Here is a 144,179-nt window from a genome sequence, read left to right as displayed (position 1 = left end):
ACATGAAGGCCAAGTGTGAATGCAGGAGAGGGCAAGGTGCGGTATGTAAAAAACAGACTTGACTCTAGGTAGGTGCTTTCAAACAAAAGACTAGTGGGGAGAAAAAGGGATAGAAAGGCTGGTTTCCATTCAAAGCATTTAGTAGCTTGAAGAAAAAGTGGAACCTCCAGGTAAAGATATCCATGGACAGTTTGAAATATGGATCTGGTGTCAGTGAGAAGGGGGAGACTTGTGATAGATGTCTAGTTCTCATCTAGTGAGTCTGAGTGGCAGCTAAAACCAGATATGCTTGACTGCTCAGGAGTCAATGTGGAGACAAAGAAAAGTCCTCGGAAGTAAATAAACCCTGGCAAACTGCTTCACTTAGTGGACAGGGAAGAGGAGCAGTCACAGAAGTCCACGAAATGAGGGGAGCAGGCTCTTGGAAGAGGAGTCCAGGATGGAAGAAAAGACTCATCATCACTGCCAAATCTCCACTAGATACACTCTGTTTCTGCACTAGAATAGAAGATCCATCAGAGCAGAGACTTTTTGCCACTGCTGTAGCCCTGGTGCCTACAACAGTGCTTAGTTCATTGTGGCTGGTCAATAACCACTTGTGCACTGAAGGAAAGGACAAGGGCTAAGCTCTAAGTGGTCACCCAACTTAGCAATTAGGAGGCATTGATAAATGGACCAGGGCTATTTTCAGGACACCCTTCCTCTCCCCTCCTCCTACATCCCAACCAACTCGACTTACCAAAACACATTAGGGTCCTTGGAAGGAAGAAAGTTCAGGCAAACACACCCCCCTGTGATGTAAGTTTCTCACATTGTCATTAGGTGGCTACTACCTCTTAAAGACATTATATAATAAATAGCTACAGAGCCTATAAAAGCTACATTAAATACTTGAACATAAAAGTAATTTAAGGGCGGGCCGCGGTGGCTCAGCGGGCAAAGTGCTTGCCTGCTATGCCGGAGGACCTCGGTTCGATTCCCGGCCCCAGCCCATGTAACAAAAACGGAGAAACAGAATACAATAAAACAAGAAAATGTTTAAAGATGTTTCCCTTTCTTCCTTCCTTCCTTCCTTCTATCCTTCCTTCCTTCTCTCTGTCTTTCCTTTAAAAAAAAAAAAAAAAAAAAAAAAAAGTAATTTAAGAATAAAGTTAATGCTGGGTAGTTAATGCTTAATATGTACAGGGTTATTGTTTGGAGTGATGGAAATAGGTGGTGGTAATGTTAGCACAACATTGTGAATGTAATTTACCACCACTGAATTGCATACTTAAAAGTGGTTTAAATGGGAAATTTTATGTTGGCTATGTTACTACAATAAAAAACTTATTCCTGTGTGGATTATGCCTAATGAAGAAATCATCCCATCATTTGTTCACATTTGCTTAAAATATAGCATACTTTGATCATCTTTTACAGCTCCCAACTCTACCAATTGGTGTCGGTTGATTTCCAACTATAAAAAGAAGTTGAAAGGGCAGGCTATAAAGTACTAGATCTGGTAGTGAGTTGCCCCAAATAGAGGAATACAGTCTCTGAGGAAGAATCCAGCCACATCAGGTCAGATGCTCAAAGTCTTCACTTGGCCACCCCAGACTAGATTAAGTTCTTTGTTTCACTGCTCAGACAAAGGAGGATGTAGCAAACAAGCACAAAGCATTGAACACATAGTAGATGCTCACTAAATACTAGTGGACTATAAACCTGAACTTTTCCTTCAGATAAGAAGCACTTCTTAGGGTTCCACATTCTTCGTGAAGCGTTCCCTACTTCCTCAATGGATGATGGTACTTGTGCCAGTTTGAATCTATTATGTACCCCAGAAAAGCCAGGTTTTAATCCTGACCCAGTTTTGTGGTGGCAGCCTTTTCTTTCAATCCTAATTCAATACTGGAGGTTGGAAACTTTGATTACATTATCTCTATGGAAATGTGGCATGCCCAATTGTGGATGTGGCTTTTTGATTAGATGGAGATGTGATTCTACCATTCAAGGTTGTATCTTGATTAGTTTAGTGGAGTTCTTTAAAAGGGGAAAGCATTTTGGAGAAAACTCAAAGTACAGCTGACAGAGAGAGCAATGTAGATGCTTGAAGAATAGCTGCTTCAGAGAACAGAGACACAGATGTTTGGAGCCCAGCAGACACTGCCTTTGCCTTCCTGTAAGATGTAAGCAAGCCAGAACCTGGAGAGAGCCAAGGGAAGCCAAGAGATGAAAGACAGCCCCAGAGAAGCGAAGTGAAGAACTCCCAGAGGAACAAATGCTGAAAGTAACAGGACCCAGGAGCAAAGGACCAGCACACACCAGCCACGTGTCTTCCCAGCTGACAGAGGGACTCCAGACGTGTCAGCCTTCCTTAATTAAGATACCTTTCCCTGGATGCCTTAGTTTGGACATTTTTCCAGGCTAGAACTGTAAACTTGAAACTTATTAAATTCCCCTTTAAAAGCTGTTTCACTGCCTGAAAATGTAGAGCTGTGTTCCAGTAGCCATGTTTCTTGTGGATGATTGAATAATGATACAGCTGTCACAAGGTGACTGTGTGATTGTGAAAACCTTGTGTCTGATGCTCCTTTTATCTACCTTGTCAACAGACGAGTAGAACATATGGAATAAAAATAAATAATAGGGTGAACAAATGTTAAAATAAATTTAGTATGAAATGCTAATGAAAGCGAGGAGTAAGGGGTATGGTATGTATAATCTTTTTTTTTTCTGTTTTCGTTTTATTTCTTTTTCTGTTGTTTATTTCTTTTTCTGAACTGATGCAAATGTTCTAAGAAATGATGAATATGAACTAAGTGATGATATTGTGAATTACTGATTATATATGTTAATGTTTTAGCTCGTTTGTTAAGTTTTTTTTAATTAATAAATTTTTAAAAATGAAAAAGAAAAAAAAAGCTGTTCCATTTCTGGTATATTGCATTCCGGCAGCTTAACAAACTAATATAGTACCCTTTTAGGCTGATTATCTGTAACTGCAATTTCTATTTACTCAACACTCCACAAAGTATACTGGCTAAACAGTATTTATTCAATGACATTCTACATTAACAATCACCACTTAAATCACTGCTAAGCTCCTTTAATATCTATTTGCATCACAGCTTTCCATCTTGAATTGTGAAGTCAACAACAGGCAAGGACCAGCCTTTTAGCTATGATTTACAATGACTAGCATGGTATCAACAATCAGAGAGCTTTGTATAAATGCTTGAGGAGAAACAGGATGGAGATGGAGATGAGGGTCCCAAGTAAGATTCCAGATAGACTGCCCAACCCACAGAAACTGAGGCCTGAGTAAGGCTTCAGATCTGCTTTCCCTCTGCTCTAGAGGGCCCATCTGAGGGTAGGTCTAAGGCACAGTGGTGAAGGACATGACTGGCCTGCCAAGTGTGGTCCTCTGGTCTAGAGGCACCCCCTTGCCTGGAAACAGTGCAACAAGGTGTTCCATTTAGAAGATTTTCCCAAACACATGGAAGTGGCATTCTCTAATGGAAATGGAGACAAGGTCTTTCTTGGAAAAGAGAGCACCAGGAGATACTCTCTGCCCCAAAACCAACCAGGTCCCTTTCACGGTCCCTGAGAACAGTAGGCTGGGAGCAACCAAGACTTCAAAGGCTGACAAGGCACAGAGTGGATGAATGAAAATACATGAAAAACACCTTTGGCTTATAAAACCTCAAACCTGAGGCAGGGACATCACTGTCCACCTAAATGCAGAAACAGATACGATTATATCAGAGATGCTCAGCAAAAATGCTGCCCACATTTCTCTCTCTTTCTCTCTCTCTCACACACACACACACACACACACACACACACACACACACACACACACACACACACACACACAGTATCTGCAAAATAAGTCCGAGGTTGACACCCAGAGCCTAATGACAGGACAGAACTGTTGGCACTCTGCATTAAATCACCATGATCAGTCCTGCCTAGACAACTAAAGTAACACTGGCCTAAGCTTGAAAGGCAGGGTCCATCTTGTGAAAAGTCAGGCTGCACCCAAGACAGCCAGGTCTGGAAAATCTTTTACTTCTCCTACTTCGCTGAAAGGCTGTCCACCCTGGTTGAATGTCAGCTTATACCGCAGTCGGATGGGTTCCTGGACAAAGACATAAGAGGCTAAATTAGTAGGCAGTGACAGAGACCAGCCCAGAGAAAAACCTTCATCCACCCAGCAGCTGCCAAGGAACAGCATATGCCAACTTCCATCCAAGCTTCATGCATTTGTCTGACATCGAATACCCTAATCTAGACCCTTGACTATAAACAGGCCAGCATACATCCTGGGTCCCCTCCCACATTTTTCAGTCCTGAAATGGCCTGCAAATCACAGACAGTCAAGGAAGACAGAGAGGCCTCACCCTTTCAGAGAACTCCATTGTATTAGGGAAAGTTCTTACTACTCTTACTACTCTACCTGTTCACAGATCTTTCAATAAGCCCCAAAGGAAAACTCTAGCAAGGGATAGTCTGCCACTCCCACTCCCCAATCAAACTGCAGACTTTGGAACTAGGACTCAATTTGCCTCTCTCCACCTTTAAGTTTACCTCCCTAGAGTTCAGGGGCCCCAACCTCCCTGCTAGCAAAGCTAAGAAAAGAGAACACACTTTGTGTGGATTATCAAGCAGTAACATCTGAGAGATCACAGCTGGAGGCACCAAAGGACTGAATGCAGGAAGCCTGGAGCTGGACGCCGGCTGCAGCTTCACTCTCATGGACTATCAGGGAGAAAAAACCCAATATATAACTCATTCTTAACCAGCTGAGGGAGATGAAGCAAGCAGAAGCTTGACTACCACACCACCCTCCCAACAGGAAATGGGTTTCTCACAAGACATGGTATCTCAAGGAAACTATGGGAACCCAAGCAGATGGCTCTTGGACCCAAAAGTCCTTTCCTTAAACGTACAGAATATATCTGAATATGGTTAGTGGCTGGCATCTGAGCAGTAGCAGAAAGAGTAAGAGCACATGAGTTGAATTCTAACAATGCTTCTTACTAGCTGTGTATGACCGAGCAAAACAGTCAACCCTCCTTACCCTTGAGTTCATAAATTATAAAACAGAGGTAATAACAGAATATATCCCATAAGAGGCCTAAAGAATATGTATCTATTTTTGTCTGCCTTGAATTTTTCCTTTCAGGACATGCCCCTCTCCCCAACTCTTGTGATTCCGATATGACTATTAATCAGTGGGGCCTGCTATACCATAGAAAAGGGCTGAACAAGCTGCTCAACAGAGTCCCAGCAAAGGACCTGGTTCTCAAAGCCAAAAGCCATTCCTGAAAAATTCAAAGGAGCTGGCCAGTAGCTGACTCACCTTTGGCACAGCCACTTGAAACATGATATCCCAAACAGGCTGGGGGGCTGTGCTCATCATGGACAGCAGCAGCACCTGCACCTCTGGGTGTCCAGGGGCTGTAGTTTCGGAGAAGTGGAGCAGAATTCTGAATCCATTCCGGTCATACACAATAATGGGAGGCAGACTGCCTGGTAGAGAGAGAGCCAGCCAGAAATTAGCACTACTAAAGACTCCCCTGGCAGTCACATTGGAACAGGATGTGCACATCATCATCATACCCTGCTGCTGCTCCATGCAGGATGGGGGTTAGACTTCACTCTTCTGCCCTGACACTGCCACCACCATAATCCAAGTCCTCGTTCCTTCTAGGTAGACCCCCACCAGCCTCCAAACTGGCCTCTCCCATTTCCAACCAGTCTATACAAATGACCAAATGGCCTTAGGAAGAGTTTTTGAGGGAGATATGACTAAAATAATGCACGAACACTGTAGAAACTACTGATAATCATAAAAAATGAAGTAAAACCATCTTTAATTCTACCCAGAAATAAGCAATTCTAAAATATTGGCTTATTTCCTTCTGGTCTCTTGTACAACTACACACACACACAAAAGCACATATATACAACTTATTTAATTTTACAAAATTACCAAGACAGAAATCTTCTCAACTAACAGATTTTATGAAATTCCATTAGAAATCTTAAGGGATTATTTTAATTTACTTAAGTAATTCTAAAGTTAATTTGGAAGGAAAAAATGCACGAGACTAAACAAGATCTTTAAAAAAAAAATAAGAGGACAAGGGTAATTTGTATTAGGCAGATACTCAGATATGTATAAAATTACAAAGCAACCAATTTGGGATAAGACAGAGCATGCAGAAACAGACTCAATGTCATGGTCAGGGTCATGTGTCAACTTGGCCAGGTAGTGATGCCTGGTTATCCGATTGGGCAAGTGCTGGCCTGTCTGTTGCTATAAGGATGTTTCAAGAACTTACCCATGATGATCACATTGGCTGCATCCACAGATGACTGCATTTATAATCAGCTAAGGGAAGTGCTTTCTGCAATGAGTGATGCCTAATCTAATCATTGGAAGGCTTTTAAGGAGGATTCAGAAGAGACAGTCATGCTTTCTACTTCAGCCAGCCAGCCTCTCCTGAAAGTTCATTGAGGACCTTAATCAGAGCTGCCAGTTTGGGGTCTGCCCTACAGATCTCGGACCCTTACATGCCCACGGTTACCCAGCCAGCCTCTCCTGAGAGTTCACTGAGGACCTTTATTCAACGTGCCAGCTTGAGGCCTGCCCTACAGACCTTCGATGCTACATCCCCACGGTTACATGAGACACTTTTATAAATTTTATATTTACAGATATCTCCTACTGATCTGTTTCTCTAGAGAACCCTAGCTAACATATGAGAATTTCACATAAGGACATATATTTCAATATCACTGGCTGATTCAATAAATGTAACCATCTGGAAAAAAACTTAAATGAGTATCCTTTCTCTCATTTCAAGCATCACTTACAACCAAAATACAAATTTAAAATATATTAGCTATCGATTTTTCCGGGAAGATGGCCAACCACAGTAGCTCGAGATTAGCCCTGCTCCACAGAAAAGTTACAGAACGGACAGGAGGGCAACTGAGGTGGCAATTCGGGAGTGCAGCTGAGCTGGGAGAGCGTTCTGCACCACATGAGGCAGCACTTGTTGCAGAGGCCAAGGAACTGAGAGGAAGAAAGCTGGAGCCTGGCTAGGTATCTACTCAAAGGACTTAAGGGCAAAGACACAAACGGACATTTGCACACCAATGTTTATAGCAGCGTTATTTACAATTGCAAAGAGATGGAAACAGCCAAAATGTCATCAACAGACGAGTGGCTAAACAAACTGTGGTATATACATACGATGAAATATTATGCAGCTTTAAGACAGAATAAACTTATAAAGTATGTAACAACACGGATGGACGTTGAGAACATTATGCTAAGTGAGACTAGCCAAAAACAAAAGGACAAATACTGTATGGTCTCACTGATATGAACTGACATTAGTGAATAAACTTGGAATATTTCGTTGGTAACAGAGACCATCAGGAGACAGAAATAGGGTAAGATAATGGGTAATTGGAGCTGAAGGGATACAGACTGAATGCAAAAACTCAAAAATGGATAGCACAGTACTACCTAACTATAATACAATTATGTTAAAACACTGAATGAAGCTGCATGTGAGAATGACAGAGGGAGGAGGGCTGGGGGCATAAATGAAATCAGAAAGAAAGATAGATGTTAAAGATTGAGATGGTATATCTAGAAATGCCTAGAGTGTATAATAATAGTGACTAAATGTACAAATTTTAAAAATGTTTTTGCATGAGGAAGAACAAAGCAATGTTATTACTGCAGGGTGCTGAAAATAGATGATAATTAATATTTTAATGTGTCACCTTCTGTGTGAGACAAAAGCAAAAAATGCTTATTTGGTACAAAATTTATATTTTGACTAGTGCATTTCCTAATATAACTTACGTAGCTAGACTGATTGAACACCATAAGTACTTGGAATCTCAGGTAGGACAATAGATTTTGTCGGTTTGTCCAGAGTGATGCCCCAATGAATCCCAGAGTGATTTGATCAGTGTGTGGAAAAGTACTTACAAAGCCCCCTTCGAGGAATGGTGAGAACGGGGAGAAATTCAACTTCCTCAAGTTGAATTCTTGATATTCTCACAAGCAGTGTGGACAACCAAAGCTACAGGCTGAGCCCCCAGTCTTGGGGTTTGTTCATATGAAACTTAACCCCCACAAAGGATAGGTCAAATCTACTTAAAATTTAGGCCTAAGAATCACCCCCAAGGGAGCCTCTTTGGTTGCTCAGAGGTGGCCTCTCTCTCCAGCCAACACAACAAACAATGTCACCACCCTCCCCCTGTCTACACGGGACATGACTTTCAGGGGTGTGGACCTTCCTGGCAACGTGGAACAGAAATCCTAGAATGAACTGAGACTCAGCATCAAGCGGTTGAGAAAAACCTTAGAATGAGCTTAAAATCAGTTATCAGGGGATTGAGAAAGCCTTCTAAACCAAAAGGGGGAAGAGGGAAATGAGACAAAGTGTCAATGGCTGAGAAATTTCCAACAGAGTTGAGAGGTTATCCTGGAGGTTATTCTTATGCATTAAGTAGATATCACCTTGTTATTCAAGATGTAATAGATAGGCTGGAGGGAACTGCCTGAAAATGTAGAGCTGTGTTCCAGTAGCCATGTTTCTTGAGGATGACTGAATAATGATACAGCTTTCACAATGTGACTGTGTGATTGTGAAAACCTTGTGTCTGATGCTCCTTTTATCTACCTTGTCAACAAATGAGTAGAACATATGGAACAAAAATAAATAATAGGGGGAACAAATGTTAAAATAAATTTAATTTGAAATGCTAGTGATCAATGAAAGCGAGGAGTAAGGGATATAGTAGGTATAATCTTTTTTTTTCTGTTTTCATTTTATTTCTTTTTCTATTGTCGTTTTCTTTTTCTGAATTGATGCAAATGTTCTAAGAAATAATGAATATGCAACTAAGTGATGATATTGTGAATTACTGATTATACATGTTAATGTTTTATTTTGTTTAAATTTTTTTTAATTAATAAATAAATTTTTTTAAAAAGATGTAATGGAGAGGCTGGAGGGAACTAACTGCCTGAAAATGTAGAGCTGTGTTCTAGTGGCCATGTTTCTTGAGGATGATTGTATAATGATATAGCTTTCACAATGTGACTGTGTGATTGTGAAGACCTTGTGTGTGATGCTCCTTTTATCTACCTTGTCAACAGACAAGTAGAACATATGGAATAAAAATAAATAATAGGGGGAACAAATGTTAAAATAAATTTAGTTTGAAATGCTGGTGATCAATGAAAAGGAGGGGTAAGGAGTATGGTATGTGTAAATTTTTTTCTGTTTTCATTTGATTTCTTTTTCTAAGTAGATGCAAATTTTCCAAGAAATGATCATGATGATGAATGTGCAACTATGTGATGATATTGTGAATTACTCATCATATATGAAAAATGGAATGATTAAAATAAGAATGTTTGCATTTTTTGGTGTTTTTCGGTATTTTAAAAAAAATTTTAAAATTAAAAAACTTATTTAAAAATTTTTTTAAAAAGGAGGTTTATTATTTTTTTGTATTAATAAAACCAATCAACATACAATATGAAAATTTTTTTCATCACATAGTTGTATATTCATCATCATGATCATTTCTTAGACCATTTGCATCAATTCAGAAAAAGAAATAAAAAGAAAACAGAAAAAAATTCATACATACCATACCCCTTACATCGATTACTACCATTTCAATCTACTAAATTTACTTTAACATTTATTCCCCCTATTATTTATTTGTTTTTAATCCATATGTTTTACTCATCTGTCCATAGGTAAATAAAAGCAGCAGCAGACACAAGGTTTTCCAATCACACAGTCACACTGCAAAAGGTATAACATACAATCACCTTCAAGAAACATGGCTACTGGAACACGGCTCTACATTTTCAGGCAGTTCCCTCCAGCCTCTCTGTTATGCCTTAACTATTTAATGTGTAAGAATAACCTCCAGGATAACCTCTCAACTCTGGAATCTCTCAGCCATTGACACTTTTTTTTGTCTCATTTCTCTCTTCCCCCTTTTGGTCGAGAAGGTTTTCTCAATCCTTTGGTGCTGAGTCCCAGGTCATTCTAGGATTTCTGTCCCATGTTGCCAGGAAAGTCCACACCCCTGAGAGACATGTCCCACAGAGAGAGGGGGAGGGCAGTGAGTTTGCTTGTCGTGTTGGCTGAGAGAGAGGCCACATCTGAGCAACAAAAAAGGTTCTCTTGGGGGTGACTCTTAGGTCTAATTTTAAGTAGGCTTGACCTATCCTTTGCAGAGTTAAGTTTTATATGAACACACAACAGGACTGGGGGCTCAGCCTATTGCTTTGGTTGTCCCCACTAGTTGTGAAAATATCAAGAATTCTCCACTTGGGGAAGGTGAATTCTCCACCTTTCTCACCATTCCAGCAAGGGGACTTTGCAAATACTTTTTTATTCACTGCTCAAATCCCTCTAGAATTTATCAAGGCATCACTCTGTACAAACCTACAGAATCTCTTGCCCTACTCAAGCTTCCATGTACTTATGATGTTCAATTAAGCTGTCCACATAAGTTATAGTAGGAAATGCACTAGTCAAAATATAAATTTTGGACCAAATAAACATTTTTTGCTTTAGTCCCACACATAAGTTAAAATTTTTAAATATTAATTACCATCTATTTTCAACATCCTGCATTATTGGCATTCCTTTGTTCTTCCTCATGCAAAGCATTTTTAAATTTGTACATTTAGTCACTATCATTATACACTCTAGGCATTCCTAGATTATACCATCTCAGTCTTTATTGTATAAAAGAGGAGGTTTAGATTTCCTATTTGGCAAAGGTGTGTTTAATGGTTTTCTGTCTCTTGGGAAAAATGAAATTATCTAAAATTGAGAATGCTGATGGACTGTGGACTTTGGGCTCTCTACATGATGCCTGCTGAAAGCAGGTGGCTGAAGGGTGCACTGATGGAGATGTAGTTTGGCAAACAATGGTGCATACTTAATGAAAGTTGTGCTGCTACAAAAAGGAACAACGTTGTGAGGCATCTGAATGAACATGTGGGATATCTGGTGAGATAAAATAAGCCAGAAACAAAAAAAAAACAATGGTATGGCCATCTTTAGAAAATGCTTATAAGAAAACAGGGGCCTAGATTATAATAAGCTTTTAGAGCTGACACATTAAGTCCAGAGTAGTGATTATTATTTCTGGATTTTTGAGAGGTTGTTTTATTATATAATCTGATATTTAGAGATGAGAACGAAGCAGAACAGGTTGGGGTTAAAGTAATTTAGAAATCAGAGGTGAGGAAGACAGTGTCAATATTTTAGAACCACACATACTCTTTGAGACCAATGGAAGAAAGGTTTATTTGATTTGGAACTGAAATTTTCTACAGTGCATAATCTAATTTAACCTATCTGTATACTCATTTGATCAATTGAAACACAGGAAGCACAGAATAAGAAAGAAGTCCTTTAATTCTGTTTAGACTATTGCAATGCGTGGAAACATCCTAGAGTATAATAAGCAGATAATCAAAAAAGTATTGACAAATTCCCCTGAGGGAGGGGAGAAAGAATATAGAATTATTAAAACCTTACCATCAGGGAATCCCCTGATACTGTTTCAAACTTTGGGAATACCCAAATCAATAGGCCATGCCCTCGATCATGAAGCCTACTCTTGTGAGGCTTATGTAGGTAGCATAGAAGCTTAGACTACCTACAGGCTTGCCTAAGAGTTACTTCTGGAGAACCTCTGTTGTTGCTCAGATGTGGTCTCAGTCTCTCTAAGCCCAACTCTGCAAGTGAAATCTTTGTCCTCCCCCCTACATGGGACATGACATCTAGGGGTGAAAGTCTCCTTGGCAGCGTGGGAAATGACTTCCAGGGATGAGTCCAGCCCTGACACCGCAGGATCAACAATTCCATTCTGACCAAAAGGGGGGAAAAGAAGTATAACTAATAAAGTATCAGTGGCGGAGAGAGTTCAAATAGAGTCGAAAGGCCACTCTGAAGGTTGCTCTTATACAAGCTTCAGGTAGACATTGCTACCTATCATAATCTACCAAACCCCAACCAGGACCATTTCAGCCAATCCTAAAGAACACCTAGGCCAATATATAAGATTCTACAAGGGTTCCAGGCACCAGAGTAACTTGCCAGAAACCTACAACCTCCAGATGGGTCTCTGGTCCAGATAAGCCCTGAAACCTAGCCCAGCCTCTCCAGAACATCAGATAGTTCCATCTCCCTACCCCATATTAGTGACAGACCCTTCCAATAACAAAAATTTAGGACTGCGACAGCCCAAACCACCCCAAAGAGAGGTATGGAAAGACTAAAGGTGATGGTAGAATGACACATAGAAGATAGGACTTAACAAATGAATATGAATACTGAATCATTAAATTGATTAACTCTTTCAGTCTCCAGTATTTTTGAGCAGCTAGAAGTAAAAACCTAAAATTGTGAAACTGCAACCCATTTCAAAGTCTGAAATATGTTCTACAACTAATTGCGGTGCTGTGTTTTGAAATTTAAAGTTTTTTTGTATATATGTTATTGTTCACAAAAAAAAAAAGGAAAAAAAGTTGATTGTGATGATAAAAAAATATTTAAGCCCTATAGCCTCCTATATTCTGGAGCAGCTAGAAGGAAAAATATGAGAGGATCGTATGGTAGCCCATAACAAACTCTGAGATCTGTCCTGTACCCACTTGTTGAAGAGTGATTTGAAAACTATTGCTTTTTTATTTCTTTGCTTTGTATATAAGCTATCCTATACAATTTAAAAAGTTAAAATATATATTAGCTATCAAACTGTCAAAAATGCAAAATATTGAAAATTTCCAGTGCTAATGAGGGTATGGGTAAAAAGGCAACCTTTCTGGAAGTCAACTTGGTAATAGGTAAAAATTTTAATTGTCTACACCCAACATTTCCACCTTTAAGAAAAGATTCTAATGAAATAATTAGGCAAGTATAAAAGAAAAGATGGGTGCTCAAAGATGTTCACGATATCACTGGATTTATTGTTGTTTATTGTGGTAATCCATGTAAGATTTCCCATTTCAACCACTTTCAGGCATACATTTCAGAGGCATCAATTATATTCACAATGCTGTGCTATCATCACCACTACCTGTAACCAAAACTCATCTAACACAACTCTGCACCCATTAAGCACCGACTCCCCATTCCCCCTGCCCCAAGAGAACCTGTAAACCACTCTATTTCTATGAAATTGCTTATTCTAATTATTTCATATCAGTGAGATCGTACAATATTCAACATTTTGTATCTGGCTTATTTTACTCAACATATGATATCTTCAAGGTTTATCCATGTCATAAAATATATCAGAACTTTATTCCCTTTTATAGCTGAATAATATTCCACTGTATGTGTAAACCATATTGTTAACCACTCATCTCTTGATGAGTAACACTGCTTTGAATGAGTGTATACAAATAATGCCCAAGTCCTTGCTTTTGATTCTTTTGGGTATCGAAAAGATAGAAATGAAATTACTGGGTCATATCATAGTTCTATATTTGACTTTCTGAGGAACCACCAAACTGTTTTGTAGCTGTACTGTTTTACATTCCCCCAACATGTTTTAGGGTTCCTACTTCTCTACATTCTTACCAATACTTGTTATTTTCTGTTTTTAATAATAGCCACTCTATGGGTATGAAGTGGTCTCTTATTATGGTTTTAATTTTACAGCAAACAACTAGAAACAAATCCTTCAAAAGGGCTTGAATAAATTAAGGACAGCACCTCTACTTACAGCTATGATTCATGGATAGATTAGAAATTAAGTTTGAGGACCCTGCCCAGATCCAGATGGTAGAATAAGATGCTCCAGGGTTTCATCTCCCAGTAGAAGCTTTGAACAACCAGTAAGAAGTGGCAGAAATATCTTTATCAAAACTCCAGAAAACAATTAAAGGAGAGTAGTAATAGGGTGAGGAGTGCATCAAGAAGGCCATTTAAAAGCAGCAGCATCTCCTGGCCCCCTGGCTGGCCCACAGTGCAGCTCCCTGGGTCCCGTTCAGAGGAAGCAGACTAACTGTCATGCACATCCTAGCAGCATGTATGTCTAGTACAATTGGTCTGGTGGTGGCCTGAGAACTTGGCCTACATATAAAAGGCAGCTCACAGAGCTCTCCTACAGCAGGCTGTAAGAGACCAATAAAGTGGCTGCCTGAGGCAAGGGATTGTTGGCTGTAAGAATACAGTGCAGTGCCTTGGACCATGTGGAAACTGTTTTTTAGGGAGAAAGGAATATTTGGAATCAGGTAAAACAAGAGAAATCTTAGAGCCACAAGCACATACCCAAAGACAAATGCACAGAAAGGGTCAGGGAGGCCCCTCTGCTTTGGGGTGGAGTTATTCCCTAATCTCAATGTAGGGATAAGCTCTAAAGGGGAGCACCTGTATAGTTCAAAGAGTGAGAAAGGCATTTTCTTTTTTTCAGTCTTGTCGTTGTTGTTGTCAGCTCCTGGCATTAGAGGAATGCTCTTACATAACACTAGGTGGATACAGCTTAAGGAACACATGCCTCAGAGTTTAACTTCCAATGATAATATTAAAATATCACAATGTCCAAGTTTCAACAAAAGATTACAAAACAAAGAAATAGAAAGCAATGGCCCAGGAAAAGGAGAACATTAAAGCTTTAGAAACCATGAATAAAGAGGAAAAGACCTGGGACATTCCAGACAAAAATTTAAAAAAAGATCCTGGGTGGGCCACAGTGGCTCAGTAGGCAGAGTTCTCACCTGCCATGCCGGAGACCCGGGTTCAATTCCCAGTACCTGCCTATGCAAAAAAAGATCCTAAATATGCTCAAAGAAATAAAGGATAATGTGGACAGAGAACTAAAGGAAATCAGGGAAATGAGAGATGAATACAAAGAGAATTATCTATAAAAACAGAACTTTTAAAAGGAACCAAACAAAGCTGAAGACCAAGTAACAGAAATTAAAAATTCCCTGGAGGGATTCAACAGGAGACAGGAGCTGGCAAAACAAAGAATTAGTGAGCCTGAAGATAACTGAACTCATCTAGTCTGAACAGCAGAAAAAATGAAGAAAAGTAAACAGCCTGAGGAACCTGTGGGACCCATCAAGAGTACCAATATATGCACCGTGGTAATTCCAGAGAGGAGAAAAAGGGACAAAGAGAATATAAATAATGGCTGACAAGTTTCCAAATTTAACTAAAGACATGAATATAACAAATTCAAGATGCTAAAAGAACTTCAAACAGGATAAACCCAAATGGACCCATGCCACACCAACTCATCAAATGTCAAAGAGAGAATTTGGGAAGCCACAAACAAGATGAAATGTGTCACACACAAGAGTGCCTCAATAATATTAAGTGCTGATTTCTCATTGTAAATCATGGAAGCTAGAAGGCAGTGGGATGATATATTTAATTTAATGACAGCAAAAAATTACCAACCAAGAATTCTATATCCAGAAAAACTACCTCTCAAAGAAATGAGGGAGATATCAGACATTCTGAGATAAACAAAAGCCGAAGGAATTTACCATTACTAGATCAGCCCTACAAAAAAATGCTAAAGGGAGTTCTGCAAGTTGAAAAGAAAGGATACTAGACAATTGACAAAAGCCATATGAAAAAATAAAGGCTGTTGGTAAAGATAATGACATGAGTAACATAAATATGGATACTATTATATTTTTGGTTTACAACCCCACTTTCTACATCCTACAGGATCTAAAAGGCAAATGCATAAATGCATAAAACAAAATGTAATGATAAATCAATGGTTTTAGATTCAATGTATTTAATTTGTGACAACTACATAAAGGTGAGTTGATAGAGAGGCCTAGGAACCTAGTTTATGTATGCTAATGAAGTTAAGTTGGTATCAAACCAAGTAAGATTGTTACAGATTCAAGATATTACATTTAAGCCCCATGGTAACAACAAAGAAAATATCAGAATACCCAAATTCACAGAGACAGAAAATAAAGTATAGCTTACCAGGGGTGAGGGTGGTGGTGGGGTAATGGGAAGTTAATGTAAAATGAATATAAGGTTTCTGATTGGGATACAGGGAAAGTCCTAGTAACGGATGGTGTCAGGGTACTGCAATATTGTGAGTGTGATTAATCCTAATGAATGGTATGCCTGGAGGGGTTAGATTTGGAATTATTTATGTGATATATGTTTCTATAGTTTAAAAAAAAAGAAAAACTAAAGAGATAATGACAAATGCAATACACAATAGGGGATTGGATCTGAGAATGGAGGACAAAACGTTCAAAAAACACTGGAAATAAGAAAAAACTGGAATAGAGAATGTATACTTTATAATATCAGTGTTAGATTTCTTACACTTAAGGGGATCACATACATGACTGAATAGCCTTGCTCACAGGAGATGTAAATGGAAGTGTATGTTCAAGAAGTATGATGCCTGCAAACCGCTCGCAAGCGTGCAACCTGCTCTCAAATGTTCAGAAAACAGATAAGATGTCAGATCAAGAGAATAATACAATAAAGGTGACAAAATGTAAAACTATTGTATCTAGGTTTTGGAGAGTGTGGGTACAAAGGAGTTCTCTGTAAGGGCTTGTATCACTTTTGCAACTGGCTTGTAATTATTTTGAAATTATTTCAAAACAAACAGTTAAAAAAAAAAAACAAGTTTTAGAAGAACAACAGAGGACAAAAGTGCTTCTGGGCTTATAATGTACTAGTGAATAAAAATGGAGAATATAAAACAGTCTATACATACTTTGGTACCAATTCTACCAAAATATGTATATGTATATACGTACATGGATAAGACAAGGAAAAAATTACATTAAGACATTAACAGAAGAGGACCATCACTGGCCAGTGATGATGGATGATTTTAGTCTATCTCTTCTAAAATTTCTACTTTGAACATACATTACTTTTTAAATCAAAAATTAAAGCTAATTTGCAGAGGGTTCCTATTGGCTTCAGGGCCTGCTGCAACCTCCCCATGTGGAGGGCAGGGGCCTCTGTGCTCTGTGGGGACAGCCTGGGCCTGGAGTCAAAGCCTGTGGCTCTGCTCCATTGCTTTGCAGTGCCCTGACCCTGAGTAGGTGGTCAAATAACTTAGTAGGGCCTTCCATGTGTTCCCCTGAAGTATAGATAATATCCACTTTCAAGCTTTAATGAAGATCCCTAGAGACAGAGGATCATTAGTTAAAGTCTTCCTTTCCTTCAAGTTCCACCTCTTCCCAGTCATATCAGACCATCTGGAACATTCCCGTCTCTGAATTACAAATGAATGAACAGCATGTCCCTAAGTAGACTCAAGACCCCTCATTAAATTCTGCCAGGCAACATCATTCCAGTGCCAACCCCAAGACTTCAAGGAAAATATTAGCTAAGAGGTCCTGAAGCTATATATTTACCACCCTGGAGAAATTTCTACCATTCGTCTCCTCAATTTTAAGGGCCATGTGAGTAGATAAGGTTGGGCTTCTAATACAAAGAAAAGCAGGGGTGAAGCTGTACTTACTGGGCTTAACAGACTCCAAAGGGACAAACACTTGAGCCAGAGGTGTGTTCTGGGAAGATGGGGAAGAAGCCAATGGGCCAGCCTCCCAGGACCAACCTGGAGAGGACTTCGTACCTGGCAGCACTTCCTTGGGGATGCTTTTCTGGGGAACATGATTCCTGCAAAGAAATAAGAGATATAAAAGACAAGCTAAAATTCTACAGAATTTCAGGAATCTGTAATTAGGCTTTCTTCTGAACAAGATAAGGAAGAAGGTATACATAGTTAGAGGTGTATACCTTTTAGGTAAGTAACCTAACCTATGTCCCAGTTTCCTCATCTGTAAAACAGGGAAAACCAAAGAATCTACTTCATAGGGCTGTTGTAAGAATTGAAGAAGAGAGTATAATACTGATTTTGAAGATGGAGGGAGGGAGTCACAAGCTTAGGAATGTGGAAAGCCTCTAGAGCTGGAAAAGGCAAGGAAATGGATTCTTCCCTAGAGCATCCAGAAAGAACACAGCCCTACTGACACCATGATTTTAGCTCAGAAGGACCCATCTCAAACTTCTCATCTCTAGTACTGTAAGATAATAAATCTGTCTTGTTTTTACGCCACTAGATTTGTGGGAATTTGTTATAGCATAAACACAAAACTAAAACTAGTTCATAAAAGGAATTTGTTACAGCAAAAATACAAAACTAAAACTAGTTAATAAAAGAAGACTCAGTGTTCATATCCTCTTCAGGTCCAATCAGCATGCCATGAGGAAATGGAGAAACATATGGAATGGCCACAAATAGATATTTCAGTTACCAGTCCCAGCTGAGTTCCCAGCCGTGGTCACCATCAACTCCAGACCATCAGCAAGTGAGCCCCAAGATAATCTCAGCTCCAGCCACCATCTGACTGCAACTTCAGAAAGACCCTGAATAAGGACTGCCTAGCTGAGCTCAGTCAACCCCTAGAATTATCGGTGACAATAAAATTATCATTTTAAGCCACTAAATTTTGGGATGATAGATCATAAAAATGATCAGTAAAAAATGGAAAAGTGAGTATATGTCAACCTGTGAAAATTTATAATTTGTCTTGTTCTAAATAAATATTCATATTTGTATCTTTTAAAAACAAAAGAATTAAAGGAGACAGCATATGGACAGCACCTGGAGCTTCTGCACATAAGCATGCAGTAAACTAGAGCTATTGTTATTGAGGTTACTGATGGTGTCGCAGTCGTCACACAGTCTCACAGGCTATTCAGGTTAAGTTTCCTAGCGTGATTTAGGTCTCGACAGAGTGACATGACCTGGGCAGAAGATAGACAATTTACACTGATCATTTCTTACTTCATGATTCTGTTCATTAGGAAAACAAATTGAAATCTGAAATCTAGAGAAGTAACCACTTAACTGAGAATGATTCCAGGAACCCTGCACCCTAGTTGAGGTGAGTAAAACGAAAGAATCCCCTTCTGGGTGCAAGCAGAAATGATCTTCCAGCATATCTACATTTCTACCAGGCCCTGGAGTCACCATCAAGGACTCGGGCACACTCAGACTGTTTGGGGGACGATAACTACTTTTCCAAGAGCAACTGGACAAGATCTATGAAAATATTCTTATATTTATACCTTAGACCACCTCCACGTTTAGAAATCTGTACTATGGAAACACTTCAAGTTATTCGCATGGAAAAGCATAAAATGTAACCCCAACCACACGGTATACAAATCAAAAACAAAAACATTCCAAATACTTGCAAAATGGAAACTCTGTAAACATCTATAAGATGGAAGTATTTAAATATATCCATACAATGAATTATTATGTACCTGTTAAGATGAATGAAGCACATAATTGCTAAAAGATGGAAGCAACCCCAAGTGTCCATCAACAGGTGACTGGATAAGCAAAATGGTATATTCATACAATCGAATATTATGCAGCTGTAAAAAGGAACTAATTTCTGATACATCCCACAACAAGAATGAACCCTGAAGATATTCTGACTGAAATATACCAGACACAAAAGGACATATATTGTATGATCTCAAAGATATAAAATAATCAGAATAATCCAATTCAGAGAGTCAAAAACTAGAATACAAGTTACCAGGGGTAGGGACAGGGTAGGGAATAAGAGCTAAAGTTTAACTGGTAAATAATTTCTATGGGGGTTGATAAAAGGTTTTAGTAATGGATGATAGCACTAGTAGCACAACACTGTGAATGCAATTAGTAACACTGAAATATATATACCTGAATGGGATTAAAGGGAAATTTCAGGTTCTATATATGTTACTAAAATAACAATTTTAAAAAAAAAATACTACTGGAAAATTTGAAAAAAACTGCAGTATAGACTATATGCTTTGTATCAACAGTAAATTTCTTGAACTTGTTAGCTGTATATAAGATGGTTACACAGTGAGTATCCTTGTCCTCAGGAAATGTACCTGGAAGTGTATGTGTTAGAGGAGCATGAGGTATGCAAACCACTCTTAGATGCCTGGATAACAGAGAAACAGATAGAAATATGATATAATAAATGTCACAAAATATTAGAATTTGGTAGATCTGGGTATCTGGGTGAGGGGGTATACTGGAGTTCTATGCATTGTCTTTTAATTATTTTTGCAACTTCTCTGTAAGTTTAAAGTTATTTCAAAAATTTTAAAAGAAAAATTGAGACAGATTTATATAAATCGACATGGAAGTATGTCAAAGATATAATGTAATATAAAAAAAGCCACTTTGGACTGCAGCTTGTAAATTATAATACCATTTGTGTAAAAATGAGTCAACAATAAAAAATTAAAGTCAATCATCATCATCATCTCCTCCTCCTCCTCCTCCTCCTCCTCTTCCTTAAATAAGCCCTTTTCAGTGATTGTGGTCAAAGTATGCAGTGTCATGACTTAGGATGGGGAGTAGAGGAGAACAGGGGAGGCAGCATGTTGAATTTTAATATAAAGGAAGAAGCTCCTCAAGGGTGGAGGGCATAGCTGTATTAGAGCACCACTCTCGGACCCTTCTGCAAGAGCCCAACTCTTCTACTTCCCTTGCCCAGAAGACTCACAGAGGGCCCAGAGATGGCTGTGGTGAGAGGAAATCCAGTAAGTTCCTTTCTGCAGAAGGGCTCTGAACACCACCACCAGACAGGGTGGTAGGGGTGGGATCTCTCTTTTCCTTACAGCAATTCTGACTGGCAACCTGTCAAACCAGAAATAGCTAAAATAAGGCCAGGGTAGGATGACCATCAGCCCCACGCAGCACAGCTCTCTTGACCCCACCAAAGCTGCTGCAGCCCAGGGCTTACTGCATTTCTTAGCACAGAAGGAGAAAGAAGGGGCAAGTGAATGCAGGACTTCTGAGCAGACCTTCAGCATGTAGGAGCCTAGTAAGGACAGGTATATAAGGAGAGGAAAGAAAGGTCTGCCCCTGGGGGTTCAAGCTAGAGAGGATAGGTGAGGCAGAGGCTTCGGAACTGCCCGCTAAGACAGTTCTCCACTAGTCAGCACTGTGTTCTCATGAGGCAGGTTTGAAAAACTTTCCCCCGCCCTCCTTGGATCCTAGGAAGATCTCCCATACCTTGTTTGTAACAGGTGCATCACTGATCCCTGGAAGAAAGAACAGAGTAAGATGCACAACAATAACTCTCTCTGACACGCTGTCCCACTCTTTCTAGAACATTCAGAACACTGCCCAGACAGAAGTGATTCATCTGTAACAAATCTGAGACCCGGAACTACCCAGGATACCGTATTCCCTCAGAAACAGACATCATATTCTCCCCAAAGGGAAGCAGATTATTCCCTCTCTCCCTCCTAAAGCACTCTGTGCCTGCTGCCCCTAAACACCTATGCTCACCTAAGGCTGCCAGGTCCTGATGAAGCAAAGATGGTGCCACACTCCTAGCCTGCTCAGATCCATCGTCCAGCTCCAAGTCAATCAGGGAACAGTTCTTCACACAGCCAGCTGGATTCTGAAAGACTTTAAAACAAACAGGGTTAGGAGATTAAGTCAAACATGTGAGCAAAGTCCCCACTTAAATCCTGCCAGCCTGCCTCAGGGCTCATCTTAAACAAAAGAAATCACTTTCCCCCACCCTCAATACATCCCCACTAGGACCTTGCACCTCAGCTGAGCCCCCTGACACGGCCTGAGTCGGCATCTGGAATATGAGGCTGCCAGAAAACTGCATTCCCACCTCTGTTCTGATCAGAAAACTGCCTTCCTCCAACAGCAGCAGACCCAACTTCCTTCTCCAGCTCAGAGGCCTTTGAGGTCTGTGCACAGCTCATCAGAATCACAAATGCTTGATGAAAATGCAGATACCAAAAGATGTCTTGGTTCAGAAGACCCAAGTGAGCAACCTAAGAATCTGCATTTTAACAAGTGCTCCAGGTGATGCTCACACAGCTAGGTGGGCACTAGGAATCAAAAAAAGACCATTTCTTTGGTCTCCAGCTCCCTTAGTAAGCACTCATGAGAAGAATCCAAACTTGAGCACAAAAGCCATTTATTCTGTGTGTAGCCAAGGTGGGGTCCAACTCAGCAGCCAGTTCCTGATGGCACCCTTGGCAGAGGTTTGTTCATGAAGCCCATTTTCACAGAAAAGGAAGAAGAGGGCAAGTTTTTGCATTTTTGAGGATCTATTTTCTTTCTGGGATTTGAGGGTTGCTCCAAGGCAGAGGGCACAAAGAGAGGCCTTTTCCACATACCTCTGGAGACAGGTATGTCTCCCAATGAGCTGGTCACTGTGTTCCCAAAGGTGACACGGCCCTCCATCACCTGTTTGTACAGGAGAACTCCCTGGGTGAGGAGGTCATTTGCCTGGAGAATCTCCCCTGAGGGATGAAAGAAAAACAAAAACCCTTTGTTTTATTGTACTAACAGACTCAGTCCGTCAGTCCTAAGTTGTTCCACAAAATGCCCTCAAGTGGCAGGTTCACTATATCCAGGCCTCCTGCCCCAGATCATGTGAATAGGCACTTCCTGTTACACTGTCACTCAAACCCCTGAGCTCTAGCACATTTTGGCACTCACAAAGTAGAAGAAACCCAGTTTTTAACCTATGCCAGCAATGTCTACCATGAGGCTAGTAAGCATTTGAAATTCGGCTCCTTTAATTCAAGAATTAAGCCTTCAGTTTCAACTTTAATTAATTTACACTTAAAACCTGAAAATGTTTTGTCCATGTAGACCTTTCCAAGGGAATATGCTTTTTTGGTGTATGAGTCAATCATTGTAAAGCTTTATTTAAAGTTATATATGGAACAGTTTAGTACACGAATCTGTTTTTTCAGAAATCTAAATATAGATCAAGTATTTCTGATGAAGATTTGGCCTCTAAATTGGAATGTGCTATACACACTGAATTTCAAAAACTTCACATAAAATAATATAGAATATCACTAGTGTTTCTTTAAAAAAATTGATTACAGAGTGGTTAAATTTATCACCTTGATTTACTCATTTTCTAATTTAGCTACTAGGAAATTTAAAGTGATAAATGAGGTTTGCATTGTATTTCTGTGAGACAGGAGAAGACTCTCCTAAATTCTAGTTTGGTCTCACAGCTCAGACCACTGTCTCATAGGTGAGAACACCTATGAGTAATCACCAGCTGCATCAGCCTAGGTCAACCCTATTTAGAAAGGGTACCAAGCAGCCAAGATGCCTTAAAGGAAGCAGGGAAAATGACTCTGGCTGTGGCCACAGCATCCTGTAGTCTGGTTACCTGCAAACAAATCTCTCCTAGAGACATGAGAACAGCAAAGGGCAGACCAGAGTTCTGGAAGATTACTTCTCAGAAGTGACCAACCACATATTTCCTGTTGATTTTTTCACTGTGGGACAAAGGGTACAAACTGGCAACATGAAGATGAATTCAGCCAGCAAGTATTTCATGCAGCATGTGCAAGTTGTTTAAAAAATTAAATTTGAATATCTTGACCTCATTGCAACTACTGAAAAAGTAATGGGTTTAAACAATAATTACCCATCATAAAAAAAACAACCAGATACCAACTGCTTTCTGAATACCAACAATGAAGTATTTTTGTCCTTCTCCAACCCCCAAACTGAACCTGAATCTGATCAAGCTTCCTGAGCCTATTAACAATTTATAAGAAATATCAGGAACAGAGAAACATTAAAAAAACACCATGAAGAAGCAATCAGTAAATCTGAGACCAAGAGAAACTCTAACAGGTCTTCCTCTTCATTCAAGAAAGAAAAAAGGATGACGTGTAGTAGAGAGGTTATACTAATTAAAAATAATTCAAGAGTATCAGCAATCCCAAGACATCTTAGGTCTGGACTAGGAAATTTCAGCTTCTAGATGGAGGTAACATTAAAACAGGAAATGGGGTAGAATAGGTAAAAAGATAAATCCTATCAGTTAAGGTGAGCCTGCAAATTAAAATGTGCACAAAACAGCAACTAACACTAAAAACAGCAGCCTTCTCAACTGTCTTTCTAGTTTAATTCATCTGTGAATTTCTAATAAAAATATATTCAAAATCCATCCCCCCCAAAAAAGAGTTATCAACAAATAGCAAAGAATGCATCTTCTTTTGAGTCTTAGAACTGTATTTAAAATAAAAAGCAAGTCAGAACGAGATTTGATCAGGGAAACCTGATCACTGACTGAATATTCCATTTTAAAATATTTGGATCTGTTTCAAAATAGATCTATTTGGGTGGGAAAAGGGTAGAGAGGAAACAAACAAAAAAAACTCGACATGAGTTGGTAATTGTTAAAGATGGGTATAAAGTATATAGGATTTATGTGTTTTAAGATTTTCCATAGTAAAAAGTTTAAAAACTTCGTTTAGTACCTGTGACAATTCTCCACTGTCCTTACCACTCCTCACTGGCCTGCCTCACTTAGGCCCTCCTTGGCCCCTGAAGGCATTTAAGCTGTGCCGACCCAGCAGCTGCATAGACCTCTCATGGATCTTCCATCCTTTCTTCAAGACTTCAGTATTATCTTCTCTTCTATCTCACTCACAACTACTCGATTTGGTAAAGTTCCACCCCTTCCTAAGCCAAATCAATATAAGATTCATTCTTGATTCTGGCACCAGAGTCACAGGACAAGAAGGATCATATCTGCTTTAGGGTTTCTAACACTCTGGGGTGCTATCTATACCAAAAGAAATAAAAGTCTTACCAAGCGCGTCATCATCATCTGTGGTTTCACTCGCCAGCCGGAACAGGGTGGGCCGCAGCTTTTCACACCTTTCATACACGACCTGGGAAGCAGAGCTTGATTTCACAACACATACCTAGAACCCTCACAGCAAAGCCCTAGGTGACTCCAAGCACATGGCAACCTCTTGGAACCTCTGGAATCCTCCTTGGACCATCCCAAATCATGACTGAACTTTAACAAATGGTGCTGGGAAAACTGAATACCCACATGCAAAACAATGACCTGAATCAAAAACCTAATATAAGAGCTAAAATTATAAAACTCACAGATGGAAACAGGAGAAGAACTTCAGGACCTTGTACTAGGCAATGGACTCTTAGACTTTACAACAAAAGCACAAGCAACAAAAGCAGAAATAAATGGCACTATATCAAAAAGCTTTTTTTTCTTGACATTATCAAGAAAGTTAAAAGACCTATAAAATGGGAGGAAGTAATTGGAAACCATATATCTGATAAGGGTTTAATATCCAAAATATATAAAGAACTATAGCTCAACAACATAAATGGACCAAAAATTTCCCAGCCCATGCACTTCCCCAAAACAAGCAACCAAACAAACAAAAAAATTCAACAAACGGTGCTGCAATAATGGGATACTCGCATGGAAAAAGAATGAAATGTGACCCTGCCATACAGCATTAAAAAAAAAAAGAAAGAACCAAGGACTTCAATAGACATTTCTCCAAAAAAGGACAAATGGCCATTAAGCACATCAAAAATATTCATCAGGGCGGGCCACGGTGGCTCAGCAGGTAAGAATGCTTGCCTGCCATGCCAGAGGACCTGGGTTCGATTCCCGGTGCCTGCCCATGTTAAAAAAAAAAAAAAAAAAAATCATCAGTAGCCATTGGGGAAGTGCAAATCAAAACCACAATGAGATACCACCTTACAATCACTAGAATATCCATTTTAAAAAAATAAAAGAAAAGAAGTGCTGGTAAGGATGCAGAGAAATAGGAACCTTCATGCATTTTTTGATGGGAATATAAAATGGTGCAGCCACTGCACCATTTATGTGGAAAAGTCTGGCATTTTCTCATAAAATATAAAATTACCATATGACCCAGCAATCCCACTTCTAGATATATACCTAGAAGAATTGAAAGCACAGACCCAAAGGAATACATGGACACCAGTGTTCATAATGGCATTATCCAAAATGGGCAAAAGATGGAAGCAACCCAACTGTCCATCAACTGATGAATGGATAAATAAAATGTGGTGTGCATGTGTGTGTGCGCGTGCGTGTGGAATATCATCCAGCCATTAAAAAAAGAATGAAGTTCTGATACATGTATAATGTGGATGAGGATGAACATAAGCCAAAGACAAAAGGGCAGATATTCTATGGTTTCACTTATATGAAATAACTAGAATATATAGTTTCATGGACAGAAAGTAGATTTCAGGTTACCAAGGGTAAGGAGAACAGGGAGTCAATGCTTAATGGGTGCAGAGTTTCTGTGAGGGATGGTGAAAACGTTTTGGTAATGGATAGTGGTGCTAACAGCACAACATTATGAAAATAATTAGTGCCAGTTAATTGTATTGCTTGAAGGCAGTTAAAATGAGAAATGTTATGATGTATATGTTACCACAATTCAAAAAAAAACTCAAAACCTCAAGTTTAAAGTAATGTGGCAGTTATAGCTTCAGAAGAAAGAAGTCTGAGGTACAAATGTATAATTTTTTAAAATTAAAGAATTTAAAAAAGTGACTAAAGGTCTCAGCTCAGAAGAGAGCTTGCCATCTCAGTGTATACAAAGCCCTCCCCTCAAGCTCCTTTCCTGCCCTCAGCTAGAACTGCTTTAACAATGGGATGACCCACAAGGAAGCTTTCAGTGACTTCCTGTTTCACAAGTAACAGCCCAACTTCCCATCCTAACTGGTATCTGATGCCAGTCTTCCCTTTACAAGGAAACCCCTCATTCCTACCCAAAGGGTTTCCCTAGGGCTACCTTCATTCTCCCCAATAACATCTGGGGAGTCTCATTTTCCTCACCCCAGGAAAGTGCTCTGGATGATTTCATGCTCCCCATACTAACAGTGAGGATTTCCACTTTCTTATCTCTTCCTTGTGAGGGAGGTCCATTAATTAAAAACACTCCCAGCCTCCCTGTGTCTACAGAAGTCCCCCTACCCCCCAGAATAGTAAAATGAGAGAGCTGCTTGGATTAGTTCCAGAAAGGAAACTCCTCCCTCTGCTCCTGCCTGGAGGAACCCAGGTTCCACTCTGTCAGGTAAATTGATTCCGGACTTCAGTATTAGGTAGCCGCTTGCCAGCAAATAGTGGCAGATTCTCCAAAGTTTGCCTGTATCCTGTCTTCAGCAAGTTATCATTCTGCATGAGAAAATGAGTGCCACCTAAAAGCCCAACAGAGACCTTCCTAAAGGATCCTGTGCAACCTCAGCCTGAAAGACAGGCAGGCTTTGCAGTTTTCACCTGGCCCAAGCCCACCATCCCTTCTGAGTACATCTCCTCTACCCACAGAGGAAGCCCAGCATGAATTTCTCCACAATTCTACTCAATCCCCATCACAGCTGACTGAACAAGGAGCAGATGTATAGGCCAAGGTGGCCACAGACTCTTCTCTCAAGAACTGGGAATTGAGAAAGAACTTAGATTATTTCTGCAACTCTTGTGAAATGGAAGGAAACTAAAGAGTAGGAAAACGCTGTGTCTACTGTGCACAGAGAGGCATCAAAAGCTGGAATGCAAAGAGAGAAGACCGGAGAAAAAGCAGAGTGATGCAAGAGGCAGAAATCCAAGGACAGCTAAGAGAATAGTTGCCTCAGAGAGCATTCCAGTCCCACTTGAAACAGACAAATGGTGGTTTCTTAGACATGACATCAAAAGTACAAGCAACAAAAGAAAAATAAACTGGACTTCAAAATTAAACTTCTGTGCTTCAAAAGACTATCAAATGAAAAAATAAAAATAAATTTAAAAAAGATGATCAAATATCTAATGATATCTCCACTATCAAGATAGTGAAAAGATAAATGGGAGGGGTGGGCCACGGTGGCTCAGCAGGCAAGGATGCTTGCCTGCCATGCCAGAGGACCCGGGTTTGATTCCCAGTGCCTGCCCATGTTAAAAAAAAAATAAAAAAAAAAAGATAAATGGGAGAAAAATTTTGCCAATAATATCTGATAAAAGACTTGAACTGCAATATATACAACCTGGACAACTCAAAATAAAAATACAATTTAAGGGCGGGCCGCGGTGGCTCAGCGGGCAAAGTGCTTGCCTGCTATGCCGGAGGACCTCGGTTCGATTCCCGGCCCCAGCCCATGTAACAAAAACGGAGAAACAGAATACAATAAAACAAGAAAATGTTTAAAAATGTTTCCCTTTCTTCCTTCCTTCCTTCCTTCTATCCTTCCTTCCTTCTCTCTGTCTTTAAAAAAAAAAAAAAAAAAAAATACAATTTAAAAAAAACAGGCAAAAGAGTTATAGACATTTCTCCAAAGAATATATATGCAAATAGCCAAAAAGCACACAAAAGAAAATACAACATAAACCAGCAGAGAAATGCAAAACCACACAGAGATTTACCCACTAGAATGGATTAATAAAAAAGAGATAATAACAAGTGTTGACAAGGATGTGGAGAAACTGAAACCTTCATACATTGCTGGTGGGATTGTAAAATGGTGCAGTCACTTTGGAAAACCATTTGGCAGTTCCTCAGGAAGTTAACAAACAGAATTGCCATATATCCTGGCAATTCCACTACTACATATCTACTCAAGAGAAATGAAAACATACGTTCACACAAAAACTTGTACGAAAGTGTTCATAGGCATATAGCTAAAGTATAAACCACCCAAATATCCATCAACTGATGAACAAAATATTGTATATCCATACAATAGAATATTACTCAGCAATAAAAATAAACTATTGATACATGCAACAACATGATAGATCTCAAATAATTATGCCAAGTGAAAAAAGCCAGACCAGCACTCCCTAAAAAAAACTACATATTGTATAATTTCATTCATACAAAAGTCTAGAAAATGAAAAGTAAACAGAATGTAGATGGGCAGTTGCTTGGGGATGGAGGGGCACAGGGAAGAGATGAAGGGTGAGATTACAAAGGGACACAAGGAAACTGTGGGGGGTGATGGATGTGTTTACTATCTCGGTTGTAATGATGGTTTCATGGATATATATATACATGTCAAAACTTGAAGTATACACTTCAACTGCATTATAGTATGCCAGTTACCCCAAATAAAACTTGAAGATCACCTGCAGGGCCTCATGGTCTGGTGGGGCCTGCCCAGGCTGGCGGTACCTGCTCAGCATTTCCTGCAGCACCTTCACATGGCTGCGAACTTCCTCCACTGCACTGACTCTCTTGGACACCTTCTCTGATTTCTCTTGCTCCTTTTAGGAGAAAGAAGAGGGTGGAATTAAGGAAGCAGAAGCCCTGGACAAAACCTAAACAAGGGAAGAAAGGGCCATATTCCTGGACAGAGAGAGTTCTGAGTGAATGGGTGCATGCTCAGTGAGCATGGAAACACTCAATCCAGAATATCTCCTGGGCGAGATAATGACATTTGGGCACCTTGTGTTCTCATACTTTGTACCAAGGCCTTGAGCTCTCTGGCCAATACCTATAGCACCAATACCTATTACTGAGAGAGAAGCTGGTGTCTATAAATGCTTCGAGCTCCATGGACAAAAGGATTTAGGAAGTACTATGATTTCTGCTTCTAGCTACCCTCCAAGGAGCCCACAGCTATTCCCTAGTTCAGAGCCAGGAGGCTATCCCCCTCCCCACCAGTGGCTCACCCACACCTTACTGCACATTCATATACCCTCATCAAATTCTGGTTCTAAACAACCAGCTGTACATCAACTAGTTCCATCTCCCTACCCCATATTACTGACAGCCCCTTCCAACATGAAGAAGTTAGAATGGTCATAGCCCAAATACCCTTAAAGAGGAGGAGAGAAAGATCAAAGGTAATGGTGGAGTTATACAGAGAAGGTAGGATTTAACAAACGAATAAGATTGCTGAATCCTTATATTGATATTTCTTTTAGTCTCCAGTATCTTACAGCAGCTAGAAGTGAAAACCTAAAATTATGGAACTGTAACCCATACCAAACTCTGAAATATGTTCTACAACTAATTGTTGTGCTGTACTTTGAAATTTGTTGCTCTCTTTTTTTTTTTTGTGCATGGGCAGGTACCGGGAATCAAACCCTGGTCTCCAGCATGGCAGGCGAGAACTTCGCCTACTGAGTCACTGTGGCCCACCCTGCCTTTTTTATATATGCTTTTTTTCCCCACAAAAAAGAAAAAAAGTCCATTGTGATGATAAAAAAATATTTATTCCTTCTAACCTCCTATGTTCTGGAGCAACCAGAAGGAAAAATCTGAGATGATGGTATGGTAGCCCATAACAAACTCTGGGATCTGACCTGTAACTACTTGTTGAAGAGTGCTTTGAAAACTGTTGCTTTTACCTTTCTTTGTTTTGTATATATACATTATATTATACAATCAAAAGTTAAAAGAAAAAAAGAGCCAGTTGGAAAACTGCCCACCTCCTTGACCAGATTCTTGATCAGTCGGTTTGCAGCCTGAAGATCCTCAGGGTGGCTGCTCTTCAGAAGCCGTGTCAGAAGCTAGAGAGAATAAAGAAGAACAAGTGAAACCATAAGCTTTGTGTTAAGTGGCACAGCATGGAGGCAGCAGCAGTATCAGAATTCACACTAATAACAACAGCTTACGCACTTGACATGCACTACCTTATCAAATCCTCACACTGACATGAGAGTGTAATTATTATGATCATCCCCCTCCCCTACCAAAAGTGGTTTCAACAGGGTGGTCATAGTGATGTGAAAGGACTATGCCCCTCAGGGGATATGCGGCAGTTTTCAGAGACACACCTAAAACAGGTGGATACTACTGGCATGAGAGACCAGGTAGGCCACTAGGGTCAGGGAAAGCTCCTTACCTTTGACTTTTCTTCATCAGCATCAAAAATGGAACTCTTGGGCCAGGCAGAAGGTGGGGGTAAGATTTTGTCCGTTGGTAGTTTAGGGTCTTGCTTTATGATTCCTGAAATATGTAATTCATGAAATTAAGATACTAATCTTGGTATCCACTGACTTCAACTGGATCCAATATAGGTCCATAGATCCCTGGTTCCTAATATCCCATAGGAAAACACTGCCAATGATTTTATAAGAATATATCCAGGGTATGAGCAGAGTCTGCATAACTTCTCAGAAAAGCTCTATGTAAAGCCAGGACATAACAGCCTTTGCAGGGACCTCTGGCTAGATAACAGAACAACAACTGTGGCCAACTAAGAGGAGAACCAGACCCTATGGCTATCAGTCTATGGGCCTTATGCTATAAGAATACTCATCATTTTGTATAGGCACATAACCTTGTAGGGCCCAGAAAATCCTACAGCATCCCTGATGTGACTCCCAAAAACATTAAGTGACTGTGTGTAATCTGAAAAAATAGTCCATCCTGGATCCAGGATCCTGCTTCTAAAGAACCCAAGCTAAAAGAGAAGAGATTTGCAGCCTTTATGCAGGACGGCAAAAGTTGGGAATAGAATCCCCCCCAGACAACAAGAACACTAGACAATCTGCAAATTCACAATTCTTCTTCAATCCATTGGAGAGTTGGGACTGCAGGACACTCAATTAACTTGAGATCTAAAGAAAGAGAATGCATCCAAAGAGAGATAAGAGACAACACCAGCTAAATTCAGCTAAAAATTTTTAAACATTTCTTACAGACTGGTGTGAGCTAGCTAAAAAAACTCAGAACTCTAGGGACCACAGACACAAAGAGAACAGGTTTTACTCCTACTGCCTCACCAGGTACTCTCAGAGTCTAGGGAAGGCCTAAAGGCCCACCTAATCCTCTCCTCTGCCTCTCCAAAGAACAAAAGCCTTAGAACACTAGTGAAAACCCACTGTAGCCTGGGAAAGGGAATAGAAAAGCACTTTCATCCCTGGGGTACAGGCAGGAATGTCATGGGCCCAGGCTTATGGTGAGACACAATCAATGTGTAGGTCCTACCCTAAGACTCAAGGACACAGTGCCTGCCTAAGACTAAGGTTTAATCAGGACCGAGAATGACCCCCACCCCACCTAAGCTAACAGCAACAAGGAATAAGCAAAGCAGTGCGCTGCTGGGAAAGCGGTAAGGACATGGAGAAACCTGAGGTACAGAGCCAAGGGAAGGTCTAAAGCTGTGGTGGGGCACACAGTGAGAAAAACCCTCTGGCGAATCAGTACTCACGGTAAACAAAAGGCAACACTAGGCGAATCTGAAGCTTCATATATTGAGGGTAACTACGGCAACAAATCTCAAACTCAGCTCAACTCCTGACTACACTGATTTAACCTCCCAAAACCAGTCTACCAGAACCAAACATAAAGGCTATCTACCTCAATTTCCACTATCCTAAACTCTCAAGAGTTACAAGGCATACAAAAAAAAAAGTATGAAGAAGCAAAATACTATCAAAAAAGATTGCAATAATTAAGGGAAGTCAAACCTTGTTTCTTCAGCATCTGATAAGCATCTCGAATCTTGATGTCTTCTGGAAACCAAACTGTCCAACTAAAGAGTATTTCAGTGACTCGTCCTTTAACTTTTTCTGTGGTCCAAGACCCTAGGTACTGAAAGTAAAAAGGAAAGAGAATCATAGAACTCAAGGGATTTAGGAGACTATGTAGCCAATAGGCCCGCTAAGGAGACAGCTCCTTAGGCCCAGAGAAGTGGCCCAAGGCTGGTTAAGAGTTGAGGCACAGCTGGGGGCCAAATTATCTGGTGCCTAACCCCAAGGCTCTCCCTGGGTTTCAAGGAGTCAATCTCTAAAACTGCCAAAAGTAAATGTCCACCACATATGGGCCCAAGACAAAACCTTGCCTACACCTCTGGAGACATACTTTTTGATTAGGGCAAATAAGAGCTCAATCGAGACTGATTACCCAAGAATGGTGGAGCTAAGACAGATGGCAGAAGGAAAGGTGCAGAGGACAAGGCAAGAGGAGAAAAGGCAAGATAAAAAAATCACACCTGTTTGTTTTCTCTTATCTCCACCACAAACCTGGGCCTCCAAGCTAGAGTTCCTTACCTCCTCCATCCAGGCCACCCACCCACAAGGCCATTTTCAAGGGAGGATGTGAAAATACTAACAAAGACAGGGGCAGGGATCAGCTGGAGTATGGCCTTCCTGGACCGTGGGAACGTGAGAGCGTTCACACACAGGACCTCCTCTCTTAGACCACTCACAAGCCTGAGACAGGCCTAGCAGGTTCTGTCATGAGCAGGCAGGCCTCTGGCTTGAGAAGGGTGACAGGCATTTTTGATGGTTGGGGGTGGGTACAGTAGAGGGAGCAGGGCCCGGCCTGGCATGTACTCACCTTTGGTGACAACACTTTGATCAGCTCATTCAGGAAGCGGAACTTGGCCACCTCACTGTGGAATTTCTCTCCACAATGGTTGACACATGTCTCTAGCACCTGCACAGAAACAGGAGCCCCATGGGGTGGGGGAAAACCAGTGGCTCCAGGGCTCAGCTGGTACCCAATGAGCATTTGTCAGTGATTCTATGCTAGAACCATGACTAATGCTTCCCCAAGCCTATGATAGCAAGAAGTTTTAGGGAGAAGGCGACGTTTTCTGATTAAGAGAAAATTATCACCTGTCTGACCTTGTTGTAACTACCAGGTTTGCACCCAGGAAACAGCTCAGAGAGGTGTGTGCACCTTGAGGTAACCCACCTTTTAGGGAGATTCCAGAGGTCAGGGAAACTGGTCAGGGAATCACTCCCTCCCCAGAGGCAGATATCTGTTATGTGATACCCAAGAAATGCTCTACCACAGGGTACCCTCTGGCCCAGCATATGTTTCCTTTAGTCTCCATTATTGTTTTCAACATTCAAACTAGTTGCCAACATCTAAAAACCTGGAAAATTCATATAAAATCTGGATTTCTGCTTTCTCTTGATAAACAAGAAGTTCTAGCACACTGGGCACAAGCTCATGCCTGGCAATAGCCAGCTGGCCATGTGCGACAGCTGCCCCTTCAGGCCAAGTATGTGCTCTTCAGTCTTTTGGTCCTTACCAAGCTGCTTCCCTCAATCTGACCTCTGGGGTCACATGACTGTGCCAGCCTGGTCTAACAAGGGAATAAGCCTTCCTTTTCTTCTCCCAAAGCGAGATCAGTGTTGCTCTACAGAAACAAATTCAAGATGGGACAATCTGAGCCCAGAACCTCCTACATCCTGCTGTTTTCACAGCCTGTGAGCACAAACCTCCTCCCAGATGCTTCATCCCCAGTCACAAAGGGGCTAGGGCAGAAGCAAAGCCCCTGGCAGCTCTTTCTCTAGCATCAGGGCAGGAAAGCTGAGGATACGGGTCAAATCAAACTTACCGTTAAGGCATAAAGAGCTTCCTTCTCTTGTGGAGACTGGATCTTGTGGGCCAGGAGCCAGGGTGCCTGTGTTGGGCTAAGGGTGGGGAGGAAAACACTAACCAGCCTGGCCAAGTCTTGCTTGGGAAGTCACCTCCCTCCCTGGAGCAAGTGTCCCAAAGCAGAGGTGGGATGTGACTGGCACACAGCCCAAGCACAAATTTGTAAGGGGGCCAAATCCCACCCACCCTTTTGCACCTATGGGACCCACGGTCCTTCTGCCCATGGCACCTCACCCTCCCCTCAGCCAACCCATCCCTGAAATGCCAAGCTGGGTGGTCATGGTCCAGACCTAAATGGAACCAGGTTCTGAACAGCACAGACCCTGCCTGCCATATGATAAATGCTAAGTGAACACTAGAGTAGAAAGTGTGATCAAAATTATGGCTCATTTGAAACTAGCTGAATATTCAGCAACTTGTAGATTATACATCTGGATGATTAACTTTTCAGTTTTGAATCAGATGCTTCAGAGACAGAATTCAACAAAACCTTGTTCTTTTCCTGATTTTGTGAGATTATATTCAAATGATGAAGAATATTTTAACTCTTTCACATTACTACATAACTTAGCTACCTTCTATCAGTAACATTCAGAGTTATTCTGAGAGTTGGTGCTTCAAAATATTAATTATTCTTAGTAATTGCCAGTTCCAAACTATTATGTTTTTTAAAAACCATATGAATTTGCCATTTCTAGAAAAATAAGATTTTCAGTAGGTTGTGAGAAACAGAAAAGAAAACAAACCTAGCTGTGCAAGACAGTCTGGAAAAGACAAAGGCAAGCACTTACAGCCTGAAGTGCCCCCGAAGTCAAGCAAGTGTGTCAGAGTCATCTTACCCATTGGGATCAGTGTTCACCTGTTCACAGAAATTCTGGATGGCTGACCAATCCTGTTCTGACACGCTTGGGTCTGTGGCCTTATCTGCCAAGGAAGTAAAAAATAAAATTAAAGGAAGCATAGGAAGGAGGAACATACACCTCCCTAAAAATATGATAGCCAATGGGTGTGAATCACACCTCTAGGGGATCAGACCTGTGAAAGGGACAGACAGGAACCAGGTCTGATCTGCTCCACCACTGCAAAGCAGTGTCTGGTGCATGGTATGCCCTCAATGAAGATATGCCGACTGAACAAATGGGAAAATTAATTAACAAGCTACTGCTCTGAAAATGGGTCTATTTCCAGGTCCCATAGCAGAACTTCCCCCTCTTTGGCCCTGCAACATGGACGGGCGTGGACTATTATCTGGGAGGCCACTTGTAAGTTTCTTACCTATGTGACAGTAAGACCAGAATATCTCACAAGGCTCTAAGGTGGCTCTACTTGGTCATTTCACCATCTCCTAAAAAGCAGCCCCCTAAATCTAAGCCTCAGCTCCCTGAAGACCTAACGATCCTATGTAAGATGATGCTTCTCCATTTGTCAGCCTCTTGCCCAACTCTGATAATAATAGTACGTCCTTGCCTTCACTCCCCAAAATGCTATCCCTTTTTCTGCTTTGCTCAACCCGAGGGGGCCCAGATCCAGTCAAGCCAGAGTCTCCCCCACTGGAACACCCACATTTAGATGAAATTTGAGTTCAGAGGCAAAAGGTGTCAGTGCACAACCAAGAGCAGGAGATGACTAGGGAAGGGGGATTCTTGGGAGGCCTAAGACATGAGGCCATGCTTCAACGAGGAGAGCAGGTGATCCTCAATATTCCTGAATAAAGGACTAAATATATCTTTCCCAGTGCTGAAAATTGGTAGCAGCTTTTTCCTCTCCTCCCACTGCTGCTGCCTAGAATCCCTGTCCAGAGACCCAACAAGGAAGCCTATGTATCACACTCCAGGGGCTATATGCTCCCACCCCCCAGATTAAACCAGGCCACATTCCTTCCCAGTGGAGTTGCTGAACTTGTCATCATCCCGACTTTCAGAAAACCTCCCCTTACTCCACACTGTCCAGGCTGGGCTGGCCCACCCAGCTTCTCCAATGAAATACTTTACTGGTCCTGAGAGGGAAACTCCTTCAGGATTTGCAAATAAGATGCTAATTCTCACAATCATACTTGTAATGTTATTATTCCTTGTACCTACTAGGCTCCTCTCCAAATTCTCTCATTCTTCAAGACCCATCTGAATTTCTATCTCCTCCAGAAACTTTCCTCCCATGGCTCCAGCTTCTACTAATCCCCCTTCCTTCTGATTACTTAAGACTCTACAGTTAATCTAGAGTATAACAGTTTCTGACTGTGGTCACATTTCTGCCATATGGAAGTCATATATATGACTATGACATTCAGAGGACAGGTAATCATCCATCTTCCCATCCACTGGCTCCACCCCAAGTGAAAAAACAATATGACAAAGGAGAGTGAAGGAATCAGACTATTAATCCCCTGGGCTACCCCCCACCCCAAAGCTCTTCCCATATGTTCCATCTCTAAAAATCCGACCCACCCTTCAAGTCCTAATTCCAATACCATCTCTTCATAAAGACCCCCTTTGTCTTTTTTTCCACCATCCCCACAAGACAGAAGCTCATTCTTCCTCCTCAAAAGCCTATATTTTACCTGCCTCTCTCTTATGATGCGGATGATCTTTAGACCTGTGCCTTATTAGTTTCATGACCTTGGGCTCCCTGAGCTTGTTTCCTCAACCATAAAATAAGGGTAATAATGCCTTCTTCATGGGACTGTCAAGAGTTAGGAAGAGTGTCTAAGTTGTGCAGTTCAGCAGCAAAAGGTAAATAATCACTAAAGCGAGGGCTAATGGTGGGTTTCTCAGCCTTTCACTTTAGAAATGTGGATGCACGCCTTACTACACGTAGAGGGATAAAAAACCCTGACGGCAGAAGTCATATATATTATTTAGAGGGTTTAGAACAATACCTCACCCAGAAGCACAAAATAAACATTTGAGTAAATTATATAAAGCAGTGATTCTCAGTGATTCTGATTAAGAATCACCTAAGGTAATACTCCACCAGTTAAGCTTCAGCATACCACAAAGCAAAAGATGATAAGTAAGGCATGTGACCTCAACACATGACAGGACCTAGAGGCAAGACCGAAGCTCACCACACAGAACCCAGTCCTCCCCTTCCTCCTCTGTTGCTAAATGGAAAAGACACAGTACCAACAGATACCAGCTTTCTTAAAAAAAAAGAAAAGAAAAATGAAAACTTCTACAAAGTTAAACAATGTTACAAACTCTTAATCAAAACAAAGCAGCAAAATATATAAAATATAAGATCATTTCTCTTTTATTTGCTGTCTTATTTTAGGCCTAAATATAACAGTAATAATAATAGTAACAGCTGCCATGTTTTTAAAGCTCAGACTGTGGGCTAGGTCCTCTGCTGAGTATTTTCCAAGCTTAATTTCCCTGCCCCTTAATTCTCACAGCTGAAGTTGGTACTCTTATTTCACCATTTGACAGAGGAAGAAATTTGCCCAACCACAAAGCCAAAAATGACAAAAACAAAACTCAGTCCCAGGTCTGCCTGACTCCAGGGCCCAAATGTCTCTAACTGTTCTCACAATGAACTCCTTAACAGAGGCAGGGCTTCTTTCTAGGAACCAGTATCTTCGACTTTCCTGCCCACCAACTTATAAGCGCCCTAAGGTATTTCATTCACCTTCACCATCTCCAGCACCTAGAACTGTCACTGGTAGAGATAGCTACTTAAGAAATGAATGACTGACCTTTTTGGCAAGTTGGCTAGACAGGCTGATGACCCTAGAAGATGGCTATTTCAGTTCTGAAATAACTGGGTCTCTGAACACATAATCCCAGCCCACCCATGCTATTTCAGGGGCCTTGAGCAGTTCCAGAGAAAACTACCCCCAGAGGACTAGCACCTGGTTCTGAGCAGGCCTCAGCAGTCGCCCAGGTCTCTTTGGTGGCAATGTGCTGCACGGTGTGGCTATGGACCAGCCATGCAGGGGCAAGGAGAAACTTGCAGGACCCTTCTCAGCTTCTCATGTCTATCACCACCTCGTCAGGGCACCAAGGCTGTTTATTTAGATAAACATTTATTTACTAGACAGCACTTGGGCAGGGCAAAAGGATGCTGAGAAACAGCACTACTGCCATATGTGTACTTAAGAAAAGCAATGTTTATATGATTCATTTCAAACTTGCTACAGGACCCAACTTATTAAGAAAAGAGCTGAGACACCTCAGGCTATGAGTGAACTGGCTCGCCAAAACAAACTGATTCAGAAGTCAAATCATCTCACACTAGCTACCAGCCTGCCAACCAGGGCTGTGACTCCAACACTTAGAGCAGTCTTTGCTGGCAAGGGAAGCCCTGAGGCTGGGGTAAACAGCCACCTGGAGAAGAACTCAATCCCTCAACAATATTCTCCATGCCAGATCCTATAGTATCTTTTGGTTGAATGCATGCTAAAATCTTATAGATCCACCACAGGAAGATGAAAGGAGTTCAGTCTTCAAGCAGCCTACTGTTCTTAGACTGCAATCCAGATCTCTCCAGAGCCCCAAGGGAGGCATAAAAGGGGACAGGAAGCAGGACAGGACATACTGCCTGGGAGAAAATCCAGGCAGGAGGAAGAAAGGGATTTATCACACCACCCAACTTGAAGCTAATGCCTCCCTGGAAGCCTTCTCAGCGCTAGAAGCCCAGAGAACAAGAGGAAGGAGTGCTGCACAGGACCAGCAATAACCTACTACAGTGTCCAGTCACAGGGAACTGGTTAAATCGATTTTAGTGTCCCCATACAGGGCTTTCCCTTATAAGAATGAGACAGCCTGTGGAGCAATGTGGGGAAAGCAGTAGCAGAACAGAATGCATAGAAGACTTTCATTTATCTTCTGGTGAGAGCTTCCTGATGGTCCTTTAGGGAACCACTCCTTCCACCCACACCTAGGCCTGACAATCCCCATACTTCATCCTCACTCCCCACCGGCCATCCAGACAGAATTCAAGATGGACACATGGGTTTACTTCTCAGAACCTCAGGACACCCTAAGAGGAATTTCCTTCCATCTCCTTCCAGCTAGACCCATGAGGCATCCTTAACTACACTGACCTGACCATACCATCAACCCTCTCCCTCGATGTCGTTTCCCAGCACCTCCTTTACCCCTTCCCATTCCCAGCAAAACTGTTTAAAACATGGTTCACCTTCTCTACTTCCCAGGGAAAACAAGTTACACAACCGTCAAGTCTGCACATGCACATTTCTGATGTCGGAGTAGCACTCCATAGACCTTCTAATGCAGTGGCTCTCAAAGCGGGGTGGTGATTTGCCCCTCCTTACAGGACACATTTAGCGATGTCGTAGGCATTTTGGCTGCCTTGACTGAGAGGGGTGCCACTGGCATCTAGCAGGTAGAGGCAAAGGGTGTTGCTAAACATCCTACAATGCACAGGGCAGCCCCCCACAACAAAAAAATTATCAGGCCCCAAATACCAATGGGCTGAGACTGAGATACCTCGTTGGAGAGTAGCCAGGTGAGTTCTGTGTCTCTGACTTTCCCCACCTTCTAGGCCCCTAATCCACCTCATCCCCTAACACTCAACAGATGGCCTGAGAGATGGTGGGGTGGCCACAATGACCACCTTATTTGCATGTGCAACCATCTTTATCACCTTCCCCAAACACTCAGAAAACTTTCCTCTTTGCAAGGCACAGCTACTCTGTTCTGCTCTGGGGCTAACCTCCTTCAATAGCTTGAAGCCCCTCTCCCAGGGTCCTAGGCTTTAAAGCATAAAAACGGGCTCCTGAAGCTATCCTTCTTCCTTTTACATTCGAACAACATAGGAGAAAAAGCTGGAAGCCAGTGGTCTCACCCTGCCCACAGATCCACCTGCACCACACAGATTTCATACGTTAAAGTAGTTGCCAACTTTTAAAAGCTCAGGAAATTTCACATAAAAATACAGGCTTCCAGCCCTCCCTGAAAAAACCGAAAGACCAAACAACCACATCTCCCCAAAGAAGCTGGAGCTGAAGAAACCTCTCCTTTGGGCAGGACAAGAACCAGCTGGAGGGAGCCAACAGGTCCAGGCACATCTCCACCTGGGTCAGCTGCCTTTTGTTACTGTACCTAGCCCACTCCACTCTTTTTTTCTGCAGTTCCAGTCTAAGCCTACCATTCTTTTTTCTTTATCTTGTAACAGTTGTATTCACACATACAATCCATCCAAAGTGTACAGTCAAGAGCAGAATTATGTATTCACCACCACAATGAATTTGAGAACAATTTCATTGCTCCAGTAAAAAACAGAAAGAAAGAAATCCCTTATCCCTTACACGCCCCCATTATTGAGCACAGCTTTGGTTTAGTACCTTTGTTACAACTGATTATAGTACAATGTTACTGTAAACTATAGGCCTTAGTTTGTGTTAATTGTATTTTTCACATATACCATTCTCCATTACTCATAACTCAATCTGCCTTCAGTCCCCACCAGCTAACTCAAAGATATCTCTAATAATCTTTTAGTTGCCCAACTCAAAGTTCTCTTTTCCTTCCTTATTCTACTACATCTTTCAGCAGCAAAACTGCCAGCCACACCTGTCCTTTGAGTTCTGGGGCTCTCCTCTCTCCCAGGTCTCCCCCTGACTCTCTGCAGCACCCTCAATCCTCAGGCTGCTCTTCTTGCCTCTGCTTAAATGTTGGGGCTCCCCATGCTCCATCTCCAAACCTCTGCTCTTATACGTACACTTTCCCCAGAAGAGCTCAATGTCAATGGACTGAGGATTTCCAAAATGAATCTGCAACTCTTTATCTATCTAAGGCCAACCAACTACCTAGAGAACTTCTCCCTTTGACTGTGTCCCAAGCACCTCAAGCTCAACTCAATCACCCCTTGCTAAACTAGCTTCTCCTCAGGTAAGGCTCAGGTAAACGGACTTATAGACCATCCAGCTACTTGAGTCTGAAACTCCAGATGCACCCTAGATTCCTCCTTGCCTTCATCCCAATGCATCAGGGCTGTTGATTCTGCCCACTAATGTCTGGGAGACATGGACTACCCTCCACCCCCACTGCCTCTGGTGCTAGCTACTTCGGCCCCTAAACACTACCAAACAATCTTTTTTCCTACCCTTCCTGCCTGAAATCCCACCCTCTCTAACAATCCAGCTCCCACTAGCTGGTGATGCTTCTAACAGGTGCAATGCCTCACAGATTCTTCCCTGAACTCCACCCCCACCCCATCACAGGATAAAATATGAACTCCTTTCTGCAGCATACAAGACCCTTCAAGAGCTTGCTCCATCTAGCAGTGCAGCCTCATTTCCAGATTCTTTGCTCTTTAGGCTTTGACCTCCCGAAATACTGACCTCCTCCTTCTTCCCAAAATGCTCCTCTCTCTTGTCCCTCACCTTCTGCACGTAGTTTCCTCTGCCTGGAACGCTAGCACCACCATCGTACACACCAAATGCTTCCTCACTTGTGACACTGCCCAGGTAGACAAACCCGCTCCTACAATCACATGTTGAACATCCCCCTCCATTTCCGTTAATGACAATACGGTGCTGTTATTGTCACTTGGACCCACTTAAAAATGTCTTTGAGAGCAAGGACCTCGTGTTCCACATGTCGCACAACCCCAGCTCCTAGCACTGAGCCGGACAGACCACCAAAGAGCAATGCCAGAGGCATATTCTTTATCCTCCCAGAACCTTAATTTCTCATCGGTCAAAAGGGGACGATGTCCCCCCCCCGCCCCAGGACGGCTGTGTAGCTTACAGGACAATAGACCTAAGGGGCCGGCCAGGGTAAACATCCGCAAAGGTATAAACGGTTGTTTTGACGTTAGAGGCGGCGGCCAGACGGAGATCATTCTCAGGTCCAAGCAGACTGCAAGAGGCTGCGAATGCACCCGAGTCTCAGGTCTAAACGTCCCTATCTCCATAAACAAGGTCATCGGACAAGCTATTCTCTTGGGGCAGGAAGGCTCAGTACCCACGGCGGCTGCTAAAGACGATTATGTTAAGAGGGGGGAGGGGCGCAGAGAGCCTAGCCCAGGCCCCGATGGGTGTTTGGGGGCGCCTCCGAGAACCCCGAGGAGATCCTCACCGCCCCTCCCCGGCCACTGGACGCCCCCGTCCCGGGTCGCTCGCCGGCGCCACAAGAAAGCGCCAGAGAGGCGGGAAGCGCGGCCTCACGTGCTGCGCTGGGCCCGCGCCGAGGGCCGCCCCTGCTACTCACTGAGCCACAGCTCCAGCGCCGGTCCCGAGGGCCCCTCAGCGGGCTCGGACCCCGCCGCGGCCCCGCTCCCCGCTGCCACCGCCGTCGCCGCCATCAGCCCAGCAGCGACCGCCCCTGCTCCCTGAGAGCCACCGCAGCCGCCGGCGGGTGCGCTCCCGGCTGCCGACGCGGCGGGCGCAGGTCGGCACGTGACGGGGCGGGGTCAGGCAAGGCCCCGCCCACCGCGCGGGTCGGGGGGCGCCGGGGTGGGGGGGGCCCTTCCCTGACCGCGACGCCCCCTCTCCGCGACCTTTTCTTCCCTCAGCAGTTGGCTCCCCAGATAAAATACAGGGTGACCAGGTAGATTTGAATTTCAGTTAAAAGACCAATACTTTTTTTTTTAAGTGTGTCATACTAAAAGAATTATTCGTTATCAGAACTTCTAATTCAATTTTGAATTAAATTTGAAATTCAGAAATAATTTTTATTTGCTAATTGTGGCAACCCTGTTCAGGAGGGTCTTCCCTTGGACACCCTCTTCAAGATGACTCTTCCTGCCTCCCTCACACTCTGCTGTATTTTCTCCGTAACACGTTACGCCATCAACATACTAGAGATTTACTTGCTTAATTGGTTAAAGGATAACTTTCAAAAATCTATGTCATGACTCTCATAATATGAAAGGAACACGTGTTAAATACTTTAACTCATTAAGTAAATGAGGAAACGTATCTGGGAGGGAAGGTTTGTTGGATTACTCTATGAATTTTGCATTATTTTTTAAACAGCCTTATAAGTTTGAAATTACTTCAAAATAAAAAAAATCTTTTAAAAATTATTTAAAAAATAAAAATAAATTTTAAAAGGACCCAGGACTCATTGGAGAAATGGCTGATTCTAGAATTGGGGCAGGAAATATATAAAATGAACCTAGAGCATCTTGTAGTACCAGAAAGTGAGGAAGTGCTAAAACAAAACTAAATTAAAAACCCCACGGAAATGAAAGGGGTGTGTCCAGGAAGATTCAGCTGAAAGAGCTTCGAATGGCCAAAGCTGACACAATTTGAACAATAAAATAAAGTAATATGGTATCAAAACTTAAAGTATAAGACAAATATCTATGGGTCCATAGTGATATAAATAAGTGGAGACAAAGAGACACATCTCTCATGGAGAAGAATTTCATGTAAGTTGTGTGGATATGCCCCCCTCAAGGTCGAGCGAACTCCCCAGTCCTTAGATGTGGGTTGTACAGTGACTTCCTTCCAAACAAAGGAGGTGGGAAGGGAAGAAACTTGACAAATACTATCTCAGCCAGGTGATCAAGGTCAGCATCCACAGTATGTCTCATTGATAATAGGAACCCTTGAAATGATGTAATAAATGGTACCCATCTCTGAGGTCTTCCTCCCCGAAACCATAATCCCAAACTAATCATGAGAAAAACATCAGACAAATCCCAATAGAGGGGCATCCTACAGTTTCCTCAAAACTGTCCCAGTTACTAAAAATAAGGAAAGTCTGAAAAACTGTCATAGCTAAGAGATGCCTAAGGAGATGTGATAGCTAAATGCCAAGTGGTCAGGACCCTTGAAGTTAAACCATGAACTGCCATTAATAACATAATTATAAAAATGTGCTTTCATGAACTGTAACAAAAGTACCACACCTATGCAAGGTGTTAATAATAGGGGGAGTGGTTTATGGGAACTCTGCATTTTATGTATGATTTTTCTGTAAGCCCACAACTTCTTTAATTTAAGAAAAAAAAGCCAAAAAATAAAAAGAAAGAGAAAGAAATGCAATTTGGGCTGCTGGATGAGATGCTGGATAGAAACAGGAATTAGGGAAAAACTAAGGGAATCTGAATCAAGTATGGAGTTTGGTTAATGTAATGTAATGATATTGGCTCTTTAACTGTGACAAGTGAACCATGCTAATGTAAGATGTTAAAAATAGGAGAATCACTCAATTTTTCTGTAAATCTAAAACTGTTCTAAAAAATAAAGCTTATTTTAAAAAATTTGGATTTTAAAGCAGCACCCCCAGACCCATATTCCTGCAGCTATACCCCCTTTAGACAGAGCTTGGGCTCTGTAATTCTCCACAGTTCCCGCCATTCCCGACGCCCTGCAGGGACCTGAGTTTGCAACTTCCTTATCTAGCCTAAAAGCCTCATTCATATATTTATTGAGCATGCATTTATTAAGTGCATACTTCATGTATTAAGTGCTGGGCATTGTGCAGAGTAGACAGAGCGGTGGAAACTCAGATGTGGCCCCTTTCCCCTAGAGGCGAACAATCCAGTTGGGGGAAAAGAACCTTCATCTCTCTGAGTGTAGAAATAGGGGGACCTAACCCAGTCGGGGAAGTCAGGGAGGGCTTTCCTGAAGAGATGATTATTAAACTGAGAACTGAAGAATTTGTAGGAATTAATTAAACAGGGAGGGGAACTGGAATGAGGGTCCAGGCAGTGGGGACAGCATATGCAAAGGCCCTATGACAGGGACGAGCTGGGCCTCTTGAAGACCTGAACCAAAGCCTCATGGGATTTGTCTGTTCTGCAGCATCTCCACACCTCACACCGTGCCTAACGTAAGGAAGATTTCACCCATCACAGGTGTCTGCCTCCATGAGCTGTCCCAGACCCTCTCTTCCATGCTTGTCCAGCCCTGCCTGCTGGAACTTCCCTCGCTTCCCCTTTCCCTCACTATGTTATGCCTGTTACCTCTTTCTGAGCGATGAATTTTCAAAGGTAGCGGCCATGTCCTATTCATTGAAGTTCTGGCACGGAGCAGGAGCAAAATAATTATTAGTGGAACTTGACTTCTCTGGCACTCCCACCCGAGATCCAAGCCTAGATTTAACAAACAAAAAATGGCAGGTTGCCAGATTTAACAAATAAAAATAGAGAACACCCGGGTAAACTTGAATCTCAGATAAACAATGATTATTTTTTTAGTATAAGTATGCCCAAATATGGAACAAATGCTACAACATGTCCCAGAGAGGGGTCCATACTTTCCCTACAAGTTTATTATCTGAAATCCAAATTTACCTGGGCATCTTGCATTTTATCTAGCAAACAAGGGATTTCCACCTTCTCAAGAAAGCCTTCCTCAAACCACCTCTCCCCATCTATTCTAGTTTGCTAGCTGCCAGAATGCAATATACTAGAAACAGAATGGCTTTTTAAAAAGGGTAATTTAATAAGTTGCTAGTTTACAGTTCTAAGACTGTGAAAATGTCCAAATTAAAGCAAGTCTATAGAAATGTGCAATCTAAGGCATCCAGGGAAAGATACCTTGGTTCAAGAAGGCTGATGACATTCGGGGCTTCTCTTCCAAATGGAAAGACACATGGCAAACATGGTGACGTCTGCTAGCTTTCTCTCCCGGCTTCTTGTTTCAGGAAGCAGGGGCGTTTTCCTTCTTCATTTCCAAAAGTCTCTGACTGCGTGGGCTCTCATACTTCTCCTGGCTCTCTTGTGCCTTTCTTGTGGCTCTGTTGGATCTCCTCTCTCCAAAAAGTTTCATCTTTTAAGGGATTCCAGTAAACTAATCAAGACCTACCTGGAATGGGCGAAGTCACATCTCCCTCTAATCTAAGGTTAATACCCACAACTGGGGAGTCACATCTCCATGGAGATAATCTAATCAAGAGATTCCAACCTACATTATTGAATAGGGATTAATAGAAATGTTGCTTCCCCAAAATGGAATCAGGATTAAAACGTGGCTTTTCTAGGGTACATAATCCTTTCAAACCAGCACACCATTCAAGGATATCAATATTCCTGGATCACTTCTCTGGCCTCTTCCCTCAATCTCTACACTTGTAGTATAATTATTGGTCTGCCATGAAACTGTTCTCATTGAGAAAGGAGACTTATCTTTTGTTCCTTGCTTGTTTTTTATTTTTAAGTTTAACAAATACCAAGAAAACACATAAAAAAATATATGGTTATCAAATATCTATGGACTGACCATGAACAATTAAGAAGTTTTGTCTTATTCCTCTCCATACCCTCAAGTTTACCACAGCGCCTGGCACATGAGTATTTGACAGATGAATGAATGAAGCCTGATTTGGATGAACTCAGCTATGAAGGGCTCTCTAGAAGGAGAAAGTCTCCTCCTCTTAGCTATACTGTCCCACTGTAGTCAGCAAGGGGAGGGCAGAGGGAGGAAAGAGCAAGGAAAAAGGCTGAGGTGCCTCTGGTCTGGAGAGGAAGGCTGTGACTCCAATATTTTGCTCACTTCTGAAGGATAAATTGGAGATCCCCAGGGAATCCAAATGAGCATAACAAATTCAAGCCAAACTTTTACAGCTCTTCTAAATTAAAAACAAAACTGTCAGACTTATGTTCACATCATGTGATTCACTAACTAAAATAGTAAAAACAAATGATGTGAAGTTCCTGATCACTGCAAAGTTCCTGATATGAAGTTCCTGAACATTGTGACTTTGGTGGGGCCAGCATCTGTGCACCTGACTGACAATCCTGTCTACTCAGATGTGTGGCTAGCTTTCATGCAACAAATATTTATTGAGCACCTGCTATGTGGGCAGGTGCCCCTCTCAGCACTGGGGGGACAGCAGTAAACAAAACTGATGACATGCCTTTACTCATGGATCTTACAATTCCCCACTAACAAGTATCTGCAGAACTCAGGACTCACACTATAATTTACCCGATAAATTACAATTGTGTGCTATGAAGGGAACGAGGCACTAATGTGAAGGACAGAGGGAAGCTTCTCTGAAGAGGGGAAGGTGGAGTTGAGATGTGAAGGCTGAGAAAGAGGTGACGAGGAAAAGGATGGGTGGGGAGGTGGACACAAGTATTCCAGGTAGAGGAATGGATGTATGAAGGCAGGTCCAAAGGCCTCAAGAAGGCAAATGTGGCCAGAGAAAGAGGCCAAGAGGGTATCAGTGGAGCAGGAATGAGGGATGTGAGCTCAGACAGGCCGTGCTAAACAATGGCTTTGCTGTGACCACAGCCTCCTTGATATATCATTTTCCCACCATCTCCTTTCCATGATCATCAGCTCCAGCCGAGGACTGGCCCTGCCCCATCTTTCTTCAGCACAGCGGCCAGAATGAACTTTCAGAGAACACAAATCTGATGTTGTCATTTCCTTGCTTAAAGCATTACCATGACTCTGCACCTTCCACCTCATGAAGACCCAATTCCTTGTCCTCTTTAGGTTGTTCTCCCCAACCTGGCCATGCACCTCGGGGAAGAGCTGACTCCACTCCCAGCTCCAACAGTGGCCCTGACTGGTCTATAGGAACTCTTACTTCACCTGTCATGACGCAGTGATGGGTTCAGGAAAGGGGAAGTCTGCAGTGGGGAGGGTGCCTGGAAAAAGGTTTCCTTGTACTCACGAGGGAGTCACAGGAAGCTGCTCTCTTCTCCACTAGACAGGAAGGAGGAAGTACAAAGAGGCCTGATTGCTTCGAGCAGCCCTCTGGGAGCCAAGAGAACCAATTCAGGACTACTGCAGAGTCTGGGGCCAGTGGAGCAGAGAAATGGAGAATTTGGGTACTCATTAACTAACCCTGGAGCCTGTCTTAACCTTGAACTTCCTGTTACATAGGATAATAAATCCCCTTCTAGTTTAAGCCGATTTGAATCTGGATTTTGTTACTTGCCTCAAACGGCATCCTGATACTCTTAATCTGACAAAGAAGAGCCATTCAGATCTGGTCTCTACTCATTTCTCAGCTACATCTTCTACCACTCCCCAAGTCTTGGCTTGTCCTTCATCTCAACCATGCCCAGTGTGTTGTGTACCACAAAAAAGATCATGTTATTTTAATTCGGTCCTGTGGGTGTAGACCTATTGTAGGTGAGACTTTTTGATTAAGTTTTTTTCAATGGAAATGTGACCCACATCATTCAAAGTGGGTTGTAATCCTCTTACTGGAGTCCTTTATTAAAGGATAAAAGAGAAAATGAAGCTAACTGGAAAAGCCAAGAGAGTTGAGAAGTCACAGAGAAGCTGAGAGACAAGGACAGAGACACAGAAGTGGGGAGAGAGGGAGCCACTAAAGCCACAAGCTGGTAGCACCAAAATCCAGGAGATAAGAACCAGCAGATGTCACCATGTGCCTTGCTATCTCACAAAGGGGCCCAAGCTCACCAGTAGCTGGTGTTCAGAGGAGGTATCATACTGTTGATGCCTTAATTTGGACATTTTCATGGTCTTATAATTGCAAACTTGTAAGCTAATAAATCCCCATGATTAAAAGCCAGCCCATTTCTTATACATTGTATTTTGCCAGCTTTAGCAAACTGAAATGCCCAGCTTTGTGAAGTTCTTTTTCATCCTGCTGCTTGGAATATCCTACAACTCCTGTCTATGTGGAAAACTCCTACTCATCTTTCGGAACCTAGTTCCAAGGTCATATTGTCTGGAAAGCCCTAGCACTAGGTTCTCTGCCCCATGCACATAACAACCAATCTAGACACGTAGGTTTCAAAGGGAGAAGGTTTATTGTAACACAAAGCAAGAAGAACAGACATAGTCTATGGGCTAAAGTCTGTCTCCCCTAGACTAAGGAGTTCAGGGTTTTTTTATGGTTTCAAATAACGGGAGGTATAGTTGTTACCATTCAAATAACAGGTATAAACACCTACAATTTAGAAATGTAAAAGAGCGAAGATAAGCTGCAACTAGGCTGAAATAGTCATTATACCAAGTATAAACACTGTAGACAGCAGGTAGCTTCTGGGTTGAATAAAGTTCCTTTACTAGATCTTGGAATGAACGGAGACTCAGCATCAAGGGATTGAGAAAAACCCTAGAATGAGCTGAGATTTAGCATCAAGGGATTGAGAAAACCTTCTCCACCAAAAGGGGGAAGAGTGTAATAAGACACAGTGGCAATGGCTGAGAAGTTCCAAACAGAGTCTAGAGGTTATCCTGGAGGTTATTCTTATGCATCAAGTAGATATCATCTTGTTATTCAAGATGTAATGGAGAGGCTGGAGGGAACTGCCTGAAAATGTAGAGCTGTGTTCCAGTAGCCATGTTTCTTGACGGTGATTGAATAATGATACAGCTGTCACAATGTGACTATGTGATTGTGAAAACCTTGTGTCTGATGCTCCTTTTATCTACCTTGTAAACAAAGGAGTAGAACATATGGAATAAAAATAAATAATAGGGGGAACAAATGCTAAAATAAATTTAGTTTAAATGCTAGTGATCAATGAAAGCAAGGAGTAAGGGGTGTGGTAGGTATAATCTTTTTTTTTTCTTTCCTGTGTTTGTTTTATTTCTTTTTCTATTGTCTTTTTATTTCTTTTTCTGAATTAATGCAAATGTTCTAAGAAATGATGAATATGCAACTAAGTGATGATATTGTGAATTACTGATTATGTATGTTGTGTTATTTTGTTTCTTTTTTTAATTAATAAATAAATTTTTTTTAGAAGTTCCTTTACTAGGAGGTTTTCTAATAAATAAATTTTTTTTAGAAGTTCCTTTACTAGGAGGTTTTCTTTGTGATAAGACACTGAAATTGTAACACAGGATAAGGGGGTACAAATGAGGCTAGCCAGGAGGTTTTTACAATATTTAATTGATTAGCCCCACCAACTATTCAAATGATGTTTGATTCTTTTTTCAGCTTTACTAACAATTGATGTATGGATATATATATATATATATTTTTAGAATTAATGCTGCTTCTTTAGCACTTTTAGAGATGGAGAACTTTAATTTTCATTCTAAACTATCACAAAGACACCCCCCCCAAAGCTCTTCAGAGCTACTAAGTTACATATAAACAGCAAAGTGTCTCAGAATTTAGAAATAATAATTAAAGCTTAGAAACAAATATGACTGCTGCAAAAGCTTACAATCTAGGTCCTAATTCCTTTATGAGTATTTTTAAAATGACGTTATATTTAGAAATTTAAAAATTGACAATTAATTTTGTTTTGAGGTTATTAATTACAGACTACTGCTGACATTTTTCTCTACTTTATCCTTACATTTTTACTAGGGTTATATTAATTAACAAATGGAACATAATTTATAGATCTGCCTTGCTTCTCTTTTAAAGTCTGTTTTGTAGAAGATCAAATTCTGACTTGTAGTTGATTGTATGGATTTTTAGAGAAGCATCAGAGTAAAATAATGCAACTGACAAGGAAATTTCTTTCTGTAACATATAACATTTTTTAAAAAATAACTAAAACTATTCTTAATATTATACTGTTCTCTGATATTATGCAGATCAACACCAGGACATAACATTGACAGTAAGAACACTATTAAGTCTTCAAGAATCTTTTACAATTTTTATTATATGAATATAATTTCATTAATACAAATTTAACCAACAAAAGATCAGAAAACCCTTCTTACTTTTATAATACTTAACAAACACTTCTTATGTAACTCATAAATAGTAAATGCAACTAGTTTCAGCACCTTTCTAAAGAACAAAATCCTTTTTGTAACAGTTTGCTATAAAAACATATCTTTTAGAGTTTGATTTTAATATAGAGTATTTCTTTTTTAGATAGAAGGATGATTAAGAAAAACTTTTAATAAATTTTCAATAAGAACAAACTAACAATAAAAGAAAATTTTGTTACTTTAACACAAAACTAAATTGTAGTTTTGCATTAGTATACTATTCAATAAGTAAGTTCAATACATAAGTTTCAACAGATAAACTTAGTCAGTACTGACTACAACAGATAAAATTTGTTTCCATAGACTTTTTATAACTTTTTATATTCATTTAGATTTTTTTCTTACATGTTCTGCATTACATTCTGTGAAAACTAGCTATTTCTCTTTAGGACAAAACCACATCTTTAAATAAGTTATTAAATTTTAGCCAGTATTCATTACGTTAACCAAAATTCATTTTTATACATTTTCTACAACTTTTATATTCATCCAAGTCTTGTCTTATATATTCCTGCTTTGCATTCTGTGAAAAACTATTTATTTTACTTTAGGACAAAGTTAATTTGTTTTTAAACAAAGCACACCTTGCATACTTTACATATTTGCAAACTTTTAGTTACTACAAAGATTTTTGGAAATATCTTCCAAACATTCACAAAATGTAATTATTATTAAAATAAAGTTTGTCAAGATAGTAACTTTATTTTTTTAAACACACAAAATTTCATTTTTATTATCTTTAAGATCTAATATATATATAATGTTAGTTTATTTTATTTAGTAAACTTTTATAAATTTAAGGAGAACATACCCAAGTAGAATAAAACTGTATACTTAATGATGATAGTTCACAGGGGATGGTTTCTAGACATATGACTTTCTTTGATTTACTATTTTATCAGCTTTTAGTGAGATATATTATGCATAATTTCTGAAACAGTTTTCTTGATAATAGTATGGTCTCAGTAATGCAAAAAAAAGCCCCCCCCCCCCCATTGGAGGTTAAACACATGATTTTTTAAATACAATATCTTGAAATTATATATATAATACTTCAAAAACATACTGATTATCAGGTTTTGGAAAATGTCTTCTAATTGTTTAATTTGTTCCAAGCTTAATCCAGGAAAACATTTTTATATCTCTTAAGGATATTTTCCTTTAATTACTGGAGTTTTTAAATTTTTTTAAGCTTCTTTTATTGTCTAATACAACACATATACAAAGCAAAGAAAAGGAAAAACCAATCGTTTTCAAAGCACTCTTCAACAAGTAGTTACAGGACAGATCCCAGAGTTTGTCATCAGCTACCATACCATCATCGTAGATTTTTCCTTCTAGATACTTCAGAATATAGGAGGCTAGAAGGAATAAATATTTATTTTATCGTCACAATCGACTTTTTTTCTTTTTATGAAAAATAACATATATAAAAAAGCAATACATTTCAAAGCACAGGACAACAATTTGTTGTGGAACGGATTTCAGTTTGGTATGGGTTATAATTCCACAGTTTCGTGTTTTTACTTCTAGTTGCGCTAAGATACTGGAGATTAAGAGAAATATCAATTTAATGATTCAGGCATCATTTCATTTGTTAAACCCTGCCTTCTCTGTATAACTCCACCATCACCTTTGATCTTTCTATCCCACTCTTTAGGGTTATTTGTGCTATGGCCATTCTAACTTTTTCATGTTGGAAGGGGGTGTCAATAATATGGGGTAGAAAGATGGAACTAGCTGATGTCTGTTAGGTCTAATTCATTTATTAAGTTGTTTAACTTCTCTATTTCCTTGTTGATCTTGTCTTGTTGTTCTCTCCATAGAGAGCGGTGTATTGAAGTCTCCTACCATTATTGTTGAAACATCTATCGCTCCCTTCAGTCTTGCCAATGTCTGCCTCATGTACTTTGGAGCTCCTTGACTGGGAGCATAAACATTTATGATTGTTATTTCTTCTTGGTGAATTGTCCCTTTAATTAATATAAAGTTTCCTTCTTTGTCTCTTACGATGTGTTTACATTAAAAGTCTATTTTTCTGATATTGGTATAGCTACTCCTGCTTTCTTTGGGTTACAACTTGCATGGAATGTCTTTTTCCATCCTTTCACTTTCAGTCTATTTGTATCCTTGTGTCTAAGATGAGCCTCTTATAAGCAGCATATTGCTGGATTATATTTCTTAATCCATTCTTCCAATCTGTATCTTTCAATTTGTAAATTTAGTCCATTAACATTCAGAGTTATTAGTGAAAAGGCATTTCTGGAATCCACTGTCTTATCTTTTTAATTTTATTTGTCAGATCTATATATTCTTTTCCTACTCTTTGTCTTTTTATCCTTTAAGTTACCCTTACTGATACTCTTTAATTCTGTGCCCTCCTCCAGACCTCCCTCTCCTGTCTTTTTTTTTTTTTTTTTTCTACTGCCAGAACTCCCTTTAGTATTTCTTGTAGCGCCAGTCTCTTGTTGACAAATTCTTTCAGGGTTTGTTTGTCTGTGAACATTTAATCTCTTCCTCAGTTTGGAAGGACAGTTTGGCTGGGTACAGAATTATTGGCTGAAAGTCTTTCTTCTTTCAGGACCTTAGTATATCATACCACTGCCTTCTCACTTCCTAGTGCCAGTTGAGTAGTCTGAACTCAGTCTTAAGTGATTTCCCTTGTATGTAGTAAATTGTTTTTCTCTTGCCGCTCTCAGGATTTTTTGCTTCTCTTCAACATTTGACAGACTGATTAGTATGTATCTTGGAGAAGGCCTATTTGGATTTATTCCATTGGGAGTCTGTTGAGCTTCTTTGAGTTTCATATTTATAGCCTTTATAAGGCCTGGGAAGTTTTCTCCCATTATATCCTCAATTAATCTTCCTTCTAGGCCAGAAGGTAGATTCTCCTTCCAGGCCACCAATGATTCTTATATGTGTGCTCTTTTTTATGTCCATCATTCCCCTGAGATCCAATTCAAATTTTTCCATCTTGTTTGCCATTTGCTGTTTTGAATGTTTAAAATCAGTTGTCCTGTCCTGTAGTTCACTTATTATTTCTTCTGCCTCTTCAAATCTGCTGTTGTGTGTCTCTACTATGTTTTTTATTTGGTCTATAGCACCTTTAATCTCTATGATATCTGCTGTTTTTCTACTGATTCTTTCAAATTCCTCTTTATGCTCTTCTAGTGTCTTCTTGATCTCCTTTCTGTCATTATCCATCCCATTTATTTTATTTAGTAGAGTTATATGAACATCTTTGATTAGTTGTTCCATTGTCTGTGTCTCCTCTGGTGTTTTAATTTGATCATTAGGCTGGGCTATATCTGTCTGCATTGTAATATGCTTAGCGATTTTCTTTTGCTTTAATGGCATTTAAATATCTTGATAGGTTTACTTTGGAAATTGATTTCCTTCAGTGACTAAAGCCTTGCATTTGCAGGATGGATGTGCAACAGGATGCAGGGTATGTGCAGGACACAAGAGTGTGGTGATGCATTGCAGCACAGGTATAGGTGCAGGTTGGGGATGCTACACTGGTGCCTGTGCATGTAGGCGCTCAGCGCTGGGGGAGGATGTGACTGTGTGGATGCACAGGTTGGGGGGCAGGTCCCTGGTGTGCATTGGTCTAGGATGAGAGGCCTTTTGTGCACATGTACAGAGCTAGGGCAACAGGTTGGGGCTTACGCCTTCCTGGGCTGGGGGCGGGTGTAGCCCAGCTGCGCAGGTCAGTGCTGAGGGGTTGTTACTGGGGGCCATGCCCATGGGTGGATCTGGGAGTGTTTTAAACTGATGTACCTGCGTGCAGAGCCCAAGGGGGGTGGTGTGGTGTGTGCGACTGTATGGGTTGGGGGCAGGCATAACCTGGGTATGGAGGTAAGCACCAGCTGCCTTTTGCACTGGTGAAGACCTGCAAGGGGCAGAGATTGGGAGGTAGGGCTGGGGAGGGGTGGGGTGAGACTGCACTTGCTCATGAGAGGTGGATTGGGTTGCAGGTTGTGGGGTGATTAGACATTGTGAGGGGTTGGCGGGGTGGGGGCACTTGGAGTGCAGGGAGAGGAGCAGGTGATGGGGTTCAGGTGCATGGGGTGTGGGGTGAGTCACGGGTCCTAGGGCTGTGCTGGTGAGGGAAGCAAAGGCAGCCTGGTTTACTTCCTAGTCCCCATCTCCCTGTCCATGCACTCCTGAGGGTTCTGGGCTTCCATGTTAGGCTGTTTGCACCAGCTGGACAGTCTCCGGCTTCCTGCTTCTCAGTTCCTCAGCTTTTGCAACCAGGGCTGCCCTGTGTGCTGCAGAAGATCCTCCCAGGTCACTTACACCCTGGAATCACTGTCCCAATAGCCCTCCTGTCCCTTCTCTAGGAAGCTTTCAAGTTTGGCAGTTGGATTTTATTCATTTATCCTTAAGGCCATAAATATGTCTTAGTAATGATTTGTTTTTTGCAGCTACTGTTACAAAGGTATTATTAGAAAAAAAAATTTACAAATTGGGGAATTACGGGACAAAGTGCACAAAACGTGACCTGTTTCATAATATTCTTTCTAACTTCACTACTCTTAAGCTCCAGGCCTAGCAGAAAGAATTTTTAAGTCTAACTTTACGCTTCCCCCAATCTTTTCTGCCCCCAGCCCTTCCCCCATAGTTGTCTCAACTGGTCCTTTACTATTTCTGCTTGAATTTGATCAAGATTCAGAAAGCCCTGGGAGAGTAGGCAAGATAGAAATAATAGAGATGATCTTTTTTTGTCTCATATAGTTTTTGTGTTTAGATTTCTACATAACCTGAAGCAATCATCCTTGCAGAGCTGGGCTTTGAATTTCAAAGCCCAGGATCTTAAGAACTTCTATAAAGAACTGCTTCGAGTCTTTCTACCGGGAAAGAAGGAAGAGTTGAAAAGAGCACTAGAAGCTCAGTTTTCTTAATTTCTGGCATTCCAGGAGTACCTATATATGTGCATGTGTGTGTGTGTGCCGATTTATCTCTAACCAATTTATATAGAGCTCTTTTAAGAATTTTTTTGTTTTGTTTTAACTTGGTATTACTTTCTGGAGGTAGAAAAATATACATTGAACAGGCAGACACAAAGAGAAAGTCAGACACACAAAAAAAATACAAAAATACAAAATTTACTAATTTGAATTATAATTTTTATTTTTTCTGGTATGACTTTGTAATTAAGATACCATCCACATACTTAATGGAATAATTCCTTCTTTGGGTTCTATTTTAAGTGCATATTGTTTAGCCACAATATATAGTACCTGGCTTTTGGAATTTCACTTGAACTGATCTTATTATTTTGCACCTCTAGGTTTTTCATCAGGTATTCTCCAGTTTTACATCTTTAAAGTTTTCTTCTGGGATTGTGGTGATTTGCTTACCTTTCTTAGCGAACAATAGTGCAGCTTGCAATGTACAAATTTGCCCTGGAGACACTCTTAATAAACAATCTGGAAGAAAAAGTTATTTGGACGTCTAATTTGGTTTACAGGTCCCTAGCAAGGAAAATGGACATTTTAAGTATGTACAAGAAAGTATGCTTTAAATATTTGGTTTTAATTAGGCAACTTAATGACTGTAGAAATTATTTCTTTGCGTTTTACTGGACACCCCTGTTATAGGAGCTGATTAGTTGGAAATCATGTTAGTTTTAAAAATTTAATCACCTATATTAATAAAAAAGGCAATTAATTGTTTTCTCACCAGTATTGTTACATGAGGCTTCTGGTGGGATATTGAAAGAAGTGGTGATTTTTTTGGTAAAGCTCCTGGAAGTGATGGTTCTTTCTTTTTTTAAAATTGGTCCCCATTGTAATAAACTTTAAAGGCAATTTTAAGCAATTTAGCAATGGGTAATATTATTTCTGTCTATTTTCTGTAGCTTCTCCTTATATCAGGAAAATTCTTGTAATAAAGGTTATATTTAAATTTCTGGCATTATCTGGACTTTCCAGATGTGCATTAGCGCATTGCTGGTGTAAAAGGGAATTTTATAAAGCTTAACAGTAGTTAATTTTTCCTGCTTAATTTAGCTATTTACATATATTTTAGCTTCTGAAATATCCAGCAAAAGCATTTGTGTCATTTTATATTCACGGCTATGCATTTAGTGTGAGTTAAGAATTATAAAGAAAAGAATTATGGGCCCCATCAGGCTGAAGATAAATAATCCTGGCGCCAAGGTTACTTGTTGTAAAACTGTTAAGAAATGCTTATTGTAAAACTGTTCTTATCTGCTTTTTTGCAAAACAGCACCTGTGACCCATGCTCAACCCCCACCCCCCTCATCTTACCCTTTAAAAAGCTTTTGCAGACTTAGGTTCGGGGCTCTCTGTTCCTGCGTGTTCAGCAAGCCCCACACGTGTGGAAAATAAACCCCTTGCGTGTTGCATGAGAGAACGTCTCTTGGAGTCCTCCTTTGCGTGGCAAAATTCTCAAATTCTTACACTGGTAAGTAGTTTAAAGTATTTTAAGGAAAGCTGAGGGACTTTCCTTTGGTTCTTGTGTTGTTTCATTATTCTTTCGTAAATTTATAGGTTTTTTTTTTTTATAATGCTCTAATTTAGACCGGTAATTATCATTATTTGGATTCTATTCAGGATCTTTTACTGGTGCTGCAAAATTTGCTTCAGCATGCACTGAGTTGTTAGGATTTTCTCATTTCTTACCTGCTTCCTGTTTTGCCTTTTCTATTACCAGTCTCCACTCTTCTCATTATCAAGGCATTTAACAAGGCCTGAGTATTAGCCCAATTTGGGTTATACGTTGCTAATATCAAAGCAACTAAGCTTTCCATTTTCTTTGGGTTTCCTCTATAGAGTGGGGTCTCAACTACATAAATTTAATGTGGAGATTTACACATTTAAAGCTTCTTGGGTCTCCTTGCTTGTCTACTCTTGTAGGTATTTGCAGGACGGTGAAAATGTTGCCAGTGGTTCAGCCGCTGGTCTTAGAGAGCAGCCCTGACTGAATTGAGTACCCTGATAGGTTTGGAAGGCAGAGACCATGTTTATCTCAGGTTTGTTCGGCTTTTTTTTTCTTTTACCTCTGCTAAAGGGAATACAAAGGAGGAGAAAAGAGAAGGAAGGGTGCTTCCTCCTTTCCTGATCTCTTGGCCCCTGGGTTATAGGGTAGAGGTGGAACAGATGAAAGAATGAACAAAGGCTCTATAGGATGCTCCCAATTTGAATTAGGGAGGACATTCTTCTTTTCTCCTCTAATCTTTACAGGTAAATTTTACATTTTCTCATAAACACTGATTGCAGGGAGAGACAAATAAAGGATTAAACATACATCGTCTCATCCACTGTAACAGAGATTAGGATTTAAGGGATGATTTTGATTACTGAATCATTATATAGATATTCCTTATTGCTTTCTGGTATACTGGAGTAGGCAAAGGGAAATACTGAAATCTCTACATTGTAATCTGGCTGCCCTGATCTCTTACAATGATTTTATAGCCTTTATCTTGTGCCCCTGTGATTGTAAAAACCTTGTGACTAGTCTTCATTATCCAGTTTTTCAATTTTAGTCTTACGATCACTAAAAACAGTCCCTAGTGTTTATTAATGAATGGTTTTGGGCCATCCCAGAAGTAATCCACCCCAAATCCAGTTATCGTGATAACGGAAACTGGGTCTAATCAAAATGGGCCTGCCTGCATGCACAGCAGTTTAAACCCTAATATGTAAGTTACCTATACCTTATTATAATGTTAAAAATCACACCTGTCATCACATTAAGGCTTCCATTTTCTTACATGTGTTCTATGACTAAGCATGTAATCAATCTGTGCATGTGCAATAATTTTATCACATCTAATTACATCACCTGGGGCCACTGTGCTCATTATCCTAAAACCCACCCATCTTTTAATTCTATAAAACTATCAGAATTACTGCAGCTTGGGGAGACAGATTTTGGGCTGACAGGCCATCTGCTCTCCTGCTAGGCACCTACTAATAAACTTTTTCTCTCTTTGAAACCTCAGCATCTCAGGAATTGGTCATTTGAGTGCATCAGGAAAAATAATCCACTATCTTTGTCATAACACCATTTCTGCTCTCCTTTGCAGAACAACTCAGATTGTAATTCAATGTTTTCTATAGAACCATTCTCAGGACATTTTTCTCCTGATTGTAAGTCATATTGAGACCAGACTATGTTAAGGAAATAAACTATTTTTTTTCATAGACTCATAACTAGAGTCTTTACAATTTTTCAAAAAGGGCTACATTCTAGAATGCAATTAGAATTAGAATTTCTAATTTTTAAGAATTTCAGTAATCGGTAACCAGTTAGGAACACTTGAACGATACAAACGTAGTAACACACTAACAGACACCTTAACACTATTTATTTAAGTAACACATCAATTAACACTTATATGGATAGTAAACACTTAATTTCATTAAATACTAATTAATTATCGGATTACTTATATTTCAGGAGTATACTCAACAGACAAACTCAGGTAAGGGTCTTGAACCCCATACAGACTGGCACTCAAGAAAATAGAAAGGTGTAGAGGTCAGAGCAAAGGAGATTGTTCTGGAAGCAGGACCCAGAGCCTTATACCTAGGTCCAAGGACCTCAAACCCCCATACTGAAGTAGGTAAAACTCCAAACAACACCCAAGAAAACACCGGAGCCTCTGAGAAGTGGACAAAACTTTTATTGCCACGGCAGTCTCAGAGGACTCCTGTCCAAAGTCTGAGCCTTGAATATTCTTTGTTTTCAGATTATATAGGTTAGTGAGCAGGGCAAGAGTTACTATGGGAATGGGTGGTAAACACTGCAAAAGTACAGAGACAGAACTTCCAGGGTGGGAGTTACTATCTGGTCCTTAGCTGAACTCTTTTGTCTGAGAGACAGGCAGCACCTGGATGTGCCTAGGACCAGGCATGACAGAATTCAACAGAAAACACTGAAATACAATCTGAGTTGTTCTGCAAAGGACAGCAGAAATGGTGTTATGACAAGGGCAGTGGATTATTTTTCCTGATGTACTCCCATCCTGTTTTGCACACCAATATTTTCAGACATGCTTGAGTAAGCCTGGACATGATTAGCAGCATGGCAGACATACTGTTTTTCTTTCTTCGAGAAAGCTTGCATTTATATACATTTATGAATGCACAAAGTTATAAAGTGATGCACACAAATACACCGAGTAACACACAAATGCATAAAGTGATACACATAAATTCATAAAGTTATACAATACTACTGAGGTTAAACTTGTGAACTACCTCAATACTATCTTTCTGATCCACTTTACTTGGGGACCCACCCAACCAGTCAGATGTCTGGACCTGTAACTGAAAACTGTTTCTCCCTTTGACACTTATTGAGGAGACCGAGGTATGGGTAGGCCAAAACAAAACCTGGTTGCCAAGCCTCTAGACTAAAAGGGTCCAGTGGCCAGAAAAGACTCAATTACCATGCTTATCTGTCCTGCTGGGGCTCCAGAACTTGAGGCAGTTGGATTCCTTACTCTTTATAGACAGCCATGTCCTGCCAGAGGTGTTGAATTAATACTGATCAAACATAGGGTTCTCTGCCTGATCCACATAACATTCAATGGATGACATCAGGCTTCAAATGGAGAGTTTATTGCAACACAAAGCAAGGAGAATAGATATGACCTATAGGCCTAAAGTCTGCCCCAGTCTAAGTTGTTTTTTTTTTTAACTCAAAGGAAGGTGGAGTTGTTACCATTACAATAATAAGTATAAACTATAATTTACAAATGTAAAGGAGTAGAACAAAGTTAGAAGGAAGCCAGACTAACCACTACCATAACGATTATAAACACAGTAGTCAGCTAGTCAGAGGTTAGTTCTGAGCTGACTTAAGTTTCCTTACTAACATTAGGGGGTTGTCTTCGTGATGATAAGACTCTAAAGTTGGGCCACGGTGGCTCAGCAGGCAAGAATGCTCTCCTGCCATGCCAGAGGACCCGGGTTCGTTTTCCGGTGCCTGCCCATGTAAAAAAAAAAAAAAAAAAAGACTCTAAAGTTCTAGAACAGGATAAGGGAGTAAAAGTGGGGCCAGCCATGAGGTTTTTGCAATTTGCAACTGAGCAGGTTTCAGTAATTTCAGGTATTTCCTTAAGGCTATTCCACAATATACTAAACAGTAAGAAAAAGACATTTATATAATGATTCAGTCATCATAATTATTTGTTAAATCTTAATTTCTCAGTTATACTCTGATACTCCTGAATGATAATCAAAAGCTTCCCTCTCCAGTCCCTACTACCACCGAGAGAGTCCTCATTTTCTAAGTATTCATTATCTCGGTCCCTGGGAAGGTGGGAAAGAAAAGCAAGGACCATCATAGGATAAAAATATTAACTGACAGACTATTCCATATTTTAGTCCCCACTAAAACATCTCTCTCATATGAAACCATCCCATCTGTCCCTTTCCCTCAATTCGCTTCCAACTCTTTGTTAAAGGTCAATCTCTGCCAGAGAGCTAGAATCAATAAAAATTATAAGCAAATGGACCAGACTGCTAACTACCACTGCATATCTTGCAAAAAAGATTTCCAAGAGTAAACTGAAGTAATTGAACTGCTGGAATCCGGCCGGACCAGTTGAGTGGCACTTCAGAAGAAACGGATTTCACTCTCAAAAAACTAAGAGGAGCCCTTGGGAAGACAGATGAAGCCCGCAAATAGTTTCTCAGATCTTTACCGATTCTCTAGTATGTGCTCAGCAATGTTCCAGGTACTATGGTTTTAATTAAGAATAAAACAAACTTTCGCCCTGCCTTAATTTTATTATATTCTTTTGAGTAAGAGAGATAATAAATACGTATAAGTACACTACATACACTGTATAATTTCATAGTATTATGAAGAAAAAAATAAAACAGGATCAAAGGCAATATAAATGGGATTCCAAATTGGCTCTAGAAAATGGTAAATTTTCTGGAAAGATATTCTCTAAACAACATGAAAGACAATGTACTGAGGAGAGGAACTGCTCTTTCCACTCACTTGAGCAGCCCCTGATGCATGTTTGTATTCTATGACTGTCCGACTAGCCACAGTGGATTGGACCAGGGGTAGGCACTCAACTCAAAGTAGGTCCATTAGATTCTCTCCTGGGAATCTGGACCTGAAACACTAGTAATTTGGTGATTTAGGAGAAGACACATTCAATTTTAGGGCTGAGGCAATTGTTGGCCAAGCACAGAGATGAAAAGTAAGCCAGCCTACATAAGGAGACATGAACACATAGACAGGGAGATGGGGAAAACTGCAATTGCAGAGATAGAGAATAGCTGCTTTTGGTTCTAAAAGGTTTCTAGGTACAGATGTCAGTCTCTTGAGTTCAGCTAGAAGTCTTTCCCCTTGGGTCTGTAAGAGCCTCAATTTATCCAATAAATTCCTTTCTTGTTTTATTAGCGTCAATGGGTTTCTTGCTCTTTACCACAGTTCTTTACTGACTTTCAAAAACATCGGGGTATGGACTTGAGGTTATTTAAAATGTGTGAAATGTCTTCCTACACTCCTTCTGGTCCTGTGCAAAACCTCCAATCCAAACTACACATGCTGCTTTCTAGACAGCTTATTCCAACTGAGGAAAAAGCAGCAGCTTTATCAATTTAGCATTAAACATCTCCCACTTTGTTAAAATGTTCCCATCCCCCAATGGTGAGCTGAGAGCTTTTCATGACCATATCTGATGTCTTAGCAACAGAAACTCTGATGCTACTTAGTAATTAAGAGCTGCGTTTGGACTCGGGATTGCCATATAGGCCTGAGTTTAAAACTTGTATCTCCCTCACACTAAAACCTTGGAAAAATTACTTAGCTTTTCTGAGTTTCAGTTTCTCTATCTGTAACAGAGGCATAGTAATAGTAGTGCTTTCACAGGGCTGTGATGATTCAATGAGATGACAGTTTAAAGCATTTATCAGAGTAATGTGAAACCATGGAATTGGTTGAGAATCATGTAAGTGCACAATACATCACAAGTATTGTTATTCCTATGGTTGACACCTGTTACTTGGAAAAACAGATAATAGTTCTGTACCCCTTCTTCTGGAAAAAGCTCCCTTGCTCTCCCCAGGAACCACTTTTCCTCCATTGGACATAATCCCTGTGGGACTATTTCTTGCTAAGGAATGGCAAAATGATCTAATTTAGTCCAACCAGACACTCTGTCCTTAGAATCTGAATCTTTACTAGAGTCATCCAAAACTGAAGTAATCATCCAAATAGAGAATAGAAAAAACACAGCTGGAATTTTGAAGAACTCAGACAAGACTGGCCATCAGCTTATCCTGCCTGGATAACCATAGCTTCCTTGGTTTACCTTCTTCAAGACCTTGTTCTTTGGCTTTTCCAGAGATTCTAAGACTCTCCCACAGTCAGAGACAGAGTTAATTCCTATTGCTTGAAAGCAAAGAACCATACCTGATGCAGTTTTCAAGCAAAGACTAGCATTCTATAAGATTCAAAATTCTTTAATCTCCTTTCCCTATTCCCCTGGGCAAAAACAGCGTATTCATTATCTACTGCCAAGTAATAAATAACCCCCAAACCAAGTGGTTTTTAAACTATAAACATTTATTATCTCACAATTTCTGAGTGTCTGGAATTTGGGAGAGCAGCTCAGCTTGGTGGTTCTTGCTTAGGGTCTCACATGAGGCTGCAGTTTAAGAAGTCAGCTGGAGCTGCAGTCATTTGAAGGCTCAACTGGGCTGGAGGCTCTGCTTCTATGTTTGCCCACACAAATGGCTATTGGCAAGAGGCCTCAATTCTTGTCACGTGGTGCTCCCCACAAAGCTACCTGGGTATCTTCATGACCTGGATCCCGGCTTCCTCCAAAGAAAGGGATTCAAGTGAATAAGATAGAAGGTGCAATGTATTTATGACCTTGACTCAAGTCAAACTCTGTCATCTCAGTAGCCTACTGGTTATACAAGTCAGGCCTACTCAGTGTGGACAGGGACTACATAAGGGTACGAATACCAGGAGGTGGATCACTGGGGGCCATCCTGCAGACCGGCTACCACTTAGGGAAGTATGGAAGCCTTGAAGGGGTCTTTGTACCTAGCCACCTTCTTCCTTTTACTTTAGCTATTCCCATCACCTAGGACCCCAAGAAGAACATTTCATTTCAGAAACCCTGGGATAATGAGTTACAAGTAATATGTGGAAGGAGGAGGTAAAAATGAAGAAAAAGTTGTAAAATAGGTAGCATGATGGTCTCCAGTCCAAGGACCAGGTCTGAAGAACCAGAAAAGACAAACAAACAGCCTTCAGAGCATGGAGAGCAGGCTGCCTCAGGTCCCAGGACATAAAGTAGTTTAAAAGACAAGCCCTCACCCTTGGCAGACGAATGATTCTTCCCCAAGGAAACCCCAAATAAAACATTGAAATTGGGTTCAGCTCCACTTTATCAGTCATTCTGTATTGCTCTAAATCCAAATTGGGCCTGAGAACTAGGATCCATGTGCCCAGGCTGTTGATGAAGATTCTGGACATGTGAACTATTCTCTGATGTTTACTTTATATGAATAAACTCCTGATCTCTGCTGCATAATGTGGTGCCATTGTTAAGAACACACACAAAGTCTTTCCCTCCAGAGTCAAGAAGATGGGATGAGGCTGGACTTCCTGAGTGGTGAGGACCAGCCTGCTGTGGAGTCAGAAATGCACTTGCATGCACACTCAGGAATTTTACTTCCACTCTTAATCCACAAATTTCCTGGTCAGCCCACACCTCCTTTCTCCTCTCCTTCAAAGGCAGCTTTCAAGTATACAGGTTCCTAGGGCCACCTCCACTGTCCTGCACACCTTGCTAGTTGCAAAGCACCTTCTGTATTCGTTCCTGTACTTCCTTTGGTCCCAAGGTTACCATCATCTCAGCCACAGGGGGTCCTTGCTAAGAACAAAAAGACAAAATTATATGAGGGGTTGTAAGGGTAGTTCAGTAGTAGAATTCTCACCTACCATACAGGAGTCCTGGGTTCTATTCCTGGTCCATGCACTTTCCCCTCCAAAAAAATCCCAACCAAACAAACAAGCAAAACAAACAAAAAAAAAACAAACAAAAATCCAACAAAATAGTGCTGCAATAATGGGATACACACATGGAAAAATAATGAAATGTGACCTCCTGCCATACAGCATACAAAAAAAAAAATTATACTGTATGAACTCACTTACATGAAATAGTTAGAATATGCAAATTCACAGTCAGAAATTGGAATACAGGTTACCAGGGGCAGGGGTGGTGGTGGGGAATAAATGCTTAATTGATACAGTTTCTGTTTGGGATGATGGAAAAGTTTTGATAATGGTTGGTGGTGACGGTAGCACAACAATGTCAAATGTGATTAATACTGCTGAATTATATATTTGAAAGTGATTTAAATGGAAAATTTATGTTGGATATATGTTATCATAATAAAAACTTAAAAAAAAAAATCCCACAATCAACCAAATCAACAAACAAACATTCTCTTATTGCCCTAAACTGCCTAGGAAACTAACACTTAGCTTCAGTCTGCAGAAGTTATGTTCCAGCCTGCCCCATCCCTGCTGCTGGCAAAGCTAATATTTTATGAGTATTTAATTTTTGTGGAGGAATATGTGTCCCAGGATACTGCTTTTTCCGTATTAGGCAAATGCTTAAATGCTCTGTCTCTTACCTCCTCCTCCCCAATAAAATGCAAAGTTGATGAAGGAAGGGACCGTTTGTTTTGTTCGCTGCTGCATCCACTGCACCTAGCATGGTGCCTGCATACAGTAGATACAAAATAATAATTATCTACTGAACAACTGAATGAGGGGCAGGATCATGCTTCATTCATCTCTATATCCTCAAAACTGAGCTTTGTTTCTACTGGTAAATATTAGTTGAGTGGATAAATGAGGGGACCTGAGGAAGAGTCCAGCCCATCTACCTACTCACCAGCTGTCCACTGAGAGCCACTCGGAGGAATTTCATCACACTGCTGTGTTTGGTGCCTTCCAGATCTTCTGACAGCTTTTTTAGTTCTCCATTCAGCATATCCTGTGATAAGGTCATACCAGGTCTTTCTAAAAGCCTGTAAGAGGGAGAAAGAAATCAGAGAATTATTGCTCATTCATAATACAAACAATGCAATCAATGTTAAGGCTTGGTGAGTGCGGAATATCTATCACCTCCCTCCCCAATCCAAGAAAGGAAATTACTGTTAGGGAAGAAAAATAACAAAGACAGAGATAATCAAAGCAAGTACGCATAATATGTGGAACTAAGAGGGTACTGGAATAAAGAGATTTACTCAGTTTTCGACCTCAGTTTTCTCAGTCTGACTGAGGGATTAATAATAGTGCTGCACCTCCCAGGGCTATCATACTGAGTTAAAACTTGTGAAGTCCTAAGTGCAGTGTCTGAACACACAGTAAGGACTTAGAAGTATTAGATTTTATATTTCAATAAACAGTTTTTTAAAAAATATTAGCTGATATTTATTACACTTAGGAACTCAGAGGCATTGCAGTAGGATTTAGAAAGAAACTTAGTAATGGGTTAGCCATTGGATCTAAGAAGGTCCACTGGGAAATTAATCTGAAGAGTAGGACTTCTCTGGGGCTGTAGCATGGCAGAACAGGAAGGACGAAATCAGGAGACTCTGGTTCCAGTAAACAGCCCTGCCACCAGTTTGCTGGGTAATCTTGGGAAAGCTGACAAGTTGAAGCATTTAAGAATCTACAGTCCTATGGCCAGCAAATATCCCCAACTTTTTTGGCTGTATGGCTGAGATCCTTTTCCAAAAGCACACCTGAGTTTCAAGAGAAATTTCCCAGTTAGAATTGGACCTGCAAAAAATCTGCCCCAGCCTTGATTCTGAATTAGAGCAAGAGACGAGAGAGGGTAGGGGTGAACATGTTTCCATTGCAACTTCACAATTTCCCTAAATTACTGTCAGAGATTTCAAACTGGAGATACTGAAAAGGGACTGAAACTGGAGATTTTCACTGATGCAGATGATCCAAGATGCCAATTCTGACACTGCCTGCTCGTAAACAGCGTCCTGATGCCTCCATTCCAAAGACTGACTTAGTGTGGAATGCTCCCAGCTTAGGGAGCTGGGTTCCTAACTGATTTGAACAAATAGCATTTTAGCGCATGTAGATTTTCCTACTAATTGCAAGTATTTAAGCAATTGCGCTTCAATTTAAGACCAAAGGAACCATTCTTACTGTATCATTAATTGGGCTTTATGATTACTGTTATCTACTAAATTAAGGACATGAAATAATGAAAAGATAAAATGTCAGACACTTTCTCCAATTCATTGTGGGAAATGAGGCTGCAAAGAGCTGGTGAAAGAGAATGGCCAACCACGGCAGCTCAGGACACATTAGAGCTGGCCCTGAGCTTGGCACAGTCACAGAAGGCACTCTGAGAGATCTGGCACCTTTTGAACATTTGTGTGTCAACTTTCCTGACTTGAGTGGGAGCCCCAGTGTGTCTTGGAAATCTAATCCATGGCAGGGACTGGGCATTAAGGCATTGGGTGCTGGAGAATTAGAGCCAATAGCCACTATTCTGGAAAATCATAAATTAAAGGATATTATTGAGAATTGCTCTTAAGCATTTATCCAACAGATATACTTGCAAATTTGCTTAATGATGTTTATGCATGGCTAGTCATTGCAGTATTGCTTTAAATGCAAAATTTGGAAACAACCCAAACATCCATTGGGAGGGTAGGAGTTAAACGATGGTAAAGCTATACAATGGAATAGGTCTAGCTGTAGAAAAAAATGCGGCTAAGTACTGGACAAATCTAAAGATATACCATTAAGTGAAAATATAACAATAAGACACAGAACAGTGTCACTGTGTTAAGGTGGGGGTGTTATGGTGGGGGGAACAGAACATAAGGATTATTTAGCTGCAATTAAGAATAGCTTGATGAATATGCAACTATGTGATGTTATTAAGAATTACTGATTGTACATGTAGATTGGAATGATTTCTAATTGTTTTGTCAATTCTTTTTTTAATTAATAAAAAAAAAAAAAAAAGAATAGCAGTAACCTACAAGCATTCTAGAACTGGGCAGATGGGGACAAGAATTAGAAAGGACTTTTAACTATGTACTCCCCCCCCCCTTTTTCAAAACAATTTCTAGGTTTTGAATCATATGAATATATTCACATTCAAAGAACTAAATATAAAAAATTAGAACAGTTAAATAGACATATTCTTGAATATGCAGAAACTTTGGAAAGAAAACTGCTAAGTGTGGGTACCTTTCTACTGGAAGATGGGGTCTTGGATAGGAGGGAAGATGGGTATTTTTGCTATAAACCCTCTTGCACTATTTGTTTTTCTGCCATGTGCATGTATTCTTACCTCTTCAAAAATACATATTATTAGAATGCTCGCCTGTCATGTGGGAGACCCGGGTTTGCGTCCTGGCTCATGAACAACCCCCGCGCCTCCCCCAAAATAATATGAATATATAATAATAACAGAGTGAAGGTTTCTAGGTGTCAGGCACTGACCAAGCACTTTATATACAGGAAAAAGCAGTAGAAAACAGTTACTGGACTACCTGTCTCTAGACCTGGCCTGCCTGGGTTAGAATCCCTGCTTCACCAACTAAAGAGCTATATTATTTTGGACAAGCTACTTGACCTTTCCAGCCTAACACCAAGCCCTGGAATAAGAAGTGTGAGGGAGAGAGAAAGAGAAGCAGGGTGCAAAACACTAAGCTCAGCTTGCAGGCACTTACCCCACCACCCGCCTGGCAATCACATCCATCTCTTCTGAGATGGCACATAGCTGTGCTCGGTCCACATCAGGGCGAGTCCATAGGTAGGAGTATGTTGGGGAGACTAAATCCTGCAGCCGGCAAATGTGACCCTGGGAGAAGAGGCAGTCACTGAGTGTACTGGGAATGGGGTTCTGAAACTCCTAGAAGGGGCAGGAATGGGAATACCCACCCATTCCCTCAACCTCCCAGAGCTCCCCAACCTCACACCTGTCTCAGCAGGAGGATCCTCTCCATGTATGCCGGGTCGAGGACAGCCCTGTCTTGCAGCTGGCTCCCAAATGTCTCTTCCACCAGGGCTTGCAGCTTCCCCACCAGCTGGTGCCTCTGGGCCTCACTGCTCAACAGCTGACGGAGGTGTAGTCTGCAGCAGAGGTCCAGGGACAACCTTGCATCTCCAGCCTACCCATCCCTTTTTCCCCAGAGGGTGGGGTGCGATTTGAAGAATGACATATTGTATGAGCTCTTCTTCCCAAAGCCCAGAGCAGAATTTTCTTTACACTTACTTATAGAAGAAAAGAGATCAGAGGTCACATACAGTTAGCCTGAGTGCCCCAAGCCACCTGGTATTTTAAAAATGGTAACTGACATTTGAAACAAGAGTTCATATACCACTAGAGATTTCTGCCTTCTTTTGTGAAATCAGAAGATCTGGCTGCAAAGGGGTCTCATTCCCCTCAGCTTCAGTTGGCTAGAGCAGAGTGGTGGCAGCACAGAGGAGACCCATGGGGTTGGCTGCAGTCCCTTCACTCCCTGACAACTCTGCCTGGACTGCTGCCCTCCCTCATGCTACCTGCGGTGGTTTGGAGCTGTATGTAAGAAGGAACTTTTGATGAGGTCACTTCAGTTAAGGCCCTCAATTAGGGTGGGTCTTAATCCCATTATTGGAATCCTTTATAAGCAGAGAATGAAATTCAGACAGAGAAAGCCACCAAGGGAGCAGTCAGAGGCCAAGCATCAAAGGAACCCAGAAGAGAGGGAAAAGCACATATGACAGAGAAGCCCAGGACCAAGGGTCACCAGCAGTCAATCCTGGAGTGCCAGTCCTCAGGGAGAAAGCAGCATCTTTTTGATGCCTTGACCTGGACTTTTCGGAACCGCAAAACTATGAGCCATTAAATTCCCATTCTTCAAGCCACCCGTTGCATGGCATTTGCTTGAGCAGCGAAGGAAACTAAAACAATCCCTGCCTGCCCTATGCGATAGGCACCTGCATTTAAAAAGCAGACTCTGGGAATGTCTGCTTCCCTGCCTAGCTTGAATTTTGGGGTTCTGGCACAAAACAGATGTCAGTAACATGGCTTGGATTCAGAGCCATGGGACAGTCCAGAGGGTAGGGCCCTTTGAATTAAGGGGGCATAGTTTTAAAAGTTTGGGTTTTCTTCTCAGTTCAAACTTGCTTCTTTCTAAAATGTTTAAAAAACAACAACAACAACACAACTTTCTTCTTTTCAGAATTCTTTTAATACCAGGCCCATCTGTCCTCAGTCCCTGGGTTGTCCCCCATCCCCTCTACCCCAGGCAGAGAGAGAGAGTAAATGCAAGGTTTCATTTTGTAGGGCCAAGGACCATTCTGTAGACGGTTAGCCCTTTGTCCCTGACTTAGAAGACAGGGAAGCAGCAGGTGTGGGTGGGCATCTCATGGGTGCTGGAATCAGACAGGCCTAGTATGAAAGCCCTGCCTGCCATTCAGAGCCTGTGGACCCTTACCTTCAAAGTATGGATAATAAGAGGTCCTCCTGCACAGGGATCTCCTGAAGATGAAATAAGGGACGATATGTGAGGAACTGACTGCAGGTCTGTAGAAGGGGGTGAAAAGAGGCTTAGGCAAGTCAGAGTGTGCAAGGATAAGATCCTTTGGGAGCTATCTGAAGCACGGATTGGCCAAAAAACAGAATAATAATTTTTTTTTCAAAAAAAGGTAATAAGTAGGGTATCTGAGATAGCAATTCAGGAGTGCGCTGACCTGGGAGAGCCTTCTGCACCACATGCGGCAGCCCTGGATACAGAGACCAAGAACTGAGAGGAAGAAAACTGAAACCTAGAGGGAAGGCACAGAGCCCACAGGACTACATGGACAGGAACACGGGACTAGGAAGTAAGTCAGGCCACGTTTCTTGGGTGTGCTACCTTCATTGGTGTAGCCCCATGATGGCAACTCGCCCCACACCCCTGAACCCCATCACCCTCTCCCATTCCCTGTGCTCCAGGTGCGCCCATCCCAATGGCCCCCAGTGCACATGCCCATCCCACCTCAACCTAAGCACAGCCCAACCCACCTCTCCTGCATACCCATGGAGCACTACCTCCCCCTCCCTGTTCCCTGTAAGCTGTTGCCAGCACATAAAGGAGGTGGGCACTAACCTCCACCCTTAGGCTTCCCCTGCCCCCTACCCATACAGTTGTACAGCTACATTGCCCTCCCTGAGCTCAGCGCATCCCTTTACAGCACTCCCAGGCCCACACACGCACAAGAGCTCTGGGAACCACACTTTACAGCAGTTCTGGAACCACGCAAATGCACAGCCCTCAGCCTCACTTCCCAGCTCTGAGTTAAGTGCCGACCTGCGCAGTCGGGTCACATCTACTTCCAATTCTCGAAGGCCTAACGCTGACTTGTTGCCACAGCTCTATGCAGGTGCACAAAGGGCCCCTTGCCTTGGACCAGCACACACCACAATTACATCCCCAGACCTGTGCACCTGCATAACTACATCCTCCCTGGCTGCTGGGTGCCAATGTTCACAACCAACAGCATAACATGCCCAACCGTGCCCATACCTTCCCTGAAGCAAATCACTGTACTAAGTGCCCCACCCTGTGCCCTGCTCCCTCCTGTACATCCATCCCGCAAACACAAGGCCTTAGACTACTGAAAGAAATCAACTACCAAAGTAAATCAATCAAGATATTTACATGTGAAGACAGCAGAAGATCACTAAGCATATCACAATGCACACAGATACAGCCCTGCCTAATGACCAAATTAAAACACCTGAGGAGACACAGACGTTGTAACAACTAATCAAGCATAGTCATACAACTCTACTTAATAAAATAACTGGGATAACAAATAACATAAAGGAGATCAAGAAGACAGCAGAAGAGCACAAAGAGGAATTTGAAAGAATAAATAGAAAAATAGCAGAAATCAGTGAGATTAAAGACTCTGTTGACCAAATAAAAAACATGCTAGAGACACACAACACCAGATTTGAAGCGACAGAAGAAAGAATAAGTGATATAGAGGACAGGATAATTGACTTCAAAGCCTCAAAACAGCAAATGGCAAAAAAGATGGAAAAAACTGAACTCAGGGAAATGATAGACAAAGCAAAGTGCACAAATATGTATTTCTGGTGTTCCAGAAAGAGAAAAGAGAAGCAAAGAGCTAGGAAAATTGGTTCAGGAAATATACAAGTCAAAGAAGCCCAATGAACTCCAAACAGAATAAATCCAAACAGTCCTTTCCCAAGGCACATACTAATCAGTTTGTCAAATGTTGAAGAGAAGCAGAAAATCCTAAAAGCAGCAAGAGAAAAACAATCTACCATATACAAGAGAAATCAAATAAAACTGAGTTCAGACTATTCAACTAGCACCCTGGAGGCAAGAAGGCAGTGGTATGATATATCCAAGATTCTGAAAGAAAAACACTTCCAGCCAAGAAATCTGTACTCAGCCAAACCGTCCTTCAAAATTGAGGGAGAGATTAACGTTTTCACAGACAAAGAAGTCCTGAAAGAATTTGTCAACAAGACACTGGCCCTACAAGAAATACTAAAAGGAGTTCTGCCAGCTGAAAAAAAAAGACAGGAGAGGGAGGTCTGGAGGAAGGCACAGAATTGAAGGATACCACAAACGGTAATTTAAAGAATACAAAAAGAGAGAGGGAAAAGAATACATAGATCTGACAAATAAAATTTAAAAAGATAAGATGGTGGAATCAAGAAATGCTTTTCAGTAATAATTTTGAATGTTAATGGACTAAATTTACCAATTAAAAGATACAGACTGGCAGAACAGATAAGAAACATAAACCAGCGATATGCTGCTTACCAGAGACTCATCTTAGACACAAGGATACAAATAGACTGAAAGTGAAAGGATGGAAAAATGATTTTCCACGCAAACTGTAGCCAAAAGAAAGTGGAACTTCCCGGTAAAGATGGCAGCTTAACAATGTGCGCATTTTAGTTCGTCCTCCAGAACAACTACTAAATAACCAGAAACAGTACAGAACAGCTCCTGGGGCCACATCAGTGACTGGATATACAGTATACCCCAGTCTGGACCAGCTAGCTGGACCAGCTGCGATCCCCCACAGAACCGGAGAGTCTGCCCAAGTTAAAGGTACCGCATCATCTTATGCTGGTGGGACCTGCAGGCAGACAAGCACCACATACTGGGCAGGATAAGAAAAACAGAGTCCAGAGTCTTCACAGGAAAGTCTCTCAACCTGCAGGGTCTCACTCTCAGGGAAAACCAACAAAGGTGACTTTTTCCTCCTGATAGGAGGCTATTTTGGTTTGGGAAAATCTGACTGGGGTCTATAATATCTAAGTAGACCCTCCTAAGTGTGGGGGTGGGGGGGGAGAAAGGCACCATATAAGCAGGGCAAGAAACAAGAAAACAAGAACTGAAAAATTCTCCTCGGTTAAACGAAACTTAAGCTAGAGGTCCAGATAAAGCTGAACTGAATGTCAAGAACAGAGATAACAAATTCATCCAGCAAGAAAACCCTAGGTAAAAGAAGTGAAAGCAATCTCCAGAATAAACTAATTAAGGTAATTAAATGCCTAGACACCAGCAAAAAAAATAACAAATCACACTAGGAAAACTGAAGATATGGCCCAGTCAAAGGAACAAACCAACAATTCAAATGACATACAGGAACTGAAACAATTAATTCAGAAATACAAACAGACATGGAAAACCTCATCAAAAACCAAATCAATGAATTGAGGGAGGATATAAAGAAGGCAAGGAATGACCAAAAAGAAGAAACTGAAAGTCTGAAAAGAACTTATGGGAATAAAAGGCAAGGTAGAAGAGATGAAAAAAACAATGGAAACCTACAATGGCAGATTTTGAGAGACAGAACATAGGATTAGTGAACTGGAGGACGGAACATGTGAAATCCGGCAAGAAAAAGAAAATATAGGGAAAAAATGGAAAAATATGATCAGGGACTCAGGGAATTGAAGGACAATATGAAGCGCATGAATATACGTGTTGTGGGTGTCCCAGAAGGAGGAGAAAAACTAATGCAGGAAACTATCACTGAAAATTTCCCAACTCTTATGAAAGATTTTAAATTACAGATCCAAGAAGTGCAGTGTATCCCAAACAGAATAGATCCAAATAGATGTACTCCAAGACGTTTACTAATCAGAACATCAGAGGTCAAAGAGAAAGAGAGAATCTTGAAAGCAGCAAGAGAAAAGCAATCCATCACATACAAGGGAAGCCCAATAAGACTATGCACAGATCTCTCAGAAGAAACCATGCAGGCAAGACGACAGTGTGATGATATTTTTAAACTATTAAAAGAGAAAAACTGCCAACCAAGAATTCTATATCCAGCAAAATTGTCTTTCAAAAATGAGGGAGAAATTAAAACATTTTCAGACAAAAAACCACTGAGAGAATTTGTGACCAAGAGACCAGCTCTGCAAGAAATACTAAAGGGAGCACTAGAGACAGATACAAAGACAGAAGAGAGAGGTGTGGAGAAGAGTGTAGAAAGGAAGACTATGAGTAAAGGTAAAAAGAAGGAAAATCAGATATGACATATAAAATCCAGAAGGCAAAATAGTAGAAGAAAGTACTACCCATGCAGTAATAACACTGAATGTTAATGGATTAAACTCTCCAATCAAAAGACATAGTCTGGCAGAGTGGATTAAAAAACAGGACCCATCTATATGCTGTCTCTACTCAAAGGACATTAGGGCAAGGACACAAATGGACATTTACACACCAATGTTTATAGCAGCATTATTTACAATTACCAAGAGATGGAAGCAGCCAAAATGTCCATCAACAGACGGTTGGCTAAATAAACTGTGGCATTTACATAAGATGGAATATTATGCAGCTGTAAGACAGAATAAAGTTATGAAGTATGTTAACAACACGAATGGACCTTAAGGACATTATGCTGAGTGTGATTAGCCAGAAACAAAAGGACAAATACTGTATGGTCTCACTGATATGAACTGACATTAGTGAATAAACTTGGAATATTTCCTTGGTAACAGAGACCATCAGGAGACAGAAATAGGGTAAGATACCGGGTAATTGGAGCTGAAGGGATACAGATTGTGAATTGGAGCTGAAGGGATACAGATTATGCAACCGGACTGAATATAAAAACTCAGAAATGGACAGCACAATATTACCTAACTGTAATACAATTTGCTAAAACACTGAATGAAGCTGCATGTGAGAATGATAGAGGGAGGAGGGATGGGGCATAAATGAAATCACACAAAGAAAGATGATAAAGATTGAGATGGTATAATCTAGGAATGCCTAGAGTGTATAATGATAGTGACTAAATGTACAAATTAAAAAATAGTTTTTGCATGAGAAAGAACAAAAGAATGTCATTACTTCAGTGTGCTGAAAGTAGATGGCAATTAATATTCTTAAATGTTACCTTATGTGTGAGACTAAAGCAAAAAATGTTTATTTGGTACAAATTTATACTTTGACTAGTGCATCTCCTCATATAACTTATGCAGAAAGTTGGTTGAACAGCTTAAGTAAGTACATGGAACTTTGTATAGGACATGAGATTTTGCTGGTTTGTCCAGGTGATGCCCTGATGAATCCCAGAGTGATTTGATCAGTGAGTGGAAAAGTATTTGCAAAGTCCCCTTCGGGGAATGGTGAAAACGAGGGAAAACTCAACTTCCCCAAGTTGAATTCTTGATATTTTCACAATATCAAGATTGGAGATCTATGCAAGATCTCTCAGAAGAAACCATGGAGCTATAGGCTGAGCCCCCAGTCTTGGGGTTTGTTCATATGAAACTTAACCCCACAGGGGATAGGTCAAGCCTACTTAAAATTAGGCCTAAGAGTCACCCCCAGGAGAACCTCTTTTGTTGCTGAGATGCGGCCTCTCTCTCCAGCCAACACAGCAAGCAAACTCACCACCCTTCCCCTGTCTACATGGGACATGACTACCAGGGGTGTGGATCTTCCTGGCAATGTGAGACAGAAATCCCAGAATGTTAAAATAAATTTAGTTTGAAATGCTAGTGATAAATGAAAGCGAGGGGTAAGGGGCATAGTATGTATAATCTTTTTTTTTGTTCTCTGTTATTGTTTTATTTCTTTTTCTGTTGTCTTTTTCTTTTTCTGAACTGATGCAAATGTTCTAAGAAATGATGAATATGCAACTATGTGATGATATTGAGAATTACTGATTATATATGTAGAACGGAATGATACGTTAATGTTTTTGTTTGTTAATTTTTTTAATTAATAAATAAATTTAAAAATTCAAAAATTAAAAAGAAAAAAGAAAGCAGGAGTAGCTATACTAAAACAGGACAAAACAGATGTTAAACGAAAAAGACATTGTAAGAGACAAAGAAGGATACTATATACTAATTAAAGGGTTAGTTCACCAAGAAGATATAACAATCATAAATGTTTATGCTCCCAATCAAGGAGCGCCAAAGTACATGAGACCAACACTGGCAAAAATGAAGGGAGCAACAGATGTTTCAACAATAATAGGAGACTTTAATATACCAGTGTCCTCTATAGATAAACCCAGACAGAAGATCAACAAGGAAATAGAGAAGTTAAATAACTTGATAAATGAATTAGACCTAACAGACATATACAGATCATTGCACCCTAAAGCACAAGGTTATACATTCTTCTCTAGTGCTCAAGGAATATTCTCCAGGATAGAACATATGCTGGGGCACAAAAGAGGTCTTTATACATTTAAAAATACTGAAATTATTCAACACACTTCCTCTGATCACAATGGGATGAAGCTGGATGGATCTCAAAAATCACGAAAGAACAAGAACATTCACAAATATATGGAGATTAAACAAAACACTCAAACCACCAGTGGGTCAAAGAAGAAAATGCTAGAGAAATCAGTAGCTATCTGGAGATGAATGAAAATGAGAGAATACAACTTATCAGAACTTATGGGATGCAGTAAAGGCTGTGCTGAGAGGGAAATTTAGTGCCTTAAATGTTTATATCAAAAAACAAGAAAGAGCAAAAATCAACAACTTAACAGCAAATCTGGAGGAACTTGAGAAAGAACAGCAAACTAACCCCAAAGCAAACAGAAGAAGAGAAATAACAAAGATTAAAGCAGAGATAAATGAATGGGAGAACAAAAGAACAACAGAAAGAACCAATAAAACCAAAAGTTGGTTCTTTGAGAAAATCAGTAACATTGATGGGCCACTAGCAAGACTGATTGAAGAAAAAAAGAGAGAGAATGCAAATAAACAAAATCAGAAATGTGTGTTACCACAGACCCTGAAGAAATAAAAGAAATCATAAAATGATACTAAGAACAACTATACACCAACAAATTAGACAATTTAGATGAAATGGACGAATTCCTGGAGACACACAAAGAAGCTACCCTGACTCAGGAAGAAACAGAAGAGCTCAACAAAACCAATCACAAGTAAAGAGATTCAGTTAGTCATCAAAAATCTTCCTTTATTATAAAGAAAAGCCCAGGGCCAGATGGCTTCACAGGGGAATTTTATCAAATATTCCAGAAAGAACTAACAACAATCCTGCTCAAACATTTCCAAAAAATTGAGGAAAAAGGAACTACCTAACTCATTATACGAAACTAATATCATTTTAATACCAAAAGCGGGTAAAGATGCTACAAGAATGGAAAACTACAGGCCAATCTCCCTAATCAACAAAGAGGCAAAAATTCTCAATAAAGTATTAGCATATCAAATCCAATAGCACATTAAAAGAATTACACACCATGATTAAGTGGGGGGTTATACCAGGAATGCAAAGATAGTTCAACAACGAAAATCAATTAATGTAATACAGCACATTAACAAATCAAAAGGAAAAAAAATCACACGACCATCTTGCTTGATGCTGAAAAAACATTCAACAAAATTCAGCATCCTTTTCTGATAAAAACATTCCAAAAGATAAGAATCAAAGATAACTACCTCACGGTTTTATGGACCTTAAACCTAAAGCAAGAGCACTGAAGAAGGAAATAAATAAATGGGAACTCCTCAAAATTAAACACTTTTGTGCATCAAAGAACTTCATCAAGAAAGTAGAAAGACAGCCTTCACAATGGGAGACAATATTTGGAAATGATATATCAGATAAAGGTCTAGTATCCAGAATTTATAAAGAGATTGTTCATCTCAACAACAAAAAGACAGCCAACCCAATTACAAAATGGGAAAAAGACTTGAACAGACACCTCTCAGAAGAGGAAATACGGATGGCCAAGAGGCACATGAAGAGATGCTCAATGTCCCTGGCCATTAGAGAAATGCAAATCAAAACCACAATGAGATATCATCTCACACCCACCAGAATGGCCATTATCAACAAAACAGAAAATGACAAGTGCTGGAGAGGATGCGGAGAAAGAGGCACACTTATCCACTGTTGGTGGGAATGTCAAAGGGTGCAACCACTGTGGAAGGCAGTTTGGCGGTTCCTCAAAAAGCTGAATATAGAATTGCCATACGACCCAGCAATACCATTGCTGGGTATCTACTCAAAGGACTTAAGGGCAAAGACACAAACGGACATTTGCACACCAATGTTTATAGCAGCATTATTTACAATTGCAAAGAGATGGAAACAGCCAAAATCTCCATCAACAGAAGAGTGGCTAAACAAACTGTGGTATATACATACGATGGAATATTATGCAGCTTTAAGACAAGATAAACTTATGAACCATGTAATAACATGGATGGACCTAGAGAATATTATGCTGAGTGAATCCAGCCAAAAACTAAAGGACAAATACTGTATGGTCCCACTGATGTGAACGGACATTCGAGAATAAACTTGAAATATGTCATTGGTAACAGAGTTCAGCAGGAGTTAGAAACAGGGTAAGACAATGGGTAATTGAAGCTGAAGGGATACAGACTGTGCAACAGGACTAGATACAAAAACTCAAAAATGGACAGCACAATAATACCTAATTGTAAAGTAATCATGTTAAAACACTGAATGAAGCTGCATCTGAGCTATAGGTTTTTGTTTTGTTTTGTGTTGTTTTGTTTTGATTTTACTATTATTACTTTTATTTTTTTCTCTATATTAACATTCTATATCTTTTTCGGTTATGTTGCTAGTTCTTCTAAACCAATGCAAATGTACTAAGAAATGATGATCATGCAGCTATGTGATGATCTTAAGAATTAATGATTGCATGTGTAGAATGGTATGATCTCTAAATGTTGGGTTAATTTCTTTTTTTCCGTTAATTAAAAAAAAAAAAAAGAGAAGGGATAATTGGAGATGAAGGGATACAGACTGTGCAACGGGACTGGATGTGGAGACTCAGAAATGGACAGCACAATACTACCCAATTGTAATGCAATTATGTTGGAACACTGAATGAAGCTGCATGTGAGGTATAGGTTTTTTGTTTTTGTTTTTTTTGTTTTTTTTTTCTTTCTATTATTGTTTTAATTCTTATTCTGTTGTCTTTTTGTTTCTTTTTCTGAATCGATGCAAATGTACTAAGAAATGATGAATATACAACTATGTGATGTTATTAAGAATTACTGATTGTACATGTAGATTGGAATGATTTCTAATTGTTTTGTTAATTCTTTTTTTAATTAATAAAAAAAAAAAAAAAAAAAAAAGATAACTACCTCAATATGATAAAGGGAATATATGAAAAACAGCCAGCTTCGTACTCAATGGAGAGAGACTGAAAGCCTCCCCCCTAAGATAAGGTAGAAGACAAGGAGGCCCACTGTCACCACTATTATTCAACATTGTGCTAGACGTTCTAGCAAGAGCAATCAGGAAGGACAAAGAAATAAAAGGCATCCAAATTGGAAAGGAAGAAGTAAAACTCTCATTATTTGCAGATGATATGATGATTATACTCGGAAGATCCTGAGAACTCTACAGCAAAGTTACTTGAACTATTAAACAAATTCAGCAAGGTGGCAAGACATAAAAGTAATGTACAAAAACCAGTAACATTCCTACACACAAGCAATGAGCTAGCTGAGGAGTCAGTTAAGGAAAAAATTCCATTTGAAATAGTAACTAAACAAATCAAGTACTTAGGAATGAACTTAACTAGGGACTTAAAGGACTTCTACACAGAAAACTAAATAACATTGCTAAAAGAAATCTCAGGAGATCTGAATGGGTGGAAAGACATTCCCTACTCATTGATAGGAAGGCTAAATATACTTAAGATGTCAATTCTCCCCAAATTGATCTACAGATTCAACACAGTACCAATCAAAATTCCAACAACCTACTTTGAAGATCTGGAAAAGCTAACTACCAAATTCACCTGGAAGGGAAAAAAACCCCGAATAGCTAAAAGCATCCTCAGAAAGAAGAACAAAGTGGGAGGATTAACACTTCTTGACTTTAAAACCTATTACAAAGCCATGGTGGTCAAAACAGCCTGGTACTGGAACAAAGAAGTATTGACCAACGGAATCAAATCGAGAGTGTGGAAATAGACCAAATAGATGGTCAACTGATTTTTGACAAGGCCCCCAAATCCTCTGAACTGAAAAAAAATAGTCTTTTCAATAACTGGGCATGGAAGACCTGAATATCAATAGCCAAGAGAATGAAAGAGAACTCCTATTTTATACCCTACACAAAAATTAACTCAAATTGTATCAAACACCTAAATATAAGAACTAGCACAATAAAGCTTCTAGAAGAAAATGTAGGGAAACATCTTTAAGACCTAGTAATAGGAGGTAGCTTCCTAAACTTTACACCCAAAGCACAGGCAACAAAAGAAAGAATAAATAAACGGGAACTCCTCAAAATCAAATGCTTCTGCACCTCAAAAGTCTTTACCAAAAAGGTGAAAAGGTAGCCAACTCAATGGGAGAAAATATTGGAAATCACATATCAGACAAAGGTTTGATTTCCTGTGTATACAAAGAAATCATACAACTCAACAACAAAAGAACAAACAACCCAATTATAAAATGGGTGAAAGACATAAATAGGCATTTTTCTAAAGAGCAAGTACAGATGGCTCAAACGCACATAAAGAGATGCTCATTTCCACTGGGTATAAGGGAAATGCAGATAAAGACTACAATGAGATACCACCTCACACCTATAAGAATGGCTGCTATTAAATAGGAAACTATAAATGTTGGAGAGGTTGTAGAGAAACTGGAACACTTATGCACTGCTGGTAGGAATGTTTAATGATGCAGCCACTATGGAAGACTGTTTGGCAGTTCCTAGGGAAACTAAATATTGAGTTGCCCTGTGACCCAGCAAGAGCACTGCTTGGTATATACCCAGAAGACCTGAAAGCAAGGAAACACAACACATTTGCACATCGATGTTCATAGCAGCATTATTCACAATTGCCAGAAGATGGAAACAAACCAAATGCCCCCAACAGATGAGTGGATCAACAAAATGTGGTATATACATACAATGGACTATACAGCAGTAGGACAAAATGACAGCCTGAAGCACATGACAATATGAATGAGCCTTGAGGACATAATGCTGAGTGAAGTTAGCCAGACACAAAAGGATAGATACTGCATGAGTCCACTTTTATGACCAGCATAAAGGTATAATCAGAGGCTTATAAGATAAGCAGGGGACTTAGAGATACATAGAAGCTAGAGATGGGTGAACCATTAGCTAATCATGTTGAACTCCAATGTAAGGGAACAGATAAAAGCAAAGGTGATTCTCTAGTGGTTCTAGAAGTAATATTACCATATTGAAGATGAACAAGATTGAAAGGGGCTGTATAGACCTACATGTTCCACTGACTCACACTAGAAATATGAACGAGTTCTCTTAAGAATTACTTCAAAGATATGATTCTTGTATAAACACTGTTTAAGTCCAGGGTACAGGGGGAAAAAACTGCTATTGCATGCTATGAGCTATGTTCAAAAGGAAACCATCAGCACTACCACAGCAACAGCAGAGGTAAATAATCGGGTGAGATAAGAGTTAAGAGGAGGTTTAGATTTCCTATTTGGTGAGGATGTATTTATTCGTGTTCTGTCTCTTGGAAACAATAAAATTATCTAAAATTGAGAATGTTGATGGACTATGGACTTTGGGCCCTCTATATGACGCCTGATGAATGCAGGTGGCTGAAGGGTGCACTCATGGAGAAGCAGACTGGCAAACGATGGTGTATATGAATGAAGGTTGCATTGCTACAAAAAGGAATAATGTCGAGAGGTATGCAACAATGTGATTGAACATGTGGGACATTTGTTGAGACAAAACAAGCCAGAAACAAAAGAACAAGAATGGTATGGTCACCTTTAGAAAACACTTATAAGAAAATAGGCGCCTAAATTATAAGCTTTTAGAGCAGACACAGTAAGTCCAGAGTGGTGATTATTATTTCTAGATTTTGAGAGGCTCTTTTATATATATAACCTGATATTTAGAGATAAGAGCAAAGCCAAACAGGTTGGGATTAAAGTAATTCAGAACACAGGGGTAAGGAAGAGTGTCTGTATTTCAGAACCACACATACTCTTTGAGACCAATGGGAGAAAGGTTTATTTGGTCTGGAACTGCAATTTCCTGTAGTGCATAATCTAATTCAACCTATCTATATAGCTCAGTTGAACAACTGAAAGCAGAGAATGAGAAAGAGGTTCTTTAATCCTGTACAGATTACTGCAATGACTGCAAACATCCTAGAGCATATTAAGCAAATAATAAAAAAGTACTGGCAAAGTCCCTTGAAGGAGAGAAGAACGAATATGAAACTATTAAATCTTACCATCAGGGAATCCCCTGATACTGTGTGAAACTTTAGGGATACCCAAATCAATAGGCCATGCCATCGATCATGAGGTTTACTCTTATGATGGTTATGTAGATAGTGGAGAAGCTTAGACTACCGATAGGCATGCCTAACAGTTACTTTTGGAGGACCTATGTTGTTGCTCAGATGTGGCCTCAGTCTCCCTAAGCCCAATTCTACAAGTGAAATATTGCCCTCCCTGCTACGTGGGACATGACAACAAGGGGAGAAAGTTTCCCTGGCGACGTGGAAGATGACTCCCAGGGATGAATCCAGACTTGGCACTGTGGGATTAACAATTCCATCCTGACCAAAAGGGGGAAAAGGAGTTTAATAAAGTACGAGTGGCAGAAAGTTCAAACAGAATCGAGAGGCTACTCTGGAGGTTGCTCTTACACAAGCCTCAGTTAATCCTTGCTACCTATCATAACCTGCCAAAACCCAACTAGGACCATTCCAGCCAATCCTAAAGAACACCTAGGGCAATATGTAAGATTCCACAAAAGGTTCCAGGCACTAGAGTAACTTTCCAGAAACCTACAACCTCCAGATGGGTCCAGGTAAGTCCTGAAACCTAGCCCCAGTCTTCCAAAACATCAGATAGTTTCATCTCCCTATTCCATATTAGTGACAGACCCTTTCAATATGAGAAATTTAGGATTGTCATAGCCCAAACACCCCTGAAGAGACGGGGCTAGTAAGATCAAAGGTGATGGTGGAGTATACAAAGAAGATAGGATTTAACAAATGAACATGAATGCCAAATCATTAAATTGGTATCTCTTTTAGTCTCCAATATTTTAGAGCAGCTAGAAGTAAAAACCTAAAATTGTGAAATTGTAACCCATGTCATAGTCTGAAAGATGTTCTACAACTAATTGTGGTGGTGTGCTTGGAAATTTATAGCTTTTTTGTATAAATGTTATTTTTCACAAAAAAGAAGGAAAAAATAGTTGATTGTGATGATAAAAAAAATATTTAAGCCCTCTAGCCTCCTATATTCTAGATCAGCTAGAAAGAAAAATAGAAGAGGATCGTATGGTAGCCCATGACAAACTCTGGGATCTGTCCTGTGCTTTGAAAACTATCACTTTTTTATTTCTTTGCTTTGTATATATTTTATACTATACAATAAAAGACAGTTAACAAAAGAACAAAAAAGTATTAAAACAAACACATGGAAGTGGAAAGGAAACTCTTCTTAGGACCTCCTTAGTAACATGAGAGAGAAGAAAGAAAGAAATCAGGAGATCCAGTGGCCATGCTTTACATAACACTTTTAAGGTCCCGGGCCTGGGATAGAGTAAGCACTTATTTACTATTAATGTTAATTATTATTACTATTTCCGCCACCACTAGTATTGCTACTACTATGACAACCGTTGTTAACATCTTTAGAAGCATCACTGAAACAAGCTCAGCAGCCACCTGATGAGAGAAACCTCTAAAGACCACAAGATGAAGCTCCATCTCCTTCCTGATCCACACCAAGCAGCAGTCCCACCTCATTCTTCCTTCCAGCTACTCCTCATGCTTCAGGGAAGGCTGCAGTGTATCACAAAGCATCTCCCCTATCTAGACTCCATTTCCCCCCAAAAACATGTTTCTCTATGATAAGAAAGAAGTACAAGTTGCAATGAGGCCCCATTAAAGTGATGCCCACCACTGTCAAGCTTGTGAACTTGAGCTAGGTGTTTATCCCTGTCAGTTTTCTCAGAGGTCAAATAGGACAAAATAATAAAACTGACCTGTGGTTTCCCTTGAGGGAAGAAGTAAATTAAGTGATACCCTTCAAACACCTGAAGTCAATGTGCATTCTCTGGGCTCAGATAAGTGAAGTGCTGAGAGCCTGTCCCAAAGGCAGCACGCAATAGAACAGCCACGAGGCCCACCCTCAGAGGGACCTGTCCGCTGGCTTTATCTCTTAAGGCATTGAGACTGACTTTTCCACAATCTGATTTATGGCTGTACTGGGAGGTTTTTGAGTGAAGGAAGGACTTGCAACATCAAACTCAATGTATAAAATAGTTACCATTGCATGGTGCTCACTCACTGGGAGGGCTGGGTGAGTCCAAAAGGAAGATGCCCTCTCTGGGTATTGGCTAGTAACACAATCCACGCAGGAGGAGGGACCAGGAACAGAATGGTAACAATAAAACAATACCTCCCGCTTACCTACCACTTTCTGTTTGTCAGGCACCCTGAAAAGTACTTTTCTGCAACACTTACTTTAACTTAATTCTCACAACAATCACACAAAAGGTGGGTACTACTAGCCCCATTCTAGAGAAAAAGAAAAGGAGGCTCAAGGAGGTTAAGTGACTTACCCAAAGTCACACAACTATTAGACATCAGAGCCCAAAGTCAAAATCCAGTGTGTGCGACTCCAGAGTTCATAAGCTTATCACCACACCGTACCCTTTGCTGTGGGGAAGAAGCCCTTTTCTAAGTGCAAGTCTCTGTGTTCCTCACCTACCTGTTGAATTCTGGGAGCTTCTCCAGGTCTAACAGTGCAGAGTGGCAGGCAATCCGGGTGAGGTCAAACTGTGTTATCAGCTCTGGCAAGGTCCGGCCCATCTGGTTCTCTGCAAGTGAGGCAGGCCAAGCTGCTCAGCTCTCTCCCTTACTTTCTCCTTCCACTTTCAGATACAAGGGAGGTTGTGGGAGCAAGCTCTGGGCTCCTCATTTCACTTCAACCAAAGTGATTTGCCTTCTAGCTATTTAATATATCAAGGGCCTGAGTGAGCTTTCCTTCTCAGAAAGGGTTCTGTCATTAAGGAAAAAATGTTTGAACACAATCAGGCTAAACTAACCCTGATTACCCTCTAAGATCTGAGTTGCAGGAACAGCACACCTAGCTGCTTGGCTGCACCCGAGATTCTGATTCGACTGGTTTGGGATGGGGTCTGAGCACTGCTGTGCTCGTGAGGAGCAATGCCACTCCATACAGTCATTAGTCACCATGGTCAAGCACAGGCCTGAAATGAGCCTCTGCTCTGTCCCTTCCTAACTGTGTGACTGGCAACTTATTCAACCTCTCTGAGCCTCAGAATCCCCTTATAAAAAATAGGGATACAAAATAGTTACCTTTCAAGGATATTTTGAAGATTAAATAAAAGTAGAGGAAATAGTTGTCATGCCATATTTTCAGAAATCCCCTCCTAAAGAGGTCATCCAATTTGGTGCTTCTTCAAGGTCTGCGCACTAAGTACTAAGGCAAGGGTGAAAGCTTATCTGGGAATAAACCAGAATCCTTCCTACTAGTAATACTGTTAGAGTACTGATTTGTCATTGTAGTAGTAATATACTTGCAATTATCATAGAACCTGTAACTTTTTGATGCTTATTGCATAGTAGGCACTGTGTTGGGCACTGTACATTCATGAGTTCAGTAAATTTTAATTTAACCCTATGAAGCAGACACTTATCCCCATTTTACAGAGAAGGTAACTGAGGCTCAGAAACCATAAGCTTCTGGAGGATAAGGATCATGCCTATCTTGTTCACTGTTGTAGCCCCAGCACTTAACACAGTGCCTGGCTCAATAAACATTTATTGACTAAAATAATGAACTTGCCCAAGACACGCAGCTAGTAGATGACAAAGCAGGGACTGGCAACTAGGTCTGTCTGAACAAAGCCCATGTTCTTTGCTGCTATGCTCTCTGCTACCATGAGCTCTCAGATGGGTTAGTACCTGCAAACCCCGAGCCACAGTTGGTGATGATGTCAAGTAAGGCATCTGGCAGGTAGCCAGCAGCAGCAAAGTGCTCCAGGAAAATGTCCCCCTGCCGCTTAGACAGTTTGCTGCCATCCCTGTTGAGGAGCAGAGGCAGGTGGGCAAAGCGAGGCGGCTGCCAGCCCAGGGCCTGATAGAGGAGCAGGTGCTTGGAGGTGGAGACAAGCCACTCAGAGCCCCTCAGCACATGGCTGATGCCCATGTGGTGGTCATCCACTACACAGGCCAGATGGTATGTGGGGAAGCCATCACTCTTCAGGATGACCGGGTCTCCCTCCACACTGGCCACTTCGTGCCGATTCCAGCCATATACCAGGTCCTGGAAGGCTGGTGCCTCATCCTCCAGGCGGAAGCGGATAGCAGGCTTGGGGTCCTTGGTCAGTCTCTGGGCCACCTGCTCCTGGCTCAGGTTCCGGCACCGATTGTCATACCTGTTGGGATGCAGAGCAGCAGTGGCTATAAGAAGGGATGATGAACACAGTTCCTTGCTTTGTCTCTGATGGATCTGTGACCTTGGAATAATCATCTACCTCTTTGAGCTGTTTTCTCGTTCATGAATAGGTATAAGGATAAAGTTGTTGAGAGAAAAAACTAAATGATACAACGTCGTGTGGCAGCCACTAATGGTTGCCTACCTGCCAGCCATTCTCCCTTCCTCCTTGCTAATGACGAAATGTCAGAATGCTCAGTCTAAGGGGCTGAATCACGACCAATATAGCCAACCATGAATCCCATGCCCTCGCCAAAGAATGCAGCCCCATTTAGTCAATAAGACTCAAAGAAAAGTATGCTTGAGGAGCTGGGGTGATTAAGGTTCTGGGAAAGGTTTTCTTTCTAAATAAGAGACAGAGAAAGAAAGTGCATGCATGAACTAGAAGGAGCACAAATGAGAGAGCTGCAAGGGGAAAACTGGTATCTTCCCTCACACATCTCCCTCCTTTCCTCCTTGGACGTTGTCCTTTGGGAATAGAGTGCTTGGAACTGCTAGAGTTCCTCATCTAAGAGGGGCAACCAAGGGTGAAACCAAGGAGAGGATGAAAGAGAACCCTGATGGTTTTATCCTGCAGCGACATCCTTTCATATTTTTACAGAGTGAGAACATAAACGTCTGTGTTGTTTATGCTCTGGCTATTCAAAGTGTGGGCTGTGGACCCTCAGCACCAACCAGACCTGGAAGCTTGTCACAAATGCACTCTCAGGCCTTATCCCAGACTCACTGAGCCAGAATATGCATGTTAACTAGATGCCCAGATGATCGCGGATGCACAATGAAGGTGAGCAGCTCTGGTTTAGGTCACTTTTACTCAGGTGTATCCTAACTGATACACAAATGTAAAGCTGTGAGCATAGTCCCAGGCATAGAGCTCAGTTTTCAATCACTAAATGGCTACAGGGTTCCACAGGAGGGCTTGACTGCAATTTTTAAAATTATCTTTTGTCAATGGATAAGTAGAATGTTGTTAATAAAAACACTTCAGTACTTCAGTGAATGTCATGGTCTTCTACAAATACCTGAGCCTCTGTCCAAATAGTTAAATGAGGTAACTGGAACTTAAATGTGATGACACCACTGCTAATGGAAGTGCAAACTAGTAATGGGCCACTAGACGGAATCCAAACAATGAACTGACCCAGCAATTCCACAACTAGGAACTTATCCACCAAACACAGGGCACATGTGTAAAATGATAAATGGTAATGTTCTCTACCATGGCTCCCTCTTTTACGACAAACAATTAGAACCACATAGATTCATTAATAAATTATGGTATTTGTTTGGGGTGATGGAAAAGTTTTGTTAATGGATGATGATGAGGGCAGCACAATATTTTGAATGTAATTAACAACACTGAACTGTATATTTTTGAAGGGAAAAATAAGGGAAGTCAAAGCAACAGCTTTACAAAACATCTGCAGACTAAGAACACGGAGACCTGTGGGTTATGACAGAATGTTAACCTGAGAACACTTAAGTCAGTCAAGGTTCAGAAACATTCACTTGGCTAACATTCCAGTAAAGACAGAGCAAAAACACGCTCTTTGTTCCGTAATCATTACCCCAATAATGAAGGAACAGGCACTCTCTCTGTCTGTACATACTGCTAAAAAATAAACACAAACAAGAAGTTATTTCTGTGTACTCCCTGCTGTACTGAGAAAATAAAAGTGCTGAGCAAGCATTTAGGGCTCTTGTTCTTTGAGACATGAGTCCCCTGCTCTCATTTTAAAAGACTTTTATGTGTGTGTGTCTTTATTTTTCTGATTTGTGGTGCCTTCCTCGACCCCTCGTGCTGAGCATGTCTCAGCAAGTGGCACCCAAAATGGGATCGAAGATTTGCTGGAGTGAAAACTGAAATTGTCACATCACAAATGGATTTAGAGGCCTCTTGAGTGTGGGAAACAGAAACTAAAGGTACGGACACTCTCGGGTAAAACAAGCAGGGTAATAATGGGGAACAGTGATAGCACTACTAAATATCACCCCTATGTCTATCTTCTGAAACAAATCCTCCAAGCAGGAGGAGCTAGGGCCAGTGAGCCCTGCATTATGGAACTTTTGCAAGTCATAGAAAAACATTGTTTCTGGTTTCCAACATTGGGCAATTTAAAATTAGGAGGTTGGGAATGAGTGGTTAAAGAGTTAAAAAAGCTACACGTGCAAGGGGTCCCACTCCCCGTCATTATCTGGCCGACCTGGACTATTATTAAATCTATTCTGGAACCTTTGCAGACTGAGGATGAGGATGAGGAAGAGGGAAAGGTATCTGATAAAGTTCCTCCTATTACATCTTCTGAGGATTCTAATGTTAAAATTAATTTTTCCTTGACCCCTACGTTAATTAATTTTGGAGAGGCTAACATTCCTCCACTCCCTACCCACCCCCTCCACTGACACCTGGAGATGCCTGACGACCCCAAATTTGTGGCTCCCCTTTGGTTTTATATTCCATGTTTTTAAACTGGAGTAGCTGTTTAATATTGAGAAACTCCTTGCTTGCAAGTTTTATCCTTACAGTTTTTCTTTACTTTTAAGTTAAAAAAATCTGTTAACTTTCCATTATAAAAATTGGACATCAGTGAAAAATAGCCTAAGACTGAAACTTTAAATTTCAATAGCATCTTGTAACTAGATTTGTTTTATAAAAGAAATATAATTTAAAACCTTTGAAAAAGTGAAAACTCTTGTTAAAAATTGTATATTGATGTTTCAAATATGCATTGTTAAAGCATTTTAAGTATTGGACACTATTCTGGCAAACTTTTTTTTTTTTGCCTGGGCAGGCACAGGAATCAAACCCAGGTCTCTGACATGGCAGGTGAGAACTCTGCCTGCTGAGCCACTGTAGCCCACCCTGGCATATGTAATTTTTTTTTTTTAACTTTTTTATTAATTAAAAAAATTAACAAACAAAACATTAAGATATCATTCCATTCTACATATACAATCAGTAATTATTAATATCATCACAGTTACATATTCATCATTTCTTAGATCATTTGCATCGATTTAGAAAAAGAAATAAAAAGACAACAGAAAAAGAAATAAAACGATAACAGAGAAAAATAAGATTATACATACCATACCCCTTACCCCTCGCTTTCATTTACCACTAGCATTTCAAACTAAATTTATTTTAACATTTATTCCCCCTATTATTTATTTTTATTCCATATGTTCTACTCTTCTGTCGATATAGTAGCTAAAAGGAGCATCAGACACAAGGTTTTCACATTCAAAGAGTCTCATTGTGAAAGCTATATCATTGTTCAATCATCATCAAGAAACATGGCTACTGGAACACAGCTCCACATTTTCAGGCAGTTCCCTCCAGCCTCTCTGCTACATCTTGAACAACAAGGTGATATCTACTCAATGCATAAGGATAACCTCCAGGATAAGCTCTCAACTGTTTGGAATCTCTCAGCCATTGACACTTAGTCTCATTTCACTCTTCCCCCTTTGGTCGAGAAGGTTCTCTCAATCCCTTGATGCTGAGTCTCAGCTCATTCCAGGATCTCTGTCCCACATTGCCAGGAAGGTCCACACCCCTGGGAGTCACGTCCCACGCAGAGAAGGGGAGGGTGGTGAGACTGCTCGTCATGTTGGCTGGAGAGAGAGGCCACATCTGAGCAACAAAAGAGGCTCTCTTGGGGGTGATTCTTAGGCCTAAATTTTAAGTAGACTTGACCTATCCTTTGTGGGGTTAAGTTTCATATGAACAACCCCCAAGACTGGGGGCTCAGCCTATAGCTTTGGTTGTCCACACTGCTTGTGAGAATATCAGGAATTCAACTTGGGGAAGTTGAATTTCTCCCCACTCTCACCATTCCCCGAAGGGGGCTTGCAAACACTTTTCTAGTCACTGATCAAATCACTCTGGGATTCATCGGGGTATCACTTTGGACAAACTAACAAAATCTCATGTCCTACCTGAGATTCCAAGTACTTATGACATTCAATCAAACTATCTACATGAGTTATATTAGGAAATGCTCTAATCAAAACATAAATTTTGTAACAAATAAACATTTTTTGCTTTAGTCTCACACATAAGGTGACATTTTAAAGTATTAATTATCATCTATTTTCAGCGCCCTACAATAATGACATTCCTTTGTTCTTCCTCATGCAAAAACATTTTTAAAATTTGTACATTGTACATTTCACTATTATTATACATGCTAGGCATTCCTAGATTATACCATCTTGATCTTTACCATCTATCTTTCTTTCTGATTTCATTTATGTCCCCAGCCCTCCTCCCTCTATCATTCTCACATGCAGCTTCATTCAGTGTTTTAACATAATTACATTACAGTTAGGTAGTATTGTGCTGTCCATTTCTGAGTTTTAATATTCAGTCCTGTTGCACAATCTGTATCCCTTCAGCTCCAATTACCCAATATCTCACCCTATTTCTATCTCCTGATGGTCTCTGTTACCAAGGAAATATTCCAAGTTTATTCACTAATGTCAGTTCATATCAGTGAGACCATACAGTATTTGTCCTTTTGTTCCTGGCTAATCACACTCAGCATAATGTCCTTAAGGCCCATTCATGTTGTTACATACTTCATAACTTTATTCTGTCTTACAGCTGCATAATATTCCATCTTATGTAAATGTCACAGATTGTTTAGTCAGCTGTCTGTTGATGGACATTTTGGCTGTTTCCATCTCTTGGTAATTGTTAATAATGCTGCTATAAACATTGATGTGCAAATTTGTGTCCTTGGCCTCATGTCCTTTGAGTAGAGACAGCATATAGATGGGTCCTGGTTTTTAATCCATTTTGCCAGACTATGTCTTTTGATTGGAGAGTTTAATCCATTAACATTCAGTGTTATTACTGCATGGGTAGTACTTTCTTCTGCTATTTTGCCTTCTGGATTTTATATGTCATATCTAATTTTCCTTCTTTTTACCTTTACTCATAGTCTTCCTTTCTACACTCTTCTCCACACCTCTCTCTTCTGTCTTCATATCTGTCTCTAGTGTTCCCTTTAGTATTTCTTGCAGAGCTGGTCTCTGGGTCACAAATTCTCTCAGTGATTTTTTGTCTGAAAATGTTTTAATTTCTCCCTCATTTTTGAAGGACCATTTTGATGGATATAGAATTCTTGGTTGGCAGTTTTTCTCTTTTAATAATTTAAATATATTATCCCATTGTCTTCTCGCCTCCATGGTTTCTGCTAAGAGATCTGCGCATAGTCTGATTGGGCTTCCCTTGTATGTGATGGATTGCTTTTCTCTTGCTGTTTTCAAGATCCTCTCTTTCTCTTTGACCTCCGACATTCTGATTATTAAATGTCTTGGAGTATGTCTATTTGGATCTATTCTCTTTGGGGTACACTGCACTTCTTGGATCTGTAATTTTAAGTCTTTCATAAGAGTTGGGAAATTTTCAGTGATAATTTCCTCCATTAGTTTTTCTCCTCCTTTTCCTTTCTCTTCTCCTTCTGGGACACCCACAACATGCATATTCATGTGCTTCATATTGTCTTTCAATTCCCTGAGTCCCTGCTCATATTTTTCCATTGTTTTTCCTATAGTTTCTGTTTTTTGTCGGATTTCAGATGTTCCATCCTCCAGTTTTGAAATCCTACGTTCTGTCTCTAGAAATCTACCATTGTAGGTTTCCATTGTTTTTTTCATCTCTTCTACTGTGTCTTTCATTCCCACAAGTTCTGTGATTTGTTTTTTCAGACTTTCAGTTTCTTCTTTTTGTTCTTTCCTTGACTTCTTTATATCCTCCCTCAATTCATTGATTTGGTTTTTGAAGAGATTTTCCATGTCTGTTCGTACATTCTGAATTAATTGTTTCAGCTCCTGTATGTCATTTGAATTGTTGGTTTGTTCCTTTGACTGGGCCGTATCTTCAATTTTCCTAGTGTGATTTGTTTTTTTTGCTGGCGTCTAGGCATTTAATTACCTTAATTAGTTTATTTTGGAGGTTGCTTTCACTTCTTTTATCTAGGGTTTTCTTGCTGGATGAATTTGTTGTCTATCTATTCTTTGACATTCCGTTCAGCTTTATCTGGACCTTTAGCTTAAGTTTTGTTTAACAGAGGAGAATTTTCCAGTTCTTGTTTTCTTGTTTCCTGCCCTGCTTGTGTGGTGCCTTTCACCCACACACGTTTAGGAGGGTCTACTTAGATATTATAGACCCCAGCCAGATTTTCCCAGACCAAACTGGCCTCCTATCAGGAGGAAAGAGTCACCTGCGTCAGTTTTCCCTGAGGGTGAGACCCAGCAGGTTGAAAGACTTCCCTTTGAAGTCTCTGGACTCTGTTTTTCTTATCCTGCCCAGTATGTGGTGCTTGTCTGCCTGCAGGTCCCACCAGCATAAGATGATGCGGTACCTTTAACTTGGGCAGACTCACCCTGCTGGGGGCGTGGTGGAGACAGAGGAGAGGTTGTAGGCTGGTTTTAATGGCTTTAAATTACCAAGCCCTGGTTTCTGAATTCCTTGATGGAGGGATTCCACCTGAGTTGGGCTTCACCCCTCCCCTGGGGAAGGCACAGGCTCCAGAAAAGCCCCCCAAACAGCTCACTTCTGCCTATGCCTGAGGCAGTTGCAGCCTGAAAAGTCCTGCCGCTGTATCCAGAGGCAGTCAAGCCTTTATAGATACACAGCCACAAAAACCTCTGTTTCCTTCTTTTTCTTCCCCCCTTCTTCTGTGAGTCCTGCCCCTGTGGTGCCAGGGCAAAAATGAGCAACCTCTGCTTTGATCAGGTTCACCTAAGCTGGGGGCCTATTTTTAGTAGTCAGAAATAGTTAATTAGTTCCACAATTGGTGTTTGATTGTGCCCAGTCTCTGCTGCTGGTAAAGTCCTTTCCTTTCCCCTCTGGAAAGCAGCCAACCTGTGGGAGAGGGGCACTGGCTGCCGCAGCTTTGGGAACTCACGGTTCGGGGGGTGCTCGCAGCCGGTCTAGCTGGTCCAGACTGGGGTACGCTGTGTGTCTGGTCACTGACGTGGCCCCAGGAGCTGTTCTGTACTATTTCTGGTTATTTAGTAGTTGTTCTGGAGGACAAACTAAAACGCGCACGTTGTTAAGCCGCCATCTTGACCCGGCGGTATGTGTAATTTTTTTTTTTTTTTTTTTTTAAGAGAGGGAGGAAGGGAAGGAAAGACAGAGAGAAGGAAGGAAGGATAGAAGGAAGGAAGGGAGGAAGAAAGGGAAACATCTTTTAAACATTTTCTTGTTTTATTATATTTTGTTTGTTTGTTTTGTTTTTTACATGGGCTAGGGCCGGGAATCGAACCGGGGTCCTCCGGCATGGCAGGCAAGCACTCTTGCCCGCCGAGCCACCGCGGCCCGCCGGTATGTGTAATTTTAATGGTAATTGTATATGGTGAAATGTTTGCTTGAAGTAATGACTTAAGTATAAAGGATGTGTTTTTATTAATAGAAAAAAAGAGAGTAGTTCTGTCCTAAGATAAAATGAGTAACTGTTACAGAATTAGGAAAACTAAGATAAAGCCTGAACAGATATAGTAGGTTGCTGAAGGTTTGTGTAAATGGAAATTATGATCAAAGTCAAGAAAGATTTAATGGATCTATAAAAATTTTTTTAAACTTTAATATCAAATAATATAATGATGCAAGACTAAAATTTAGTTTTCTCTCTATTAAAGTGAGAAAGTTTTCTTGAACTGATGGCCTGTTCTAGCGAAAAGTTATAAAAGTCTTTTCTCAGTAATCAGTGTAAAAAGCAGATAGTCTGTTTTATCAAAATAACTTCTTATGTTAACTTTATCAGGTACTTGGCTGTGTAAGAAAAAAAAATCATCACATTGTTTGAAAAAAAAATTTACTGATTCATCAACAGTGGCTAATGGATTAACTATTTGAATGCCTATCTGGAAATAGAATAATTAAGAAATACATGGAAGGAAATTACGGGGGAAAAAAACATTATGGAAAAGGAAATATGGGAAATTCTCGATGTGCTAATGTATCTGTTTTTCATGTAGATGCCTACCTGACCCTAAATTCACCTGAATGTGAGTATGATGCTACTGCAGATACCTCAGCAGAAACTGCTGTGAATACTACCACTGAAGAAGACTATGCTCTTGCACAGTGGGTACATCAGCAATCTGGAGCTTAAGGTGCACACCTATGTACAAGTGGGCACAAACCGAAGGAATTAATTTACCTTCTTCTACTTTAATTCAGATTAAAAATCAGTGCGAAATTTGTAAAAAAGATGCTTTACAAATAATACTGAAAATAATAACAGGGAAGTTGGCAAAAGAAACATCCCCTGCTCAAATATGGCAAATTAATTATACCTACTCTAAAGTGCTTGCTGCTTGTGTATACCAATGTGTCACCCAAACAAATGTAAAAATCTAGATCTCCTTTTACAAATTCAAAGCGACAATGGTTCCCATTTTAAGAGCATGCGAACCACTGTCACTTTGAATTATAAAAAGGAAACTGGGAAAAGCTAAATCATGCTCCTAATATTTATGCAGGAGCATTGGCTCCATCACTATCAAAATTAGCTTTAAAATCTAAATTAAAAAGACACAGTCAAGACAGACCAAGGGTCACTGAAATAACAGCAGAGGGAAATAATAATACAATGGTAATGACCTATGCTAAAAAGAAAAGAATTAAAAATATTGCCTATTAATCAATTTTTTCTTCATGATGAAGTGTGTTACAGTGTTCACAATCTTAAACTGGATGATTGCTGGAGAAATGACTGATAGTCTGCCATCATGGGCTCATACCTATGCCCAGATGCTTGATATCTCTCACTGCTGAATCTGTACTGAATTCCCAACTAACGCAGCTGAAGGTCTTTCATGACAAATAACATCAACCACTAAACAGAACTGGACTGGGCTAAATATGACAACTGCTCAAGGAGGAACTTTTGCTGTTATACATGTAAAATACATAAATATATCCCTGATAATTAAGATTCTATTGAAAATGCTTAAAAGAAAATAAATGAGGCAGTTAAAGTCATACACTTTTTCCCCAGACCAGGGTAGCTAGTATAAAAATACTGTACCGGCTAGGTAATGTGCCTGCGGTCTACTAACACACTGTACTGGGTGCCCCACACTATGCAGATCTGGGTAATATTTCTTTTCTGTTTTACAAATGCTATATTGGCCAGAAAATGTTCCTTTTCTTGCCCCAAACCAGTTGGCTTAATCTATTAATCTAAAGTAATACTGCTGTGGTTAAAATGGGAAATGTTATGCTGTGTATCTGTTACCACAGCAATTCTAAAAAAATAAATTATGGCATATCCATACAATGAAATGTCATGAAGGATAAAAACTATGGACTAATATGGACCAATTCTCAAGGTAGCATGTTAGAAAGGTAAGTTGCAAAATATTTTATGCTGTGTGCTACCATTTGAATAGGGAAAAAATAATAATACATATTTGCCAGTGCCTGCATTGAATGCCTGGAGGAGACCTAAGAAATTTCTAACGGGGGCTGTCTTGAGTAAAAATTAAGTGGCCAGTGTTAGGAGTGGGCTTGGGAGGAGATCTTCCAATATATATCCTTCTATGTCTTTTAAATATTGGATATGAGAACATTTTACCTATTCAAAAAAATAATTTAAAGTACTTTAGATGTCACTACCTGAAAACCAATGTGGCAAGGAGCATCTGAGGTGGTCCCCAATAATCCCCTACTTCTCCTGGGTAATCAATTCCCTCCCCTTGAGTGTAGGCTGAACCTAGGGACAGGCTTCTAATCAAAAGAACATGGGAACAGTGACGGAATGTCACTTCCAAGATTAGATAACAAAAAGACTTTGGCTGCCAACTTGCTCACTCTGTCTTGTTTTCTCCCTGGCTGGCTTTCTCTGAGGGAAGCCAGGTGCCATCTTGTGAGCTGTCCTAGGGAGAGGCCCATGTGGCAAGGAAATGATGCCTCCAGATGACAGCTAGTCAGGACCAAAGCCTGCTGACAGCCTTAGGAGAGAAGTATGGAAGCAGCTCCTCCCCCAGCTGGGCCTTGAGATAGCTGCAGGCCCGGCTGACACCTTCATGGCAGCCTTGGGAGAAACGCTGAACCAAAATATCCAGTTAATCTGCACCTGGACTCCTGACCTGAAGAAATTGTGATAATAAATGTATTGCATTTTTTTTTTAAATTTTATAATATAACATACATACAAAGCAAAGAAAGAAAAATGCAATAGTTTTCAAAGCATTCTTCAACAAGGGATTATAGAACAGATCCCAGAGTATGTCATGGGTTACCATATCATCATCTCAGATTTTTTCTTCTAGCTGCTCCAGCATTATAGGAGACTAGAACTAATACATACATATATATATTTTTTCTTTTTTTTGGCATGGGCAGGCACCAGAAATCAAACCCGGGTTGAGCCACTGTTGCATCACCCAATGCGATATTATCATCACAATCAACTTTCTTTTTTTTTTGTGAAAAAAAACATACATACAAAAAAGCAATAAATCTCAAAGCACAGCACAACAATCAGCTATAGATCAGATTTCAAAGTTTGGTATGAGTTACACTTCCACAATTTTAGGCTTTTACTCCTAGCTGCTCTAAGATACTGGAGACTAAAAGAAACAGCAATATAATAAATTCAGCAATCATGCATGTTTGTTAAACCCTACCTTCTTTTGTAACTCCACCATCACCTCTGATCTTTCTCCCACTCTTTAAGGGTATTTGGGCTATGCCCATTCTACCTTTTTCATGTTGGAAGGGCTGACAATAATAAGGGGTAGGGAGATGGAACTAGCTGATGAAATGTGTGTTGTTTTAAGCCCTGAAGCTTTGGGGCAGTTTGTTATGCAGCAACAGACAACTGACATACCCAACTTGGGGAGGCACTGGTGAAAGGTTGGGGCTCTTACCGGGGTGTCTGGTTGTTCCTCACAGCCTCTTTCTTCAGGAGCTCCAACCGCTGTAGTGAGCAGAAACAGGGGTAAGCAGCTCCAGTCTTCAGCAGAGCTTCTGTGGCCTGGGCATAAAGCTCAAGTCGCTGAGATTGCCGATAGGGCCCAGCAGGACCTCCCTGGCGGGGGCTCTCATCAGGAGGGATGCCTGGGATACAGGCCAAGAAAATAACCATTAATAGCTACATGAGCTAACTAGTGGCTCACTTCGGGTGTTTTAAGAGTTTATACACATATGACAGCTTTTAATCTAACCCTTAACAAAAACCCATGAGTCAGCACTACAGCAATTTCCATTTCACAGACGGAAAGACTAAAGCTCAGAAAGGTTAAGTAACTTACTCAAGGTCACATGGCTTAGTGGAGTAAGGATTCTAAGAGAGGTGGGCTTGTTCCCCTGCCCTTGCCCTCAACCATACATCTTCTCCTTGTAACCTTCTCCTGGAGAGGAAGAAACCAGCCCAGGCCTGGGAACAGCTGACTCAGGAGAAAGCAGGGTGGTTCTGAACACAGCCCAAGGTCATGTTCTGAACACAGCCCAAGGTCATGGTGGACTCCTGGCTCTCCTAGTTACAAACTGTGACAGGAGATCCAGTAATGCTGAAGATGCATGAGAGGGACCTGCCAGACTGCTTTCATGCTTTGTGGCCTCAGATAAGGCTCAAAACCCACCAGGTACATGCTGGCATCCCCTCCATTCTGTGAGGAAACTGAGGCACAAAGCTGCTACAGTACATCATTTGGCTGAGATTAAGGGGCAGAATGACACTCAAATCCAAGCTATTTTTCCCTAGAGTCTACATCCTTAACCATTCACTGCACTCATTCTTGGGGTTTCTTAGCCTTTCTAAGCCTGTTTCCTTCTCTGGAAAGTGGAGCTAACAGCTTACCGTGCAGTGATCACGAAGACTAAACCCATCAATGTTTACAAAGTGCTGAGCCCAATGGCTAACCTATAGTACAGGTTCAACATATGTTATGATGTTAGAGCAATTTATATATGCAAATCCCTACAAGGCCCAATATCCTCAGGTCACTCAAGACAGAGTTAACTGTAAACGTTTCCAGTAGAGGACACAGGTGACCCAGAAGAACTGGAGGATGGAGTTTCTGTCCTCAAACAGATTTCAAATGAATTAGGAAGATAAGGACATGGTTAAATCAGTTACATCGAACACTTATCAAAGACTCTGGAGACAGATAGGGTGGGGACTGGCTGGGGTTCAGACTTGAGACCTTGAAACCTAACCTAACCTAATCTTTTAGAGCCTCCTGCTCCACATCTGTAAAAGAAGGATACAAATACTAACTTTCTCATGCAGGTCACCTTGAGGCATGTCATGGTCAGGTTCATGTGTCAACTTGGCCAAGTTGTGGTACCTGCTTGTCTGGTTGGACAAGTGCTGGCCTGTCTGTTGCAATGAGGACATTTCATAGAATTAGATCATGATCACGTCAGCTGCATCCACAGCTGATTCCATTTGTAATCAGCCAAAGGGGAGTGTCTTCTGCAATGAGTGATGCTTAATCTAATCACCGGAAGCCTTTTAAGCAGGATTCAGAAGAGAAAGATTCTATTCCTGCTTCGGCTGGTGAGCCTCTCCTGTGGAGTTCGTCCAGACCCTCCATCGGAGTCATTGGCTTCACAGCCTGCCCTGCGGATTTTGGACTCTGCATTTCCGCAGTCACGTGAGGCACTTTTATAAATTTTATATTTGCGAGTATTCTCTGTTGATTCTGTTTCTCTAGAGAACCCTAACTAATACAAGGCAAAAATGAGACAATTCTTGGCTTAAGCATGTGCTAAGAGCTCAGTAAGTATTACTCAGTAATACTTAGTAGTATTATCCCCCACCTTACTTTCGGCCTCCAAGTCGCCATTTGTGAGAAAAGATTGTTGAATTAGGTAAGCTTGGAGGTCCCTGTCCTTACCTAACCTTAAAGAAGTCTAACATGTTCAACATTTCTTGGAGTGTCTCAGGATTTAAGATATTCCTCTCAAAAGAACTGAAAATATACATTTATACAAACTTGTACATAATGTTCACAGCAGCATTAAGCATCACAGCCAAAAAAACCTAATCAACTGACGAATGAATAAACAAAATGTAGTACATACTACAGAATAAAATATTATTCAACAATGAAAATGAATGAAGTTCTGATACATAATACAGCATGGATGAACCCTGAAAACATTATGCTAAGTGAAAGAAGCCAGTCATGAAAGACTGCATATTACACGATTCTGTTTATATGAAAAGTCCAGAACAGGCAAATCCATAGACACAGAAAGATTAGTATTTGCCAGGGGATGGGGGAAAAGAGAATTAAGAGTAACCACTAATAGACACAGAGCTTATTTATGGGGTGATGGAAATGTTCTAGAATTAGATAGCAGTGACGGCTGCCCAACATAGCAAATATGCTAAATACCATTGTATTGTATATTTTTAATGGTGAATTATGTTTTTTTTTTTAAAAAAAGGGACCCTCAAAATGACAAGCTGCAGAAGCCAACCTCCATGGGGTGCCAAGAGACCTGGCTGCCTCACCATAATGCTGGGGAGAAGCAGCAGGACTGAGAGGCTGCAGGCCTCAGTCACACAATCTTGCTGGACCAGGAGCTCCACAAGGCCAGGTGTGCCAGGTTTGTTGATCACTGCATCCCTCCCGCCTAGCACAGTACCTGATAGGTGCACCATGAAATTGAAGTTCTGACCTTGGCCTTCACGGCACTACATGAGCTGGCTCCCAGCAACCTCCTGGTGCTCCTAGCTCATGTCCCTCTCCCTTTGCTTTGCTGTGCTTGGCACACACTAGCCTCCTTGCTATTCCTCAAACATGCCCAGCAATTTTCTTACACAGGGACTTTGCACCTGCTATTCCCTCTGCCTCGAACATTTTTCCAAGACAACCATAGGGCTTGCCCCTCACTTCATGCAAGTCTCTGTTCCATCACCTCCTCAGGGACCATCCTATCTAAAAGAGCAACCTCCTTAGGTTTTTCTCCCACAGCATTACCATCACTCAATGTCATGTTATGGGTTAATCTATATGTTTATCTGTCTTCTCCAAATTACTCAGGACAGGGTCGTTGTTCAAGACTGTATTCCTAGCACCTGCAAAAGTACCTGGATCATTCTAAGTGATCTTGTTGAATGAATTCCTTTATTCAACTAATCTTGACTATCTGCTATAACTCAGATTAACAGAAAAGAGAAATAAAATTAGTTTAAGAACCAGAGTCTACTGAATAATTTACTTGAGATTAGAATAGGTATCTCAAAATTGGCTTGGTATTTTTCTAGGCTAGGATTTTAACCTTCTCCAGTCATACCTGTCCTTACAGGAGGGCAACTGTTGACCCAGGACATACAAACACATTCCTCCTTGTTCTCCTTGTGCTTAGATGTCCTCAGAGTTAAACTTCCTGCAAGAAGATCAACTTGAGAGGCTGTATATGCACTGCTTGGCTTGGAAAGGGGTTAAAAGAAATTGAGCCCAGATTTAATAATGAGAAGTATTCATTAAAAAATCTGAGTTTCTGGCTCCCCTTGGAAAATTAGAAGATTTGACAAACTGAGCCAAAATTCCCACCTGACTACAAGGGGCTGGAGCTCAGAGGTATGGCCACCTTCAGATGAGGCACGCTTTCCCCTCACCACAGGGCCTGCTGCTCCACTTTTGTCTGACACTCGGCCTGTATTCCTTGCTTGGCCCCAGGAGGTATAAGATTCGATATTCTGAGATAAGAAAAGGTATCTCTAAATAGACTAGAAGCTTTTCTTCAGGGAATGTCAGCATCTTTTCAGGTGGCACCTGCCACCTCAGGCAAGCACAAATGTCCCATTTCTCCAGGAATTTCTCATTCTCCAACCTGAGCCCCATGAAAAGATCTACAGGCTCCTTCCCCTGCTCTCTGTTCCCTCCTCAAAGAAGGGTCCTGCCTGTGCCAGCCTCACCTGCCCACTCCAGCATGTCTTCAATATTCTCCGCTGCCCCAGGTACAAGGCGGGTCTGATCTGTATCCTCCAGCCTCAGGATAAAACTCCCTTGGTGCTTCTTGGCAAAGATGTAGTTGTACAAGGCAGTGCGGAGGCCGCCCAGGTGCAAAAAGCCTGGTGGAAGAAGAGAACAGCTGAGGGCACACAGGGAAAAGGAGGTGTCAGGCCTCAGCTGAGGAACAAGAAAGCTCTATGGCAGCATCCCAGTGAATTTCAAAACCCAAGAAATGGCTACCTGTCTAAAGATCTCCAGCCAGCATTCAGATAGACCACCACAGAAGAGGACCAAGGTGGTGGTCATCTTTGTCAGTCCCTCAGTATGGAAGTGAAATGCCACTCAGATTTTGGAGTATGTTATTCTCTACAAAGATTCTAAGTTCCCCAAACTGTACCAGTCACTCTACTCTGACATTAAGACAGCCTTGAAACCAGTGAGCTCCTCAAGGCAAACTTTCACCCAAAGGAGAAGCAGAGGATTATTCAGTGAAGACATACCACAAGTGTATTTAACTTACACAAATTCTATGGCATGCTCTGTCTACATCACTTAGCTACAGATAGATTACAAACTAAAAATAGTGTGAAGTCACACTTTACACATATACCCTTTGCACTCATTCTACACAACTGCCCATGTTATAGGTTTATGTACACATATCATTGTATGTTACTGTTTATGTTTTTATGTACAAATCCACATCTGTATTAAGAGATAAATGGAGGGTTTTTCAAAGTAATTTTGTCCCCAAGATATTTTCACCTTAAGTGCAGGCTTTAAAGAGTAACCACAAATATATATTTGATTCCACTATATATTTCTTCACTTGGGTTTAACGTCTAAGATTTTACTTTTTCATATTCCTATAGAGATAACTGAAAACTCAAAAGTAACATCTTCCCAGGGCCGTCATTTTCCTCTCACCCAACGTCCTCTGGCCAAGTCCATGACTCTAAGTCTCCACATAAACTTATTGGCATATCCATACATGGAGTAAGAAAAGCTGCTCCGAGGTCAGGCAAGCCTTGGTTCAACAGATTATATGTGTGATCTTGGGTTAATTATTTCAAGGCCATCACAAAACAAAATCAGTGGTTGTGGGCGTAGGAATCCATCAGACGAGAGATAGAAGGCCGGGTGTTTGAAAGTAAGGCCTCTCATATCCAACAAACCTAGTTTCAAATTCTGCATCCATTATTATTTATCAGCTGCTACTCCTGAGCACTGAAAAATTTCAATTTTTTCATCCATGAGGGAAGAATTAAAAACAAAAACCTTCATTATGGGCTACTGTGAGTTCTCAATGCTGACCAAAGTACAGCCTCAATTACTTTCAGCTATTATAATGATCTATGTTATTGATAATTCTTTTATCAGTCTATAGTTAGTGGCCTTTCTCATATAGGCTTATTTTGCAAATCAGCAAAGAAATGAGAATTATGATCATAATAAATGAGGCTAATCTTTTTTTTTCTTTTTTTTTCACATGGGCAGGCACCGGGAATCGAACCCAGGTCCTCTGGCATGGCAGGCAAGCGTCCTTGCCTGCTGAGCCACCGTGGCCCACCCAGTAATCTTAATTAAGAGCTTTCTATATGTCTCAGACTCAGTCAAGTGCCTCACCTGTATTAGCTCAATCCTGTGAGGCACACACTATTGTTAGCTTTGTTGGGGGCAGAATGCATAACTGAGGCTCAGAGAGGTTAAGCAATTTGCCTAAATTGCACTGCTAGAAAGTAGCAATGTAAGAAATTTTGACCCTTGCAATCCCAGGTGCTGGCGTCCAACCTCTACACAAGTGCTACTTAACCAAATAAGCACAGAAATTGACAGTTAAGATTTTAGAAATTTACAGCAATTTGACAGTAATTTTGCTTGTTAGATCTAATAAAAAGGAATGGGCTTGTATTTTATATTTCTCTGCTAATCCATTTTCACAGATTTTAAAAATACACTGATCTACATGATCAGAAATCAACATAAACTAGTCCTTCATCATGGATAGCTTGAGAAGTACTGCTGTACACTATACTGCCTGCCAAAACCGTTACCTTGTGCAGCTGGGATCAAGCCACAAAGGTAGCCTTATATGCTGAACGTGGCCTCATGTTCAAAATGAGAGGATGGCCGCCTCAATAGGAAAACAATTTTGGGAACTGATAGGTATACCCTAACAATACCTCCAACAGGCTATATACCATGGGTCTCTCTGCTTTCCCACACATCCTCTGGCTTGCTTAAGCTACACTGACTCTCACCATAGGGTCTTTGTACCTACAATTTCCTCTGCCCAGTCGTCCTCCCACAAGTTTCACATAGCTGGCTCCTTTATGCCATGGTTTTCAGATCAAGAATCATCTCCTTGGCAAGGCGTTTACTGAGTATCCTATCCAAACTCGGTCCCCTAACCAGCTTAATTTCCCACATGGTACAGGCAATTCTCTAAAGTTCCTTTTACTTTCATACGTGTTGAGATCACTAGAGCAGGCCGTAACGTTCTCGATTACCACTGTAATCTAGTGCCTACAACAGAGCCTGCACAGCTTGTGCTCAATACACATTTATCAAATAAATGAAAGAGAGCTCGGAGGTGATGTTACATGTCAACAGACAGAAAATTCTAGCATCGTGAATCAAATATTTCCACTTGTCCGCTTCAGTTTCTGCATCTTGTAAAATCCGGGACCGCGTTACCCGCCCAGTCTGCTTCCAAGAGGCGGGATCGTTCGAGAACATTCGGGAGCCGAGGACGGAGGGTCTACAGCTTACAACGTCACGTCCGCCAAGGTTACCTGTGGGACTGGGAGCGAACCGCACTCGCACCGCAGCCCCGGGATTACAGTCCAGGCTGGCCTCGCGCCGCCCCATGGGGCGGCCCAACGCCGCCGGGCGTCTCCCGGGCTGCAGCAGCCTCTTCAGGAGCGCCGCCATACGAGGTGGAATTGCACACGTGGGCTTCTTCTTGCATCACTTCCGGAGACTACTCCCAACCAATCCGCCTCTGCCACAGTGAGCGCAGCCCTGCCCCCTTAAAGGCGCATACTCCTTGCGAGAAAGTCCACGCTCCCATCCCTCCGGGCGGCCGCAGCCCCACTTTGCCACTAGGGGGCAGAGCCCTTCCAGAAGGCGATTTGCCGGACCCGCCCCCTTTAAGTCCAGAAAGCTAAAGCGTGGCAGAGGCCGGGCTCGGGAGCGGAGGAGGCGGGTCTCCATAGAAACCTTCACCTGTTTCCGGCCAGGCTGTGCGCGATCAGGGGCTGTTGCGGGGGCCAATCTCAGCCAGCTCGCCTTTTCCCGGCGGTCTCTGCGGGAGCGGTGGGTGTTGTACACAATCATCATGGCGGCAGCCGGGGCCCCGGATGGTGAGCGTGGAGGGGGTGGCGGGTGCCCGGGTTGGGCCGAGGTGAAGCTAGTGCGACGGGGGAGGGAGAGAGCGATCTGACCGCGGAGGGAGTAGACTGGCCAGGGGAGCGGTGGTCCCGCGGTACCCGGGCAGAGTCCGGCCCCAGGCCCAGATCGCGGTGAGCGCCCACCCCTTAACCCCCTTGCAGGCATGGAGGAACCTGGCATGGACACGGAGGCCGAGGCCTTGACCACCGAGGCGCCGGCCCGGCCCCTCAACTGCATGGAGGCCGAATCCGCGGCGGGAACGGCGGCCGAGGACTCCTGCGCGGCGCGAGGCAGCCTGCAGCCGGCCCCGGCCCAGCCCCCTGGGGACCTTGCGGGCCAGGCCTCGGTCAGCAACGGCGAGGACGCGGGCGGCGGCGCGGGCACGGAGCTGGTGGACCTGAAGATCATCTGGAACAAGACCAAGCACGACTTGAAGTTCCCCTTGGACAGCACAGGCTCCGAGCTAAAACAGAAGATTCACTCGATTACAGGTAATCCCCGTGACACTGGGACCATCTACTTGTTCCCAGCGCTTCCACCGTTCTAGGTACGGTTCTGTCCTCTTTCTTTACCTCAGTTCCTTTCATCCTCCCAGCAGACCTCCGAAGTAGAAACTCGGTTACCCATTATTCAGGTGGAGAAAACGATAGCCAAGATTAGGGAGTAGCTGAGCTGGGATTCAAGCCAAGGCTGACTCTTAGGGCCAAGTTTTTATCGAGTATCACTAAAACATCTTCCTTGTTAAACATAAAGCTCCCAAGCCTCCCCCCTGGAAATTCTCATTCAGTAAGTCTGAGATGTGGTCAGCAATTTATATATTACAAATATCTCAGTTAATTTTCATAAGGGAAGTTTAGCAAATACCGCAGTTGACTGTCATGCTGGTCCAATCACTGCTGCTTATATTAATTTTATCCTATATAGGGTATCTTGCCATCTAAAATGATTTCCTTTTTAAGCTTTTTCCAAGCAGCTTGCAAGCTCCATAAGAACAGGAAGTTTGTCTTATTAACTTCTGTTTCTCTGACCCCTCTGGATTCTCAGTTAATATTTAAGTAATTGGGTGATCGAGGACCAATTGAAATGAATAATAGTTATTGAGTGGTAACTATATACCAGGTGCTGCACAAAATGATCTACATTTGTCTTATATCACAATCCTTAAAGGGGATCTCTACACAAGGAATAACTGTCATCTTTATTATAAAAATTCTGGAATCTGAGGCTCAGAGAAGTTGTGAATTGCCTAGGTTGTGAATTTATCAAGTGCACACGACCTGTCAGTGGTAAAGCCAGTATTCACCTCCTGGCCTTTTGCCAAAGGGCTCGGTCCAGATATATTTTTTCATTCATTCCTTTCATTGTCTGCCCTACCTTTTCCCAAGGTCTCCCACCTGCCATGCAGAAAGTCATGTATAAAGGGCTTGTCCCTGAGGATAAGACGTTGAGAGAAATAAAAGTGGCCAGCGGTGCCAAGATCATGGTGGTTGGCTCCACGATAAATGACGTTTTAGCGGTAAACACGCCCAAAGATGCTGCACAGCAGGACACAAAAGCTGAAGAGAACAAGAAGGAACCTCTCTGCCGACAGAAAGTGAGTCCATTGGGTGCTGGTTGGTCCTGAGAAGTTTGAGGCTTTGTCCTCTCAAGCCTGGCTGGCTACATTCTCCCTAGAATAAGCTCCTTTTTGGACAGGGCCCATGATGGAAATTTATGGCAGCAATTGGGTGCGGCTGGCTGTTGAGTGAAGGTGACAACTACCTGAGATTTGCAACTTTGTCTCATCTGGCGGGTCAGTGTGCCTCAAATCTACTTACTTTAGGATAAGGCCTTTATAAAGGCAGGCTTCATCAAAAGAAATCAGACATTGGTTTCTCTTCTTTCTTGCAGGAGAAAAATGCCACTATAGCAAGTAAACCCCCATTTTATACAAGTGTTTGGTTTTTGGTGTGTGGCTTCCTCTAAGCAAAAGTCCTTTCCTGGGTAGGTAGGGAAATCACAACTTTCAGAGGTTCCCCTAAAACTGACTCTTTCAGGAAGCCAAATGTAGCCGATGAGGTAGATAACTACACTGATTTTTTTTTCTCCTGACCCATGAAACAGAATAATTTTTCATATTCCTTATTACTCATTTTGGATGAAAGAGATTGAAACTTGTCTGTATTCATCGCAGCCATTAAAATTCTTTTTGTAATTAGGAAAAATTAGATTATTATGTATGGGTGGAACAGACTGCAAGGATCATCACTTGTGATCTTATCACCCAGCAAACCTCACTTGTAGCCTCCTAGCCACTCTCGAAGGCATTCCAGGGAAACAGAGAATCTAAACTTAGCCTATCTCCTGAGGGGAGCAGACCCACTTGAACCGCCATTACTCAGTGACCATGGGTCAGGGCACGTGGCCAACACAGTTTTGTGTTACAGGCCTGAAGTCCCTTATCTGTGTTTCCAAAGCCAGAAAAGAGTCTGAAAACCTAAAATGTTGGCATGAGTTTGGCAGCAAAACCTGACCAGAACTGACATGAGGCTGTTATGGGTTAATTTATTACAATTTGTGTGGATTTTCATGTTTTGTTGCAGAGTTAGTAACACATTTAGTAACAAGGTGTTCTGCCAAGCCCCACAGAGGATTTTGTAAAATGTATATTTTAAAAAATATCCACACACATATATTCCAATCATATTATACAATCAGTGGCTCACAATATCATCACATAGTTGTGTATTCTTCACCATGATCATTTTTAGAACATTTGTCTCACTTCAGAAAAGGAAAATTAAAAAAAGAACCAGACATCCCGTACTCCTTACCTCCCCCATTGATCCACAGTAATGAAATGTATTTTAAAACCATACTGCCTTTATATAAAACACCGAAACTCTCAGTGCCAAAACATCTGTCTGTAAGGGTTTAGATAAGGGATTGTGAACCTGTATTAATTTCTAAAAGGTGTTTATTTGGACACTTTTCACCCCCAGGTCTGAGATCATAGTGTCTTATAAGTGATAGGGCCCCGTTTCCATTTTTTGTCTTCCTCTGTCTTGCCCTGCATGTATGTGAAATTGTCAAATATGAGTCTAAGATGTGAGTGAATGTTCCCACTGGCCACACCCTTGGAGCATAACATACTTCTTAAATATAGGGTTTGTGTTACTAATGGTAGCTCAACAGGCCTAGAGCTGTTCTCAGTGCAGGGAAAAGTCTTCAAAAGGTACTTGTAAGGTATGACTTCAATTATGCTTCCAACCCAGACTACTTTGCTTCATTGATGTCAGTTAGGCACAATATGGCCTAATGAGAGGGACCCAGTTCCCTGGGTTCTTATCAACTTCCTCAGGAATCTGGTGCTAACATATAGAGTGCCTCTTTTCTGGCAGTCTGGCTGTGTTGAGACTATTCCAGCCAGAGAGTTTCTGCCATGGCAGCAAGGGTTGAGGCTGGCTCAGAGCTGCCTGGTCCTCAGTGTGATTAAATTTTTACCCTCCACCCACTCATTGCTCTAGCTTCACCAAGCAGTGACTCCACCTATAAAGCCACAGGTGGTGGAAAGGAAACAAAACTCAAACATTTGCCAGGCAAGAGGGCTGTTTCAGGGAACCATGAAGAAGATGCTTAGGACACTTAATTAAATTAGTTGGCTCAGACTCCTTGGAATGGGGGTGGGGAGTAGAGACTACTTAATGTCAGTCTATAAAAGCAATCAGCATTTCTGTTTGGAATTTGGGCTCTTCAGGTTTCTGTTTAGCTTGGGCAGGAGTTGGGGGCCATGTGTAGACTTCTGCAGTGAGATACCAGATGCCCCTTCTAGGAAATTAGGCCAATTACTAACATCACATAGCTTATTTTGTTATTTTAAATGGACATAAGTGACTCATATTTTACTTGCCAGCAAAGCTATGCTCTGTTTGACTCTTTTAAGCTTGATGTTTAATGTTTTCAGTGGTGATTTAGGGGTAGGAATGGGGGATGGGAGGCTGTAGAATTTATTTGTTTTTTCTAGAACTTTGATATCTAATATGGTCGCCACAAGTGGCTGACTAAAATAAATTTGAGAATTCAGTTCCTCAGTCATACTAGCTACATATCAGGTACTCACTCAGTAACCACAGGTGGGCAGTGGCTACCACTTTGGATGGCACAAATCTAGAACATTTCCTTCATCAGAGTGGATAGCACTGCTCTGTAGCATCAAAGGACCCATAGTTTGTGGACATAAAAAGCTTTTGAAGCAGAACATGAAGCTTTCTTCATCCTGTCTCTCAGAGGGGCAGTAATGTGACTAACATGGTCAACGATTTCATGTATGTCTTCTTACTTATTGTTATAGCAACACAGGAAGGTGTTGGATAAAGGAAAACCTGAAGATGTGATGCCGTCTGTTAAGGGTGCCCAGGTAAGCCAGACTCCTTCATTCCATCATTTTGGAAATGAACTAGTATACCTTCTAGCTTGCTGAAATTGTTGTAATCATGTCCTTTCATCCTTCTCTTCTCTTTTTTCTGTCTTACCTCGTTTCTGGCCTCCCTTGCTCGATCCTGCCCCTTACCATGCTTTTGTGCCTCCAGGAGCGCCTGCCAACGGTACCCTTATCTGGCATGTACAATAAGTCTGGAGGAAAAGTGAGACTCACCTTTAAGTTAGAGCAAGACCAACTATGGATTGGCACAAAAGGTAAATCATTGTTCTCAACCACTTCCTAGCTTGCCTCCTTGTCTCCAGCCCTTGAGGCACTCACTCGTTCTTGGGTGCAGTTCTGGTCCCTGTCCTGAAACCTCTCTCTCTTCACTGTGCTCTGTGTGCTTCTAGCTTTTGATTTTGCTTTTAGATGCTTGTTTGAATTTCTTTCCTCATTCTTTTCAGTCTGATCTCAGTGTCAACCCAGGAAATATTAACTCTTCAATTGCACAGAGTCAGAGGTCCCAAATGTGAGGCTGAGGGCCAAGTCTTGTCCACAGACAAGAGTTTTACAGGTTTACACACAGTCTGTAAAATTTGGGAGATTTCAAATAATCTGATTTTTTGGCTTCTCTTGAAAAAAAATCAAAAGATATGGCTTTCTGGGCCTAATTTCTGACATGGCAGTGATCATTTGGAGCCGAGTAGTAGTTTTAGATGGGCCATGCTGCACTCCTCACTTCTCCCGTTTGTCTTACATATGTATGTAGTCAGCTTTGTTCCTTCATATCACCTGCCCAGCCACTGTAGGTCAGAGTTTGACACTGTGTTACGTGAAGTTTTCCTAAAGGCTGCCTGGGAGCCTGCCCCTGCCTGCATGCCCGGTTGCCCTCTGTCTGCACCTCCCCAGCTCATACCGTATCTGTGTCAGTCTTGATGATTTTTTGGAAGTGTCTTCTCTCCCCGTTCCCCCCCATAAAAACCAAAGTTTTGCTGGTTACATTCCAGAATCATCCATGTCCCTTCCTTTGCCGCCATATTGGTGCTACTTAAGGCTCCAAGGATCTTTTTTTTTTTTTTTGGCATGGGCAGGCACCAAGAATCGAACCCAGGTCTCTGGCATGGCAGGCGAGAACTCTGCCTGCTAAGCTACTGTGCCCTGCCCTCTCAGTATCTTTAAACTTGATCTTTTAGAAGCTAGTTAACCTATTTATCTACCCCATCCATGTTCCGTTCTGTCCTATTCATCTTCTATACTGGTTTTTGTCACCGGTTCCTGTGCTTGAAAGCCTTTGAGTCTTTAAGGCCAAGTTCAAATGCCTTAACATAGTGTCTGCGCTCCTGACAGTGGGAGCCTCGTTTAAATTTTTTATCTAGCTTCCTGTCCTACTCCTGCTCCTGCTTGCCCTGTTGTATACTATGTATTTCATTTGCATTGCTTTTTGAACTTCCCAGCGTGCTTTGCACAGCTCTGCTCATACCCTTACCTGGAATGCCTCCTTCCCATTCCTTGTTATTAATAAAGTTTTCCAAGACCCTACTTGGATGTCCTCTTCTGATGAAACCTTCCCTAATATGTCCCTCGTCCTCCAGGATGCTGCTGCTTCTGTTCATAGAGCGCTCCCTTTGAATCCCCAGAGCATTTGTTACTCTGACTTGTCTGTTCCCCTGTTAGATTCCTGCAGGGAGTGGAACATGCCTTATCCACCTTTTTCTGGCCAGCACTCTAGGTATTCAGTATTTGCAGTAATTGCCAATGAGAAGTATGGGAATCCCTTCATCTGAGGTTCATTGGTCTCAAAGATAGGCCATTTAATATGAATCTACTTAAAATGAGACCAAAGTTTCACAGAAAATAACTGGGATAAGGGTGGCAGGAAGTGAGATTTTTATCATCTAAAACCTGAAAATCAGTTCCTTACTCTCAATCCTATGCTGATTCTTAGAATGAACAAACTCAAATGCCAAAAATACCTGATTTCTCTAAGAATTTCATGATACTTGCTATGTTATTCATTTTACATTAGACTCTACTGCTTGGTGAAAGCAAATTTAGTAAAATGTTTAAGCGCTTCCCTAGTATTCCCCGGGGGCCTTTGAAACCTTTCACATATGGTTCAGTTTATTCTCCTGAACCTATCATATCACACTCCCTCCCCCTTCTTTTCTCTTCCCTTGTTTGTTGCCCTGCCTTTATCAGACCCACACCTATTAATGACTTTGCAGATGATTTTCCATCATTTGCATTGCTTTGATGAAATCCTGCCTCTTGTGAGAGTTTTCATATCACCTCTGGGCAATTGCAGGCAGTTTCTAGGGCTGGTCCAGAAAGACAGTGATGTCCAGAAGGACAGATACATGTTAAAGGAGGTACTGGTTTCTGGATGAGGACTAAGTCTGTGAGTGATTGTTGGTTCTGTAGTAAATATTTTCATTTTTGGAATTTGTGTGGGAAACAAGTTATAAGTGCAGGCACCAATATCATAACAATCTCCTATACTGTATTGACGGTTTTATTGTAGCTTAAGGAGTACCCACCCCCCGCTTTGTCATGAAAGCAGAGCTTTAAAAGAATCTTGACATGTTGGAGCTTCAGAGCTATTAGAAGCATCCTTATTCCCCAGCTTGTTAAAGAGGGTGGTGATGAGCTATTCATGCCTTCAGAGGTTGGCCAAAGCCTTAAATTTTTGAGAATTTCATTCTAACCCAAAACTGCTGTAGCAGTATGCCTCAGAAGCCCATGGGGGCATGAACTCCCTTCTTACTTGCCCAGGAGTCATATCACCTGAGTGTCTTAAGCACTCTTGGAGGACAACTTGTTCTGCGAGTTGGCTATTTGCCACTGGCTTCATTTTTCTGCTGGCATAAGCTGCTTGTGGAATGATCATCTTGGTAGTTCTTGAATGGAGGGCTTTACTGAACAAGTGACATTTGAGCCACTCCTCACCACTGAAACCCTCCCTGGTTGTTTGTATAAGAGGCAGCACTAACAGCCTCAAGTACAGCAGGGTGAGAAACACCAACTGTAGGCAGGTATGGTAAATTCCGGTGAAGCTGCTAGGGGAGAGCGTGTGTCCTGTTTGTAGTTGAGTCTCTCATCTAGCTGATTGCTGTCACTTAGGAATGTGGGTCCAGACCATTAAATCTGAGTTTTCAAGAAAAGTCAGAAATCTTCATTTTATATGAAATTTCTGGACGTTTCAAGATGGCAGATACGTTTTAAAGTTTCAGTCTTAAAGACAGTTGCTGGTCAGGTCCAGCTGTGGGTCACTGTCTTAGAGCTACTGAAAGCCAAAACCTCGATGGCCATCTTCAGGTCTGTTTCCCTTGTCCCTGTTTTTCAGAGATCAGGGTCCGCAGAATGGAAGCAAGATGGCTCAGGTTATCAGCTAGACCAGAACCCAGATCTCTAAATTCCTTGTTTGTTTTGTTAACTAATCTATTTTCAGTTTCTGCCTTTCAGATTTTTCTTTCTGCAAAGTCTGTAATACATTTTTTTCAATTTGATATAACTATTTGCTGAGAATGGCAGTCTCTGCTGCTTCTGGGTGGTCATTTCCTAATGCGCAGGTGTCCCATGCTTTCCTGCCATCATTCCTAGTCGTGCCCTGCTTTGCTCACTACCAGCAGTCTCATCTCACTTCAGGCACCCCTTGCTGCCTCCTCGTTCTTACCTGCCATTCTTAAATTTGCTGTAAAATGACTTTAAACCCCACGTGATAAACCTATGTCAAGAGTCTAAATGTTTTAATAGAACTTCAAGTGTGTGTATTTGGAGGGGTGGGGGACCAAGGGGTTGTCAGGGAGGGGGTGGTGTTGAGTGAGCCAGATCACAGGTTAGAAACTAGTCTTAAACCCCAAGCACTCCTCCGTCCCCGTGAGAGACAAGGGGGACACTGTTACCATTTGTTCTTAGTTCTCTTGACTAAGAACTAAGTCAAGGGGGACATCCTAGGGGACAAACACTTTAACCAATGCTAGACTTAGATGATAAGAGTTTGAAGGAATTTCTTGTTTTTTTTAGTAAACATCAGACTTTTAAATACGAAACCAGGAAAGATGGCTCTCTGCTCTTAGAGACCCTTTAATAGGTCATTAGCAAATCCTGTTCCCTATTTTCCTAAGAAGATCCCAACTCCCAAACAGGGAACTAGTTGTTCTGAGAAGGCATGGTATCAGGGGCTTGAGTTGACCCTGATGAGGGACTGCTGTGTCAGAGGAGTTAGAACGGGAGAACTTTGAATAATCACTGTAATCCCTCTCAACTTAGAGCGGACTGAGAAATTGCCCATGGGCTCCATTAAAAATGTGGTCAGTGAACCTATCGAAGGACATGAAGACTACCACATGATGGTAAGTAGTACTGGCTTGGTTTAGCCTCTCACTAGACCCCTGCTTCTATTTCATTTAGCAGGCAATGGATTTTTAACTGAGATTTTTTTAATTGACGAGAAAACTCCGTCTTCAGAAGACACACTGTTTTCTTCATCTATTTAGAACATGATTCATGACCCTAGTCCTAGTTCTTATCTCTTTTAGTAATGTCTCTTTTGCCTCCCTCCTATTTGTAAGATTTTGTTTTTAGATCAGGGAAATAAACGTGAAGAGGAGGAAATGACTTGTGGATTTTCATTTTAAATGTTGCGCGTATGAAAACAAAACCCCTACCACCCTTGGTGTTGGTGAGGCACCAGGCAGTCTCCCTTCTGTGAGTGTCCTGCTCCTTCCTAGGTCTCACCATCGAGTGGCTGAGGACCCTCTGGGGAGGATAGGGTCTGTGGGACAGACCTTCTACTAAAGAGAAGAGGTTTCTTCTACTTAGATACCTCTAAAGAGAGCAGGCTACTTTCAGCTGTTTCACGAGACAGAATGCTCAGGGGCATTCCAAAGAATACACAGAACAAAGTGCAGATCTCAGGCATCTGATGAACTCAGCCCAATAGGCAGACCCCTTCTGTTTTCTAGCTGTATTTCGAGGGCCCACTTTAAAAATGAAGTTTACAAAGTTGCTCTGACAGGGACTTGATCTAAGCAGTAACAGGGTGTGGGCAGGGCCCTCTGCCGTTCTCCATCTGAGGCGGCAGAGTTTCCAGCATCCGGCCACATCCCAAATAAAAGTAGCTGCTAGTGGTTTGATGTGTGGATTGGGGTCACAAAGCCCAGAGTAGGGAGATGTGTTTGACAATCCCATGAAGGGGGGGATCTAACATTATAGCAGTTTTCTCTCTGGGCAGGTGACAAACCCCCTTGTTGCAGGAGAGATCAGTCAGAGGGACTCAAAGCTGGCTGGCTAGGGGGCAGCAGTGTTCCTGTCCTGTCTGCTTGGCGGTGCTCAAGCACAGCCCTGGGTGGGTTATGGTGCCTGGACTGCTGGACTCCTGGGCTTGCGGTTTCTGCGAGTGAGGGCAGCACTGCTGGGGGCCGTTTCCTGGCCCTCTGGCTGCGCTTCCACCCCTGGCCCCCCCATAGTCCTTTTAAAATTTAAAACAAATGTTTATATTTGAGCACTTGTAGGTCTATGGAAAAGTCATTCAGAAAATACAGACTTTAAATACACCCCCGCCCCGCAGAGTTACACAGTCTTCCCTGTTAACATTTTGCATTAACGTGGTCTCTCCATTTCCTTTCAGAAAAGTGCACACTCCTGGGCCAATGATTCGTTATGCCTGCTCAGTTATATATTTATTTATTTATTTCTGTTTTTAAAACTGAATTGGCTATTTCTACCTTGGCCCACTAAATCCCCTTTGAAACATTTATGTTACCAGTTTTGCCCTGAAGGGTTTGCAACACCAGTTTTCAAACAGCCTGTTGATAGAGTTTAAGACAAGCTTAATGGACCATTTTGGACATCTTTTAAGGAATTGGTGTGAGTGGGTAGTGCTCTAGAATTGAGTTTAAATGCTCTTTTCTGTCTGGAATAGTTTCCGGCAGAGGTGGTCCTAATAGCCCCTTTTTTCTGAACAACATTAAGAACCACCTTTACCTTTGTCTTAACGAAAGTTATTTATTTTCCTGTTTTTTGCAGATGCCATTCCACTAGCTAGATTAATACTGATTCATAGCTTACATTAGAGAAGTGACTGTATGTTTTCATTTTTAGAGAAATGTTTTTAAAAATACAGAAAAGAACAAAGAATACTATAATAAACCCATATATCCAACACCAAGAAATGACAGTTGTAAACGTTTTGTAACTTTGTTTTAAGTCTTTTTTAAATAAAAGAAATGAAATTTATGAATAGCAATGACGTCCCATTGTCTTCCCCTCTATTCCCCCACCTGTTACCATTTTCAAAAATTGAACACATATCTTTCCCATCTATCTATGCTGTTATTTCCATATATATCCATAGAGTATTGTTTTGTGTTTTTTCAGTTTACATAAATGGTATCATGGTATGTATCGTTCTGCAGCTTGCTTTTTTTGGTTCTACACTAAGATCTATCCGTATCATCTGTAGCTCTGATTCATACCTCATAAAAGTAATCCAGCATTCGTATGAATAGGCCATGTCACTTATAACTATGCCTTCCCTTACTGATGGATATGTAGGTTGTTTCCAGGTTTTTATAATTTCTGACAATGTTGCTTTGGACACTCATGTCTGTTTTCTTTTGCATGTGTGACAGTTTTTCTAGGGCAGTGGTTCTCAAACTGTGATCCCTGGATCAGCAATCTTGCATCATCTGGGAACTTGTTAGAAATGCACATTCTTGGGTCCCACCCAGACTTGCAGAATCCCAGGCTCTAAAGGGTGGACCTGTATTTTAACAAGCCCACCAGTGGTTCTGATACCCACTCAGGTTTGAAAACCACTGCCTTAGGGTTGGCTATGCTTATCTCTCCTACCTTTTTTTTTTTTGAGTTAGGAGAATGCTCCCCCTGTGCACAGTTTGTTTTTTTCTCCCCTTTTTAATTAACTTCCCAACCACCCCAGACCCCCATTTGTTGTTCTGCTTGCTCAGTCTCCCAATCTCTGAAGTACCGCTTGGTTTTCCTTTTTCCCTTCCAGGCGTTTCAGTTGGGCCCCACGGAAGCCTCTTACTACTGGGTGTACTGGGTTCCAACTCAATATGTGGATGCAATCAAAGACACTGTGCTGGGGAAATGGCAGTATTTTTGAAAGCACTTTCACCTCTGGCCCAGGAGACTGACCCAAAGTGAAGGACATTGCTGGGAGAGGCCTGCAGCATCCCTGGATTTCAGAGTTCTGGAACTTTGTTAAAAAAAAGTCTATATCCAATCTAAGGTGATGTGGTGACTGAAGCCAGAGGTGATGTACTTTCACCATTAGCTTAATTTTAACTTAAAATCACCAGTTCCCTTTCTTGCAGTCAGCTTCGTACCATTTTGAAAGTCAGGATGGTGGAAATCAATAAACCTGAATTCCGAGCGTGTCGTGTGGAATACTCTTAAGTGTGTTGAGAGTAGCTCTGCCAATTTGGTTTAGAAGGGAATGATCAAAAGCTTCCTGGGTTTTGTTTTTTTTTTTTAAGTAATTTCATCTGAAATATTTTCATAAATCTTTGGTTGCAAACATTTGGACTGCATTGTAATGAGTTGGGGTGTTTTTTTTTCCCCCTCTTTATAAAATTGTATGCAAAATGGGGGGGGGCTAGTAAGCCGTATTTTTCTGTCTATTGATTCAGATTAAATTCTTTCCCTGTTTATTTTCTCACTTCCTAGATTTGAGTTTTTGATTTAAGAACCCAAAGATGTCAGTTCCTCTTTTTGTACCTCATCAACGCTTCCTTTCCTGGGCCCCCTCCAACCGTGCTGCTGCTTGTGAATGCACGGTGGGAGAGGAAGAGCTATTTGGTCTTGGTCAGGTAGCGCTCACACTTGCGCTGGCATTTGTCGAGCAGCAGAGATTCTCAAAGTAACTCCTGTCTAAATGTCTTGCCCTTTGGACTCTGAGCTCTGGGGAATTTGCCTGATGGTTTGATGATTGTCTGCAGCCTTTCCTTGAGCTTGGCTTTGATGTCCAGCCTGGCATGAGTATGTGTGAGCTGTATTGCTGAAAAGCCACAACAGCCACACAGACCAAGTCTGCTTCAAGGAGGTGCCAGGTAGAAGACAGTTTATACTGCCAGGTGGCCACAGATCCAGTTACCTTTTTCCTTTGAAAGTTTTCAAGAAACTCTTAAGCAGTCCAATGATTACTTCAATTATGCTTCTCCATTTGGTTCTTCTGCTCATGCATTGAGTTCAAGTGTCCTTTATCCCAGGTTCAGAGATGCTGCCTTTTCTCACTAAGAAGACATCTGGCCTAGTGGGTCGGCTAATGGGTTTAAACAACGAAAGTGGGGTAAATTGCTTTCATGATTAGATCACCTTCTTCCGTCCTTGGCCTGTTCTTTGTACATGTGAACTTCTGTTGTCTCCTTATGGCTTGATTGACTCTGAAATGGGGGAAGTCTCTTCGTGAAGGAAACCCTTTGTGCTGTTTGCTGTTTCTCTGCTGCTGTCTTTGCGATTCTCCTCTCACTGGTTGCAGGCTCTCTCTCATAGTAAGGTTTGGTGAGAGAGTTTCCAGACGTCACATTTTGGGTTCTAGGCTGTTCTCTTCATTCTGTGAAATGTATTAGCATGTGTTCGCCTCTGATGACTATTCCTTGTGAGCCAGTTAATGGTGATACTCCATACCCTTTCCTTCTAAGCTGTAGTTCAGGAATCCAGCCCACAGCGACAGACTCTTGGTTTTTGTGGTATAGTTGATGCCAAGCGAGGCATCTGGACAGAAAAATCTACTCTTGCTTTTTGGGAGATTTAAGTACAAATGTGAAGTACAGCATCCAAGAAACTGCCTGTTTTTCATCTCTTGAAAAAAGGAGCAGTCACTGTAGCTCTTAGGTCCTTGTTGGCTTGAAGTTCCTGGAGAAAGTATGTATCTTTGCTACTTGTCAAAGCCTTCCTCTGCAGTTGCCAGGTCTACAGAGGAAATGATCATGTAGCACGTAAAGTATCATCTCGGTTCAAATACTGCCCTTTTTTTGCCAACATTCTTGTCCTAGAGATTTTTCCTGACAGTGCCGCACACCCACTTTGGATCTCTTGAAATAGGTGTCTCTTTCCCCGACTTGCCTCGAAATGCTGCTCTCAGAGGCTGCTCTCAGGAGGCTGCCCGTTTTCACCACTTGCCAGTTAGCGTGGCTTCCCATACCACTTGCCACCCCTCCCACCTTCTGAGTGCATCCCATCGCCTCCCTGCTCCATGAGAGTCAAACTGCTTCTCACTCAGGCTGGTGTCATTTCAGGACAGGACCAAAGCCTGTGTGAGCCTTTTTATTTTTAAGTAAAATGGTGCTTTTTTCCTTACTTCAAGATATATATAAAAAATAATGTAAATGACACCTTTTCGTACAGAGCTGTTTGAGTGTTGCTTTACAGAGCTCACTGAATCTACTGAAACAGTTCTGAGCTCTGGTTCCTGACCCTGTTTGCATGGAAAACCTTTTCAGAATCTCTTGGGAGAGCAAGCCTCCTGGGAGAGCAGAGATAGATAGCACCAGAAGCCCCTGGGAGAAGTGTTTGGTTTAGATCCATGTCTGGGTCACAACAGTATTCTCTATTTTGTCACTCAGTCCTGTGACTTGTCTATTCATATTTTTCTTACAGTTGGGAATGTACTGACTAAATCTCTGTAGACAAATGGAAACATTCTTCCCTATAGGTAGTATAACTTTATTTTTTCCTCAGGATTATTTCTGTACAATTCCTTCCCTATCTCTTTCTTTGCTTTAATTTGTTTCTTTCCTCAGGGCAGTGACCTTCTCTCACTGGCAGAGGGCATGCAGGTAGGTCAGAGCTGGTTCCCAGAGAAGGACTCGGTCTCATGCGTGTTGACCCGAAGCTAGATTGAGGGAGGACCTGCTCACCGCCTCTGAGCCTCCTGATTGGCTTCCTTTTCTTTTGGAATTGTACTTGTGATCCTCCTGCAAGTCTTTGCTCACAGACATCATGCCTTTTTTTTCTTTTTTCTTTTTTGAGGTGACCTGGCAGAATAACAACAACATAATCCCTGCTAAGGCTTGGTACCTCTCGGCTCTGTCTCAGTCCAGCCAGAGAACTTAGAAAAGACAGATTCTCAAATTGCTGGAAATCTGTGATATTAAGTATTTTAATTGATGATTGGCCTTTTGCAGGTAACCTTTTCTCTTTTTAAATGAAGTTTAACTGAACTGAGGATGCACTTTCGAATAAGTTTGTGGACATAGTAGGGTCCAAGTGAGGCCCTCAGCAGGCCCCTTAGTTGCTGCTTGACCTTATGAGGGCCAAAGAGATTAACTTTGCCATGTTGCCACGTCTCTGAAAAGTTGCCATATTTCAGCCAGAAGGGGCCTATTTTCCTCGTGTTCTTACTTTAACCATGTGCCTGGAGAAGCCGTCCCGGGCCCTTGCACTTGGCCTACCCTTTCTTTGCCAGGGGCAAGGAGGCAAAGGAAATGGATTCACTGTGCCCAGGGCCACGCAAGGGGCAGACTTGCTTTTCACCCATCTTCTGAGGAAGACTGCTTTCTCCTTCCTTGCCCCTGTTCATGCCTGTTGTCTTGGAAAGGGTGGTCTCTCTGTCTTAAGGCTTTATGATAAAGTCATTTCCAGTTAGGATTGGCACCTGTTTCCTTTTTAGTAGGGCCTGTTGCCTTTGGAAGTGACAGGTGCTCAGGTGCCCTCTCATGTGCAGGACATCTGATAGATTGACCTTCTAGGCTGGATGGTTCTACTGCTTTCTAAATTTCCAAGAACCCCCTTTTTTTTCCTTTCTTAAAGAGTTCTGCCGAATTATTTGACAATATACGTAAGTACCATGTTTCCTTGTGGTGTATGCTCTGTTCTAGTTTCTGTTTTTAAATCAAATGCCTGTTTGGGAGGAGATGAACGTATTTAGTCTATTAGATTTGCACTGCTGGATATTTTTCTTTTAAGTGTAACCTTGACTAGCTGTCTTATTGTTTATCCTGTAAGATTAGTCTATCAATTAAAGTTTGATAATTAATCGCGTCTCTTTCTCCTTCCAATTTTTCACGCGCCTAATCCGTACTGGGGATCGACCAACGTGTGGAGCCGGGTCCAACACCATTTGTTGCCAGCTGAGGTTTACCTTATTATTGTGTTCATTTGGCTTTAAATATGTTCACATTCATTCTCACTGAAAACAGTTCATAAGGGGATTTTATTTTATTTATTTACTCTGTAATATTCAACTTCAGCCACCCTCCTGTGAGGGCAGCCCTCCTTTGCCTGGTCTGGCCTCCACAGTGTAGAGGGAAGGCTGCCTCCCTGTCCTGACTCCAGCACTTTATATAACATCATCCAGCAATTTGGCCTTAGAGAACATGGTAGACAAAGCACTGAGAAGAGAACCATAGCTCTAGCTTTAGGCTACCAAGACCCAGGAGGAGGGAAGGAGAAAATCTATCACCAACGATGGAACCAAACCAGAATCCTTAGTATGAAGAGTGATTTAGTTGGTCAGAACTGGTTTTGACCCAGCGAACAGTCACATCAGTCCCTCTCCCATTTCCCCCAACTTTGTAAATGTTTCTGATGGTTCCCGTCTTCCTTCCCCTCCCAGCCCCAGGAAGAGGGTGAGCTGTTTTTCCATTTTCCCAATACCTCGTAATTTTGGGGTACGATAGAGTCACAGGCTGTTCATTGGCGGGTGTCTGCCCAGGGAACCCTCTACAGCATGGAGGGGACTAGTTTATCCCAATTCGGGATGGTTGTTTCAGGTACCTTAAAACTAATAGGATGATAATCTGTCCTCAGATGAAGAGGGAGATAAAACTCCCCTTCAGTCTGAATATCTTTCTGTACTTTTTGGAGAGACGTCTTAGCATTTTCTCAATTTAGGAAACTAATTTGGTGGGGAGGGTAAAGTGGGACCTTTTCCTCAAAAGGGACCCCAGAAACCAGAAACAAGGACTTTTCCCTTTTTTTTGCCTGCGACAGTTTCTGTTCAGTTCCTGTGTGTAGTGGGAAGATGAGATGGTTCTGACGCGAGAGACCACTGCTGACACCACTTGGCTGCTTTTGGGTGGTCTTTCCTCCCCTCGGGCTTTTCCTATCTTATGAAGGCTCTTTTTTTGTTTTAAAGCCTCATTAGCCTATCTTATTCTTCTCATACAGTCCTTCCTTGTGTACCCCATTTTATAACTCCTAATTTTCATGTTTCTTCTATTTTTATCCTTTTTTCCCCTTATCTAATTTTAGTCCTTACTGTTTTCCTTTTTTGTTTTGGAAATTTTCAAACCTACGTAAAGTTGAAATAATGCTACAGTGAACATCCTTATACTTTTCACCTGAGTTCATCAACTGTAACCACATTTGCTTTTTGTCTCTCTCTCAACACACACATACATAACACATGCACTTTATTTTTCTGAACTACTTTACAGACATCATGACTCTTATCTGTACATATTTTAGCAAACATCTAAGAATAAGGACGTTGTTATACCTTCCCACAGCACCATGATCTCACCTAAGAAAACCAGTATCACTTCAGTAATACCATCTAATGTACAGACCATATTCAAATTTCTTCATTTATCCCAAATAGTGTTGCTTTTTTTCGATCAGTCATGTTTTTAAATCCTGATCCTAGTCTTTTTTTTTTTTTTTAGTTACCTTTGTATGTAATTTTTCTGTTTCTAATCTTGGTTTTTATTTCTCTTCTTAAAGAAAAGCCACTTTCCCCATGCTTTTTTTTTTTTTTAATAGTGCTATAGCAGCTTTATTTATTTTTGTATGCTATATGGTGGGGGTCACATTTCATTCTTTTTTCCATACGACTATCCTGTTATTGCAGCACCATTTGTTGAATTTCGGGTTGGGGGGAGGAGTGCATGGGCCAGGAATTGAACCTGGGTCTCCCGCATGGCAGGTGAGAATTCTACTACTGAACTACCCTTGCACACCCTCCCCATACTTTTAAATCTTTACTGAATTTTCATTTGTGCCCTTAATCCCCTCTTCCAGTCTCAGCATCCGGTTTGTTACATTGTACGCAGTGGGTTTATCATGGCAGTTGTGGGCATGAGCCTTCTTTCTTGCTGATCACTCTGGTTCTCTCTAAGATTTACAGACTTGAAGGGCTCGTGACTCAGGACTGTCTTGGGTGTTGGTGACAGACCCCTTTCAGATGACTTAGGCAGAGGGAGTTAGCTCAAATGTCTGGGAAATCCAGTGTCAGGCCTAGTGCACCGCGGTTGTGCAAGTCAGTTCCTCAGGCCCTTGACCTTCCAACTCCTGGCTCTGCTTTCTTCAGTGTTGACTTAAATTCTACCAGGCTAGCAACCCCAAGGGAAAGAAAATTTTTTTCTTCCTCAATAGTTCCAGAAATAGTAACAGATGAAGCTCATTTTGGGGCTTGTCTCACATCCCTGTCCTCCACAGACACACCATTAAGTCTTGATAACCATTAGCCTCTAGTTTTCTTCCATTCATGGTGAGCCTGGAGCTTTCAGGTGAGTATCTCATAGCACAGGTAACAGAGCAGCTTTGACAGATCACCTAGTAGGGTTTTGATCTCTTGCTTTGTGCCAGTTAAATGCTACTTGGAAAGGACCTGCTCTAACCTTGGGGTGAAGAATTGGGTACCATCTGTGGGTGCTCCATCCTTAGGAGGAACTGGCAGTAAACATTGCCTTTAGGTCAATTCCCTTTATTGCGTTTTACCATGGACCAGGCTACCCTTCACCACAGCCCTCTGGTCACCCCCACATTACACATTAGAGGAAACTGAGGCTCAGAGAGGTTAAGTGTCTTAACCAAGGTCACATGCTTTCAAGAAGAGTCCATTTTTGCCTGATGACAAAGTCTGTTTAGCTACTTATTGATGAGAACATAGGAAATAACTCAAAACTGCTGGTTTTTTTTCCTTTAATTTTTCTCTTTCCCTGCTTTAGCTATAGAGTATGTCTAATTGGGAACAACCTGTGTTTGTTAGTTGTTTTTTAAACTTTGAACATTGTCATTATTTATTCAATCATTGGCTACCTTTTTAAAAAAAAACTTTATTGTAGTAAAATATATACATCTCAAATTTTCCCATTTTAACCACTTTCAGGTATATAATTCAATAATTATATTCACACATTCATATCCAAATTTTTCATCCCCTTAAACAGAAACTCTGTATCTGTTAAGCAATAAGTACCCATTCCCTCACCCCTGATCCTTGGTAACCTACATGTAATCTATTATCTTGTCTCTGTGGATTTGCTTATTCAAGGTATTTTATATATGAGATCATTCATTATTTGTCTTTTTTGTCTGGCTTATTTCACCCAACATGATGTTTTCAAGATTCATTTATGTTGTAGCTACATTCTGGAATTTGTTCGTTTTTATGGCTGAATAATATTGTGCTTAAACTTTTTATTTTTAAATAATTTCACACTTATAGGATAATTACAAAAATAACACAAAACCTTAACAGAGAACTCCCCACCACCACCCAGATACCCCATTCCACCAATTTTAACATTTTGCCGCATTTGCCATATTATTCTATCTGTCCATCTATTTACCAGTCTATCAATCCATCTATCCATTTTCTAAACATTTGAGAGTAGGTTATATATACATCATGCTCCTTGAACACGTAATACTTCCATATACATTTTCTAAGACTAAGGATATTCACTCTTAAGTACAGTGATCAAGTTCAAGAAATCTAGCATTGATAAAAAGCTTTCAGTATATATTCCAGTTTTTTTCATATGTCTGCTAATATGCTTTTGAAGTTTTTCTTAGATCCCACCCAGGATCATGTATTACATCTGTCATTGTCTCTTTTATTGCTCTCTTAAATCAACCTATATACAACATAACTTTCCCATCTCAACTACTTCCAAGCCAAAACTGTGGGTTTAATCATATTTACTAACTCACCATTTTAAAAATAACATAGTAATACTTGTACTTGATAAAGACATCTCAAGTGACACAGTCTCATACTCAAGTTTTCCTAGCTTCTCAACTCCAGTTCTGGTGAGTTTATCTTCCTGCCCCTGAAGGAAGTAGAATTCACTTTGGCATAATCACATACAGGTCCACTCCAGGAGCAGAAAGTACTGTTATTCCCTCTTATGTCACTTAGCAGAATTAGAGGGGAGGGATTCTTCAGTGGGAACTTAGGATGCTAAGAGCAGAAGTGGGGAGGCAGCAGCCACTGGTAAATACCTCATAAATACTCAAGACTCCAGCCCCTGGCTCTTATCTATTACCTGCCTAGGAATCCCACAAACATCTAAAATTTAACGTGCCCCATACTAATTTCCCTTCAAATCTGATCTCTTCCCATATTCCCTGTTTTAAACAGTGACTCACCCAGTACCAGCTCAAGACAGAAATTTGGGAGACATCCTATTTTCATTTCATCTCTAACTTCATCTGATTAAGTTCTGCCATTTTTATTCCTAGAATATCTTTCCAGACCATCCTCTCTATATGCCAACCTCCAAATCATCTTCATTTCTCTCATGGGTTCTTCCAGTGACCACCAGGGTCACTCCCTTCAGTCCACCTTTACACAGCCACCAGTGATGGATCTCAGACATCTGACTTGCTCTTCCCTGCAGAAAATCCAGTAGTGTACCCTAATGCCAACAAGCACTTTACTCCCTCCTTTGTGACTCAACTGACCTCAGCCGTATCTTTAACCAAGAACAACCCCAACTTAGTTTGTGTTCTGGCAATATCCCAAACTGAACAAACTGATGCCCTTCCTCCTGTTTTTGCATGCAGTGCTTTTCCTGGCTGTGTACTGTCTCCTGCCCTTTCTGCATGGCTAATTTCTACATGTGGCCCTAAAAATTGATTGCTCAGGCTTCACTGCCTGTTAACAACTTTCTCAAGTGTCAGTTCCTCAGCTTCTGCTAAGTACTCCCACAATTTTCACATACTTTAAAATATTTTATTTTAGAACTTATATTTTCATTTATTATGTTATTTTTAATTTAGAAAATACTGACTTATGAAAAATAAGCCCTAAGTATTTTTGTCATGCTATGATAGCAATTAACAATTTGGTATGTTTCATCATAATTGAATCATGCTGCTTATGACTTGTTTCCACTTACAATACCAGTCTGTCCATGTTATTATATAAAATTCTATTTAACCAACCCCATATTGTTGGATATCCAATTGTATGCCATCAATACACTTGTTATATTTATCGTTTTGAATTTTCTCCCAACTCTTTATTTTGAAAACTTTCAAACAGAATAGTTGTAATAGTATAGTGAGCCTGCATATACCCATCACCTGGTCACCAGTTAACATTTTATCACATTTGTTTTTTTTTTCATTGAACATGGAGAGCTGCAGACATCATAAAACTTCACTTCTAAATATTAAGCAGCCACCTTTTGCAAGTAAGGTTATTCTAACCACTATATATTACTACTATACCTGAGAAATTTAATATTGTCCTAGCATCTGTATACAGCCCAGTTGTCCCCAAAATACTGTATTCCCCAAGCCAGTCAAGCTTCACAATTTCCAAGAAGTCATCATTTCTCTGTGGCCCCCTTTAAGAACAGTTGCCCTGTCTCTTTTCCCATGGTATTGGCATTTTTAAAAAGTCCAGTCCTTATAATCTGCTTCACCTTCTGAATTTTTCTTATGATTAGATTCACATTAAGAGATTTTAGCAATGCTTTGGAGATGACGTGTCCTCAGGGTATCCCATCAGAAACTGCACATGTTGGCCTGTTGCACTTTAGGTGATGCTGAGTGGAGTACTGTCACGTGGATTTTAACCGTCTTCCCCTCCCCAGATGGTGAGCTCCTTGAGAGCTGAGGTATTCTTGTACTCAGCTCCTGACAGAGTGCCCAACACTTGGTGGGTGCTTGTTTCATTGAACAAATGAGTACAATTGCTGTTTGGGGGTCAAAGGGAGAAGACTGATGTGGCTGATGGAGAATGGCTGTAGACGGGTCAGAACCAGGTTTTGACAGACCTCATAAGCTGCTCCCCTCACAAAAAGAACTTCCGCAAAAAATCCTACAATTTACAAATCATCTAAGATATTGTTGGGAAGCCGGTAAAACTATATGCATGTAATTCCACTTAATTCTCTTTTCTTATTCACACACTTTGGAATGATATATTTAGCCAATTCACTGTCTACTCATCGTGGCACTCATCTCCCAAAGAACATTCCAGCAAGTTCTTGTGGTAGTTTGAACACCCAGATCCTAAATGGCATTACCAATGAATTATCTGTATGTATGATTCAGCAAGTTTTTTCCATCAGGACTCTCATCTACAGAAAGATGTGAATGGTCATTTCACTACAGGTGTATGGTTTTAGATGTTGGTAAACAGTCATTTTAGTGGGAGTACTACAAGTCTTTCCAATTTGGGGCAGAAACAAATGTAGATGAATTTCTTGGCAAAATGCATGAATGTGCAGCTTGCCATGGGGTTGAAATATCCAGATAAAGAACTTGGGGAATATCACCAAAATACCTCAGATGTTAAATTATGGTACATTCTAATCAAAGGAATCATATGCACCCTGTTTTGTTCCTATTGGATTCCAGTGCCACTCAAACTATTTATTGCTGAATAATGAGGGGTACATGGGTAGTTCAGTGGTTAGAATGCCCACCTTTCATGCGGGAGACCTGGGTTCAATTCCCTGACCATGCACCCAAAAAGGAAAAAAAAAAAAAAAAAAACCAATGAGAGAAAGCTGTCTGCCCACTATGGCTAGAATCATTCTAGAGTGACACAGAAGAACTGGTAACTCTGGCTACCTCCAGGAAGGGGAGCAGGTGTGACCACTGAACCACCATATCCTCAGGCATGAGATTTCTCTGCTGGTCTTAAGGACACACAGCTCAGTCCCTCCTCTTGACACTACTTCTTACTATAGGCCCTTGGTTCCCCTCCCTCCTACAAACTAGTAGTTTCAGTAAAGAGTATTTTGTGACTTCTCCCTCAAAATAAATCTCTTTAAGGGTGAGGAAATACACATGCATTATGTACATCAATCCCAGAACCTAACACAGTATGAAGAATAAAAGGGGAAAAATGTATGACAAACAGATACAATGCCAAACTAAATTTCCAGGAGGATAGAGAGCTGCTCACCCTCTAAAATTATTAAATTCTATTAATTCATGGAGCGATCCTTAGGAATGCAAAATTAGTCCCATATGCTGGTCTCACATAATAAACTCATGGAAAAAAAAAAACTTTTTGAGGACAAAAGTCCTTTTATCACACAAATTTCTTATACTGAAAGGGGAGGAAAGAAACATAATACTGCTAGAAAAGCCAAATAGTTTTGATAAGCATGAAAACCAATGACCAAGACAAATCTTTAGAAATATAAAACAATGTCAATATGAAAAGGCACTTTATAGACATTACTGAAAAACTGAAGGTTGAGAAAATGTTGGTTTTACAGATTTATTTTCAAAGGGCAAAACAATTAGACACTTTAAATAGAAATCCAACAGAATTAATCTGTCAAAGTCAGAAATGATGGCGAAATGCATTCTCACATCCTGATACTGGTCAGTATCATCTGAGTCTTCTCTCATTGAAGAAACATGGTCTAGTAAAGATAAAATTAAGTTTAATGTGTCTTTTGGTGTATTGTTACTGAATTTAATCTAAGATCTTTGAGGTGCTAAACCCAGAGTAACTAAAGTTACCAACACAACAATACAGTACTTAAATTTAAAAAATATTTGACTTACACTCTTCAATTTACCCTTACAAAAGCCCCAGGTAGGTACTAGGGGTTATCCCCATTTTACATATAAGGAGTCTGAGGCTAAGCAGCCTGTCCAAGAGCAGGGTGGCCAAATGTGGCAGAGTGAGGAATGAAACTCAGGCTCTGACTCTAGAGCTCATTGTCGTGCTCATGTGGCATAGCTGCCTGATTAAGAGCCAGGTCATCATAGATACCTGGGTGGCTGGGCTGGGTACTGTGGAAGAAAGAGGTGGGTCTCCAAGACTCTGCTTTTGCAAGGAGGGCTGACAATCGAGGGAGTCCTGTCCAGGAATGAACTGCCATCTCTCAACGATGAGGATGATCACTGGGCCAGCCCCCTTAGTGTGCAGGGACCCAGAAGGGTCCTGCATCCTATCTTATAACTAGCTACAATCAGGTATTTCCATCTTCTTTTGAGTCTTGCTTATTGAATAACCACACAGACAAATTTTATGGAAAACTTCATTCTGTAAAGGCAGATTATTTACCTGATATTTTATTCATATACATCCTTCTTATCTGCAATGTAATCTACAATTTCTTGTGGACACATTAATTTTTCTGCATCTATATCAGGAATTTCAAACCCTAAAAAAAAATGTACAAAAATGTGTGAGTATAGAAAATCATCTGTAACAGCCACAAACAAAAATTTTCTAACAACCTTTAGAATGTGGGTGAGCTGTGTTCTAGAGAGCATGTATACTGTATTAAGTATAATGGCTGGTTTTGGTGTATTTTCTTTTTTTTTTTTTCCTGAGAGGAAACTTACATATCATAAAACTCAACATTTTCAAGTGCACAATTCAATGGTTTTTAGTATATCCATAACATTATACAGCTAAAATTATTATTTCCAGAACATTTCATCACCCCAAAAAGAAACCCCATACCTATCAGCAGTCACTCCCCATTTCCCCTTGCCCCCAGCCCTGTAACCAATCATCTATTTTTGGATTTGCCCATTCTGGACATTTTATTTAATGTAATCAAACAATACGTAGTCTTTTGTGCTGGCTTATTTCACTCAGCCTAATGTTTTCAACATTCATCATGCTGTAGCATGAGTCAGTGCTTCACTCCTTTTATGACTGATAGTTAACGACCATGATTTTTGCCTTCACCTGGTGGTAATCAGTTGGGGGAGTGGGTTACATATTTCTATTAATATTTGATTCAAATTCCAGTTCAGACTCCCAGCATCTCTTTCAGTTTAATCCACCTAAATCAAGATTCACAATATGCAGATCCAAAACTAAGTCTGAGTGTGTTACCAAATTCGTCCTCCATGGCCATGATAATCTCCACTTGGTCCAAACTGTCTAAGCCCAGGTCTTTCATAAAATGTGAATTTACTGAGAGCTGCAAGAAAGGAAAACCAAGCACAAAAGTCAATCTGTTTGCTTCCTGAGATAACAACTCTAATACAAATGTGAACAATACAATCTGATTATATAGAAAACCCTTCTTTTAAACATAGAGTCTACAGCTATTGAACCTGTGTCTCAAGGTACCTGATGTGCTTTCTGTTAGTTCATCCAATCTTGTTTTGAACTGGAAATTGATACATACAAAGCCCATGGTAGATTTCACTTTACATATTTTACTAAGATCTTTGGTAACTGCTCCAAGTAACATCTGAGAGGGTTTGGTTTTTCGTGCTTATTGACAACTAAGACACCACCACCCCTTATAGTAGCATTCATGTTCCTCAAGAATAGAAGCAAGCAGCTCCAGACTCCAAAGAGTTTATCACCCTGCCTTTAATTTAGACCTCTAGATCACTAGGAAAAATCCTTTAAAACTCACACCAAAACCAAACTGTTCCACTCACACAACAGATTCAATTATTAAAGGAATTTTTTAATACATCATTATGAGAAAAGTTCAGTTAAGTTTAAAAACCAAGGTACAGAACAGTGTTTATAATATACTATAAACTTTCTACCATAGTAAAAAAAAAACTTAAAAACTGTGTTTTTAAAAAGGGTGGGAGATAAATCACATAAATACATATACTGTACATACACACGTATCTGTGTATGCATTATCTTTTATCTATATTGAATATCTGTGGAGAGATATACAAGAAGCTGATAACTGGCTGCCGGCCAGAAGGATAGCTGGGAGCTAGGGAGATTTTTCACTGAATAGCCTTTTGGAAACTTGAATTGTGTACCATGTAATTAAAATACTCATTTATTTTTAAAAAATTAAACCACCATCAATTACCTTTTCTGGATCAATCTTATCATAGAGTTTCAAGACGTAAAGAACACGGTCCTTAATTCCCTCTAATGTCAAAGGGGGTGCTTCACTATACTGGCGGCACAAGTGTGTAACTCTACCTGAAACCTAGAGCAAGGGCAGGAAGAAAACAGTGTCATTTAACATATAGTGTCTCTAAATGAATGCACAAATTTGTAGATATCTTTCACAAAGATCCATCTTTTTTTCTGATTGTGGCCACTAGGACACACTGTGTCACAATGTTAGAGGCGTCATCATTGTCCATGCTGAGTAGTCTCAGAAGCCCTAGCAGTTCAGCAGTGTAGAAATAGCTTTCCTTTCCCCTCAGAGCCAGGACTGGTTCCAACTCCTTTGTTCAACCCTCAGGCTTTCTGGACACTCATGCTGCTCAGTAAAACTAACTGCTACCAAAACTGTCTAAGGTCAGAGCAGCCTCCATCTTTTTCATGGCATCTGCACCTCAATGCCTCTTAGAAGCTACTGCCACTTCTAATAGGCAGAAACCCAAGTCAAAATAACCACATGGGAAGAGCTGCCATGGCAAACTGAAAGGCAGTTTTCAAACTGAGGACTACATGCCAGAAAGTCTCATTTGGTCGCAAAGGGAATTACACTGACCTTGGCAAGGGCAAATGAAGGAGGCACACCAACCCCTAGAAGAGGAGGAAGCTTGACAGTTACTACATTCCAGTGTGTCTCACTTCCATGTATGCTGGCTTTATTGCCACCTGCCAAACCATGAACTTTTCTGATCTTTGCCACGGTAGAGTAGTATTTTAAAACACCTCTGATGTTCAATTAGATATATGGGTCTTTGACTTGATTAATTCACCAAATGGGTAATGAGCTAAACTCACGCATCAGTGAGCTTAATGATGTGGAAGGTACGATACAGAATGAGGAAACAGTTGTCTGACAGTGTGGCTCACCATGGAAGTCCTTAATCCCCAAGGATACCTTAAGACCACAGCTTGGGGTACTTAGCGTATTTCTCCATAGAAAGTAGTTTTGCTTGTTGGGGCTCAGATCCCTGAAACATTAAGCTAAGATCTACAGAGCTAAGGTCTATTTAAAAAGTCTCAATGAACAACACTGCAAACATCCACACCAATTCAGAAGAAACGCTTATCCTGCATAAAAACCAGGTCTTGAAATCAAGTATAGTCAGCAAGCTAAAGAAATTAGATGAAGAGTTTTATGGATCACCTTCAAGAGCTCTTAGAGGTTGCCAGTCCCTGTTCTTTTGGTCTACAATAGCCTTTCCTTTCTGACTATGGCATGGGTAAACAAGGCTTGATATGGTGAGATCCCTGGCCTAGTTACTGGCAACAACTAGAAGAGGTTTCCAAGCCACAGATAAAATAGAGAAGCAAAAAGGAGTAAAGAGAAGAGAAAGGAGAATAAATGAGTTAATAGTTGTAATGACAGAAAAGAAATCTAACAGGAAGTGGGTGTATGCAAATCAAGAAATGGTATGAGGTAGAACTAATGTTGAGGATAGAGAAAAGGGAAGGCAGAGATGTGCACAGCTACCAAGAGGAAAAGGAACAGCTATCCAAGTGGCCCCCGAGGAGTTCAGCATCTTTCCCAGGCAGCAAGGGTTGGCCTACAGGGGGTGATTAAAGGGGTCTCACTAAGAGACTAATGCCAATCTGAAGGGGGCAGTTGCAGTGGGGCCAGCAGAAGAGGCAGTAAAGTATAGTGGGTAAGACTAGCCTACATTTGTGTCCTGGCTCTGGCTCTTACTAGTTAGTCTTGGACAAGTTACTTAACCTTCCTATGTCTCAGTTTCCAGGGGGACAGCAACAGTACCAACCTCACAGGATTGTTGTGAGGCAGCAATGAGGTAAAAAATTTAATAAGCTTACAATAATACTCAGCACATACATAGTAAATACTATTTAGGATTATTTAGTAGGATAATGACCTTGGCTGTAGCATAGTTCCAAAGTATTTGATCATCTTCCTTCTGACCTCCCTTCCCTCCTTAAGTCCTCCCCTTCTGGTCTCGATTACCAATACCTTCTTTTCATTGTTTTCTTACTATAAGTCAGAGTATGCTACTGCTCTAAGTACTTTACATAACCGTCTCCTTTAGATCTAAAATAATCCATGAGATACATAGGAAAGACTATTGCCCCCATTTTACAGATGAGGAAACAGGCAGAGAAAGGTTATATATCCTGTTCCTAGGCTGCTTATGGGTTTTACAAATCTGCTTCCTGCTGCATCTCAGCCATTTGTTTTTAAAAAGGGGTGGGGGTGGGGGGTGGATACAGAATTGGGTAAACACCTCTGAAGAATGTTCCCAATAACCAACATGGGTCCTTTCTATTGTTGACCATTCTTCCCCAAGATCTACAGTTAACAAGTATGTGTGACATAAGTTGCCACCCACAGACATCAGAGAATGTACTGGGTGCAGGAAAAGAGTGGTTACCCTCTGAATTAGTAACTCAAATCCTATTAATTTTCACCTTACTTCCACTTGGGGTCCATCCTCTGACTGAGAGAACCACAGAGGAATCTAAAGCGATGGTTTTAATAGCCATCTTGACAGCTCTATAGAGGTTGCAAAGGCATTTCAAACTCAACTGTTTGGAAATGAACTCCATACCTCTGTCCAAAACTCCTGCTCACAGGCCTCCATTCGCTCTAGAGCACTGGGCTCTAGTCAAAAATCTCAGAACTAACCTCCACTCTTCCCATTCTCTTACCCCTCCTCACCTTCACTCAGTTACCGAGCCTGGCTGACTAGAAAGGTCTCATCTGTTTCTTTAAAAATCTTGCTTAATGTTTATTTGCTGTGGCCTACAGAGACAATATATGCATCTGTTCCTCAGTGAGGCATACAGAACCCTTCAAAATATGCTGCTATCTTCCCAGCTCCACTCCAGTCTCTCCCAGTCATAGACACCCTAAGTGCTGACTATGAGTATGTAGGATCTAAGTGCCAAGTGCTTCCTGTCTCTGCATATGCCACTACAGCCACCCCTAACTATTTGAGAAACTGCTGCCTTCAAGATCATGCTCACTGAGAGGTTAATGCACACTCTCCTTGCTTCTGCACTCTACATTCACCTGTTCCACATGTTGCAGTGTCTTCCCTTTATCTATTTACATGACAGTCTCAGGCAGCCTGTCAGGTTTAACTGTATTTTAGGCATTACCTGTGTGCCCAGCACTGTGCTATGGACTGGAAAGAATTAAGGGGTGGTCTCCACCTTCCTCAGAGAAGCTCAGGGTCTAATGTAAAAGAGCAATCCCCCCCCCCCCCCCAAAATAAAGGTCAGTCAAAGAGGTCATTTTCATTTTAATAAAATGTGGTAAGAGCCATGACAGCAGTATTTGTAGGCTGCTTCAGTAACAACTTCTCATAACATCCTTGAGAGGCAGGGAAGGAGATAACCAGACTTGCAGTGAGCCAGGCAAAGAATGGGGACAGATTATTCAGAGAGGAGGGTCAGGCCAAGAAAAGGAAAGGAGGCATGAAAGTATAGAGTCTGTGTGGGGAAAAAATGAAAAGGAGCCTATGTGGTTGCAGATACAGGGCACAACAGTACACTGATAATTGGCTGAAGAGAGGCAGGGCCTTCAAGGCCAAGGACTTGACTTACTGGGGAATGAATGATGTGGACAGACCTCAACTCTGAGTCCAGCCCTGTCATAGTTGTCAGTCTGGCTCTAGTACCCAAAGTGTTGAGCTTTTTCTGCACAAGTGGTTTGTCTTCATCTGGGTATGGGCCCCACAGAACCAACTGGAACTTCATTTTGTGTTCTAGTTGCAAAAAAGTTTTGATTAAGGGCCCACGGGATCAATTATAGACTTCCGGTCTCCATTTCAGGTCACTACCCTTGTTTTTCTTTTTTCTCACCTTCTTCTAATTTATATCATCTTGTATTTTATACCCAGAAAAGCTGCCGTAGGTCTTTTCTTTTTTTAAAGTGTATAATAAATAACAAGTCATTCTGGAGTTGGCATAATGGATGAATTTGAAGAGGGAAAACCTGACAGCAGGGAATGAGTGGAATGAGCAATAGTCCAGATGAGAGATGATGAATGGCTGGAGGTGGTTTGTGTACAGGCAATAATAGAAATTGTGAGCAGAAGAGGGAGTTCAAGAAGAGTGGTAAGAGAACTGTAAAACGCACAGATATTTAAGGATTGGACAGAGAAAGAGTCCAAGGACACAGCGTAGGTATAGAGAGGTAAGGGAAGAACCATGGGAAATAGTGACTTAACAGCCCAGGGAACATAGAGCACTGGGCAAAGAGCTGGCAAGTATAACATAAAGGCTGCAATGTCTATTGAAGACATGAGCTAATGTCTTTCTTTTGTATCCATCTCTGCATCTCTCCACAACTAGTGGAAGGCCTGGCACACAGAGCTATCCTTCAGTTATCTTTGAATGATAGGTATTTATTTTCCACTTTAATCCACAAACGATATATAGGAGCACATGGTCAAAACTATTTTGTAAATATAAATAAAATGATTCCTCTGCTGTATGAATCAAGCCAAGGTAGGGAAACACCTCCAAGCACCTTGCTACTCAAAACATGGTTCAAGGACCAGCAGCATCAGCATCTCCTGAGAGCCCAATGGACATGCAAATCCTCAGAGCTACTGAATCAGAAGCTGCATTTTTAGCCCAGGTGATCTGCCAGCACAGTCAGGTTTGAGAATCAATGCTCTAGGAATAGGAAAAACCACTTTGCAAATGTGTCTCAGAAATAAACACTGGGCTCACTGCTTTCTTAGTCCTCAACTACAAGCTGACATTTTAACCTTTTAATTCAACCAACAAGACTGTCCTATAAATTAATTCTTACACTGTCAATGAATGTCAACATTGGCTGCACAAAGAATCACATGGGGATTTAAAAAGCAGATGCCTACAAGTTCCACCTCTAGAAATTCTGAGGAAATTGACCTGGGCATCTTTATTTTTTATTCTAACATGCAGTTAAGATTGAAACAACACGTGGCCCATGACTTTGAAAAGGGGTTTCTCAACTTGACCTCGAGTCTGACCTATGCTGAAGCAGTAGTTCTTAATCATTATTGCACTTCATTCACCTGAGGAACTTAAAATAAAAAATTATACCAGGGATTCATTCCAGAGGAGAGAATCAGAATTGGGGTTGGGGTGGGGGGAGGTGATATTTTTTAAAGTTACCCAGGTGATTTGAATGTGCAGGTGAAGTTGTGCTCTATGGAGAGTTTCAGTCTCATAGATAAGAAAGCTAAATACTACTTGTTTCCTATTCTTGGTTCCAGGACGTCTAGAAACAGGCAAAAAAAAGATGCCATAAGGAAAAATTAGGACAGAAATTCAGGGAGAAAACAGCTCTGGAGAAGGCTGTGGACCAGTGTGCCTTAGTCTTTGCATATCATTGACCTTCTCTTAGAAAGCTACCATGGTTTTTATATTACCACTAGAGCTAACATATTCCAATATTTTGGGAGCTTACCAAGCACCTCGCTGCTGCTCCGTAAGGCAGAGACTAGTATTCCAATTTTATTCGGATTGAGGCTTAGAGAGGTTACGAGACCTAGCCAAAGTTTCAGTAAGTGGCAGCGAGAATTCGAACCCAGGGATCTGTGCTCTTCTTCGTAATCACTAGGCCACCCGCCTCGGGGCAGATGAGACAAGCGCCGTTAGGCAGCGGGGGTGGCAGCGAGCCAGACACCCCTGGAGTCACTCTCGCCTGCACCTGGAGCGGCCCCGTGGCCCCCGGTCGGCCCGCCCCCAACTCCCGAGCGGGCAGGGTGCCTGACCCCTGCCGGGCCCCAGCAAAGTCACCGCTAGTTACCTGCGCCAGCACCAAGACCGGCTGTGGAGCCGCAGGCCTCGTCCGGATCCCTGAGGGGCACAGGGCTGTGCTGAGCGGTCGGGCCGCACCTAGCGTACCGGCCCGGGGCAGCGGCGTGAAAGCCGCGGACAGGCGACGGACACAGGCTGAAAGGACACGAGCCGCCATGACTACGCCGACCCAGGATGCACTGCGCTGTTGTCTCAGGCTCAGATTTCTTTTATCGCGAGGCGCAGGGGCCGGACAGAGCCACGCGGTCGGGCGCCGCCGGCTGGGGCGGCTCCTGGCGGTACTGCGCCCTGGGAGCCGCGCTGCTCGGCCACGCTGGTTCAGAGGCCACAGGTGCAAAACTGCGCAGGTAGGGTCTTTCCCTAAAAATTAGTAGTTAACAGAGAAAGGTACTATTTTTACTTATCTGAAAGTTCTGAAATACATTTATATAAAGGTTTGATGCCGTGGTTCTCCCATAGGTATTCAGACTTATTTAATAAGTCAAAAACTCAGATGGTACAAAATAAGAATGTGAAAAAATAAGAATCAGTGTAAATATGTAAGACTAATAAATGTGGTATTACAATAAAAACAGGAACACGTTTTAAAGTTTGACAATGTATAAATAACACAGTTTAACAAAAATGGGAAATGGGGAGAAGTTGAAGTATTCTGCTTATTTGCTCCTATTTCTTAGTTGAAAGCCTAAGGATGTTGGTAGAAATTGAAACAACTCCCATCTCTGAGGACTGCCTGGATGAATGTAACAATGCCGTCGGTTTTTCTTCAGTTAAATTCAAGTAAACTTTTGTTAAATTCAAGTAAAATAAAATGTAATGCTTGTCATTTAAAGTAGAATGCATAGTATGATCACACGATTGTAAAATTATTTTATCTATGCATTCAGTAAAAATTATTGCGTAGATCTGTTATGTGCTAGTAGCTGAGGCTATCAGTGGACAAACCAGACTGTAGTCCAGTCTCCTGGAGTTTGCATTCTAGTGAGAAGAGATAGACAATAATAAGTAAACCACACACACCTGTCCCCACTCTCCCTGCCCCCCAAAACAACAACAACAACAAAACCCCAATCCTCCAGGAAGTAGTGATAAGTACCATGAAGAAAAAGAAAGCAGAGAAGGGGATAATGAGGGAGTTCAGAGCTCTTATTTTAGAAAGGGTGGGCCCTGAAGGTGTCTCTTAGGAAAGAATGTTTGAGCTGAGACCTTAATGGATCAGGGGAGGGAAAACAGAACCTCAAGAATCACTCTGCAGCTGGTGATGCCAACGAAAGTCCTTACAGCAGTGCTGGCAGTTCATGGCAGGCTTTTCCTGTATGCTGACTTCATCACGACCTCACTGTTTATTAGCAGTAAGAAGAGCAATTGTATCACCTCTTTGGGATGACCAAAGGCTGTTGAGTTGGCAGCCTTCCATTTCTGTGGAAAACTGACTGACTCCAAATCTCTGTTTGAACCTGGGACCAGGGCACATAGGATCCGCTTGGGTCAACAGTGACATGCCAGCTTCTGATTCCTCCCTCCAGGTCACACCCTGGAGTTTGGACAGATCCATAGTGGCGCCTGCAGAATAAGGGGGTATGCTCAGAAAGACCCTGATAGCCTACTACATCTGCTCTTTGCACTATCTCTTCCCCGTGACCATCAAAAATAATACATCACTTTGCATTTAAATGGTTTGTTGGTTGGGATAGCTGCTTTTACTTTTAGCAAACACATGAAGAGAAAATGCTAGCCTACATGGTCTGTAGGGTAAAAGGTATAATATTAAGATTGATGTCAAATCCTTAGCAGCTGGGGAAGATTTAAGAGAGGATATGGTACTTTTCTTTAACACTCTGTGTGCCATCAAAGGATGTTGTATTAGTTCGGGTTCTCTAGAGAAACAGAATCAACAGGGAACACTTGCAAATATAAAATTTATAAAAGTGTCTCACGTGACTGCAGGAACGCAGGGTCCAAAATCTACAGGGCAGGCTGTGAACCCGACGAATCCAATGGATGGTCTGGATGAACTCCACAGGAGAGGCTCACCAGCGGAAGCAGGAATGGGACCTGTCTCCTTTGAGTCCTCCTTAAAAAGCTTCCCGTGATTAGATATAGCATCACTAATTGTAGAAGACACTCCCCTTTGGCTGATTACAAATGGAATCAACTGACGTGATCATGACCTAATCCTATGAAATGTCCTCATTGCAACAGACAGGCCAGCACTTGCCCAATCAGATAAACAGGTACCACAACTTGGCCAAGTTGACACATGTCCCTAACCATGACAGTCCACCCCTTGTCAACTTGGCACCTATATATATATATCACCTTAAACCATACTTAATTTCCAAATGAAAACAAATAAGCACAAATTTTTTTCTTTTTCCTAACAATACTCAACTATCCTGCATATAACTGGAAACACATTAAATCTCTCCAGAATAGGGTGCAAATCCTTGGGCAACATTCATTCTTAAACTTGATATCTTACAACTTAAATAGTATAACATGAACAAAACAGCATTACAGTCCTCGTTTCTGTAACTGATCACGTGGTTGAAGTTCATATTTATCACTACCTTCTTCCACTACTCATCCCATGTTCCCTTTACCCTCAGGAAGCACTTCAGCTGACCGTGGTTCTTTGCCTAGTGGGGTGACTCAAATCTTCATTCCTGAAGTTTCAGAGCCAATAGTAGCCTTGCCTGGATTGTGTTGTTGCAGTTTTCCATTGATTTTAATCACAGGGCATGGTAGTACTAATAGATGCTGTATTAGTTAGGGTTCTCTAGAGAAACAGAATCAACAGGGAACACTTGCAAATATAAAATTTATGAAAGTGTCTCACGTGACCGTAGGAACGCAGAGTCCAAAATCCACAGGGCAGGCTGCGAAGCCGATGACTCCGATGGATGGCCTGGATGAACTCCACAGGAGAGGCTCACCAGCCAAAGCAGGAATGGAACCTGTCTCCTCTGAGTCCTCCTTAAAAGGCTTCCCATGATTGCATTTAGCATCACTAATTGCAGAAGACACTCCCCTTTGGCTGATTACAAATGGAATTAGCTGTGGATGTAGCTGATGTGATCATGACCTAATCCTATGAAATGTCCTCATTGCAACGGACAGGCCAGCGCTTGCCCAATCAGATGAACAGGTACCACAACTTGGCCAAGTTGACACCTGTCCCTAACCATGACAGATGCCCTAGGGGATCTCCTATATTCCAAGAAAACTCTTCTTTACCTCCATTATGTAGTTGCAGTCCGACGTCCTTCTGATAGTCAGGGTCAGTTACCCCAGACAATAATGTAATCTCCTTCTTGGCTTGTTGATCCAGAGGTATAAGTAGCCCAAAGTGACCAGGTGGCAACCTTAACTTCCAGTTCAGTGGTATCATTGTTGTTTCTCCTGGAGAAAGCACACCCCGTTTTGGAACTAAAACCTATAGACCAGCAGAGCTCAGGGTAGCAGGGACAGGAAGCAAAAATTTTCCTAGTGGATCACTAGGCGTAATAGTGAGTGGTACCACACCCATTTCCACCCCTTGGTTCCTGGACCCATGGATCCTGGTTATGGGAGAAACAGCACCATACAGCGGACGCTGATTCAGAGCATACACAGCTTCCTGGAGAACATTACCCCAGCCTTTCAAGTTTTTGCCACCTAGTTGGTACCGTAATTGAGTTTTCAAAAGGCCATTCCACCGTTCTATCAATCCAGCTGCTTCTGGATGATGGGGAACATGGTAAGACCAGAGAATTCCATGAGCATGTGCCCATTCCCGCACTTCATTTGCTGTGAAGTGTGTTCCTTGATCCGAAGCAATGCTATGTGGAATACCACGACGATGGATAAGGCATTCTGTAAGCCCACGGATGGTAGTTTTGGCAGAAGCATTGCGTGCAGGGAAAGCAAACCCATATCCAGAGTATGTGTCTATTCCAGTTAGAACAAATCGCTGCCCCTTCCATGAAGGGAGTGGTCCAATGTAATCAACCTGCCACCATGTAGCTGGCTGGTCATCTCGGGGAATGGTGCCATATTGGGGGCTGAGTGTGGGTCTCTGCTGCTGGCAGATTGGGCATTCAGCAGTGGCTGATGGCAGGTCAGCCTTGGTGAGTGGAAGTCCATGTTGCTGAGCCCATGCATAACCTCCATCCCTACCACCATGACCACTTTGTTCATGAGCCCATTGGGCAATGACAGGAGTTGCTGGGGATAGATGCTGACTGGTATCCACAGAACGGGTTATCTTATCCACTTGATTATTAAAACCTTCCTCTGCTGAAGTCACCCTCTGGTGTGCCTTCACATGGGACACAAATATCTTCATATTTTTAGCCCACTCAGAAAGGTCTATCTACATACTTCTTCCCCAGACCTCTTTGTCACCAATTTTCCAATTATGCTCTTTCCAAGTCCCTGACCATCCAGCCAAACCATTATCAATAGCTCATGAGTCAGTATACAAACGCACCTCTGGCCAGTTTTCCTTCCAAGCAAAATGAACAACCAGGTGCACTGCTCAAAGTTCTGCCCACTGGGAGGATTTCCCCTCACCACTGTCCTTCAAGGACACCCCAGAAAGGGGTTGTAATGCTGCAGCTGTCCACTTTGGGGTGGTACCTGCATATCGTGCTGAACCATCTGTAAACCAGGCCCGAATTTTCTCTTCCTCAGTCAATTCACTGTAAGGAACTCCCCAAGAGGCCATAGCTCTGGTCTGGGAAAGAGAACGTAATGTGGCAGGAGTGGAAATCATGGGCATTTGTGCCACTTCTTCATGTAACTTACTTGTGCCTTGGACAGGGCCCAGCACAAAATAGGCCCTTAATACGTCAATGGACTCAGATAGAAAAGCTGCTTCTTAAACCGTTTTCGCTAGCAATTTCTCATTCTTTCATTAGCCTGCAACTGTCCTCTCCACTCGCTATGGGTTATACGATCCTCACATCTAAAAGACAAAAGCAACCAGGAAAGCAATCCTAATCATAGTGATATCTGTAATGCGTTTTGCTTTTTTTTTTTTTTTTGCTGGACAGAAGGTGCTTTATTGACAAGTGGGGGTTCAGGTGTCCACAGCAGCTGTGATTGGATCTCACAGAAGGCCTGCTTCTCCACGAGTTTCACTTTGTATTTTTACTTGAACTTAGCTCTCTCCTAGTTTCAAATAGAGTATCTCCTCTGAATCTCACAACAACAAGGTGAGATCATATATTATTTACTTTATCGTATAGATGAAGCAACTGAGGGTCAGAGGCGTAACGTGACTTGCTAGGGGCCATACAGGTAGTAGATGGCGAAGCCAGGACTCAGAATCCAAGGTAAAGAAAACTCAATGGGAAGAAGTAATTTATGATTGAAACATAACTAAAGAAACAGGGTGATGTGAAGAAGACAGAAATTTTCTCACTAGAAATAGGTTCTCCGTTTTCCTCTTGGCTTTTTAAATAGGGCTGGTTCTGCCATATCTGACAGAATTGAGAACACACAATAGTCACACAAGTGAGCACTCAGCAGTGTGCTGAGCCCATTGGCAATGAGCCCATTGGGCAATGACAGGAGTTGCTGGGGAAAGAGGCTGACTGGTATCCACAGTCAGGGGCAATCATCCATATCTTGGGTGTTTGTTGAGACTTCCCTACCTCAAGGCTTCTGTGTTTGATCTGATTTCCCTAACTCTTAGACTTCTTGGATTAAAACTCTGGCTCCCAATATTTGTTTAAGGTCTTTCTCCAAACAGCCTTTTATCTTGATTATTAACAACAATAATGATCTGGCAGCCACCCTTTTTGAAGCCCTAACTTATTACAGGCAGGTTTTTAGTTTCTCAACAACTGTATGAGGTAAGTACTATTTTGTCCCCATTTTACAAGGAAAGAAATCAAGGGACAAAGTGATTAAGTAACTTGCCTAGTGTCACACAGCTAGGAAGTGGAAGACTGAAGATGAACAGCTTGACTCAGGACGCCTTTCTCTTACCATGACAGATGTATAGGCCTAAACTTTATCAGCTTCCTGAACATGTTGCCCCACAAATTCACCAGTTATCCTCTTCTCCCAGTCCACCTGCACCATTGTCTCATCCCTGATCCTCCCTGAGGCCCTGTACTGCCAGTTACTTGTTCTTTACATCTTCATCTTCCTTTCTTCTGACTCTATCCTCTTAGCCATCGATATGCCTAAGCTTCTCCTAAGAGTGGTTATACTAGAGGGCTATGAAGGATCAGTGAAGGCAGAAACCCCCTTCATTGATCCTTCATATCCCTCAAATATCACCATTCTTCTCATCCATTCACAGTCAAACTTTTGAAGGCATGATCTACTCGTCTAGTATCTAATTCTCACTTCCTAATCACTCTTATCCACTGAAATTAAGATTCAACTTGCCCCCCAACACTTACCACTGAAATTGTTTTCAATAAAGCCCAACACTAAATTTTTAAATTTTTATTGTGGTAACATAGTACAACATGATGTTTCCCATTTTAGCCATTTTTTCAGGTATACAATTCAGTGGTGTTAATTACATTCACGATGTTGTGCTACCATTACGACTGACCGTCTATTACCAAAACGTTCCAACACCCCAGACAAAAACTCCGCACCCCCTAAGAATTAACTTCCCATTCTCCACCCTTGCCCTTGGTATTCTATAATCTGCTTGGTGTTTATTCTAGTTATTTCTTTTAAATGAGATCATACAATCTTTGTCCTTTTGTGTCTGGCTTATTTGACTCAATGTGAGGCTGTCAAGGTTCACCCATGTTGTGGTGTACATCAGAACTTTATCCCTTTTTATGGCTGGATAATATTCCATGGTGTATGTGGAATATTGCACACATACAAACACACCATATTTTGTTTATACATTCATTGATGCCTCCACCTTTTGGCTGTTTTGAATAATGCTGCTGTGAACATTGGTGTACAGTATCTGAACCTGCTGCTTTCACTTCCTTTGGGCATATACCTAGACATGGGTTTGCCAGGTCATATGGTAATTCTAGACTTAAGGTTCTGAAGAACTGTCAACCTATTACCTGCAGTGATTGTAACATTTTACTTTTCCACCAACAATGCACAGGGGTTCCTATTTCTCTGCATTCTTTGTCAATGCTTGCTATTTTCTGTTTTTTTTTTTCTATTTTAATAATAGCCATCCCAGTGGGTGTGAAGTGATAGCTCATTGTGGGTTTTTTATTTTATTTTTTTAATTACCAAAAACACCTAACAAACACAGACATTCCTATTTTGATCATTCTGTTCTACATATATAATCAGTAATTTAAAATATCATCACATAGTTACATATTCATCATCATGATAATTTCTTGGAACATTTGTATCTATTCAGAAAAAGAAATAAAACGAAAAAAAATTTATACATACCATACCCCTTACCCCTCCCTTTCATTGATCACTAGCATTTCGAACTAAATTTATTTTAACATTTGTTCCCCCTGTTATTAATTTTTATTCCATGTGTTCTACTCCTCTGTCGACAAGGTAGATAAAAGGAGCATTAGACACAAGGTGTCCACAATCACACAGTCACATTGTGAAAGCTATATCACTATACAATCATCTTCAAGAAACATGGCTACTGGAACACAGCTCTGCATTTTCAGGCAGTTACCTACAGCCTCTCCATTACATCTTGAATAACAAGATGATATCTGCTTGATGCCTAAGAATAACCTCCAGGATAACCTCTCCACTCTGTTTGGAATCTCTCAGCCATTGACACTTATTTTGTCTCATTTTACTCT

The 144,179-nt window shown here is 41.2% G+C and overlaps 4 protein-coding genes and 1 long non-coding RNA gene across 10 annotated transcripts; 2 read left to right on the top strand and 3 right to left on the bottom strand.

The window, feature by feature from the left end:
* Positions 1 to 3,014: 3,014 nt before the first annotated feature.
* GGA2 (golgi associated, gamma adaptin ear containing, ARF binding protein 2) lies at positions 3,015 to 42,553 on the bottom strand. The gene is made up of 17 exons (XM_077141552.1): positions 42,398 to 42,553; positions 35,063 to 35,147; positions 34,183 to 34,258; positions 33,171 to 33,269; positions 32,300 to 32,423; positions 30,730 to 30,833; positions 30,314 to 30,394; positions 29,006 to 29,143; positions 24,701 to 24,782; positions 22,245 to 22,370; positions 21,391 to 21,513; positions 21,112 to 21,140; positions 20,600 to 20,733; positions 17,539 to 17,696; positions 5,348 to 5,517; positions 4,633 to 4,743; positions 3,015 to 4,123 (listed from the first exon to the last, which is right to left on the bottom strand). Exons 1-17 carry the CDS (start codon positions 42,489 to 42,491, stop codon positions 4,013 to 4,015), a joined length of 1,845 nt encoding a protein of 614 aa, XP_076997667.1. The 5' UTR covers positions 42,492 to 42,553; the 3' UTR covers positions 3,015 to 4,012.
* A 20,810-nt stretch (positions 42,554 to 63,363) lies between these two features.
* Positions 63,364 to 105,068, bottom strand: EARS2 (glutamyl-tRNA synthetase 2, mitochondrial). Of its 6 annotated transcripts, none has more exons than XR_013168011.1 (10): positions 104,593 to 105,059; positions 101,761 to 101,916; positions 97,754 to 97,943; positions 86,329 to 86,801; positions 85,109 to 85,217; positions 68,808 to 68,961; positions 68,559 to 68,689; positions 65,738 to 65,873; positions 64,147 to 64,705; positions 63,364 to 63,635 (listed from the first exon to the last, which is right to left on the bottom strand). XR_013168011.1 is itself a non-coding variant. In XM_077141546.1 (10 exons), the coding sequence occupies exons 1-9, from the start codon at positions 104,729 to 104,731 to the stop codon at positions 64,622 to 64,624; spliced, it is 1,572 nt and encodes a 523-aa protein (XP_076997661.1). In that variant the 5' UTR covers positions 104,732 to 105,061; the 3' UTR covers positions 63,364 to 63,635; positions 64,618 to 64,621. The 6 variants fall into 6 exon arrangements, 5 of the variants coding, with proteins under 5 accessions (XP_076997661.1, XP_076997660.1, XP_076997662.1 ...); XM_077141546.1 differs by having other exon boundaries at positions 64,618 to 64,705; positions 104,593 to 105,061; XM_077141545.1 differs by having other exon boundaries at positions 63,364 to 64,705.
* Positions 104,867 to 116,984, top strand: UBFD1 (ubiquitin family domain containing 1). Its single transcript, XM_077141551.1, has 7 exons — positions 104,867 to 105,162; positions 105,352 to 105,681; positions 106,576 to 106,784; positions 109,521 to 109,586; positions 109,759 to 109,864; positions 113,859 to 113,941; positions 116,605 to 116,984. The coding sequence occupies exons 1-7, from the start codon at positions 105,138 to 105,140 to the stop codon at positions 116,713 to 116,715; spliced, it is 930 nt and encodes a 309-aa protein (XP_076997666.1). The 5' UTR covers positions 104,867 to 105,137; the 3' UTR covers positions 116,716 to 116,984.
* Positions 116,985 to 128,011: 11,027 nt separating this feature from the next.
* Positions 128,012 to 136,614, bottom strand: NDUFAB1 (NADH:ubiquinone oxidoreductase subunit AB1). Its single transcript, XM_077141544.1, has 5 exons — positions 136,403 to 136,614; positions 130,568 to 130,690; positions 129,610 to 129,697; positions 128,824 to 128,923; positions 128,012 to 128,173 (listed from the first exon to the last, which is right to left on the bottom strand). The coding sequence occupies exons 1-4, from the start codon at positions 136,568 to 136,570 to the stop codon at positions 128,832 to 128,834; spliced, it is 471 nt and encodes a 156-aa protein (XP_076997659.1). The 5' UTR covers positions 136,571 to 136,614; the 3' UTR covers positions 128,012 to 128,173; positions 128,824 to 128,831.
* On the top strand, positions 128,685 to 137,194 carry LOC143667367 (uncharacterized). Its single transcript, XR_013168010.1, has 3 exons — positions 128,685 to 128,732; positions 132,374 to 132,431; positions 137,091 to 137,194. It is a non-coding gene; the product is annotated as an uncharacterized LOC143667367 (long non-coding RNA).
* The last annotated feature ends 6,985 nt before the right edge of the window (positions 137,195 to 144,179 follow it).

The sequence above is a fragment of the Tamandua tetradactyla genome, chromosome 23 (assembly GCF_023851605.1).
Source record: "Tamandua tetradactyla isolate mTamTet1 chromosome 23, mTamTet1.pri, whole genome shotgun sequence".
Lineage (NCBI taxonomy): Eukaryota > Metazoa > Chordata > Mammalia > Pilosa > Myrmecophagidae > Tamandua > Tamandua tetradactyla.
Note: the sequence above shows the minus strand (reverse complement) of the source record. Positions and strands in the feature narration are given on the sequence as shown.

Excerpts from the sequence above, each read along its gene's own strand:
- GGA2 (XM_077141552.1), bottom strand. The coding sequence starts at position 42,491 with ATGGCGGCGACGGCGGTGGCAGCGGGGAGCGGGGCCGCGGCGGGGTCC. Across the intron at positions 35,148-42,397 it reads GGCGCTGGAGCTGTGGCTCA|ATAAGGCCACAGACCCAAGC; the intron begins GTGAGTAGCAGG and ends CTTCCTTGGCAG. Across the intron at positions 33,270-34,182 it reads AAGCTCTTTATGCCTTAACG|GTGCTAGAGACATGTGTCAA; the intron begins GTAAGTTTGATT and ends GTTTCTGTGCAG.
- EARS2 (XM_077141546.1), bottom strand. The coding sequence starts at position 104,731 with ATGGCGGCGCTCCTGAAGAGGCTGCTGCAGCCCGGGAGACGCCCGGCG. Across the intron at positions 85,218-86,328 it reads CTGTGGCTCGGGGTTTGCAG|AGAACCAGATGGGCCGGACC; the intron begins GTACTAACCCAT and ends CCTCACTTGCAG. Across the intron at positions 68,962-85,108 it reads AAGCTCCCAGAATTCAACAG|ACTACACCTCCGTCAGCTGT; the intron begins GTAGGTGAGGAA and ends CCTCTGCTGCAG.
- UBFD1 (XM_077141551.1), top strand. The coding sequence starts at position 105,138 with ATGGCGGCAGCCGGGGCCCCGGATG. Across the intron at positions 105,682-106,575 it reads GAAGATTCACTCGATTACAG|GTCTCCCACCTGCCATGCAG; the intron begins GTAATCCCCGTG and ends CCTTTTCCCAAG. Across the intron at positions 113,942-116,604 it reads ATGAAGACTACCACATGATG|GCGTTTCAGTTGGGCCCCAC; the intron begins GTAAGTAGTACT and ends TTTCCCTTCCAG.
- NDUFAB1 (XM_077141544.1), bottom strand. The coding sequence starts at position 136,570 with ATGGCGGCTCGTGTCCTTTCAGCCTGTGTCCGTCGCCTGTCCGCGGCT. Across the intron at positions 130,691-136,402 it reads CGGTCTTGGTGCTGGCGCAG|GTTTCAGGTAGAGTTACACA; the intron begins GTAACTAGCGGT and ends CCCTTGCTCTAG. Across the intron at positions 129,698-130,567 it reads ATAAGATTGATCCAGAAAAG|CTCTCAGTAAATTCACATTT; the intron begins GTAATTGATGGT and ends CCTTTCTTGCAG.